The sequence below is a fragment of the Schistocerca americana genome, chromosome X (assembly GCF_021461395.2).
Source record: "Schistocerca americana isolate TAMUIC-IGC-003095 chromosome X, iqSchAmer2.1, whole genome shotgun sequence".
Taxonomy (NCBI): Eukaryota; Metazoa; Arthropoda; class Insecta; order Orthoptera; family Acrididae; genus Schistocerca; species Schistocerca americana.
In genome coordinates, this window is record NC_060130.1 from 782,861,099 (window position 1) to 783,005,277 (window position 144,179).

The 144,179-nt window shown below is 42.2% G+C and overlaps 1 protein-coding gene across 1 annotated transcript; it reads left to right on the forward strand.

Annotated features, from left to right (window-relative positions):
* The first annotated feature begins 77,935 nt into the window (after positions 1-77,935).
* LOC124556315 (piggyBac transposable element-derived protein 4-like) lies at positions 77,936-79,588 on the forward strand. The gene has a single exon (XM_047130288.1). The coding sequence runs from the start codon at positions 77,936-77,938 to the stop codon at positions 79,586-79,588; it is 1,653 nt and encodes a 550-aa protein (XP_046986244.1).
* The last annotated feature ends 64,591 nt before the right edge of the window (positions 79,589-144,179 follow it).

The following is a 144,179-nucleotide window of genomic DNA, read 5'->3' on the forward strand; positions in this document are numbered from 1 at the left end:
TCTGGTGTCTGCTCGCCCTCTGGAGCGCCTTTTTACGACCTTAGTCGTTGTTGTAGCGTTGGATGGTACTTGAAAGCGTCAAGAATTTGCCTTCCAGTTGCAATCTCTGAAATGTGCGAGTATGGCAGCAACCATTTCTGGGCCTGTCTCAGGCAGCGTCCAAAAAATTCAGTCCACAGGACTTATGACCCTCTCATTTCTGCTGTACTGCTTAACAGATGCACGGGAGGCTTGCACCACTGCAGTATGGAATTAGAGCAATCCAGGATTGGGAAAAAAATTAAATGCTGCTGAACGTTATGTGCGACACGAGAAGCTCAAAAACTCTCCGTATCACTGCAGTGGAGTCTAAAATAATTTGACATGGTTTACCAAGGACTGCAAACGTCATAAAACCTTCTTAAGGTCGATCATAGAATATGGATCTTGTAGCTTTTTCGTAGGTCCAGTGAGGTCGAAAACTTATTGCAGGATTATCGTATTTGCAGCCCGCACGCATCGTCACCTGATCATTGTTTCTTGCACAGGTTCGAAATCAGTACTGTTGTTTTGCATTTTACTAAAGCTATTGCAATTTTTCCCGAGGGCATGCAGCTTTACTGTATGATTAAATGATGATGGCGTCCTCTTGGGTAAAATATTCCGGAGGTAAAATAGTCCCACATTCGGATCTCCGGGCGGGGAATACTCAGGAGGACGTCGTTATCAGGAGAAAGAAAACTGGCGTTCTACGGATCGGAGCGTGGAATGTCAGATCCCTTAATCGGGCAGGTAGGTTAGAAAATTTAAAAAGGGAAATCGATAGGTTGAAGTTAGAAATAGTGGGAATTAGTAACTTCGGTAGCAGGAGGAACAAGACTTTTGGTCAGGTGAATACAGGGTTATAAATACAAAATCAAATAGGGGTAATGCAGGAGTAGGTTTAATAATGAATAAAAAAAAAATAGGAGTGCGGGTAAGCTACTACAAACAGCATAGTGAACGCATTATTGTGGCCAAGATACACACGAAGCCTATGCCTACTACAGTAGTACAAGTTTATATGCCAACTAGCTCTGCAGATGATGAAGAAATTGATGAAATGTATGATGAGATAAAAGAAATTATTCAGGTAGTGAAGGGAGACGAAAATTTAATAGTCATGGGTGACTGGAATTCTAGAGTAGGAAAAGGAAGAGAAGGAAACATAGTAGGTGAATATGGATTGGGGCTAAGAAATGAAAGAAGAAGTCGCCTGGTAGAATTTTGCACAGAGCATAACTTAATCATAGTTCAAGAATCATGAAAGAAGGTTGTATACATGGAAGAACCCTGGAGATACTAGAAGGTTTCAGATAGATTATATAATGGTAAGACAGAAATTTAGGAACCAGATTTTAAATTGTAAGACATTACCGGGGGCAGATGTGGACTCTGACCACAATCTATTGGTTATGAACTGTAGATTAAAACTGGAAGAGGATGTAGATGCAGATGAAATGGGAGATATGATACTGCGTGAAGAGTTTGACAGAGCACTGAAAGACCTAAGTCGAAACAAGGCCCCGGGATTAGACAACATTCTATTATAACTACTGACAGCCTTGGGAGATCAAGTCCTGACAGAACTCTAGGCTGGCCGGAGTGGCCGCGCGGTTCTAGGCGCTACAGTCTGGAACCGCGCGACTGCTACGGTCGCAGGTTCGAATCCTGCCTCGGGCATAGATGTGTGTGATGTCCTTAGGTTAGTTAGGTTTAAGTAGTTATAAGTTCTAGGGGACTGATGACCTCAGAAGTTAAGTCCCATCGTGCTCAGAGCCATTTGAACAAAACTCTACCATCTGGTGAGCAACATGTATGAGACAGGCGAAATTCCCTCAGACTTCAAGAAGAACATAATAATTCCAATCCCAAAGAATGCAGGTGTTGATAGATGTGAAAATTACCGAACTGTCAGTTTAATAAGTCACAGCTGCAAAATACTAACGCGAATTCTTTACAGACGAATGGAAAAACTGGTAGAAGCCGACCTCGGGGAAGATCAGTTTGGATTTCGTAGAAATATTGCAACACGCGAGGCAATACTGACCCTACGACTTATCTTAGAAGAAAGATTAAGGAAAGGCAAACCTACATTTCTAGCATTTGTAGACTTAGAGAAAGCTTTTGACCATATTGACTGGAATACTCTCTTCCAAATTCTGAAGGTGGCAGGGGTAAAATACAGGGAGCGAAAGGTTATTTACAATTTGTACAGAAACCAGATGGCAGTTATATGAGTCGAGAGACATGAAAGGGAAGCAGTGTTTGGGAAGGGAGTGAGACAGGGTTGTAGCCTCTCCCCGATGTTATCAATCTGTATATTGAGCAAGCAGTAAAGGAAACAAAAGAAAAATCCGGAGTAGGTATTAAAATTCATGGAGAAGAAGTAAAAACTTTGAGGTTCGCCGATGACATTGTAATTCTGTCAGAGACAGCAAAGGACCTGGAAGAGCAGTTGAACGGAATGGACAGTGTCTTGAAAGGAGAGCATAAGATGAGTGTCAACAAAAGCAAAACAAGGATAATGGAATGTAGTCGAATTAAGTCGGATGATGCTGAGAGAATTAGATTAGGGAATGAGACATTTAAAGTAGTTAAGGAGTTTTGCTATTTGGGGAGTAAAATAACTGATGATGGTCGAAGTAGAGAGGATATAAAATGTAGACTGGCAATGGTAAGGAAAGCGTTTCTGAAGAAGAGAAATTTGTTAACATCGAGTATTGATTTACATGTTAGGAAGTCGTTTCTGAAAGTATTTGTATGGAGAGTATCTGTGGTGTCACCGCCAGACACCACACTTGCTAGGTGGTAGCCTTTAAATCGGCCGCGGTCCGTTAGTATACGTCGGACCCGCGTGTCGCCACTATCAGTGATTGCAGACCGAACGCCGCCACACGGAAGGTCTAGAGAGACTTCCTAGCACTCGCCCCAGTTGTACAACCCACTTTGCTAGAGATGGTTCACTGACAAAATACGCTCTCATTTGCCGAGACGATATTTAGCATAGCCTTCAGCTACGACAATTGCTACGACCTAGCAAGGCGCCGTTACCAGTTACTATTGATACTGTGAATCATGTACCGTCAAGAGCGACGTTCACCATTATTGGATTAAAGTTAAATATTCCACCAGCTACGTCCGTTTTTTTCTAAATTCTAATTTCCTTGTCCTATTGCAGACCTCACGCCAGCCTATGTGAGCTAAAACGCGTGCCTTTTGGCCTCCTCTAGTAACACGGTGTTGGCTCTCCTGCCAACCACAACATTGGCGACGAGGCAATACCGCGTTCTTAACTATACTGCCCTGATTTACTTGTGTAATGTCTTCGCCAACCATTTCCAGATGTACTGTCCGAATTTTATCGCTTACAGAATCAGGAGACGCAGGCATTACTGGATGCCCTTGGACAGCTCGTCCAGGGTCAACGTGCAATGCAAAACGACGCGGCAGCCGCCACCCAACCGCTAATGCGGCCACAAAATGCAGTTGCATCAACTTTTCGTCCTTTTTGATGCTGCACTGGAAAGCTGGACGGAGTGGTCACGCAAATTTGGATTCCATCTCGCCGCCTACAGAATTCAACGTAACGAGCGGCATCCGTTTTTGTTGTCTTTGATCGGCGTATAAATGTACCGTGTGATAGTCAAATTATTTGCCCGACGCGACGTAGCAACTCTGTCCTATGACGAAATTTTGTCTGCATTAGATGCATATTTCAAAGAATCAGACAATGTAGTTGCCAAACGATATACCTTCTTTCGTAAAAAACGTACAGCAAGTCAGACTAATCGGGAGTGGGTTGCAACCTTACAAGGCCTTACTAGGGATTGTGCGTTTGAGTGTCAATGTGGACTCCCTTATTCAGATACTATGGTACGTGATGCAATTGCACAGAACGTTTCTGATGTTCGTATAAGGGAACAGATTTTGAAACTGGTCAGTCCCTCCCTTCAACAAGTGATGGACATATTGGATCGGCAGGACACACTTGACTTTGCGCAGGACTCATTTGAAACTTTGCCACCCATGTGTCAGGTTAACCGGCCCGCCGGGCGAGCTGCACGGAACAATAAACAGCCCTTGTGCCCGGCCGCGCTGATGCCGCCAGGCTCTCAGCCACGTGTACCGCGCCAGCAAGCAAATGCAGTGCTAAAATCATGCCCGCGGTGTGCTACTAGACATTCGCGTGAAAGTTGCCCGTCACGGCAAGCTATTTGCTTTTACTGTAATAAAAAAGGACATGTTCAAAGTGTTTGCCAGAAAAAGCTCAGATCGGAAACTCAAAATCATTCCAGGCCCTTTGCTTCACGCCGGAATCGGAATCGAACCAAGGATACTCAGGCTCGCGAAACTTCGCCCATGGAAATTCATATAGTCCATTCCACTCCGCCCAGTGCCACTTTCTCTAACAGTGACTGTGTTCGTCCCACAAATAGAGTGCGTCGACATCGCCGGAACTCCCATCAAGTCGCAAGTGATTTTGTACCAGTGTCAGTTCACGTTGCACGAGACAGTCGCTCTTGTTGTCAGCAGGGCAATAAACTTTTTGTGGACTTGGACATTAATGGCAAAGTGATACCATTCAAGCTCGATACCGGGGCTGCAGTTTCACTGATCAATCAAGACACTTACAAACTGCTGGGCACACCTCCGTTGTGTGCCGCAACTGTTAAGATAACTAGCTATTCAGGTCAAGAGATCCCTGTGTTAGAACAGTGCAACCTTCTTGCAACATACAAGGGACAAACAAAACTTGTGTCATTTTACGTCCTTCATTCTTCTTCTGCAGTAAACTTGTTTGGTTTCGATTTATTTCAGTTGTTTAACTTGTCTATAGTAAATCAGGTCCTATCAGTGAACCAGACTGTGCCTTCCGACAGTGTTTCTCGTCTATGTGAAGAATTTGCAGACATTTTTGCACCGGGCCTCGGTTGCACTAAGAACTATAAAGCACATTTGGAACTGAAAGTAAACGCGCAACTGAAATTTTTCAGAGCGCACAATGTTCCCCACGCATTGCATGATGAGGTCGCAAAAACATTACACGATTTGGAATCACAAGGTGTAATTGAACGTGTGCAGGCTTCTCTCTGGGCATCACCCTTAGTAATTTTGCCAAAACCTTCGGGACAATTGAGACTTTGTGTGGACTTCAAGGCAACAGTGAATCCACAACTAGTGATTGCAACTTTTCCTTTACCCCGCCCGGAAGATCTTTTTGACAAACTGTGCCCGGGTAAATATTTTTCGAAGGTGGACCTAGCAGATGCGTACTTGCAAATACCGGTGGACGAAGAATTCCAGCGCGTTTTGGTGATTAACACGCATCTTGGTTTGTATCGATTCAAACGACTGCCATTTGGGTGTGCATCCGCCCCTGCATTGTTTCAGCAATATCTACAAACTGTTTGTGCGTTGGTCCCTACTGCAGAAAACTATTTGGACGATATTGTGATCTCCGGAAAGACGGAAGAAGAACATTTAGCCAATCTCAGAACTTTATTTCAGGTCTTTCGACAAAATGGTCTTCGCTTGCGGAAGGACAAATATGTGGTTTTTGTTCGTGTCTTGTCCTACCTGGGACATGTACTCATTGCCCAAGGCATACATCCCAGTCCCGAGCACCTCCGTGCCATTCAAGACTTGCTTTCGCCGCAGAATTTGAAGCAGCTACAGAGTGTGCTGGGAAAAATTAACTATTATCACAGATATGTGCCGCATGCCTCTTCCATTTCAGCTCCGCTTCATCGCTTACGCCGTAAAGGTGTTCCGTTCGTCTGGACGACGGCATGCGAACGCGCCTTTCGCCAGTTGAAATCAGCGTTGCTTTCCACTACTTGCCTTACGCCATTCGATCCCCAGAAGCCCCTTTTGTTGATGGTGGATGCATCGGATTTCGGGATCGGTGCTGTGCTTGCGCACAAAGATGGATCGCACGATCGCCCTATTGCCTTTGCGTCCAAATTGCTCTCGTCTGCGCAAAGAAATTATTCACAGGTCGAGAAAGAAGCATTGGCTCTCGTATTTGGTGTTACAAAGTTTCATGATTTCTTGTATGGTCGTCATTTTACCATCATCACAGACCACAAACCTTTGACATCGCTTTTTCATCCGACCAAGCCTGTACCTCCACGTACAGCGCAGAAATTCATTCGCTGGTCTATTTTCCTCTCGCAGTACCGCTACGATATCTTGTATCGGTCCACTGCTAAGCACGGAAACGCCGATGCATTGTCCCGTTTGCCTGTTGCTGAGGATAGGGCATTCGATTCCTCCGAACTTGCTTGCATGTTCATTGATTCGGAAACCGATGACGTGGTCGAATCGTTTCCGATTGATTTTCGTCGTGTAGCTACAGCCACAGCTGCCGACCCTGTCCTTGCTATCGTTCTGCATTTTGTTGCTACGCAATGGCCCTTGTCAAAGTCACGGATCGGGGATCCGTTGGTTCGCCGATTTTTTGCTCACCAGGAGAGACTTTTTGTACAACGTGATGTTTTGCTGTTGCGTTCTGATAATGGTCAGTCCAGGGTCGTGGTCCCACGTTCGTTACAGTCCTCTGTCTTACAGCTTCTCCACCAAGGACATTGGGGTATAGTGAGAACGAAACAACTTGCTCGTCAGCACTGTACTTGGTTCGGAATCGATGCCGCGATTACGAACATGTGCTCTTCTTGCATGGTGTGTGCCGAACAACAATCAGCACCACCGCGGACATTTTTTGCATGGCCAAAAGCCACTTCCCCTTGGCAACGCTTACACATCGATTTTGCTGGTCCATTCTGGAATGCTCGATGGTTGATTGTGGTAGATTCATTCAGTAATTTTCCTTTTGTTGTCCGGATTTCTTCCACGACGTCACCTGCCACCATCCAAGCGTTATCTGCTATCTTTTGCATTGAAGGTCTTCCACAGACTATTGTTTCCGACAATGGCCCACAATTCATGTCCGCAGAATTTCAGTCCTTCTGCAAGGCCAATGGTATTCAACATCTGATGTCCGCGCCGTTTTCGCAACAGTCAAACGGTGCCGCTGAACGATTGGTCAGGACTTTCAAGTCACAGATGTTGAAGCTAAAAGAGTCGCATTCTCGGGAGGACGCGTTATTGCTCTTTTTGTCCTCGTATCGCTCTCAGCCCCGAGATGGTCGCTCGCCGGCTGAGTTGCTCCACGGTCGCCCTCATCGAACCTTGATGTCTTTGCTGCATCCGCCGCATCAGGTTCCTGTGCAGCGGCAGACGCCTGCTTTTGCCTCAGGCGACGTTGTCTACTACCGCCACTATCGAGGTTCACGGCGTTGGCTCGCAGGGCGCATTCTTCGCTGCCTCGGCCGCGCTATGTATCTGGTTTTGGGGGCCTCTGGTGAGGTGCGTCGGCATCTCAATCAGCTGCGCCTCTATCGTCGCACGGGATCTGCTGCACCCCGTCTGCTTTCAGCGACGGTGCCGTCCGGTCAGCGCCCTGGGGACCCATCTACTGGCTTGCCTCGGCCCCAGGTGTTACCGACGCTGCCATCCATTTTGCCCCATGGCGACGCGCCGCCGCCGCCGCCGCCTGTTCTCCCGCCGGCGACGCCCGCAGTGGACGCGTCGCTGCAACTGCCGGGCGCCTCCATGGGTCACGCGCCGCCGATCGCTTCCCGTGACCAGTTGTACTCCGACATGGAACTCTTGCCCGTCCCGGACCGTATGTCGTCTTCGCCCGTCGGGTGCCCCGGCCCGATGGAGATCGACCCTTCGGCCCCTCCTGTGTCTCTGCGGGCGCATACACCGCATGTTGGCGTGCACCCTGGAGCAGGTTTTCAGGCGTTTCCTAGCTCCCCGCGGTCCGAATGGCAGGGTGCGGGTGGCACAGCTCGCCTGTTGTTAGGCTCCCCACCTCGTCGCATACGACAACATGGGGTCCTCACCACGGCGGGCGGAAGCCTTATGCCACAACCGTAAGCCGATTTGCGGGGGAGGAATGTGGTGTCACAGCCACACACCACACTTGCTAGGTGGTAGCCTTTAAATCGGCCACGGTCCGTTAGTATACGTCGGACCCGCGTGTCGCCACTATCAGTGATTGCAGACCGAGCGCCGCCACACGGCAGGTCTAGAGAGACTTCCTAGCACTCGCCCCAGTTGTACAACCGACTTTGCTAGCGATGGTTCACTGACAAAATACGCTCTTATTTGCCGAGACGATAGTTAGCATAGCCTTCAGCTACGACAATTGCTACGACCTAGCAAGGCGCCATTACCAGTTACTATTGATATTGCGAATCATGTACCGTCAAGAGTGACGTTCACCATTAATGGATTACAGTTAAGTATTCCACCAGCTACGTCCGTTTTTTTCTAAATTCTAATTTCCTCGTCCTGTTCCAGACCTCATGCCAGCCTGCGTGAGCTAAAACGCGTGCCTTTCGGCTTCCTCTAGTAACACAGTGTTGGCTCTCCTGTCAACCACAACAGTATCCATGTATGGAAGTGAAACGTGGACGATAAATAGTTTAGACAAGAAGAGAATAGAAGCTTTCGAAACGTGGTGCTACAGAAGAATGCTGAAGATTAGATGGGTAGATTACATAACTAATGAGGAGGTATTGAATAGAATTGGGGAGAAGAGGTGTTTGTGGCACAACTTGACAAGAAGAAGGGACCGGTTGGTAGGACATGTTCTGAGGCATCAAGGGATCACCAATTTAGTACTGGAGGGCAGGGTGGAGGGTAAAAATCGTAGAGGGAGACCAAGAGATGAGTACATTAAGCAGATTCAGAAGGATGTAGGCTGCAGTAGGTACTGGGAGATGAAGAAGCTTGTGCAGGACAGAGTAGCATGGAGGGCTGCATCAAACCAGTCTCAGGACTGAAGACCACAACGACAACATTGCAATTCAAACCGCAAAGTTTATTTTACATTATGGATGTATTTAGGAAACATGTACCTTCACACAAACTCAAATGTAACTGTCGTGTGACTAAGGCCTCCTGTTGGGTAGACCGTTCGCCGGGTGCAAGTGTTTCGATTTGACGCCACTTCGGCGACTTGCGCGTCGATGGGGACGAGGTGATGATGAGTACAACACAACACCCAGTCCCTGAGCGGGGAAAATCTCCGACCCAGCCGGGAATCGAACCCGGGCCCTTAGCATTTACATTCTGTCGCGCTGACCACTCAGCTATCGGGGGCGGACACAAACTCAAATGAAACAATCTAATAGATTTAAGTTAATAAAATAACACTTTCACGAACTAAAATGACTCTGAAACAACATTTTTATGCGAATGAATCATATAACAATATCAGTTTAAGGATTTTTCTGATGTTTGCGATTCATCTGAAATTATTTACGTCAGGTACCATTATAATGGTAAGGCAAACATGTAGCTTACTCGTGTAATACTTTGTATTAATTAGTGATCACTTTTTTCGTGTCCTTCTCGGTGACCACATGCTCTTTGTGCAGCTGAATGATTTTGGTCGACTGTGCGGAGGTATGCAGACAAAATCGTTACAGCGTTGTTCGAAGTCAAATACTTATTGCCCCAAATGAATACACGGATCAAATTTCAAATACGCTTTCTCAAATAAAAAAACTTCATTGATCATCAAAAGGAATGTGAAACTCATTCCAGGAAACATACTCAGTTCTATGTTGTCCCCTTGATCACTATAAATTTTCTTACAGTTTATTTATTGTTAATCATTGCTACGAATCTACCATAAAAGTTTGTTTCAGTCGTAACAATTTCGGCGTTTTCATTAATTTGCAGAGAGCATACCTCGTATAGTTTCCACCAGGGAAAATGCAATCAGTCCGTAAAGGAGATTGCTTACAAATCACTTGTGTGACCCAACTTAGAATCTTGCTCAAGTGTGTGGAACCCTCAGCAACTATATCTAACAGGACATAATGAATGTATACTACAGAGCCGAGGTGCACTAATGGTCAAGAGTTTGTTTGCTACATGGAAGAGTATCACAGAAATGCTGGAGAAGCTGAAATGACAGGCTCTTGAAGATAGACGCAAATTATCCCAAGAAAGACTGCTTGCAAGGTTTCAAGAACCGGTTTTAAATGATGACTCCAGCACTGCATACATAAACTGAACTTAAAGAGGCCATACAAACTAGTGCAATATGAAGTAGCGTATGCCATGCACTTCACAGTGGCTTGCATAATATACACTATGTGACCAAAAGTATCCGGACACCTGGCTGAAAATGACTTACAAGTTCGTGGCGCCCGACATTGGTAGTGCTGAAATTCAATATGGTATTGGTACACCCTTAGGCTTGATGACAGCTTCCACTCTCGCAGGCATACTTCCAGTCAGGTGCTGAAAGGTTTCTTGAGGAATGGTAGCCCATTCTTCACTGAGTGCTGCACTCAGGAGAGGTATCGACGTCGGTCGGTGACACCTGGCGCGAAGTCGGCGTTCCAAAACATCCCAAAGGTATTCTATAGGATTCAGGTCATGACTCTGTGCAGGCCAGTCCATTACAGGGATGTTATTGTCGTGTAACCACTCCGCCACAGGTCATGCATTATGAGCAGGTGCTCGATCGTTTTGAATGATACAATCGCCGTTCCCGAATTACTCTTCAACAGTGGGAAGCAAGATGGTGGTTAAAACATCAACTTAGGTCTGTGCTGTGATAGTGCCACACAAAGCAACAAGCGGTGTAAGCCCCCTCCATTAAAAACACGACCACACCATAACACCACCGCCTCCATTAAAAACACGACCACACCATAACACCACCGCCTCCGAATTTTGCTGTTGGCACTACACACGCTGGCAGATGTCGTTCAGCGGGCATTCGCAATACCCACACCCTGCCATCGGATCGCCACATTGTGTACAGTGATTCGTCACTCCACACAACGTTTTTCGACTGTTCAATCGTCCAATGTTTCCGCTCCTTACACCAAGCGACGCTTAGTTTGGCATTTACCGGCGTGATGTGTGGCTTATGAGCAGGTGCTCGATCATGAAATCCAAGTTTTCTCACCTCACGCCTAACCGTCATAGAACTTGCAATGGAGCCTGATGCAGTTTGGAATTCCTGTGTGATGGTCTGGATAGATGTCTGCCTTTTACACATTACGGCCCTCTTCAACTGTCGGCAGTCTCTGACAGTCAACAGACGAGTTCGACCTGTACGCTTTTGTGCTGTACGTGCCCCTTCAAGTTTCCATTTCACTGTCACATCGGAAACAGCATTTAGGAGTGTGGAAATCTCGCGTACAGATGCATGACACAAGTGACACCCAAACACCTGACCACATTCGAAGTCCGTGAGTTCCACGGAGCGCCCTATACTGCTCTCTCACGATGTCTAATGACTACTGATTTCACTGATGTAGAGTACCTGGAAATAGGTGGCAGCACAATGCACCTAATACGAAAGACGTATGTTTTCGGGGGTGTCCGGATACTTTTGATCACATAGTGTAGATGTATATGTACTTGTAGTGAGACTTGTTTTCATCAGTGGAGAATTCTGAGCTGCTGCATAATGGTGAGTGTAATGTTGCGATTTGTGTGCGGGTAGGCCAACTCTCATGTTTGAACTTAACTTCAGAGCTCAGTCAGTCAGATTTTGATTTAAGTGACAGTTGGCACGTCACTCTCCAACTTTAACAACATTGTCAGTCAGATTAACATTCAAATTTTAGGTTACTTTTGAATACATTATGGGAGTGTCAGTGATCAGTATGTTACAAATATTTACTATTAAAAACAGTCTTGATCACAATTTATTTAGTACGATGACCGGTTTCGACCACTACTGTGGTCGTCTTCAGACCTACAAGTCGTATACAAAACTTTAATTAGCGGGTTACATACATTAAAGAAAATTCATAAAGTTATAAAGCTATAAAACGATGAATTACTAATGAGTAAGAACCTCCTTCTGCTAGAGAATCACTAATGGAGAAACCAGTGCACGTCTTACTATATATAATGCAGGCTCCGCCCACTTCTGACTGTATGATGTCACTTCTAACCAATAAGTTATAAGTCGAATAACAATGTAAAATTACTTAGTTAAAAGAACATTGTCAAGAAATAAAAATTACCACACACTAAAGTTAGCTTATTTAATAGCTATTGTGAATTAAGAAGCGTTAAGAATATTTGAACATGTAGGATAAATGAACTTCGTTTTGACAGAACATGAGTTCCCCTCTCAAGGCCTGTTAGTGAACCATTTGGAACCACTGGTTGCCATGGTGAAGTTGGACGCCTTTCCAAAGATGAGGCAGCAGGCTTCTTTCCACTGAAGTTGTTGTAAAGTCGGTAGGCGAACTAGTGGTTGCCATGGTGAAGATAAACGCCAGTGCAAAGATGTGGCAGCAGGTTTCTTTCAAACGAAGTTGTTGCGAAAGTGGAATGGCAAAGACTGTCACGTCAAACGATGTGCTGTTGAGCAGCAACATGTCTTTATTGAAACGAAGTTAATTTATCCTACATGTTTAAATATTTTTAACGTTTCTTAATTCACAATAGCTGTTAAATAAGCTAACTTCAGTGTGTGTTTATTTTTATTTCTTGACAACGTTCTTTTAACTAAGAAATTTTACATTGTTAGTCGACTTATAACTCATTGGTTAGTAATGACATCATACCGTCAGAAGTGGGCGGAGCCTCCATTATATATAGTAAGACGTGCACTGGTTTCTCCAGTAGTGATTCTCTAGCAGAAGAAGGTTCTTACTCATTGGTAATTCATCGTTTTATAGCTTTGTAACTTTATGTATTTATTTAATGTATGTAGCCCTCCAATTAAAGCTTTGTATACGACTTGTAGGTCTGAAGTTGACCACAGTAGTGGTCGAAACCGGTCACCGTACTAAATAAATTGTAAGACTATTTTTAATAATACATACTTTAGGTCATGATCTCGGTATTCCCCAGTACTACATCTGATTTGGGTGGTTTACGACTTCTTTACGTGGGGAAATTGTGGGCAGAATGTTCTTATAATTGTATGTGTAACGTGTAGAGTACTTGTACACAATGGGCCATAGTGGAGGCGACAGAGAATCGGGAGAGAGCTGAATTGGGAGACATAAATTCTGAGAGCAGCAATCTGGCCATGTGAGTGATTCTGGGAAGCAGTACTCAGTAGATCTTACCTGCAAAGGGACTTCTGCTCAATACCCCCTCCTCCTTCCACTTAGGGTCAGAGAAAAGGGCGCTGGTTCCAAAGCACCGAGGTTCCCACGCTGGGGGATCAAGCCTCAACTTTGCATATCCTGAGAGGAGCGAATCAGCGCCTCCAAATCTCTCTTGTATCAAAACGGAGATTTTAGACTAGGGAGGCAAGGTTCTAATGGTGGGCATGGCCATGTTTTGGCAAAAATCGTCTACCTAGATGGGACCGCAGTCCCTCATTTATGGAGAGATCTAATTTTACCTGGCCGACCATTTCCAATTTCTGAAAGAAGGCTGTTAAGCTTCGGAGACAGTCGTGCCCATGAAATACAGGGTGAGTCACTAACTATTGCCACCAAGATTAACTCCGAAAGTATGATAGGAGCTGAAAAGTTTGTGGCTCAAAAGTTGCATGGGACATCGGGGGCCATAATATGATGCTGGCTTTTTGTTGCTAGGTGGGGTTGCTTCAGAGATATGAAGATCAATTTTCTTTTTTTAAGTGGGCTGCTATAGTTTGGTACTTATTTTCTGATAGCGGCTATTGAGACGAATGCAATGATGTGTAACAGTAAGGTCTTTGAAGGTCAACGAATATCAAAAAGGTGGCATGAACTTCCACTTAAAGAAGGTGTTCGAAGTGATGTAATTGGTATCAATGTAGTGCTGCAATATTCTTATCATGACTTGAATGGTATTTCTTATCATTTCGGCACTTATCAAAGCACATGTTCTGACAATTCTTTCTCGTATATCATGCAAATAGTAAATATTCGCCAAATACGGCGTATCCATCTAACGTGCCATTGACATGTAAATACCATTCGAAGGTTTCGCAATACAACACTAATAGGAACAGTAAGACTAGTATCGTCGAATCAAGCGAGTGTAAATGATGTATTCCTTCGAAGAACATGTCGATATGCATCTCACTTACGGAGAATGCCAACGAAATTCAGTGCGAGCTAGAGACTTACATGCTGAAAGATATCCTCAACGAACTCACCCTACACGTCGTACATTTAAATATGTGTATGATAAATTGAGAACAACTGTATCTTCAACGCATCGGAAACATATCCGGCAAAGAAAAGTTACTAACGAGGAAACGGAAAATGATACTCTTGCCACTTGGTTCGAGATCCTTATGTTAGTTCACATCAAATCGCAAGAGAATCTGGCATGAGAGAGAGTAGTGTTGTTCGTGTTCTACATCGCCATCATATCATCCTTACCATATCAGTCTCCACCAAGAATTAACTGGTACGGATTGTATGCATCCCACTGAATTCTGCCGATGAGCTCAACTTCAGATGCATTTATTAATTTGATTTTATTTACTGACGAGGCTACATTCACGAACCATGGAAATGTTAATTTGCATAACATGCATTATTGGGCAACTGAAAATCCACGTTCGCTGCGGCAAGTTGCACACCAAAAACCGTGGTCGGTGAATGTATGGTGTGGGTTTGTGGAGGACAGAATTATAGGCCCCTATTTCATCGAAGGAAATCTTAATGGTAGGAAGTACACCACGTTCCTGCAAGAAGGTCTGTTATTGCAAGAAATACCTTTAGGAACAAGGAACAGAATGTGGTATTGAAAGTTAACCTGGCTTGGGACGCCACAGTGGAAGTTATCCTGGCATGGAACACTACAATGCAAGTTAACCCGTGGTGCTGGTTATATAAAATGATTGAGGATATAGTAGAATTTACTAACAACATTTATTTTTTAAAAGAAAAACATACATAAATTATAGTCATTGATTGAATACAGCAAACAACTAACAGTTGAGTTAAGAGAACAATGGACAAGGATTCTGGGTGGCAGAAGTGAGTCAAGTACTCTGGCCCTAAAAATGTGGATAACGCAATCTGAATTTATCTGATGCTGAGCAGACTTTGATTGATAATCTACAGAAGTCTATATAGGTGCAGCTGAGAGCAAGTGGCGATTGAGATATGTACGCCCTGACAAGGCCAGAGCAGCAGTACGTTACCCTGTTTGCTTCGTACAGTGATGTAACTTGCAGCTGGCGAGATGTGTGCGGCGGAGGCGAGGCGTAAGTCGCCACCTGTGAATCGATCGCAGCCACGAACGAATTTCAAAAATCTCACGGTCTAGCGATCAGGCAGACAGATCGCAGTTTACTCTCTACCAGAGCCCTGAAATCACAGTAGATTTCAGTGTGTGACACACCAGTTCGCTGGTCGTACCGTGGACCAATTTGGCTCACTTATATGACAGAGCGCACAAGGAAACCAAACGTCAAGACTGGTAACCCAGAATCGAGTAAGTGTGCCCTCAGCAAACGAGTAGTCCGAGACGTTTGAAGTCACACTGTCGGTACAGTCTCTCTACTTGCAACTGAAGTCAGTCTCAGGACAGGTTCCAAGCACTAACCAAACATCCCAGAGCTTCGACCAGAAGATCACTTCCAGACCAAAGTCCAGAACCAGAGTGCCTCGCACCTCTCCAGATAAAAAAAAAATCCGTTTTCCCCCAAAGTGCACGAACGACACTGCCTTCACCCCGTCTTGAGCCAGTCACAGGGCTTTAGAGGCGCTAAAACTTCCCTCCTACACGACAACAAATAACGGCAAACCAGTGCAAGAGTTAAGAACCTGTGTCTCTGGAAAAAAAGAAACCACCAATTACTGTTTTTTTTTTAAGTTTTCACGGAGGGAGAAGATGTTTTTCTCTGAAGTCGCGTTGCTTCCCGTGGCAACAAGCGAACAGATACAATCTTAAAGATCTTTATCTAAATCGCCTGTGCCTTGGAGCATGTTAGTCCTAGCTATCAGGTGTAATAAAGATTCTATCTCTAAACGTTTCTCAGACGCCAGAGTTTCTTATAGAACCAAGGTGGAAGTAAGTCACAGGCCTATTTGCAGTATCGGCGAACAAGAAAACTTGTGAATTTCTATTACTTGTGGCTCTGCCCACAATGCCTGGCTTACGACTCCACTGTGTAGACACGTCCCTTCAGTCTGTCGCCCCCAGCCCAGCCTTCGGCTGGCGCCAATGCAGGTATAGTGGCATTGTCCTGCTGGAGACCTGTCTCGGCTAGGGACTGCTCTGTCTGCCCTGTACAGCTGTGGGCCTGTTCGGCAAGATTTACCGAGAGATGGGCTCGCCGCCAATTGCTTTCAACTTCCAACATGCCGTTTTTATGAACTAAGAACCATAAAAATATCTCATGCTTTTATCGCCCTACCAGGCTCCATCAACGTCTGCTGAGGCCGTTAACTTTCTAGAGTCTCGCTCAGGGTGTGTAAGGTTGTAACAAAATCTTTAATAATTTTCCATATATGAAAAATAAGTGAGAGAATAACTTGTCCTCTCTCAGTATCAATGTGATGGGTGTCCCGCACATTTTTCGTTGATGGTTAGAAATGCAGAGGCAATTTCAAAATCGTTGGATTGGATGCGAAGGGGTTGTGTTGTGGCTGGCTCGTTCACCAGACTTGATGCCTCTGGATTTTTTCTTGTGGGGGGTTCATAAAAGACATAAATACATTCCAACTACACCTGAAGATATGCGAGAGAGAATTGTCAGAGAATGTGCTTAGACAAGTGCCAAAGTGATAAGGAATACCACTCAATCCATGATAAGAATATTGCAGCACTGCATTGATGCCAATGGTCATCATTTCGAATACCTTCTGTAAATTGACGTTCATGCCTATTTGATATTCACTGATATTCAAAGACCTTACTGTTACACCTCATTGGATTCGTCTCGATAGCCGCTATCAGAAAATAAGTACCAAACTATAGCATCCCATTTAAAAAAGAAAGCTGACCTTCATATCTCTGAAGCGACCCCACCCAGCAACAAAAAACCAGCATCATATTATGGTCCCCATTGTCCCATGCAACTTTTGAGCAATAAACTTTTCAGTTCCTGTCATACTTTCGGAGTTAATGTTGGTGGCAATAGTTAGTGACTCACCCTGTATTTCATGGGCAAGACTGCCTGCGAAGCTTAACAGCCTTCTTTCAGAAATTGGAAATGGTCGGCCAGGTAAAATTAGATCTCTCCATAAATGAGGGACTGCGCTCCCATCTAGGTAGACGATTTTTGCCAAAACATGGCCATGCCTACCATGAGAACCTTGCCTCCCTAGTCTAAAATCTTCTTTTTGATACAACAGAGATTTGGAGGCGCTGATTGGCTCCATTCAGGATATGCAAAGCTGAGGCTTGATCCCCCAGCGTGGGAACCTCGGTGCTTTGTCTGGATTGGCTACCAGGCCAACAGAACAGTCAAGTGGGAGATTCACTGAGTAGGGGATAGTTCGATTGGTTTGCACAATGTGGGGGCGGTTTCGCTTTTGCTAATTCGGCTCCCGTACTGATGCTTGGTGGAAATTAGTTGTGTATATTTGCTTTCTTCGTCTTCTGGTCCTCTCCTGGTGGAGAACTTGAGGTCTTTCGCTAGTGGGTGAGCCTTGTGGTCTGTACTTTGTGGTGGACTAAGAGCCAGTGGCAGTTTCCAACTGTACTGACAGTGTAACTACATATCGTGAAGTTAATCGTCCTGAGTCAGTCGTCTGCCTGAGTCAAATTCTTTTGGCCAGACCAGCGAAATGATGTACCTCACACTGAAATCTCCCGGGAGTTCAGGGCTCTAATAGGGAAGTTATTCGCATTCTGACAATCAGAACGCCAGGCTGCATAGTTTGCAAGTTTTCGTGGACGCGCCAGAACATACTGCTCTCCTAGCGCGCCGCCCTTTGCCTACACCGCGCCGTTTTCTGCTGCCGCCTGAATCAAAGTGAAAGTGTAAAGTATTACTGCACCAGCGTAGGGTTGTTAAATGACATTCATAGCTCCCTGTTTCCAAGTGAACCATAGTTTGCGGTATACTTAGTCGAAGCTGATTCCACTTGTATTGAGTTGGGCCCCACAGTGGATTCATGTAAACAAAGTCATATTGCGTCGTTATAAAAGGGATTAATTAAGGGGAGAATTTGTAAAGCTTCCACCCCAATGTATGCTTTGCCAATGAGGCACAACTTCTTTTCTGATTTGTGTTTCTCATTTTGTGGAAGATTTATCAGCTAGTTGTATTTACAAAAGGATTAATAAAACTTATTATTATTTTGTAAACTTAAATAATCCACTGTTCTTGTTCATACTCCTCTACTATCTACTATATTAATTTTATTGTGGTGGTACATGGGTACACCAGGAATCTAAGGTTCAGTCTCATTAAGTTACTTAATTTGATTATTAATTTGGGTTCTGCAAGTGACCACGGGCTCAAAAATGGTACAAATGGCTCTGAGGTCATCAGTCCCCTAGAACTTAGAACTACTTAAACCTAACAAACCTAAGGAAATCACACACATTCATGCCCGAGGCAGGATTCGAACCAGCGACCGTAGCGGTCGCGCGGTTCCAGATTGTAGCTCCTAGAACCGCTCGGCCACCCCGGCCGGTGACCACGGGCTTAGGCAACAAACGTGCCATGAGTAAATTCACTAATTCGTATAGAAACCTCATGTGAGTAGCACACGATTTGAAGGTTATTGGCAAGATAATATTTTTCTTTATGTTAAGATAATAACATTTAGCTTCACTCAGGCATATATTTATGATTAAGGGAATGACGGCTTGCAGTTGGCGTCCCTTGGCAAGGGTCTCGAATCTTGACACTTTTGTGACGTAGTTAGTGTATTATCTCGGAACAGCGTGTTTTTTTTTTTTTTTTTTTTTTTTTTTTTGCAGTGTTGACTATGGTGCATTGAGAACATGTAGACTCGATTTTGACGTTATGCGTTGTATCTCAGCAGTTTGTAGCATGTTGTATCTATTTTATTTCAGTGGATGTGTCGTTTTCATCTTTTTTTGTTTTGTTTCCCATTGTGTCCTGTCAGTAACTTCTGCATCACTTCTTGTCTAATGTTTCGTTGTTGCTAACAGCGTTGTGCAAGTTTTTGTGGAAGAAATGTGATTACGTGGATGTGTACGATGTTTTAGAGCAGGGTTTGTTACGTGGGATGAGGCATAACTCTAAGCGTTTTTCAAAGGGAGATCATAGTAGAGTTGTGGCACGCGATGCCTTAGAATCGGAAACTTGTAGAAGTAGCAATCGATTTAAATGGTTAGGAGAAGCAAAACTCACTTGTACTGCGAGAAAGGCTGTGCACTAATGTCGTCCAAAATGGATCACGAGACAGCCATTGATGCAGAACAAGCTAGAACGGTGGAAGAAGTTCATCTAAATCACTCTGCTAACAGGGCACAAATGTCAAATGCAGACTACTCCGATGATGAGGGTTCAGTTCACTCAGGAAATGAAAGTGAAAACGATGCCGCGGTCGCAGGTGACGTTGGTTCTGTAAATACGGAAAGAGGTGCAGTAAGGGAAAATAACAATCCGATTTTGCGGGCAAGGGGTCACAGTCCAGTTCTGTCTCGTGCGTCTACTCCAGGGTACTTTACTGAAAGTACGCAATTAGAATCGCTCATTCAGTTTGAGCAAGAGGAAGAGAAGAAACGACAGGAGGAGGAAAAACAGAGGAAGGAAAGGGAAGAAAAGAGACGGCAGGAAGAAGACCCAAGACAGGAGATCCTCATTAATGAAATTAGGTTCAAATGGCTCTGAGCACTATGGGACTTAACTTCTGAGGTCATAAGTCCCCTAGAACTTAGAACTACTTAAACCTAAATAACCTAAGGACATCACACACATCCATGCCCGAGGCAGGATTCGAACCTGCGACCGTAGCGGTCGCGCGGTTCCAGACTGTAGCGCCTAGAACCGCTCGGCCACTCTGGCCGGCTGAAATTAGGGAAATTTAGAAGCGATAAGACAAGGAAGAAAAGAGACAGGACGAAGTCATGAAAGAAATGAAAGAAATTCAAAGGAGAGCTAATGCGTTTGTCAAAAACGTAAATCAAGTCAGGAATAAAGTTATGGGTGTAAGGGTAGAGGTTGAAGTCATTAGGAAAACATCAGATGGGACGCGAGGAGAAGCGGTAGAGTCCAAACGTGAGGCTAGGACAGCCAGATTAGTAGGATGAGATTCGGGAAAAAATGGCCAAATTGTTCGAGCTCAGGCAGTGCTGGCAAAAGTCGGATTGATCGCAACTAAGAAGGCTATTTCTGCCCTTGAAAAAATAGGAACAGAGAGTAGTTGAAAACACACAGGAAGAAATGGTAGAATCTCAGTACCCAGCAGAATGAGGTGGCGGATAATATGAGACAATAGTGCAAACTGGTCGCTCGCGTAGAAATTCAACCCGAAGCAACAGCATATCACCGTGAGTTTGTTGGTCACCAGGAATGTCAAAGGCAAAATTTTGTTACTCAGCCAGTAGCCGCATCCCCGCCACAGGTCGATTAACGCCCACTACGGAGTACAGCGCTCGGCCGAGCGCACGCACTCTGTGACGCGAAGTGCAGAAAGTACCGAGCCGCATCACAATTACACGCGACTCAAATGTACGGAAACATTGCTACGTGACTCTGATGACACGAGACGAGGGCACAACAGCATCCAGGGATCGGTCGGCCATGAAATCTTGGGCACACGTATACCAGAAGTTAGAGAACGTCCAGGGGCACAAAATTATGAATATTTCGACTTAAAACCATTTTCTCCAATTCAAAATTTTCAGGTTTACAAAAACAATCACAATTTATCATATCCTAAGTCATGATAGGGTACTACCCGAGTCATGGTCACTAGTATACAAATTGGAATTTGTCTGTGGATACCTGCAGGCCGGGATGGCCGAGCGGTTCTAGGCGCTACAGTCTGGAACCGCGCGACCGCTACGGTCCCAGGTTCGAATCCTGCCTCGGGCATGGGTGTGTGTGATGTCCTTAGGTTAGCTAGGTTTAAGTAGTTCTAACTTCTAGGGGACTGATGACCTCAGAAGTTAAGTCCCATACTGCTCAGAGCCATTTGAACCACTTTTTTTTTTTTTTTTTTTGTGGATACCTGGAACGTTCCATAGCAGAGCACATGCGTAGCTTTGCAATAAACTGTCGCAGCCACGGAAAATTCGGAGAGGCTTTCTTAAAGATCTACTGGTCACAGGACATCCAAGCAAGGATGAAAAAGAGGTTATTTTAGGGAAGGATTACGAAGCATCGGGTGCCGCAGTCCGGTCAAGTTTTTCGAGAAGCTTGTCAGCAAGAACCGTTACCTGGACCAACCGTATGTTGATAAGGAGATAATGCTACACTGCTTCATGAAACTGCCATTGATGTACCAGGAACTGCTCATTGGAAAATTCAATAACACAAGAGAATCATTCAAAAGCGCTCTGCGAGAGTTAGACTTTGTCAAGGAAGCACAAAATGCGAGGGACCGAAGGTGACATAATGAATGAAATTCGCAAGGTATATGGCTCTGAGCACTATGGGACTTAACATCTGTGGTCATCAGTCCCCTAGAACTTAGAATTACTTAAACATAACTAACCTAAGGACATCACACACATCCATGCCCGAGGCAGTATTCGAACCTGCGACCGTAGCGGTCACGCGGTTCCAGACTGAAGCGCCTAGAACCGCACGGCCACACCGGCCGGCGCAAGGTATATCTGGTAGAAATAATGACTGGCAAAACACAATCATAAACAGGGCGAGAAGAAACCAATATCGAGGTCCAGGATTTTATAATTAGCGTAAGTGGGATGATAGAAGCAGACGGGAGTGTAAGGCGGTAACTTTCACGAAAGCAGAAATAGCAACAGGAGGGAAATGCAAAATTCTAACAACGTCATGCAGGCGATTTGGAACTCGGGGAAAATCAGGAATAATGGATAGTTGGTAGGTGAAGTCCGCAACATGATCACTTGTATGACGTTGTGGGAATCAGACCACATAACCCCTCAAACAGAAACAGCAGCGGAAGTCGGCATAGCAATTGACAGTCGGCCGCTGTGGTCTCAACCCATAACAAAGGCGCGCAAACATCGGTACAGGCAGACTCGTACAGTTATATCATTAAGGTAGTGTTAAGAATCATGTGTTTCCAATTAATTTATGTAGTCACTTAGTGTATTGTTCTTTATTTGCTTTCACTCACACTGTTTAGATGATTCATTATTATAGTAAGAGGATGAGATCATACTCTGTGACATCTGATCAATGAGTTTGGCGTTTGCAGTTTTCTGTCCAACATTTGCACTTTGATAATTTACCGCAAATTTGTGACGTACTGCTATCCACCCGTGTTTCACGGATAGAAAATTATTTCGTAGATAGGAATGTGCCGATTGCTCGGCGGAAACCTCTTGGGTTCATGATACAACTGGTTGGTTTAACACTAGAGCATTGCTGTATTAGTAGCTTGTCACGCCACAGCAAAGGTATGTGTTGGAACAACGTGAAAATTGCATGTTTGATTCAGAAATAATTACACAAGTCTCGGAGACACAATTCTTCTCAGAATTCATTTTGGAGTGTAGTAATGGTTTGGTTTCTTCCGTGTGCATTGCCAGTGGGGTCTATGCACGGTCTGTTCCACCATTCGGAGCAGGGAGGCGTTAGTGGTGCCACAGAAGTTGATTTGCGATCCAATAGTGGATTTTGGCGTGATTTCGATCACGCCACCGGCACCGATGATAGCATCTTGCCAGATGGTCATGGGTTGTCCCCGCCGGAGTCGTGTTAAAGTTCAAGTACGGTTCTTTTTTTGCTGTGGTTCGATTAGGTTCATCGCCAGTGGAGCCGTGTGCTCTCGCTGGTGGTTTCCGAATGTGATGGAAATGGAAATGAGCGTTTGGCGTCATTGGCCGGGAGGCCCCTCGCGGGGCAGGTCCGGCCGCCATATCGCAGGTCTTATTACATTCGGCGCCACATTGGGCGACCTGCACGCCGGATGGGGATGAAATGATGATGAACACAACACAACACCCAGTCCCTGAGCGGAGAAAATCTCCGACCCAGCCGGGAATCGAACCCGGGCCCAGAGGACGGCAATCCGTCACGCTGACCACTCAGCTACTGGGGCGGACTCCGAATGTGATTACACACGCGGATAATTGCCTATGCTGCGATATTTATCGCTGGTGGTACTTTTCCGTCTGAGGTTATAGCTTATGGCTTATTGCCAGTAGTGCGATGATGGTTGCCTTATAGTAAAAAAATGGTTCAAATGGCTCTGAGCACTATGGGACTTAACTTCTGAGGTCAACAGTCCCCTAGAACCTAGAACTACTTAAACCTAAATAACCTAAGGACATCACACACATCCATGCCCGAGGCAGGATTCGAACCTGCGACCGTAGCGGTCTCGCTGTTCCAGACTGTAGCTCCTAGAACCGCTCGGCTACCCCGGCCGGCCCTTGTAGTATTTCGATTGTGTATCACCAGCGCTAGAGGCGCGGATCGGCGAAGTTTTGTGTTGCATGGTGTGAGCATGTGGAGTGCGAGTCACGGTAGTACGTTTCTAGACGAGTAGGAAGGAAATGGCGAATGGGGAAGTTAATCACAAATCCTTAAGCACTACAAATTATAAAAAAAGACTAGTATATTATATCTTTGCAGCAGCTGTTTTTTGATGATACCTGTACGTCGATTTCTGAGAGTTATTGGTCAGTTTTAGAGGGAAAGATGAATTCGTGCCGATGTCTGATCTATCCTGACAGCACACTAAGGAGTGCACAGATGGCGGTGAGCGGTTTTCGACCCAGATTCCGCGCCACACATCCGCATCATTGTCACCATCCAATAAGTTAACGTATTTTATACGAGCCAGAGTAGCCTAAAGTAGAAAAGGATTAGAGGTAGCTAGACGTGGTAAATGGTCATTTAAATTGCAACGCTAGGAAGGATACCAACTAAAGAAACTACTTGCTGTGCGTATATTGTGTATTAAGAAGAATTCACGATAAAATTGATAGATGATTGGGGGGTACAGGGAGCTAAATTTAGAACACAGAGCTGCTCCCTCTGATAGTAATAGCGGGTCTAGACTGGCTGGGCATCAAATCGAACTGAGCTTGGGTGACAGATGCAGGTACGTACACTACTGGCCACTAAAATTGCTACACCAAGAAGAAATGCAGATGATAAATGGGTATTCATTGGACAAACATATTATACTAGAACTGACATCTGATTACATTTTCACGCAATTTGGGTGCATACATCCTGAGAAATCAGAACCCAGAACAACCACCTCTGGGCGTAATAACGGCTTTGATAATCCTGGGAATTGAGTCAAACAGAGCTTTGATGGCGTGTACAGGTACAGCGCCCATGCAGCTTCAACACGATATCACAGTTCATCAAGAGTAATGACTGGCGTATTGTGATGAACCAGTTGCTCGGCCACCATTGACCAGACGTTTTCAACTGGTGAGAGATGTGGAGAATGTGCTGGCCAGGGCAGCAGTCGAACATTTTCTGTATCCAGAAAGGCTCGTACAGGACCTGCAACATGCGGTCGTGCATTATCCTGCTGAAATGTAGGGTTTCGCAGGGATCGAATGTTGGGTAGAGCCATGGATCGTAAGATAATATTTTTCTTTATGTTAAGATAATAACATTTAGCTTAACGTCCACTATTCAAAGTGCCGTCAATGCGAACAAGAGGTGACCCAGACGTGTGACCATTGGCCCAATGGCAACCAATACCATCACGCCGGGTGATACGCCAGTATGGCCATGACGAATACACGCTTCCAATGTGTGTTCACCGCGATGTCGCCAAACACTGATGCGACCATCATGATGCTGTAAACAGAACCTGGATTCATCCGAAAAAATGACGTTTTCCCATTCGTGCACCCAGGTTCGTCGTTGAGAACACCATCGCAGGCGCTCCTGTGTGTGATGCAGCGTCAAGGGTAACCGCAGCCATGGTCGCCGAGCTGATGGTCCATGCTGCTGCAAAAGTTGTCGAACTGTTCGTGCAGATGGCTGTTGTCTTGCAAACGTCCCCAGCTGTTGACTCAGGGATCGAGACGTGTCTGCACGATCCGTTACAGCCATGCGGATAAGATGCCTGTCATCTCTACTGCTAGCGATACGAGGTCGTTGAGATCCAACACGGCGTTCCGTATTATCTTCCTGAACCCACCGATTCCATATTCTGCTAACAGTCATTGGATCTCGACCAACACGGGCAGCAGTGTCGCGATACGATAAACCGCAATCGCGATAGGCTAGAATCCGACCTTTATCAAAGTCGGAAACGTGATGGTACGCATTTCTCCTCCTTACACGAGGCATCACAACAACGTTTCACCAGGCAACGCTGGTCAACTGCTGTTTGTGTATGAGAAATCTGTTGGAAACTTTCCTCATGTCAGCACGTTGTAGGTGTCGCCACCGGCGCCAACCTAGCGTGAATGCTATGAAAAGCTAATCATTTGCGTATCACAGCATCTTCTTCCTGTCAGTTAATTTTCGCGTCTGTAGCACGTCATCTTCGTGGTGTAGCAATTTTAAGTAAACGTTGCATGACGTGGAGGCTGTGCCGACTTAGCCCATTAGGGTACATGAGTGATGTTGGGAAAGTAACAAAACACTGGCTTACACTACAGCAACACGACTTCACCATTAGAGAATTATTAGTCTTCTAGATAATAATAATAGATAATAATTACTCTTTAGATAATAATAATAGAATTATTAGTCTTTTAGATAAGCGATTAATTGCCAATTTTATTGCAGTTTTTTTCAAAAGAACCTTAGTAGTAACATCGTTTAAATGAAAGAAAGCAGTAACGCACGTTTTTTGGCATTAGCCTTACTGCGAAGTTTCTAATACGGGCAGTTCATATTTTTAATGATATTATATGTATGTGTTTTTGTAAACATTGATTGTAAAAACACGGCACTACAATATGCGCCAAAGAATGTGCAGAGAACTAAAGCGTTCCAAACGGCGCGCGAGGAGCAGACCCGTGGCAGGACGTGGCTGCGCGCAGCAAGCGGCACGTACCACAACGCGGCTGGCGCGCTGTAGTGCAACCTTTTATTACGCTCAGCTGCTGGCGTGACGTCACAGCAGAGCGACCATCCGGGACGAGCGACCAGCTAACGTGACGTCACCGCATGACCACACCAGCAGCTGTCAGCTGCCACCCTGAAGCGACAGGGCAGGCCACTGGCTGACGTGATTACACTGGCGCAGCTCAAGGGCAACAGAGGCATGCTCAGAGTCCCACTGTCACTCGTGCCAACAGAGAGTGAAAGCATTTGCCACCTCCAATCTGTTACACACCTCGTGAGTTTCGTGCTGTGTTTGTTCATGTGACTAATGTTAGTTTTTGGACTCTCTAAAGACCCTGGAGAATGGAGCATTAGAAGTCTTAAAATATGTTTGTGTTCTTTTCTAATTCTTATCGTGGTCGTGTGGTAGCGTTCTCGCTTTCCACGCCCGGGTTCCCGGGTTTGATTCCCGGCGGAGCCAGGAATTTTCTCTGCCTCGTGATGACTGGGTGTTGTGTGCTGTCCTTAGGTTAGTTAGGTTTAAGTAGTTCTAAGTTCTAGGGGACTGATGACCATAGATGTTAAGTCCCATAATACTCAGAGCCATTTGAACCAGCCAATTCTTATTTTTGTGTGCTTTGCTGTATTTACTGTAATAGGTTAAATGTAATTTTTCACTTTTCGTTCCTATTATATTTGCCATGACAGACAACACCATTTTCAGATGTGTTCTGGGACACAAGGTCACTCTCATCAAAAATCTAAGACTGACAGTAGTTCACGCACAACAAATACACTAATATTCAAACCACTTTCTGAAACTGACTCATGTTTTTATTTTGTGTTTGTCATTTGTGTAAAGTCTCACTATGTTTCATACTTCATTTAAATGTTGTTTATTTTGTGTTAACACTATTGTACTAAAATAACAGAAAGACACCTTGATGTGGCTTACCAACACAAGTAGCCGGCCGAAGTGGCCGTGCGGTTAAAGGCGCTGCAGTCTGGAACCGCAAGACCGCTACGGTCGCAGGTTCGAATCCTGCCTCGGGCATGGATGTTTGTGATGTCCTTAGGTTAGTTAGGTTTAACTAGTTCTAAGTTCTAGGGGACTAATGACCTCAGCAGTTGAGTCCCATAGTGCTCAGAGCCATTTTGAAACAACACAAGTACAAGGATAGCGTACCAATAGGGACAAGAAAGGAGGAATGAAGGGCGCCAAAAACAGAAATAACAGTCATCCATTTATTGCACCATTACACACGCACATCATGATATATGAGACATTATAATTGCCATACTCAAATCTATTATGACAAACAATATATATAACGAAGGGCACACACAATGGAGTTTAAGAAATTACAGTGGCACATCAACTCCGCTATGACAAACAGTGTGCATAATGAAGGCCGCACAATTTTACGAATGTAAGAAATGAAAATAATACTAGCATAAAATTAACTAAAATGCCTTGAAGGAAATGTTTATGAGAAGAACACTACGGGGCCGCAAGGGAGGAGGCCACACAATACTTAACTCAGCTGCACCAAAACAAACAACTGACACCAGGCCGCGCCAACAACGGACACGTAAGGCACGCAACTACTCTCTCAGTTGCGGTTCCGCGCGTTCCACACAAGTAATGGCTACCTGAAACATTTTAATACTTGGAACAGTACACCACTCATCAGCAAATTATAAAAAACAATAAAATGACGTAAAAATACAATAATTTAAGAAAATCACATCATATGACTATGAGCTTAAGGTCTTTCAGTAATTAACAGATCACGAAACAGGTAAAGGGGCATGTGCCACTATTAAATCTTCCGTAATTATACTACTAAATTTCTCAGTACCCAAGTTGCAATTAACGCAACAAGAATTAAATTATTTAAGTGATAATGTTACTTTAAAATAATAATAAAACCATTTCATACAGCAGAGGACCAAGAATGGCCCGATCAGTACTCCCCAGTGAAGCAGTTCACTCCACGGCTCCGAGCACACAGCCCCATACAAAGTGCAACACAACCACAGCGACCCGTCGTACTACCAGAACCACCAGGCAGTAAACCAAAATCGTACTAAGCCAAAACAAGCACCGACTTTTAAAATAACGAGACCTAGCCCGGGCCGGACAACAGACCAAATGCCGGGAAATCGATAAGAAACCTCAGCAAACTTAATACCAAAACAACAATTTATGAACAATATGCAAAACACAAGACCTCTCAGTCCAAAGGCTTCCGTTTAGTCGCGAAGGTGGCTCCAACCCGCTGCTGAGGTGCCAAAAGTCGCACGGAGTGCCGAATCATGCTTAATCTTCGTTAACGGAAAGCGGAAGCACCGCAAGACAAAATAAACTCCAATCTAACTGCGCAAGGCAAACTCTAAGGAGTGCCACTCGAAGACTATGCACTTGAAGATCAACATAAAGCACCCAGACTAATGTGCCGCTGAACGACGCACTTCCATCACCAGCGCCTAGTAGAGTACAGAGAGCAGCGTACCCCATCTATATACATCCATGGGACGGTAAACGAGGATAGCAATCCCAGCGACGGAGAGACGGGAGGACGAAATGACATCCCGCCGCACATAGAAGGTATTTCAAACTCAGGCTCGACAAATTACAACAGGTCCCACTCGGCGTCCAGACACAAACAACCCCAGCCGACCCGAACTGTCTTCACGCCAAGGCAGCCACCTCTCTCCTCCTCACACGCCTCCAGCAAAGCTCTGCCCAGCGATCACACCCGGAAACAACCGCCTAACGCCAAAGCGCCGTCTGAGTGAAAACTCAGCACTAAGATCCATACGGACTTGGAAATAAGCGAGCACCGTAACACACATTAATATGAAATAGGGTAACAGATGACATATGTTACAAGAACACACAATTGACTTTCCTGTAGTTGCTGAATGCTTGGTTAGAATTTGCTATGTTATATGTCTCTATGGAAGATTGAATCACTGAATGCTTGGGAAAGGGTAACAAGAAATCTGAGCTCAATGCTCAACGATATTATATTGTGGTTAGGGAAACCCATCACCTTTGACCTCATCTTCAGTGTAAATGGGCTAAATGTCCGCATGACCTTTTAACCATTCAGCCACTGTATTTACAGTCAGGGGCCTATGTCAAAGACTTGAGGGTCCACAGAAACAATTCTGCTATCCAGAAAAATTATAAAACTTTTGCAGGCATGCAGCAGTGAGTGTGTGTACGACCTCTGGTTGAATGGGGTCAGGACAGGGTGTGGTATGTTTTGGTTTTAGGTTGGCGAAAGAATTTTTGCAGACTTGCAGCAACGAGTGTGTGTAGTGACCATGGTAGAATGAGGTCAAGACAGGGTGTGGTATTTTTTGGTTTTCGGATGGCAAAGGTGTCATGATCTGGCATGTCATTCTTGAAGAACCAGTTAAAGTGTTACAATTTCTTCTGCGCCGTGTCACACTAACCTGTTTATTGAAGTGTGACACTCCCCATGCAGAAATTATTGGGTAACAGGGAGGTAGTGAGAGGTGGCATGCCACTTTATAACTTTAACAACATAGTCAGTCAGATTAACATTCATATTTTAGGACATGATCTCGGTGTTCCCCAGCACTACGTCTGGTTTGTGTGGCTTATGACTTTTCTTACGTGGGGAAATTGTGGACAGAATGTTCTTGTAACTGCGCTTATTACCTGTAGAGAATTTGTACCCAATGGGCCATAGTGGAGGCGACGGAGAACAGGGAAAGAGATGAATTGGGCGCCATAAATGCTGAGTGCAGCGATCTGGCCGTGTGAGTGGTTCTGGGAAGCAGCGCTCAGTGGGTCTTACCTGCAGAGGAACTTCTGGCCAAAGCCCTCTCCTCCTTCCACTTAGAATTAGACAGAAGGTCACCAGTTCACAAAATATTTTACCTGGGCCAGCCGGCAGACCATCACGAAGGCGGACGGATCGTGCAAAGTGGGTGGAAGAAGCCATTGAAGAGAGACTTCTGTAAATTGATATTTTGTGCAAATGGTGGGAATGTCATAAAACTCGGTGCATTCTCATGTTAGAAGCTGGGACGATACGGAAAAGCTTGCCGGAGTGGCCGTGCGGTTCTAGGCGCTACAGTCTGGAGCCGAGCGACCGCTACGGTCGCAGGTTCGAATGGATGTGTGTGGTGTCCTTAGGTTAGTTAGGTTTAATTAGTTCTAAGTTCTAGGCGACTGATGACCTCAGAAGTTAAGTCGCATAGTGCTCTGAGCCATTTGGACCATTTTTGATACGGACAGACTGGCTGATATGCGTGTTTAGTGAAGGAAAGACTGTAAACCCCTCTGACGCCAGGTTCAAAAAATGTTCAAATGTCTGTGAAATCGTATGGGACTTAACTGCTAAGGTCATCAGTCCCTAAGCTAACACACTACGTAACCTAAATTATCCTAAGGACGAACACACACAACCATGCCCGAGGGAGGACTCGAACCTCCGCGGGGACCAGCCGCACAGTCCATGACTGCAGCGCCCAGACCGCTCGGCTAATCCCGCGCGGCTGACACCAGGTAGTCGCCAGGTTCTATTAACAAGAGGCAAAAACTTATATTTCATGGACATGACTGTCTGGGAAGCTTATCAGCTTTCTTTCAGAAATTGGAAATGGTCGTCCAGGAAAGATTAGAATTCTCTGTAAATGAGGGACTGCAGTCTCATCCAGGTAGACGATTTTTGCCAAAACATGATCATTCCTACCATGAGAACCTCGCCTCCCTAGTCTAAAGTCTTCTTTTTCATACAAGAGAGTTTTGGAGGTGCTGATTGGGTCGCGTACCGAGGCCTGGTGGAAATTAGTTGTGATTCTTTCCTTTCTTCATCTTCTGGTCCTCCCCTGGTGGTGAACTTCAGGTGTTTCCATAGCGGGTGAGACTTGAGGTCTATACTTTGTGGTGGACTAAGAGCCAGTGGCAGTTTCCAACTGTATCGACAGTGGAACTGCATATCGCGAATTTAATCGTCCTGAGTCAGTCGTCTGACGTTTGACAATTCCAGCACACACCGTCGTGCCCGTGAGTCAAATTCGTTTCGCCAGACCACCGAAATGGTATACCTCACACTAAAATCTCCCGGGAGTTCAGGACTCTAATAGGGAAGTTATTCGCATTCTGATAATCAGAACGCCAGGCCGCGTAGTTTGCAAGTTTCCGTGAACGCGCCGCTCTTCGCCTACATCGCGCCGTTTTCTGCTGCCGCCTGAATCAAAGTGAAAGGGTAAAGTATTACTGCACCAGCGTAGGGTTGTTAAATGATATTCATAGCTCCCTGTTTCCAGGTGAACCATAGTTTGCGGTATACTTAATCGTAGTAGATTTCTTTTGAACTGAATTGGGCCTCACAGTGGATTCATGTAAACAAGGTCAGATCGCGTTATAACAGGGATTAATTAAGGGGAGAATTTGTAAAGCTTCCACCCCAATATATGCTTTGCCAATGAAGCACCATTCCTTTTCTGATTTGTGTTTGTCATTTTGTGGAAGATTTATCAGCTAGTTGCAGTTACAAAAGGATTAATAAAACTTATTATTATTTTGTAAACTTAAATATGCCACTGTTCTTATTCATACTGCCTCTACGATTTACTATTTTTATTTTATTGTGGTGGTACATGGGTACACCAGAAATTTAAGGTTAAGTCTTACTAAGTAGCCGCGTAGTCCAAGGCGCCTTGCGACGGTTCGTGCGGATCCCCCGTCGGAGGTTCGAGTCCTCCCTCGGGCATGTGTGTGTGTTGGTTGGTTGGTTTTTGGGGAAGGAGACCAGACAGCGTGGTCATCGGTTTCATCGGATTAGGGAAGGATTGGGAAGGAAGTCGGCCGTGCTCCCTCAGAGGAACCACCCCGGCACCCGCCTGGAGCGATTTAGGGAAATCACGGAAAACCTAAATCAGGATGGCCGGACGCGGGATTGAACCGTCGTCCTCCCGAATGCGAGTCCAGTGTCTAACCACTGCGCCACCCCGCTCGGCGTGTGTGTGTGTTGTCCTTAGCGTAAGTTAGTTTAACTTAGATTAATTAGTGTGTAAGCCTAGGGACCGATGACTTCAGCAGTAGGGTCCCATAGGAACTTACCACAAATTTCCAAATTTCTTATTAAGTTAGTTAATTTGATTATTAATTTGCGTTCTGAAAGTGAACACGGGCTTAGGTAACAAACGTGCCATGAGTAAATTCATTAATTCATATAGAAACATTGTTTGAGTAACACACTATTTGAAGATTATTGGCAAGATAGTATTTTTCTTTATGCTAAGATAGTAACATTTAGCTTCACTCAGGTATGTAGTTATGATTCAAGCAAGAGACGGCTTGCGTAAGTAATATATCAACTGACATTTTCTGCTGATATTCGAGAACAAACAACAACCTACATTTGGACGTTGGCTCACGCAAGTTCTGTCGTCATGCCGCGAAGAAAGGCGGAGCCATTGCAGTGTGCATCAAAAGGCGCCTCTGCGCCCGTAGACTACACTCTTGCAGAAGAAGATGTACTGAACTCTGCCTACAGTTGCCTAAATTATCTTTTTGTAAAATTATATCTTGTGTAGTCCCCATATTATCTCAGTCAGTTTATTGAAACTGTAGCCAATTAAATGGTTAGCATTTGCTATATAAAAACAACACACGGGCGTACTTTTGTCGAAAAACGTCCGTCTGCTCTTGAAAGTCAGTTATATTTTATTTGCACGTCTGGGGAGTGGTCAGTTCAAGGCTTAGTGGTAGCACATTGTTACCTGTGTCCACCACAGGATTCCAAACCCAAGCGCAGGATCTTAACATCTGAGGTCATCAGTCCCCTAGAACTTAGAACTACTTAAATCTAACTAACCTAAGGACATCCACACATCGAACCTGCGACCGTAGCGGTCGGGCGGTTCCAGACTTTAGCGCCTAGAACCGCTCGGCCACCCCGGCCGGCCTTTAGTTACAGCATAATTTAGTAAGCACGAAGTCGTTAGGGACATGCTCCACCATCTCCACTGACAGACGCTGCAAAAGAGGCGCACTGCACCACGGTGTGATTTACTGTAAAAGTTCCGAGAGGCTACGTTCCTAGCAGACTTAACCTATATATTGCTTCCTAACATCTCTCAAAAAGAGCATGCATGTAAAATTAGAGATATTCTAGCTCACACAGTAACTTACCAACAATAGTTATTCCCGCGAACCATTCGCGACCGGAACAACAAAATAGGGAATTGACGCTGGTACACAAGGTAGCTTCCGTCACACACAGGATGGTGGCTGGCGCGGTATACAAGGTGATTCACGAATATATGCAAATATTTTAAAACGTTATTCTACAAGTAAAACTGAAGTAAAAAGTTCTTATAAACATATGTCTGCTAATGTTTAGTTACAGAGTTATGCCTAATGAAAGATTTTGCCTGAAATTTAACAACTTCATTAATATGAAGCCACCGCACAACTGTACGAGGTTAAAGTAAAGCTCGAATTCCATTTATTTTGTTGTTATTGATCTGGTGAATCTAGTAAAACATGTCCCAGACGTGTATCTGCAGCAGTTTTCCAGAACATCCAGAGATGATGAGGTCCCATACTCCGAGGAGCGTAGGGGACGACGCGGGAGACCCGCACCGCCGTACTAGGCAAGGTCCTAGTGGAGGTGGTTTGCCATTGCCTTCCTCCGACAGTAATGGGGATGAATGATGATGATGCAGACGACACAACAACACCCAATCATCTCGAGGCAGGAAAAATCCCTGACCCCGCCGGGAATCCGAACCCGGGACCCCCTGTGCGGGAAGCAGAACGCTACCGCAAGACCACGAGCTGCAGACACATCCAGAGAAGGAAAGAAGAAAAAATTTTTAGTTTACTAACTACTTGTCCCAATTTTTTTTTAATTCCAGACAGTTGCACAAAGTTTTCAACAGAAGTTGTAGAAAATTTAACAACATTGACTGAAACTGTATGCATGTGTCAGATAATCTGCTTTTATTAATACCATAGCACACGTGAATTCATGTTAAACCGGAAAAAACAAAGCTCAGTGTTTAGGAAGGCGTACAGTGTACGTACAATTTCTCAATACATTCACAATAAATGTTCAAAAATGTCTCCACCGAGTTCAATGCATTTAGCTGCACGTGTATTAACAAATTTTGTTGCTCGTTTCAGTTTCACAGGGTTTTTCTTAATTTCGTCTATTGCATTCATAATGTGAGAAAGTAATGCCTCACGTCTACTGACTTTGTCCTCATAAGCTAGGCCTTTCATCCATCCCCATACACAAAAATCCATTGGTGTTAAATCGGGCGATCTGGGTGGCCACAGACGTGTAGCACCACGACCAATCCATTTCCGGGGAAAATGTTCATTTAAATGTGTAGTAACGGCGTTGGTGAAATGTGGAGGCGCGCCGTCATGTTGAAAATACATTTTCAATCGTGTAGCAAGTGGAACATCTTCGAGAAAGCGGGACATTTCTTCTTGAAGGAATTGTAAGTACGTCTCGCCAGTTAGACGTCCTGGGAAAATGAATGGTCCCATAAAATGTGTGCTGATTATACCATGCTACACATTTATGCTAAATCGCTGCTGGTAGTGCGTTCCACTGTTGCATGTGGGTTTGCTTCAGACCATACGTGCTCGTTATATAAATTGTTTATACTATCTCGAGCAAACCGTCCCTGATAAGTAAATAAAACGCATTTGTGTAACTACCGATTAGTATTTAACCAGTTACACAACTCCAGGAGAAGGGCACGATCTCCCGGACGTAAATGATGCACTTTTTGTTTATGGTAAGGATACAAATTATTGTACTTCAGTGTACGCCATACCTTAGATTATGAAATGCCTAATCGTTGGGAGATACGTCGTGTACTGGTACCTGGGCTACGTTGAACAGCATCCATAATATCCTCATCATAGTCTTCACGTATCGAGCGCTCGTACTGATTATGAACGCTAGGTAGAGAACCTGTCTCCCGTAACGTTGGAAATACTCCACTAATGATTCGTGCATTCGTAATCCGCTGAGTCGGATAACGTACGCTATATTCGTTAACTGCAGCCGTAGCATTACCATCACATTTGCCACAAATAAACACCATATCGGGGAATTCCTCTGCCGTAAATTTGAAAGGCAGCCCTATTTCATAAATAATCTACGAACTACAACAGTTACTATATGGTTTCACTTAAATAAACTGTCGTTATTATGTTTTTTCACTGAACAATACTGAAAACTAACTCGTTTCAAGGTTAGGAAACGACTGAAACAACTTACTGACCGTTGCCAAGAATGACATAAACGTTTCTACATTCTTAGTAGAAAGTAAACAAATTTACTTGTATAATAATCTTTGCTTCTCTGGATGTTCTGGAACTACTGCAGATACACCCTGGAAGAAGTTTCATTAGGTTCACCAGACCAATAACAACAAAATATATGGAGATCGTGCTTTACTTTAACCTTGTACAGTTTTGGGAAGGTTTCATACTAGCGAAGTTGCTAAATTGCAGGAAAAATCTTTTATTGGCCGTAACTCCGTAACTAAACGTTTGCGGACCTATGTTTACGTGAGGCAACGGCCTTCCCGCAGTGGTTACACAAGTTCCCGTGAGATCACCGAAGTTAAGCGCTGTCAGGCGTGGTCGGCACTTGGATGGGTGACCATCCAGGCCGCCGTGCGCTATTGCCATTTTTCGAGGTGCACTGAGCCTCGTGATGCCAATTGAGGAGCTACTCGACCGAATAGTAGCGGCTTCGGTCAAGAATACCATCTTACGACCGGGAGAGCGGTGTGCTGACCCCATGCCGCTCCTATCCACATCCTCCACGGAGGATGACACGGCGGTCGGATGGTCCCGGTAGGCCACTCGGGGCCCGAAGACGGAGTGCTTATGTTTATATGAACTTTTTTTTCTTTAGTTTTGCTTGTGGAATAACATATTAAAATATTTGCATTTCTTGAATCAGCCTCTATATGTAAACGCAGTAACTGGCAGATAATTGTTAATATTGTCATGATAAACCAAACCGTCGCGAATCGAAATGATTACTGTACTTTTAGTTTATTACCACACTGATGCGTTGGCCTGAAAAATGTGGTTCCATATGTAGCAGTAAGATCTGACATGCGTACCTAGAATTAAGGATTCACTAAAAACAAAAGCTTCTTTTGGATTTACCGTTACAGTTTTTTCCATATACTTGATTATTTGTCAAAATTCCGGCTCAGATGTGACCGATGTAGCTAATTATCCAAGACTCATCCAATGATTTCTAGCTTGACGATGACTATGGTTGTTTCCTTGTGTGAAACGTGTATCCACGCTAGGTCTATCTGTCTGCTCTGCTCTCAAATTCTAGACTATACGAGTACGAAGTTTTCCGAATAGTATCACAACATGTGAAAAGTTAAACGATCACACGATCTTTTTGCTTCAACTACGTTAAAATTGTTTCTTGAACGTTCGGTATTTGTATTCGGTCACAGTTTCTTCTTACTGACAGCTAAAAATGCTCCTACGGAGAACATAACCTTCCTTCCCATATTCTTATGTTTTCTACTGCTAAGTGTAACTACTCAAACATTTTCATTTACATATTGTTCCTAGAAAAGAATTTGATTAGTTTCCTTTTAAAAGCTGTTGCCAGATCGGATATACTAGGGTAGGGCAGCAAGATTTAGAGTACAGCTGGCACAGGAAGTCCGCCGGGAGTTCTTCGCGCTACCCACACAAATTATAGCTCATTTGCTTCTCTCGCGTCAATTGGCTAGCGTTCTGCTCGTTAAGGACATGGCAACGTGCCTGAGCCGACGTCATATGCAGTCTTTTGCTGGTACCTTCGAAATTACTATTGATGATGGGAAAGAAGTAGATACTTTTTTTTAAATTTTAAGAGGAGGAGGAGGAGATTAGTGTTTAACGTCCCATCGACAACGAGGTCATTAGAGACGGAGCACAAGCTCGGGTTTGGGAAGGATGGGGAAGGAAATCGGCCGTGCCCTTTCAAAGGAACCATCCCGGCATTTGCCTGATGTGATATAGGGAAATCACGGAAAACCTAAATCAGGATGGCCGGACGCGGGATTGAACCGTCGTCCTTCCGAATGCGAGTCCAGTGTGCTAACCACTGCGCCACCTCGCTCGGTAAAATTTTAAGACATACCCGCCATTCTTCTATGGGCGTCTTCCAAAGTAGACACAGTTGTATGTATCCATAAGCCCTACTTCAACATTAACGTAATAATATTAAAATACGTGCGCAAATTCAGACTCTTCCCATATCTCAGTTACCGAGAAACGGGGTGTTTGAAGCAGTCTTTTATTGCATTACTGAACTGATGAAGGAAAACATCTACCTCATAATCGTCTATAAAATCATGCGAACGTAATTTAAGAAACAAGTTAGTAGCGTAATCGGCTATGGCCGAGACAATGAAGTAAGATTTTCTTCTTCACATACTTTCGTCATCAGCAAGAATGACAACAACTTTAAAGAAAATTTTTTTCAATAACGTCTGTAAGTTGAATGACTAGCTCATAAAAATGAACTGGTTTTCTAGTGCTGACGCTTCGCTGGAAAATATGCTGGTGTCTCTATAGACAAGCGTGTGTCTATCTTCTAATACACTAGACGGATGCACTTATGGCAGATTGTTGGTGGTTCGTCTGAGCAAGTGAGACGAGTTACGGCCCTTAAGCGAGCCCACAACTGAGATAAGTTCATTTCGTCTTTTCATAATTTTTGGTTAATCACTGAAGTAGGCAAGAAAGCGTCCTTAACATCAAATTTTAATGTAGACTTTTCCACTTTACACAGTAGTGCTCTGAAAGCAGGCCGATGTGGCCGTGCGGTTCTAGGCGCATCAGTTTGGAACCGCGTGACCGCAACGGTCGCAGGTTCGAATCCTGCCTCGGGCTTGGATGTGTGTGATGTCCTTAGGTTAGTTAGGTTTAAGTAGTTCTAAGTTCTAGGGGACTGATGACCACAGACGTTAAGTCTCATAGTGCTCAGAGCCATTTGAACCGTTTGACCCAGTGCTCTGAATTCAATTTTCACTATGGCATACGTACACACGTTAACGTCTGTTAGCAGCGGCCTCTAACGTGCCAGGCTCGCTTGCGGTGTTTCTAGCCGTCACAAACAGGATGCAGCGCAATCTGCAGGCAATGTGGCATGAACGATAACAGCTTCCTGCAATTTCTCCGTGTAACAGGATGTTGCCGTTTATCAGACAGTTTGAAAGTGAGTACAAGTTTAATGTTAGATATGGATTATGGCAATACAAATATAAATAATTGATTGCATTTTTATGCAGCGGTAACCGCAGATTTGTGGCGGAATGACGGTTTTGCTGTTAGAACTTCCAAAATTATTGAATTATTTAAATGGCTCTGAGCACTACGCGACTTAACTTCTGAGGTCATCAGTCGCCTAGAACTTAGAACTAATTAAACCCAACTAACCTAAGGACATCACACACATTCATACCCGAGGCAGGATTCGAACCTGCGACCGTAGCGATCGCTCGGTTCCAGACAAAATTATTGAATTATTTAGTGTTTTCACTGTTACATCGGAAAAAAACACCCTCATTTCTGAAATAAATAGGGCAATTAATTATGGAAATTCAGTCTTTCCGCATTCACCTGCTGTTGTGTGGAAGTATTTGAAAAGCTAGATACAAATCAAAAACAGAAATGCACGTAAAATACTTGAAGTATCAAGCCCATTAAAACTAGCACGAAGACATCATGAGCAGAAATTCTACAATTTAATTTTTTACAATGTACCAGTTACGAAAGTAGGGCAGTATTATATGGCGAGGAATTTAAAATTGTCGGAATATTTGACGAAATACATATCAGATTAAAAATAGTGGTAATAAATGTTGTTCACCTCGAAGAGGGACATCCATTAACATAACGCTCGACCCCATGCACTACCCCCGGGGGCGGGAGGGTGACTTTGAAATCTTGTATAGGAACTCCTATTTTTTATCGCAGATTTGGAATCTCCGTGAAAAAACTGTGTAACTTTTGTACGAAATGCTTCTTTCGTTTCATGGTAGATGGCGTTCTGATCGGCAAACGTGGAAATGAGGTGACAATTGTTGCAGAACTGTACTATCTCAAACAAATACACGTCTGATTAAGATAGTCGAAGTACCTTTTTAATATTTGCAATAGTGCTATCATGTGACACCTCTCACAATCGATTGAACCACGTACCGTGACCATGCGCTCAGTCCACTGTCAGACTGTGAGTGTTACTTCAATGATACGGACTATATACATCTCATACGTTATAATGGTTCTGAGCACAATGGGACTTAACATGTGAAGTCATTAGTCACTTAGAACTACTTAAACCTAACTAACCTCAGGACATCACACATATCCATGCCCGAGGCAGAATTCGAGCCTACGACCGTAGCGGTCGCGCGGTTCCAGACTGAAGCGCCCAGAATCGCTCGGCCACACTGGCCGGTTCATACGTTCACGTGTGCAACTCTGTGTCTCCGTTTGTGTATAGTGCTGTACTTTTTTATACAACCAGTGCATCCGTGAACGCCTTCCTTTATTTTAATATGTATGTCTCCTGTTTTTATACTCATGTATGGGCCGGCCGTAGTGGCCGAGCGGTTCTAGGCGATCCAGTCCGGATCGCCTAGTTCTAGGGGACTGATGACCTCAGATGTTAAGTCCCATAGTGCTCAGAGCCATTTTTTGAGATGGTCTAAACAGCGACCCACTCAACAGTGGATGACTGGAAACGAGTGACATGAAGTGATGATGAATCACGCTATGCCGTATGTTAATCCGATGGAAGGGTTTGTGGTTGGAGATTGCCTGGAGAACGTTTCCTGCCATCATGTGTAGTGCCAACAATGAAGTACGGAGGAGACAATATTACAGTATGACGATGTTTTCGTGGTAAGGATGTTGTCCCCTTCTTGCTCTTAAGTAGACGCTAACTGTGATTGGGTACGAACACATTTTGCAGCATTGTGTACCGCGTATAGCAGAGGAACAGATCGGAGACGATGATTGTATTAGCATGATAATGCAACCTGTCATAAAGTATCATCTGTGGGACAGTGGTTTGTGAATAATAACATTTCTGAAATGGGCTGTCCTGTCCACAGTCCCGACGTGAACTGAATGGAACGCTTTCGGGATGAGCTAGAATGTCGACTTTGCTCCGACCCCAGCGTCTAACATGACTAGCTTCTCTGGTTTTGGCTCTTGAGGAATAATGGGGTGACACTTCTCCACAGATATTAAGAAACCTCACTGAAAGTATCCCCAGCAGAATTCAAGCCGTCATGAAGGCGAAAATTGGACACGCGCCATGTCAATGATCACTAATAGCTGTCCGCCTGCAGCGCCTGTTTGCCTGCAGTGCCCGCAGACAACTCGTACTTGTAGGAAGACCATTCACCACGCACTAGTCCTTGAATTAAGTCAGAAGGGTTTGAGCAGCACTCCACTGTAGCGAAGATGCCCTTGTGGGGTCCCACGTCAACTGACCTCACTCTTGTTGAGCTCATCTCACACTCCATCGAGTGTGATGGGTGTGCCTCGGACTCAGCTCTGCGTAATCTCCGCTAATTACGGGAGGCAGCTGAACGTTCGTGGATCAGGGTGGCTACCCAAAGCTTTTGGAATCGTGGACTCAATGTTACGAAGCGTCACCATTGTCTTCAGAATGAAAAAGGGTATACTAACTGTTAGGTTTGAGTCCGAAATATTTTTCCGTCTCAGCTTTTAATTAAGCCTAAGATGCATAATCTTTTGTAACACAAAAATCTAAAAAATTGTATGAAAAATATTAGTACGCTGTAATATATGTATAGACACAGAAAAAATGTTATTGTGACTGTTAATATACATAAGCAGTATAAACTAAGAAAACTGTAAAGAAATAAAACATGTTGGTCACTAAGATCGCTGCATTACTCCAGATATACTTGTATTACAAAAACAGAATTTAAAACTAATGTTTAGTTTCATGGCTATACATATTATTACTGTACTAGATGAATTATTTTCAGCAGTCTTTTAGTGTCTGGAAGCCAAAAATGTTAGCTCCTGTTTTTTTCCTGAATTTTACTACAGGCTACATTCAATGAAAGACATATACGTGCAATTCTCAATGGGGAACACATTAACAACAGTCAATAGAATGCAAACCAATAGGAAAATTTCGTTAAAATAGGTTGTGTTTTGCTCTGTTTCTGAGCAATCCTATTCTGATGTAATCCAGTTTAAGTCAATAGAGTGTCCATTAAGCAAAAGAATACAATGAAGTTGAAACCACACATTTAGATGGCGTCTCTCCCAAGAACTTGGAATTTTTAGATTCACCTCCCAGAGCATCTAGTTCTGAATGGTACTTGTGGATAATAATAAAAATCAGCCTGACTTTCAGTGGTATGAATATTTTAATTCGTTACCATACAGCCGAGCATGTGCTAATAAGGCAATATTACGCATTTACAGATATGCCCTTAAAAGAATGGTTGTCTGTCGGAACGATGTTGCATGACGACTGTTACTTGAGTCAGGATGACAAAGACGATGTCAGTCACAGGCATTGCACAGATATCGGCCTTGCCACAAAACCAAACACAGACAAGTTGCTCTGTCGTTTCTGTGTTAAAGAGTGAGGTAAGAGAGTTCATACAGAGACGTTTTGGGTTTTCAACAGGGGTGGAGCCGAAAACACGGGATTTTCTAAAGCCAGCCGCCGAAAAAAGGCTAACGGTTTTCGTGGTCGACAAGGACACCTCTGGACTGTAACTGTTAGCGAGCAGACATGTTGTACAGCATTTCCGTGACTGATGAGCCTTTGCTTGAAAGGTTATCCAAGTTAATGGTAACTTTAACGCATAATAATTACCGACGAATGGCGTTTCCATAGTGATTTGTGAAAACACTCGTATCAGTTTTAGCTGCTGGCTTCCGTCAGCATGGTGAAGTTGGAACCCGAATTTCGAGAAGTATTCATTTTTTTTAGATTTCTTCAAAGAGACACTGTAGTTTTAGAGTTCTCGGTACAAAATTTTAATAGTTTTGTTGAATTTTTCGAAAACAATTTATGGTAACAATTCTGAAGATCGCCCCAAGGCCATTGAGCCATAAATATACTGTTCAAATGAGCGTGAGTTGTAAGCCCCTATAGCTGCGTATATTCCTTACGTCCTTCTTAGTTAACGTGATATTTGTTGTTTGATTGTACTAATTTCTTTACGAATAAGTTCTGAGGACATATCATCTAAATCTTGATCCGTCCCCGGTAGCTGAATGGTGCCAGCACGGTAGCTCAGCGTGCTCGGTCAGAGGGTTATCTACCCTCTGTAATAAAAAACCGAGTGAACGGATCAACGAAGAACCTGAAGGGGTGTCATCGGACGTCCGCCCCGAACAAATTCAACGAACAATATAGAACAAAATGAGATAAAAAAATGGTCAGCGTGACGGATTGTCACTCCTCTGACCCCGGGTTCGATTCCCGGCTGCCTCGGGGAATTTTCTCCGCCCAGGGACTGGGTGTTGTGCTGTCCTCATCATCATGCTATCATCTTCATCGAATGCAGGTCGCCGAAGTGGCGTCAAACTGAAAGACCGGCACCCGGCGAACGGCCTGCCCGACGGGGGGCCCTAGCCATACGATTAAATAAATAAATCTAAATCTTCGTCTTTTCTTTTAACAGAAATCCATGACATTCCTCTGTTTAATAAATATTTTGGTGCTGGTGTGTGGCCACGATCGTCTTCCAAACGTGAAAATAAGTTTTCACTGCCTCTAGTAAATAAATTAAGAGCACAGCGAATTCTTGACCAGCATCTCCACAAAACTTCAGATTCTAGAACGGTCGCATTGCAGATTAGATGTATTTTACTACGATCATTACAAACGCTGCAAAATCTACTTCCGCCACAGTTATATTTTAAATGGCTGACTTAAATTAGACAACGAAACACTTTGTAATCTTGCGCAGATGGCAAACTAGTTGGGGAGGACAAAGTTTTCCGAGTTCGAGCATAGGCTTAACGGACAACGGCAGAACTCCTGTGGTGCTACTGTTTTATGAATTTGTTGAATCCCTCATTATTGCAGTTATCTGATTAACTATTATTTGCAGAAAAATGTCATTACGGTTTTCTATAGAACTCCTGTAGTGGTATCCAGGACTGTAACCAGATTTCTAGTGCGATATTGCATATTTTAACAAAGTATTATCTCCACAAAAAAAGTCAATAGGGTTTTCTGTAGGACTCTTGGGGAGCTATTCAGAGTTGTTATCATAATTTTTCGCAAAATGGCAAATAATTCTTTTACAAGACTAAAATTTTTTCAATTACTACTGTTTTCTTCACGAAATTCTCCACAACTGTTCAAATTTCGTTCAGAGAACTCTAGAACCGTAGCATATCAACCAAGAGCTCCGAATAAAAGATTGTTGTTGTTGTGGTCTTCAGTCCTGAGACTGGTTTGATGCAGCTCTCCATGCTACTCTATCCTGTGCAAGCTTCTTCATTTCCCAGTATCTACTGCAGCCTACATCCTTCTGAATCTGCTTAGTGTATTCATCTCTTGGTCTCCCTCTACGATTTTTACCCTCCGCGTTGCCCTCCAATACTAAATTGGTGATCCCTCGATGTCTCAGAACACGTCCTACCAACCGATCCCTTCTTCTAGTCAAGTTGTGCCACAAGCTCCTCTTCTCCCCAATTCTATTCAGTACCTCCTCATTAGTCATGTAATCTACCCATCTAATCTTCAGCATTCTTCTGTAGCACCACATTTCGAAAGCTTCTATTCTCTTCTTGTCTAAACTATTTATTGTCCACGTTTCACTTCCATACATGGCTACACTCCATACAAATACTTTCAGAAACGACTTCCTGACATTCAAATCTATACTCGATGTTAACAAATTTTTCTTCTTCAGAAACGCTTTCCTTGCCATTGCCAGTCTACATTTTGCTTCCTCTCTACTTCGACCATCATCAGTTATTTTGCTCCCCAAATAGCAAAACTCCTTTACTACTTTAAGTGTCTCATTTCCTAATCTAATTCCCTCAGCATCACCCGACTTAATTCGACTACATTCCATGATCCTCGTTTTGCTTTTGTTGATGTGCATCTTATATTCTCCTTTCAAGACACTGTCCATTCCGTTCAACTGCTCTTCCAAGTCCTTTGCTGTCTCTGACAGAATTACAATGTCATCGGCGAACCTAAAAGTTTTTATTTCTTCTCCATGGATTTTAATACCTGCTCCGAACTATTCTTTTGTCTCCTATATTGCTTGCTCAATATACAGATTGAATAACATCGGGGATAGGCTACAACCCTGTCTCACTCCCTTCCCCACCACTGCTTCCCTTTCATACCCCTCGACTCTTATAACTGCCATCTGCTTTCTGTACAAATTGTAAATACCCTTTCGCTCCCTGTATTTTACCCCTGCCACCTTCAGAATTCGAAAGAGAGTATTCCAGTCAACATTGTCAAAAGTTTTCTCCAAGTCTACAAATGCTAGAAACGTAGGTTTGCCTTTCCTTAATCTTTCTTCTAAGATAAGTCGTAGGGTCAGTATTGCCTCACGTGTTCCAACATTTCTACGGAATCCAAACTGATCTTCCCCGAGGTCGGTTTCTATCAGTTTTTCCATTCGTCTGCAAAGAATTCGCGTTAGTATTTTGCAGCTGTGGCTTATTAAACTGATAGTTCGGTAATTTTAACATCTGTCAACACCCGCTTTCTTTGGGATTGGAATTATTATATTCTTCTTGAAGTCTGAGGGAATTTCGCCTGTCTCATACATCTTGCTCACCAGATGGTAGAGTTTTGTCAGGACTGGCTCTCCCAAGGCTGTCAGTAGTTCTGATGGAATGTTGTCTGCTCCGGGGGCCTTGTTTCGACTCAGGCCTTTCAGTGCTCTGTCAAACTCTTCACGCCGTATCATATCTCCCATTTCATCTTCATCTACCTCGTCTTCCATTTCCATAATATTATCCTCAAATAAGTCGCCCTTGTATAGACCCTCTATATACTCCTTCCACCTTTCTGCTTTCCATTCTTTGCTTAGAATTGGGTTTCCATCAAAGCTCATGATATTCATGCAAGTGGTTCTCATTTCTCCAAAGGTCTCTTTAATTTTCCTGTATGCAGTATCTATCTTACCCCTAGTGAGATAAGCCTCTACATCCTTACATTTGTCCTCTAGCCATCCCTGCTTAGCCATTTTGCACTTCCTGTCGATCTCATTTTTGAGACGTTTGTATTCCTTTTTGCCTGCTTCATTTACTGCATTTTTATATTTTCTCCTTTCATCAATTAAATTCAATATTTCTTCTGTTACCCAAGGGTTTCTACTAGCCCTCGTCTTTTTACCTATTTGATCCTCTGCTGCCTTCACTATTTCATCCCTCTAAGCTACCCATTCTTCTTCTACTGTATTTCTTTCCCCCAGTCCTGTCAATTGTTCCCTTATGCTCTCCCTGAAACTCTGTACAACCTCTGGTTCTTTCAGTTTATCCAGGTCCGATCTCCTTACATTCCCACGTTTTTGCAGTTTCTTCAGTTTTAATCAACAGTTCATAGCCAATAGATTGTGGTCAGAGTCCACATCTGCCCCTGGATATGTCTTACAATTTAAAACCTGGTTCCTAAATCTCTGTCTTACCATTATATAATCTATCTGATACCTTTTAGTATCTCCAGGGTTCTTCCATGTATACAACCTTCTTTCATGATTCTTGAACCAAGTGTTGGCTATGATTAAGTAATGGTCTGCACAAAATTCTACCAGGCGGCTTCCTCTTTCATTTCTTAGCCCCAATCCATATTCACCTACTATGTTTCCTTCTCTCCCTTTTCGTACTGAGGAATTCCAGTCACCCATGACGATTAAATTTTCGTCTCCCTTCACTACCTGAATAATTTCTTTTATCTCATCATACATTTCATCAATTTCTTCGTCTTCTGCAGAGCTAGTTGGCATATAAACTTATACTACTGTAGTAGGCGTGGGCTTCGTGTTTATCTTGGCCACAATAATGCGTTTACTATGCTGTTTGTAGTAGCTTACACGTACTCCTATTTTTTTATTCATTATTAAACCTACACCTGCTTTACCCCTATTTGATTTTGTATTTATAACCCTGTATTCACCTGACCACAAGTCTTGTTCCTCCTGCCACCGAACTTCACTAATTCCCACTATATCTAACTTTTACCTATCGATTTCCCTTGTTAAATTTTCTAACCCACCTGCCCGATTAAGGGATCTGACATTCCACGCTCCGATCCGTAGAACGCCAGTTTTCTTTCTCCTGATAACTACGTCGTCTTGAGTAGTCCCCGCCCGGAGATCCGAATGGGGGACTATTTTACCTCCGGAATATTTTAACCAAGAGGACGCCATCATCATTTAATCATACAGTAACGCTGTATGCCCTCGGGAAAAATTACGGCTGTAGTTTCCCCTTGCTTTCAGCCGTTCACAGTACCAGAATAGCAAGGCCATTTTGGTTAGTGTTACAGGGCCAGATCAGTCAATCATCCAGACTGTTGCCCCTGCAACTACTGAAAAGGCTGCTGCCCCTCTTGAGGAACCACACGTTTGTCTGGCCTCTCAACAGATACCCCTCCGTTGTGGTTGCACCTACGGTACGGCTATCCGTATCGTTGAGGCACTCAAGCCTCCCCACCAACGGCAAGGTCCATGGTTCATGGGAAGATATATTTCTTGAAAGATCGGTTACCAACTTCACATTCGTATTGCTCTCGGGTTCGCAGTCCACAAAGACTAACGCCATTGGCGCCGCCGTCATCCACCGTGCAATATGCTCAGTGAACTCTCCGCGCAGAGCAAAAGCCTGGAATATTCTCTTGATTTCTTACATGCTTAACCCTATTCTGAGTGTTTCCCTCATTACTCCCTGGTAATGTGTAATTCATTAAGAATATACGCAGTTTTTACGATGATTCTTGTGTCCGCAAAATTTTCTTCGTGAAAAGCCCAAATATAGACTGCGTGTTGTTAATCTCACCCGTCTTGCAGCTCTGGAATCGATCAACAGCCGCAATACTAGTGTTTAACCCTGCAAGTTGGAGCGAACTGATGCCTCTGACACAAGACACGTCCGTAGGTAATATTTTGATTAATGTGAGCGTTCCCTCTTGCTAAGGAATCATCGTCGAGTGACATTAATCTGCCGACCGTCTATCATTCATTTATGTCTATGAGCCACACAGGCACAATCAGTCAAAGTCACTAATCAGCTATGGACCATTAATAACTATCAGGTGGAGAGCGACGGGAAGGTACTACCACAAATTGAACTGTAATTTGCATAACCATACTAGAAGTTCCAAAATAACTTCCATGTAGATTTTGCATCCTTGTCTACAATTCAAAGGATAATTCGCTATTCTGGTGCAGAGGATTTCACCAAGCCGATCCATAGCTAATGCACCCCTTCCAAATACTAGAAGAAACGTACATATCTCATTAACCAGTCCGTTTAAAACAGTGCTACCTCATTCGTTTCATCCCTAGCGTACAATACTGTTCTGTAAATAAATTATTTAATAATGTAAAAGGCTAATGCTACACTGTTCATTCAAATACTGCTCTGTCATGGCACACATCATACACACATTATTTCACAATGTAACGCTACATACACTACCGGATGACTTCAGGATCATAGTGGCGATGTTAGATATCCATTTTGTACCATAACTTCCCATAAACTTGTCTGAAAACTGAGGCAGCGTCCCTCCATAATGAGTGAAATGTTGAGCTCAGGAGGAGGTTAAGATGTTAGTAGAATTTTTCACAAAAGAAAACAAAATAGAAAAGAAGAAAATCGTAGAGTGGAATTGTTATGTGGAATGATAGATGATGTTTTCCCCATACTATTTTTAATAAATACTTGAGTATCATTTTTTACCAAACCTGTACTCTTGTGTTATCTAAGTAATCCTTCACGGCATAGAATGTATTGCTTAACAGTTACTTTTTAACTAAAGCAAATAAAAATTGGGAGACAATAAAATTGAGTTCGCAAACAGTAGCTCTGGCAGAAATGGTGACACACTGAAACCATTGCCACCAAATCCAAAAATGTTTTTATAACAATGATTGTAAAAATGGGAACTAGTCAAAACGACGAAACTAAATTGCGTTATATTTTCTGTAGCTGACAGTATATGTATCATAAAGAAATATTAGTTGTTAAGCATTGCAGACTTCCATTTTCTTATCAATGTGTAGGACCAACGATGCTACTCCCTTGGTTGTCCACAATTTTTTTTAATATTGAGGAAATTTAATACTAAATCTTATGTAATAATGAAGGGTTGTGTATACTGATGCGACGGGATGTCCTCAAAAAATACAAGTATGGGAAGATAGGAGGTGTTACCTCTACGGAATTTGGCAAACTTTGTTTCACCTCCTCTGGGTTTTTGCGTGTGTGTGTGTGTGTGTTCTCGCAGCTGCAGCGCAGCTGACTTCCAATTTACACAACTGGTTCCTTTGCTTTCTCTCACAAACATATGTTCTGTGCGATTCCCTCTAACAAGTACAAGACATATTCTACGACGGATTTTTTTCTAATTTTTCGGTATTATTATAGCGACTCATTATAAATAAACACTGAATTTTCTTTCCTTCAAATACATTTTGCGACCTGTAAAGTCCACATTCATTTCAAGAGGATCTCTGCAAACGTTCTTAAATATTTTTTACGGTCAGCCGCACTATAAAAGCTGTAAGTTTTGTTAAGACAATATGATTATAATTGAAAATATTTTGCCTCTTTGCATCACCTCACACAGCCGTGTAAAAATCTTGTAATTTCAGCTGCATTTCAGCGACATACACACTGATAAACGTTGTGTTACATAGAAATACCTGTCACTGAGATGAAAGTAGCAAAATCACAGTACAACTATCACACTGTAATTTATTTTTTCTTGAAAAGATAAAGCGAACCTCCCTGTCAACCTAGATCTCGTAATTTAATCAGTGCACACGTTTTTTTTTCTCTAAATAGAGAAATGATAGTGGGATACCAAGGCTTGTCTAAAGTAAACAGTTTGAAGTTATTGTAGGTTGCAGTATTTATGCAGAGATGAAGAGACTTGCACTAGCGTAGTGAGCTGTATCAAGGCAGTCTTCAGACTGAAGGACACAATAAAATTACATGATAACAATATTGTTATAAATCTAAGATCAATTTGTCTCAGACACTAATGTTATTATCTGATGTATCTCCTTCTGCAATGAGCTCTGCAGTTGTGTACAGTGGCAATCATAAAAACAATACCACAGTGCCTGTGGTATTAAGAAAAACGATGCAATATTTCTTCGGACATGCAGAAACGGAGGAACAGCGAAATATGGAAATTTGGGTCTGGCTGTGACTCGTGCACGCATAGCCGAAGCGGGCAGTCGACTTTCGGCCGCGGTCGTGGGCGGACCGGCTCCGCGCGCCGGGCAGCGCACTGCAGTTGTTTAATTCTTCGTCGCGGTATTTTGTGTTGTGTAGTGTCCATTACTATGGCACCTCATGGCGCACTGTTACTGCCGAGCGACACTTAAAGTAACATTCCAAGCCGAACATGCACGACATGAAATTGAACAATTCATTCGCGAAGAGCTACGTCTGAGCCCTCAGGAAGTGATAGGTATTCACTTCTCTATCACTGGCAGTATCGTATATATTAAAATGACGACGGAGCAAGCTTGTGCTGAGGTAGTTCGACAACACGCACACGGACTCAAGTTCAAGCATTCTGATGGGCGTATTGGAGAGGTAAAAGTAGATCACGCTGGTTTCGGTCTTCGAACAATTCGGGTCTTTGAGCTCTATTTCAAAGTGCCACAAGAAGTGGTCGTCGAAGCTTTCCGACCCTACGGCAATGTTGTGGGACACAATGTCAGACGTTCACGACATACCACGTGTTGAATGGCGTCCATAAAATCAAAATCGAACTCTCCAAACATGTACCATCCTATCTGCTGATAGGTGGCGTGCGAGCTATCGTTATGTATGATGGCCAGCTGCGGACGTGTGTCGGTTGCGGACAAGAGGGCCGTGTTCGGTCAGACTGTCTCCGCTGACGTTTGCTCCAGGTTCCGATCAGTGACTCAACCTCCAAAGCGACGGTCACTTCTTTACCAGACAGCTACGCCACAGCCGTACGCAGTCCTGGTGCGTCACTTCAGGAAGCCCCTGTTCTTCTCCCGGCACTCCCCACTGGAAATGACGATGCTGCCACAGCCTCAGCGGCACCATCTCCTCCGAAGGCTACGAGACCACCACCTCTCCAGAGCTCGATGACCAGCCCGCCAGCTGCGATGGACGTCAATGCGGTGCCTACCTCTGCTTTTCTTGAGACGGGCGCGACCTCGGACATTTAACGTCCACATTCTGATACAGAACAACACCTCCGAAAGCAGAGGTAGCCCCGATAACGGAAGAAGAGAAGTCAAACGTCATCCGACGACACACTTCTTCATGTGGCATCACAGGCAGTGGAGCGGATACAAGACAGTTACCTCCCTTCGTGCGCCCTGACGACAGCAGTGGCCGCTCCTGATATCCCATCTGAGGAACAATCCCACCCGACAATGATGGATCCCATGGAAGGATCCCGCTGCAGCAGCGTCACTACAACTCGTTCTCGATAAGTGTGACAGTCACTTGCCACCTGTTCCAGTCTCCTGGGCTGATGATGTCGACGATAGAGCAGATAGAGATGGTAGCCTTCCTATCAGGCAGTGCCCCTTGGAGGTGCCTGATCCACCTTCCACCCAGTGACTGCGGCTACAGTGACTGCGCCGGATGTTACACGCTAGCCGGACATCTCTGCCAGCACATCTGTGACAATGGCGGCAGCACGCCCACAACACTACCGCATCGCGACGATGAATCTGGCCACCATTCGGGCTTCCCACAAGCTGGCAATGTTCTGAGAGACCATTTATACTGCTGATGTCGACATTGCCCTCCTCCAAGAAGTGATCGTCGCTGATTGCTATGCCCCACTGGCTACATGCTACACATCTCTCATGCTTCTGTCAACGGTAGTGCAGTCGTCATCCTCCTCCGTTCTGGACTCCCTGCTGAAGATGTAGTGTACCTTCCTTATGCTCTCACGTTGTGCAGCGTGCGCATCCTCAACGTATATCCGCCGTCCGGCTCCAGTCGACGTCGTAACCGACACACCTTCTTTGCTGACGAGATAACGCCCCTTTTTGAGGGTCCTCTGGATGAAATGGTCCTCGGTGGCGATTTCAACGCCACACAAGGGCCTGATGACCAACTTCCACGTGATTCCAGGTGTGCGGCCCTCTCTGTCATCATTGAAAGACTTCAGCTTGTTGACACATGGACAAAGGTACGCCGGCCGGAGTGGCCGAGCGGTTCTAGGCGCTACAGTCTGGAATCGCGCGACCGCTACGGTCGCAGGTTCGAATCCTGCCTCGGGCATGGATGTGTGTGATGTCCTTAGGTTAGTTAGGTTTAAGTAGTTCCAAGTTCTACGGGACTGATGACCTCAGAAATTGAGTCCCATAGTGCTCAGAGCCATTTGAACCATTTGAACCATTCTCACATCGCAGTGATAAGCATTCAATGACTTTTTTTGTTTTTCCCTCAGCATGCCGTAACGATGATGATATGCATACGAGTTCTAGTCGCATTGCTGAAGGAGATGCAACTGGAGGAACTTATTGCTGCTTCAGTGTCTCAAAACTGTGATGAGAATATTTTCTGCAATTATGTAAATGCCTGTACAGTATTAGTCGTGAGTGTTGTGACTTGGCTAGACAGCCAAGCCACTAGGAGGTGAAGCCGAAAGGCACACGTTTAAGCTCACGCAGGCTGGCGTGAGGTCTGGAACAGTTAAAGGATTTGAGTCTAGCAAATAAAGTACGTAGCTGTTGGAATACTTAACTTTAATCCATAATTGGCGAACATCGGTCTGAAGGTACATGCATCACAAGATAAATAGCAAATGATAATGGCGCCTTGCTAGGTCGTAGCAAATGGCGTAGCTGAAGGCTATGCTAACTATCGTCTCGGCAAATAAGAGCGTAATTTGTCAGTGAACCATTGCTAGCAAAGTCGGCTGTACAACTGGGGCGAGTGCTAGGAAGTCTCTCTAGACCTGCCGTGTGGCGGCGCTCGGTCTGCAATCACTGACAGTGGCGACACGCGGGTCCGACGTATACTAACGGACCGCGGCCGAGTTAAAGGCTACCACCTAGCAAGTGTGGTGTCTGGCGGTGACACCACAGTGAGTGCCCTCCAGAAGGTTCAAGACTGGGAAAAGAAACCATATATAATAATGTTGTGGGTTGGGTGAAACAATGTGTGTTGTACGTTGGTAAAATAAAAAAGTTCTGCAAAGAACAGCACTGTCTTTGCTTTGTAATGTGGAAACCCTGTTCAAGTTACGTAACTACATTTAGACGTTTATGAATGGGAACGGCGTTTCCATAGAAGTGCCTGCTGCAGAAACAGCAAGCAATCCCAGATAGAACTAAGGGGATAACTGTGAAGCAATTAAGCCTTAATGTCCACACTTCAAAGCATGATGTGATAATGCTGTTCACATTCATGTGCTGGGATGTCAACCAGTGACAGAGTCCGCCCGCTTAGCTGGGTGTTAACGTGCTCGCCTCCCATGAAAGCGGGCCCGGGTTCAATTCCCGGCTGCGACGGAGATTTTCTCCGCTCAGGGACTGAGTGTTGTGTTGTCCTCATCATCATTTCATCCTAATCACCGGCGCGCAAGTCGCCCAGTGTGGCGTCGAATGAAATAAGACTTGTACCTGGCGCCCGAACTTCCCCGAATAGGGGCCTCCCAGCCAACGATGCCATCCGCTCATTTCATTTAACCAGTTGTAAAGGATGAGCCAGACAATAGGAGATTTTACTTTATTATATGAGCCTCCAACCAGTAACTTCATTTTTCCATTGCGGCCAAGCCACGGCCGGCAGCGTTAGCTGCCTGTAAATTCTTTCGTCCCACGGTCTAGTAACAGGAAGTCAGCACCGAGAAAGGGCACCTTGTTCACGCGCCTCTCTCGTGTGCTGACGAGGTAACGCCGTCCCAGGCGTCGCTTAGCAGGCAACGCTCTGGAAAGATCCATGCCGCCCGCACGGTTTGCTCGGTCCTGACCAATCAGGGTGGAGGAAGCCGCGTGGTGCGTCGAACATACCCGGCCGCCCGTCGCCGGGCCCGCTCTCTTGTATTCTTGCTCACCCGCGAGTCGGATGCGCGCCCTGTAGCATTGATCATCTCCCGCTTCTCCCGGTGCTGCGGCACTGTGGACTTAGTTTTGGCAGACAACCACTTTCGGTAGCTTCGCGAACAATGTTCGCCAAATTGCAAGCTCTGGCTCACCCTCACCTCCCTAGGCCTATGTAGCCCCTTTTCATCATGCTTTAGCCAATAAATGGCCTTTCTCTAAAAATTACTCTATTATTCCATAACGCCCACCGCCTGCCCATACCCGCCATCCTGTACAATTGGTGTCAGAAGTTTGGATCCGTTCCCGTAGTGACTTTGTCGCTACACTAAATTTTTCCCGGCAAAACGCCGTACACTTCGCGCATGGAATGCGCCAACCGGCCGCCACGTTTGCTGCACGTGGGCCGTGGCTGCGCCAGTGAACACGCACAGGGCGCGCGCTGCAGCGGTGCAGCCCACGCTAGTCAGCCACGTGAGCCGGACGCCGCCGCGCTGCCCGCTGCCTGAGTTCGAGGGGCCTGCGCTGCGCTGCCCGACCGGCCGGGCCGCCGTCATCCGCCGCCGTCATCCGGCGCCGCCCACCGCCGCCCGCCGCTGTCACCGACGCGCCAGGGGGCTGCCGCCATCACCGACCGGCCGAGCCAGCGCCGTCCGCCGCCAACACATTTGCCGCCGCCCGAGGGTCCGGACACCGCCGCCGCCGCAGTCACTGCACCGCGCCGTCGCCATCACCATGTAAGTCGCCGCGATGCTTACAACTATAGCTTCGACGATCTTCCGCCGCTGGATTGAGAATCTTTGTGGCCGTCCTTTTTTTGTAACAATCATTACTTTCTTCTGGTCACTAGCGTCCCATAAAATTGTAAGCATGCCGATGGGAACACGAGCGACGGAACGGGATACCCCCGTAGAGGCATCTGTCTCGCAAGACCCGCTCGAGGCCATAAATGCACAAATGCGCCAGTTATTCGCACAAAATCAGGAGCTACTTGAGCAAAACCGCGTCTTGAAACAGACGCTGGAAGCTAGTGCGCGAACTTCCATACCTGTGGCTAGCTCCACCCCTGTAACAAATGCTCAAACAGAGGCAACTAACACTAATTCTGTCTCTAATACAAACGCCACAATTTCTGCTAACATGGCGACTGTAAGCAATTTTCCTGCGGCTGATTTCATTCCCACCTTTTCTGGGAAGTCCCACGAAAATGTAGCTATGTTCTTACAAAATATTCGTGATGTGGGTCGCACGTGTGCCTGGCCGGACGATCTATTGGTCAATGTAGCCAGACTGAAGTTGACGGGGGAAGCCCGAATGTTCATAGAAACAGTGGACGAATTGCGTGACACGCACGAATTTGAAGTATTGGCCCGCGGATTGACTACGCGTTATTCCGATACCAGAGGTACCGCATATTACAGAGATCAATTATCAACCCTTAGGCAGAAGCCTAATGAGGATTTTGATGCCTTTGCAGATCGCATACGAGCAGTGTCTTGTCGTACCTACAAGCTAGGTGAAAATGCCAGTGAAAACAGAATTTTGCGCTCAGAAGCCGAAGCGCGTGCAATTGATGCATTTGTCCGCGGTATTGACCCCCGCATCGGAGGAGAAGTCAAAGCAGCCTCCCCCACTTCTCTGTTTGAAGCTGTTCGTTTGGCAATGCTTCGCGAAGAGGTGTTGCGTTTTTGTGCTGCCGCCCCGCGCCCATCGGACCCAGTACCGGTCCCAGCAAAAGAAATATTTTGTCAGCGTTGTGGGAAGCCCAACCATACGGCAATGCGCTGTCGCGCGCCGTATTGCACTATTTGCCAGACAGTAGGCCATGCTAATAATGTTTGCCCCACAAAGTCTCCATTTTCTAATCAGATGCGCGGCCACCGCCGCAACGCGGGGTCGAATCAGGGAAACGCTTGGGGGGCAGGTTCCGCCACCCACCCGCGCCCCCGACAAAAATAATACACCCGGTTAGGACCGAAAAATGTAAAGAGGTGGAACACGTTAGTCTATTTGGCGTACTCGGGAACAAATCAGTTAGAATTTTAGTTGATACTGGTGCTCAAGTTAGTGTATTGTTTGTGGAGAAAAATGATCGAAGGGTGTTACAGCCACCCCGGTACCATATCAGTGGCCTTGGAGAGGAAGTAATTGTCCCTGCAGGTTCGTGTGTAGTGAACCTGCAAATCGACGAGGGTAAATACAGTCAGATGATGGAGGTAGTAAGGCTAAAGAAGGGTGAATTTGACATCATACTAGGGAATGACTTCCTGCACCGTTATCAGGGGATAGTGGATTATCGAACGCGAACTGTGCAGTTCGGCGAAGCAATTCACCGATTTGGCAGTGCGCACCCCCGTCAGACGCGAGGGAGCTGCGAAAGGCGCCGTTCACAGTCTCCCATAAAACCGCAGATGTGGGCGATAAAAACCACTGACCCTGTGAGGATAAAAGGCGGAAGTGGAAAGATTCTCTGGATAGATGTCAAAAATCAAGAACAGCCTAATACAGACATTCTGGTTGACCCGCTCACCCAGAATGATGTTTTAGATCGTCAGTCAGTACATATAAAGAGAAGTATCTGCCGACCGGAAAGGAGACAGAAGGGTTTTGCGATACCAGTAAGTATAGATAATTTTGGTGTAGAAGATGTTGTGATACCGAAGGGTACTATTGTTGCCAGTGGTCAGGAAATTTTTGAGGAAATAAGAGGAGCTGAGAAGCAGCGAAATAAAGATAAGAAAGGAAGGAAAGGAAAGAAATATTCAGTTAGAGAAGTGCGATATGTCGCGTCGACGATAAGGAGTCAGTTAGCAGAGAAGTTAGGTCATTTAAACAGTGAGGAGAAAAGGATGTTGCAGCCGGTATTAGAGGAATTTTTGTGGTTGTTTGAAGAGAGGCAGTTTCTACCGGCTACGGATTTGGTTCAGCACGAAATTCCGACCGGAGAAGCTCGGCCAATTGCACAAAAACCTTACCGAATACCATATCATTTGCAGTCTGTAGTTGAAGATACGATTCAGCAGCAATTAGCTGCAGGAATCATACAACCCTCGTCGAGTGCGTGGGCGTCCCCCGTGGTCGTTGTGCCAAAGAAATCAGTAAATGGGGAGAAAGCCTATCGCCTATGTGTCGATATGCGGGCAGTAAATCGGGTAACGACACCAGACACATATCCGTTACCGCGCATTGATGAAACATTGGACCGATTGGGCAACTGTAAGTATTTTACCACCCTTGATTTGCGTTCTGGGTACCATCAGATCCCTGTTGCACCCCAGGACCGCCATAAAACTGCTTTTGTTGTACCTACAGGATTGTATGAATTTGTAAGGATGCCATTTGGATTGAGAAACGCCCCTGCCACTTTTCAAAGATTTGCAGACTTGCTGCTGCGTGGGTTGAAACCTACAACCTGCTTGGTGTATTTAGATGACATTATTATTTTTTCTAAAACGATAAAAGAACATGCAGAAAGACTGAGGGATGTTTTGCAAAGGTTAAAAGGAGCTCATTTGAGTGTAAAATTAGAAAAGTGTGCTTTCGCCCAGTCACAAGTACAATATTTAGGTCATATAATAAGTGGAGAAGGTGTCAAACCGGACCCCCGTTTGACCGCCGCAGTAAAGGAATTCCCAACACCGACAAATGTCAAAGAACTACAGTCATTTTTAGGCCTTGCAAACTACTACAGACGTTTCGTGAATAATTATGCCACCCTTGCTAAGCCCCTGACTAATTTATTGAAAAAAGGAGTTAGTTTTATTTGGACCAAAGAATGTGATAAAGCTATGCAACAAATTCAACATGTTTTAACTAGAGCCCCTGTACTAGCGTACCCGGATTTTGAAAAACCATTCATACTGTCAGTGGACGCCTCAGATTATGCTGTAGGAGCCATCCTGTCACAAGAGATAGATGGCGAAGAACGACCAATTGGTTATGCGTCTCGACAGCTTAATAAAGCAGAGTCAAATTACAGCACAACTGAGAAGGAACTACTAGCACTCATGTTTGGTGTAACTTATTTCCGATGTTATTTGTATGGGAGAAAATTCACTGTCATCACTGATCACGCCGCGTTACAGTGGATGTTGAGCTTAAAAGACCCTAGTAGTAGGCTAACTCGTTGGGCTTTGAAATTGAGCGAATTTGAGTATGAGGTGAAACACAAACCGGGCAAGTTACATCAGAACGCCGACGCATTAAGCCGAAAGGTCAGAGTGATCGTAGCTAATGACGTTTCTATTGAAGAATTAAGGGAGGCACAGCAAAGAGACGTCGAATGTCAGAAGTATGTGGCTTTGCCTGAATTTTCCGTTGAAGATGGAATTTTATATCGAAAGACCCACTTGGGCAAACAGGCAGTAATCCCGAAAGAATTACGTTCCAAGATTATCGCACAGTGTCACGATAGCCTGCAGGCATGTCATAACGGCCTTCGAGCCACAAACTGCCGAATAGCCGCCCGTTATTTCTGGGCAGGAAGACGTAAAGACGTGCAAAAGTATATACAAAATTGTCTACCTTGTGTTAAGAGGTCCTTACCACCTCGAACGAAAGTGCCTTTACAGCAGGTACCAGAAGCCACTTATCCCTGGGCAGTAGTAGCAGCAGATATTGTCGGTCCTTTCCCTGTGAGCCCCCAAAATAATCGGTATATTCTGTCCCTTATAGATCATTTCTCTAGGTTCTTGATTCTCATTCCTATACCAGATATGTCCGCTGAAACAGTAGCGCGTGCTTTTGTCACCCATTTGGTGTTACCATACGGAAGCCCTGAAGCTGTACTCACAGACCAGGGTACGAATTTCATGTCTGCGGTATTTACCGAAGTTTGTCGGTTATTGCGAATTAAAAAGTGGCGAACGACACCGTTCCACCCAAAAGCAAACGGTCGCCTGGAACGAGTCCACCGCACCGTTATGCGCATGCTGTCTTACTATGTTAATAAACATCACTCTGACTGGGACAAGTATGTTCAATACGTCACGTCAGCATATAACAGCCGTGTCCATGAAGCTACAGGGTACTCGCCTTATGAAGCAGTATATGGCCGCCCTATGAATTCGCCTTTTGAAATTGACAAACTGCCCCCTGGAATTAAATCCAAAGATGTGAAAGGTCTAGCTCGACGTCTAAAATCCATTTGGAAAAAAGTAAGAGGGAACAATGCCCGAGCCACCGCCCAACAGCTAAAGAGAAGTAATCAAAAAGCAAAAATGCCTGAGTACAAGGTAGGAGACCTAGTTATGTTGAGCAATCCAGTAGTAAAAAAGGGAAGAACCAAAAAGTTTACACCTACTTATGAAGGACCGTACCGTATCATCCGGCTTACTTCACCAGTAAATGCGGAAATTCAGTTAGCGGAACGCACAGTGATCGTTCATTTTGACAGATTGAAACAGTATAAAGGACCCGAGCCACCCCCACCTAACAGTGAAACCGGGCCTATTACGCCAGTAGTTCCACCCAAAAAAGCAAGAAAGAAGGTAATACAACCGCCTAGACAGCAACGTAGATATGCTCTAAGGTCAAACCCCTATGATTTGCGTTCCTGAAAGTAGGTCTGGAATGGTATGTAAACAGTTGGCAAAGTCCTGCATGCAGCAAGAGAATTAATTGACGGAAAACACCGTAGTTACTATACATTTAATTAAATTGTGCATGTTAGTTATAAGTAGACATAAGAATTGGCAACTGTTGGTAACTGGTAATAGAATTTATGACGTCACATGTTAATGGAAGTGACTGAAGTTATGTGATCATTTTGTCTTGTCATTCAACGTCTCCAGTCATGTTATCGTAGCGGTCGAGAATTAAAACCACAAACATTCTTTAATCATGGAATTAAGGGGAAAGTTGTTCTTGTCAAAAGAACACGTAGAGAAAGAATCAGTTAATCTTGTATATTTCAAAGGGATTCACATTTCACTTGTTAACTTAGTGAATAGTGCACGAACACAGGTATTAAAGCTTTACCATAAAAACATGATACTAATACGCCTTCGTAACTGCCAGTAGATCAGTGACTACATGCAGCCGTCTACCTGTACTTTGAAAGACGCCCTCTTACATGTATGTTTTGCTAAATGATCACACAACGATAATAACAAGAATAAATACGTCCAAGTTAAACAACAAATAGGCTACTCTAAAGTAAAAGGAGTCTTCCTGAAGTGCTATTTTATTGTTTTCATGATGCGATGTTGAACAGATAACGAGGTAAGTTTTTTGGTACCACGTATTTCTGTATATTAAATGCCACGGAAGGAGTGCGTAAATACCTCCACTGTGGTCTACAGCCGTTCACATGCGCCGAGTCCCGCCCCTCCCTGTCAGCTGGCGACGCGGCCCCCTCCCCTCCCCATCCACCGGCCTGCCGAGAGAGCGGCCATTGCAGTTCCCCCTTCCCCACCCACCGCCTCGGTCCTTGGTGCGTGCAGCATCTGCACCTCTCCCCTCGCCCCTCCTCACCCCCAACCACCGCCCTGCAGGCCACGTGCCACAGCCACGCTACACATTCGTATATTCGTACGTTGCAGTTTAAACAGCAAACCTAAAGTGATAGTTATAAAAATAAAATCACCAGCTTAATATTGCCCTACAGATTTTATTAGTCTTATCTAAAGACGGGAATCTATGTGTATTGTCTATTTGAATTTTCAGTATGGAACAAAAATCGTGAGAGAGAACTTTTCCTGGTACGCATTGTCTAAACCATCAGGATTAGTAAATGTTGGAATTTCAGATCGATCTCCGGCTATGTTGTATCACCACCACGGTTAATAAACGGATCTATATGGCGTCAAGAAAGCCGGCACTTGCCGCTATATCTGTCCTGTAAACGACCGCTGTGTGGGGAACGCGTTAGCCAAGGAGTTGGGTTTGGAATGCCATTGCAAAATATAGTTTATATAGAAGCCTAACACCTGCCATTTACCTAAATTTTGAAGAACAGAGTGTTTAAGTAAAATAGTTGTAACCCGATAGTTTTGTGACCTCTAACGATTGAAGTTATTAGAGTCCCTTAGAAAAGAACATCCTCCATTCATAACTGTCGTGAACAACATAAGATAACTCTGGAAGGAAATTTTGTGACTGTACCGAGAGACAAACTCCATGCGTAGTAAGAGGACGGACCCAGCGTGAACGCCAGTTCTGCCGCCCAGCCAGTGAAACCGGACGCAGCCGTACTGTCAGCTGTGCTGTCAGCAACTTACAATCTCACGAGCGCGACGCGTGTCGCACCTTAGCACCTCAAGCTGCACTGAATCTCAACACAGAAATTCTTAACCATTATATAACGAACCCTTTGAATAACCTTGCGCACATTTTCAATAGTCAGGAACTTACTTTGCTCCCTACACACTCTTTATATGACAAATGAACTCTAATTTTATAAAAAACCAAAGCACCGACAGGTAAGTCATATCGACGTCTTCCGAGATGCAACTAGCTTCGTCGAGCCGCCAATATTGGTTATATGGAAGCAGGTAAGTGAGAGAATGAACAAAAAAGAACAACAAATACACACCGGAACGATTGACTGGGTGACTGATAATCACAATATTTGCAAATACAAATCAACACAGGAAACGGTTTATCGCACGTTTAATAATTTTTGGGCTGTTCATTGAAGGAGACATAAAATCATTTTTCATCAGAATCTTGCTAAAGGAAGTATTAACGTGACACTACACTATTCCACAGCATTACACACAACATTGCCATGACTTAACGACAGTTTTCTTCTAGGTAAAAGTACCAAACACTATTAGTTGGTATGAAGACACAAACGAGAGCATAAAGGAATACCAAGGGATGCTTACATTCATTTTGCTACGAAATGTAACTGGAGGATAAGGAAGTTTTGTTTGAAGGAAATAATATTTTAAACTTTTGCTTTTGTTACGGCTTTGCCACCGCTTATATCACTATGACGAGTTGCCAATTACTTATGTCTAATTACTTATGTCTAATTGATTACGTCCAATTACTTATGTCTAATTACTTGTGTCCAATTACTTAAGTCCATGTATTATCTTATTGTTGTTCATTTTGACTGTTTTATTACTAACTATTTAGAGAATTTTGCTAAAGTTTTGCCAGCACCAGTAATTTAGTATTTGTATCAGCCTAGTGTTTCCATGTGTCGCTGTGTTACTATACTGATGAGGATAATAATTTTGTAGGATTTCAAGCATGCTAGAGTAAGTCCCCGAGTACTGCCAATTATCTGGTTAATAATAATGATGTCTTAGGTAATAAATTGTTTTGGAAGGGTAATTTAGGATGTAACCATGCTTTATTTTCATTTGTATTTGAATGTTTATTTGGAGGGACATACCACATGCCTGCCGCCGTGATAGGTAACATAAACAGAGTGAATCACGCCCACAGAACGAGCAAGCTTTGGCCATATACCTAGTCTGTTGGATGAACAAGAGAACCACACCCGCAAGGGCACGTACCTGACGTGACGCGGTTGGCTCCCGCGCGGACCCTTAGCTGTCTGTGTCGTTCCTTCACTTTTCCGTTTCGCGACATAGTCCATCCTACCCACTTTCATCTTTCCACTATCAACAGAACAACCCTTGAAGAGTCATGCTCCACCCGCAAGGGCACGTAGTTACGTGACGCGGCCTGCACCCGCGCGGTCCCTTAGCTGTCTGTGTCGTTTCTTCTCTTTTCCGTTTCGCGACATAGTCCAACCTCCCCACTTTCATCTTTCCTCTCTCAACACAACACATGAAGAGTTATGCACACCCGCAAGGGCACGTACCTTACGTGACGCGGCTGGCACCCGCGCGGTCCCTTAGCTGTCTGTGTCGTTTCTTCACTTTTCCGTTTCGCGGCATAGTCCGTTCTACCCACTTTGATCTGTCAACTTTCAACAGACACAAAACTATTCGGCCCAGACTTTGGTCTTCCATCTCGAAGAAGAGTTCACGAGAACAGTGTTCCGTGCTCTCTGACGACAGCTGATCAGGCAACGTCAGACGCGAACCGCGTCTAGCCCGCAGCTAAACGCCAGTAAGCGGAAATCTCTGTTCAAAACCTTGAGCCTTCTTTATTTTCCCGTTGTATTTTCCGAAGGAATACCGACTATTGAAGTAGTAGCATTTAACTGTATGACGTGTCCCAGGACACTGCGATACAAGCAAGGATAGACGGAGTTTTAAGCAACCAGCTGGGCCCGAGGAGGCCAGCACTACGGAGTTACAGAGACGGCGAATTTGGTCGCAAAGTGAAGTTAGTCGCAAGATGTTGAGAGGATAAAGACGGTGAATTTTGTCGCGCAGTAAAGTTTTGTTTTAAGTAAGAGATGTCGAGTTTGAGGAAGAAGTATGAAGCAGCTATTTTGGAATCGCAGAATTGTCGTATACACAGTTAAGTAGGCGATAACGTCGTGTAAACGATGCGCCTTGCACTGCACCTTCATAAAGGGAAAGTCCTTCAGAAATTACGCTCAACTTAGTCTTTTCTAATCCAATTCCTTATACTCTCTGTGTCCACTATGGACATCGTCGAGTTTTGTTTCCCCCCTCTCGTTAGCAACAGCCTTGACATCCAACGACACAATCTACGCCCCACCTGCACCAAACTGGTGTCATTTTTCTTGGTCAGTCTCCATTTATGGTGTTCAGCAAATATATTGAGTTACGAGAAAATTCTTCTCAAAATGTGAATGTTATTACACTTGGATGGTTAGCCCAAGGAGACAGTTAACTTTTTTTTCAGTTATTGATATGGTATTTGCAACAATTTGATATGATACTTGTGTGCCTCATTTCTACATTTATGTATGTTTATGTAGTTTTAAACAGAACCTACTGTAACAACACGTCTAGCGTGATGTCACGCGTAATCCCACTTCTATTTTGTTTGTCATCGGCGAATAAACCATATCGATTACGCATATCTATTTCCCTTTGGAGAAAGTGTAAAATAGAGACAGCGCAGTGAAGAGCGTCGGTAAGCTTCATCGCTCTCTCTCCCTCTTACACCTGACGCTTGCTTCCTGCACGTAGCCGCCTCAGCTTCACTCCTCAGCTGCCGCGTGCAGCCCTGACGCCGCGCTGGCCTTGGAAATCATCTGCCGCGCGCCTTTCTGACTTAGCGCGAGATTCGGCCTTGCAGCCAGCTGCCACTCTGACGTAGCCTCCGCGCAGGTCTTTAGCAAACGGTTCCCGTTGGAACACCACTTACAACCTTTCATGCCACTACGGCTTACTCACGTAGTATTCGCGCCCCTTTAATTATGTTTTTTATACCTGGGACCTTTTTCGTGATTCCCTGCTTTATCTAAGAAATCAAATAATCACCTCCTATCGTCAATTGATGACTTGCTAGATCATGAAAAAGGACAAATTTCTTACTTTCGCCTGTTGGCACACTTAAATGAATGGCAAACAGTCGCAAATTAAACCAAACAAAAAAGAGAAAACAAGAACTTATCAGGCATGTGCCCTCCCTTAGTTTTAAGAGTGAAACTGAGATATCAGTTAATGTGGAAAAACTAGCGTAGTGTAGTGAAGTGTTTCCTTAGTAATAACTCCCTTTTCAACTGTGTTTTGAAACGTGTGAATCTCCCCTCATACTCCCCCTGCGCTGAGTTCCAGTGCACGGACCTGGCCACGGCCACGCCCCCTTCCCGCCAGCAGCCTGCGCGCTGCCCGCTGAGGACAACACACCACGCCGCCTCGCGCCAGGCGCCCCCGCAGTGACTCACCAGTGGTGATATGTTTACATTTTGAACTTATTCAAACAAAAGCAAAAAAAAAAAAGACATTTTTACCTCATCTTAGCGACAAGAACACTTAGCATGTTTACATAATTCACACATGTTTTGTTCTAATTTTGTTTTGATATTCTATGATATTTTATGATGTTCTGATGTTTTACGATGTTTTGATGTTTTATGATGATTCTTGTATACACACAATATTGTTGACATGTGTAAGTCCCCTTGCGACCCTTAGGAGGTCTTTAGAGTCTCTATATCCTCCCATAGAATAAGACCCCTACCGTCTTCCGTGAGAGCCATTCTTAATCAAGTAATGTTTACTTTGCTTTACAAGCTAAATTTGATTACATCCAAATAATAATTACATTGAGCGAATTCACGTACGTTCTCCGCTCCCACGGAAGGGGGAGGAATGTAAAGGATGAGCCAGACAATAGGAGATTTTACTTTATTATATGAGCCTCCAACCAGTAACTTCATTTTTCCATTGCGGCCAAGCCACGGCCGGCAGCGTTAGCTGCCTGTAAATTCTTTCGTCCCACGGTCTAGTAACAGGAAGTCAGCACCGAGAAAGGGCACCTTGTTCACGCGCCTCTCTCGTGTGCTGACGAGGTAACGCCGTCCCAGGCGTCGCTTAGCAGGCAACGCTCTGGAAAGATCCATGCCGCCCGCACGGTTTGCTCGGTCCTGACCAATCAGGGTGGAGGAAGCCGCGTGGTGCGTCGAACATACCCGGCCGCCCGTCGCCGGGCCCGCTCTCTTGTATTCTTGCTCACCCGCGAGTCGGATGCGCGCCCTGTAGCATTGATCATCTCCCGCTTCTCCCGGTGCTGCGGCACTGTGGACTTAGTTTTGGCAGACAACCACTTTCGGTAGCTTCGCGAACAATGTTCGCCAAATTGCAAGCTCTGGCTCACCCTCACCTCCCTAGGCCTATGTAGCCCCTTTTCATCATGCTTTAGCCAATAAATGGCCTTTCTCTAAAAATTACTCTATTATTCCATAACGCCCACCGCCTGCCCATACCCGCCATCCTGTACACAGTGACAGAGAGCCACGTCCCTTGATAATAATTGCCAGCCCTTAATTTAATGTTGTACTTAGGCTGGATCATTGTTATTGTTGACACCTAGTCGGAATATGAAACCAGTTACCGACAGATAGCTGCTCTTGTATAGTTCTCTCGTAATATGAGCCACCCCCTCAGATGGCTAGTACCTACAGCTATCTGGAAGATACAGGTAGTCAGCTATCCCTAGCCCATCTGAAGAGAGGTACAAACAGCACTGAGGGTCTCAGAGGCTAACACGACGCTCTGTATCGCTGTGAACACATGTCCATTTAAAGGACAGTTGAATGGCAAAAGCAATCAATGTATCTCAGAATATCAGATTCACATGCAGCAGTGGCACTATTAACGTGACTGTCTGACTGAACTATAATGATGATCAAGTACATATTAATGATTAAGAAACACATATGATAAAAAAAAATTTTATTGCTCACCTTCTTTTCTACATCCAACACAATTCATTCTCATGGGCGATGGCCCAGCGACTTGACATCGACCATATGAATCATAATGTTTAAAGCAGGCCTCATAATTCGAAAGAACAGAGTCAGGTTTGAAAATTTGTGGCAGAAAATGGAAACCATGTGATACATCACACAATCGTAATATAAGTTACGTTCAAAATATGTATCCAGTCGACAGCGTTCACGCTTTGCTCTCTTTTTACAAGTTTTTCGTATACATCAACGTATACTTTACACACGCTTTTTGTTTTACCCCCATATAAAAAGTATTGAATCAGTCCTCTTGAGAAGTGATTCCATAATCATTCATGGGAATCAGATGTGTCGTTATGGAGTAATAATTTGTTATAGAATAGTTAACACATCACTGCTAAGATGGTTCCATGAATTCAGAATGGTCCTGCATTCTCCATCCAGCGACAGCAGTAGTGATTTCATTTCACTGGGTGCTATATTCGAATTTACAACAAATCTTTAAATAAGCACTACTGATACTTAGATCACTCAGTCAAGATCCAATACGTCATGCTGTATACCGTTCAGCAGCAGCAGCAAGAAAATAGTCATGTAACTCTTAATGCTGACGAACATGAACGTAATTGGAAGACACAAAACCTATAGAATTGTGCATCTCCTTTTTTTCTCCTAACTGGCGTGGTGAAATCAGTACTTGAAGCACAAATACTGCTGTTCAGCACTAAATACAAGCTAAACACATGTAAGTGCATCAATGTCGATATGTCTTCCGACAGTGAGTTCACCCTACTAGCGATTCTCGAAAGTTCCATATACAGTGAGGCTGCAGTAAGACTTTCCAGAGAAGAGTGAAACTGTCTGTGTGGTAGCTCAATGCACATTGTGTCAATGTTCTGTGTCAGTATCCAGTCGCCCTCAGTAGAGCTGGGCAGCCACACAATTACAGCAGAGCCCTTCTGAACAACGTAAACCTGTAATGAGAGCAGGTGTATGTGCATGCAGGAATCTAGCTTCAGAAATATAATGTATGTTATTTATGTGATCCGGCAGGCACCAGACCACAGACACATCTGCAATCAGTTGTCTGCAGTTTCTATGACAAATTGTGGATCAATTTACAGGAGCTAGTGCAGCAAACACACTGATATCCATTTGAGGGAAAACTTGCTCAACTATATGACATTTACTGCTTGTCACTGGATGGAACTATATATGATGCAACAGCATCAGATACTGACATGGAGTTACATTCATATTTAATTCCATTTATCTGTCCTGTATCATGTAGAACTTTATAAACAGCAAGTAAGTCAGTGTATAATGGCATCTGTCCATCCTTGAGGGATGATGGTGTAACATGCTTGGTTCAGAGTCTGCAGCGTCTGCTGTGGCTAAAAAGTCCCACTCGAGAGTGGCAGTCCCTACTGCAGTTTGGACATGTGAAATTTGAGGGACTTCGAACAGAAGCCGCTCTGTCTCTTCGCTTTGTCTTTTCGCTTTGTCCTCTTCCTGATTTGTTCCTGTGTGCGTTCGTCCTCTGAGAGCTTGACGCCGTTGCGCAGTTACTCGCCACTTGACACGGTCATCTGCAATGCTTTCCCAGCGACTTGGGTTGATTCTGGTCTTGGTCAGGACTCTCTTGCAGACATACTTGAAACGAAGATGCGGTCGTCCCACTGGCCTCACACCGTCCTGAAGTTCTCCGTACAGCAGTTGTTTCGGTATCCGTTCAGGATCCATGCGCCTGACATGTCGCAACCATCTTAGACGTCGATGACTCAGGAGTGCAAAGATGCTGGTTGTGCTTGCACGATGAAAAACTTCGGTGTTGGGTACTCTATCTCTCTAAGAGATCTGAAGGATCTTCCGGAGACAGCGGAGATGGAAGCTGTTGAGTCAAGATTCATGCCTAGAAAGAGTTGTCCATGTCTCACAACTATAGAGAAGGGTGCTTATACACTCCTGGAAATGGAAAAAAGAACACATTGACACCGGTGTGTCAGACCCACCATACTTGCTCCGGACACTGCGAGAGGGCTGTACAAGCAATGATCACACGCACGGCACAGCGGACACACCAGGAACCGCGTTGTTGGCCGTCGAATGGCGCTAGCTGCGCAGCATTTGTGCACCGCCGCCGTCAGTGTCAGCCAGTTTGCCGTGGCATACGGAGCTCCATCGCAGTCTTTAACACTGGTAGCATGCTGCGACAGCGTGGACGTGAACCGTATGTGCAGTTGACGGACTTTGAGCGAGGGCGTATAGTGGGCATGCGGGAGGCCGGGTGGACGTACCGCCGAATTGCTCAACACGTGGGGCGTGAGGTCTCCACAGTACATCGATGTTGTCGCCAGTGGTCGGCGGAAGGTGCACGTGCCCGTCGACCTGGGACCGGACCGCAGTGACGCACGGATGCACGCCAAGACCGTAGGATCCTACGCAGTGCCGTAGGGGACCGCACCGCCACTTCCCAGCAAATTAGGGACACTGTTGCTCCTGGGGTATCGGCGAGGACCATTCGCAACCGTCTCCATGAAGCTGGGCTACGGTCCCGCACACCGTTAGGCCGTCTTCTGCTCACGCCCCAACATCGTGCAGCCCGCCTCCAGTGGTGTCGCGACAGGCGTGAATGGAGGGACGAATGGAGACGTGTCGTCTTCAGCGATGAGAGTCGCTTCTGCCTTGGTGCCAATGATGGTCGTATGCGTGTTTGGCGCCGTGCAGGTGAGCACCACAATCAGGACTGCATACGACTGAGGCACACAGGGCCAACACCCGGCATCATGGTGTGGGGAGCGATCTCCTACACTGGCCGTACACCACTGGTGATCGTCGAGGGGACACTGAATAGTGCACGGTACATCCAAACCGTCATCGAACCCATCGTTCTACCATTCCTAGACCGGCAAGGGAACGTGCTGTTCCAACAGGACAATGCACGTCCGCATGTATCCCGTGCCACCCAACGTGCTCTAGAAGGTGTAAGTCAACTACCCTGGCCAGCAAGATCTCCGGATCTGTCCCCCATTGAGCATGTTTGGGACTGGATGAAGCGTCGTCTCACGCGGTCTGCACGTCCAGCACGAACGCTGGTCCAACTGAGGCGCCAGGTGGAAATGGCATGTCAAGCCGTTCCCAGGACTACATCCAGCATCTCTACGATCATCTCCATGGGAGAATAGCAGCCTGCATTGCTGCGAAAGGTGGATATACACTGTACTAGTGCCGACATTGTGCATGCTCTGTTGCCTGTGTCTATGTGCCTGTGGTTCTGTCAGTGTGATCATGTGATGTATCTGACCCCAGGAATGTGTCAATAAAGTTTCCCCTTCCTGGGACAATGAATTCACGGTGTTCTTATTTCAATTTCCAGGAGTGTAACACAAGTGTTGTAGACCTTTAATTTAATTTTTGTGGTAAGCAGTCCGTTGTTCCATACTCTGTTTTTCAATCTAGCCATGACAGATGATGCCTTTCCGATTCTGTTAGTAATTTCAGTGTCCATGGACAAGTTGCTACATATTGTGGATCTCAAGTAGGTAAAGTCATCAACTACCTGGAGAGGAATGCCATCAATGCTGATGGATGGAAGGTTGGTAGTGCTCTGCACCATAATCTTAGTCTTTTGAAGGCTGATGAGTAGACCAAATCTTTCACAGGCATTTGATAATTTGTTGATTATATACTGCAGCTCATCTTCTGTGTTCGCTACTAGAGCTGCATCTTCCGCGTATAACAACTCACGGATGACAACTGTATTTACTTTGGTCTTGGCCTTGAGGCGAGCAATGTTGAAAAGATTTCCATCAGACCTTGTATGTAGATACACTCCCTCCTCACAGTCTTCAAAGGCAAATCTGAGCAGAAGGGAAAAGAAAATCCCAAATAATGTAGGAGCTAATACAAACCCCTGTTTCACACCGCTATTGACAGGGAATGCTTCTGATGTTTTACCGTTGAAGCAGATTGTTGCTTGTGTTTTCTCATGGAAAGAGACAATTATCTGTAGTAGTTTAGGTGGGCATCCAATCTTCTGGAACAGTTTGAAAAGCCCATTTCTGCTCACTAAATCAAACGCGTTAACAAGGTCAATGAAAGCAATATAAAGTGGCCTCTGCTGCTCACGACATTTCTCTTGTAGCTGTCTTAAGGAGAAGATCATATCTACTGTTGATCGACCGGGCCTGAAGCCACACTGAGATTCTGGGTAGATTCTGGAAGCTAAGATTTGTAATCGCATTAGGATGACTCTTCCATAAGCTTTCCTTGCTACACTTAGTAATGAATTGCCTCAGTAATTGTTACAGTCACTTCTGTTCCCTTTCTGTTTATATAGAGTAACTATCCTCGAATTCCGCATACTCATCGGGACATAACCTTCTTCCCAGCTGGTTGTGATAAGTGAATACAAATGTTTGAGAAGAGCAGACTTGTTATACTTAATAACCTCTGCAGGGATCCCATCTTCACCTGGGGCCTTTCCGTTAGCAAGAGAATCTATTTCTCTACTAAGTTCTTCCATAGTAGGCATTGCATCTAGTTCTTACATAACTGGCATTTGTTTGATGGTGTCACATGCATCCGTGCTAACTTCATTCTCGGCTGCGTGCAACTCGAGGTAGTGTTCAACCCAGCGTGTTTGTTTGCCTTCATCAGTAATGACTTCATCCGTCTTGGACTTCAGAGAAGCTGTTTTCCTGACAGTTGGTCCAATTGCTTTCTTAATACCATCGTACATTGCCTTAGCATTCCCAGAATCGGCCGCTTTCTGTATACCTGCACATAAATTCAGCCAGTAGTTATTTGCGCATCTCCTGGATGTTTGCTGTGCCCTGTTCTTTGCTTTTCGTAGGTCATCTCGAGTTCTTTCATTTGGGTTTCTTTTGTAAGTAAGCAGGGCTTTCCGTTTAGCCTCAGTGACTGGTTCCATTTCTTCGAAAGTTTGCTCGTACCAGTCCTTATTTCTTTTTCCTTTTATTCCATAGGCCAATAATGTTGCGTTGTAGATTGCACCCGAGAGTTTTGCCCATTTCTTATCAAGATTCCTTTCTGCTTGCACGTTTCCTGGGAAAGCACTTTCAAAATTACTGACAAATTCCTGCTTTCTTTGTGTGTCATGAACATGATCTGTGTTGATACGGGGATGACCTCTCGGTTTAGCGTGGTGAAATTTCTTAAGTCAAGTTGATGCCAGTCATGAGAGCGCAGGTGTCTCCAAGATACATTGTGCTGATCCTTAAGCTGGAAATATGTGTTTGTAATACAGAGTCCATAAAAGCAGCAAACTTCAAGCAGTCTCTGGCCATTTTCATTCATTTTTCCCACCCCATAATGTCGCAGGCAAATCGGCCATATGTCATTATCTGATACAACTCTAGCATTAAAGTCCCCTAGAATATACAGTGTCTCGGTGCTAGGTACCTTGGCTATTCTGTCGCTGAGTAAATCATAAAACAGATCATTCTCTTCCACGCTGGATGATAAGGTGGGAGCGTACACATTTAGGATGTTGACAGTGCCACTTGAGAAGCATATTTTCAAAGCAATAACTCGCTATGTTCCACCGGATGGTGGCACAGTCCAGTCCAGGAGGGTGTTTTTAACAGCAAATCCTACGCCATGAAGTCTTGGCTCGTCTTGAGACTTCCCCTGCCAGAAGAACGTGTAATTATCCTCCCTGATAGAGCCCACGTCTGGAAGCCACGTCTAATGCAGTCCCACGATGTCAACATTCAAACGATGAAGCTCTCTGTCTTACGGATGAAATCAACCTCTTAGGCATCGTCAATGTACCTTGGACACATAGTCCTAACATTCCAGGTGGCAATACGAAATAGTGATGTCTTTCTTATTTCATTTTTGTTGTTGGTAGGTGTACTATATCAACCCGCTTGTCAAAGATTACTTCTAAAAAACGAACCTCCCCATCGCACCCCCCCTCAGATTTAATTATACGTTAGCACAGTGGATAGGCCTTGAAAAACTGAACACAGATCAATCGAGAAAACAGGATGCCTATCTTGCGCATGGACTACTCAGTTTGTGTATTTTGCTTATTTTTTTCATAGTTCCACACAACTTCTTCGTGTTTTCTCGATTGATCTGTGTTCAGTTTTTCAAGGCCTATCCACTGTGCTAATTTATAACTAAATCTGATGGGGGTTGCGATGGGGAGGTTCCCTTGTAAGCTCGACACACCCCATGAAGCAGGCGGATAGTGGCGGGACAGCACCTTATTGGCTGGGGGCTGCCCAGCTTGAGGCGGGCGATAGCTGTCCAATGAGATGCAATGATCTCTCCCACCGTTGGAAGTGGCCCCTGTCACTCGAGTCTTACGTCAATCAGACAGAGCTTATAACTGGTCACTGCCTCTTCCCGTGTTGTGCCGAAGTCCTTGGACATCGCTGAAGTGTCCTCTCCAGGATGCTACAAGCCTGAGCGATAAACATGAAGACACGTGAGTTGCCCAATAATCACGGTCTCCCTCTCGACCTAAATGATAATATCCAGAGGAAAGGCAAGCCAATTCATCTGGTATCACTTCGGTTGCAGGAGCTGCCAGAATGGGACGTAGTACGCCTTCCAACCGCCTTTGGAGCCCCACTCCAGATTTTCTTTCAGGGTTTTCTCCCTTAGCCTTCATCCCTCCCGATACCAACCACAAGGCAGTGGTGTGTTAAGGTAATTAGAGAAAGAAAAGGAATGGTAACTGAGGAGAGGGTAGGGAATAGGATATATAGGATATAAGACAGGTCGTTGTGAGGCACACTTTGTCTGGCTCCTCTGCTATTTGGCACTACTGTCTCACTTTTATATAATAATCAGTTAAAATTATCACCTACTACTAGAAAGAAATTGTCTTAACAAACAATATAAATCTAATAGATTTTTTATGTCATAAGTTAGATTTCAAAGTGTAGTCCTCAAATATTCACAACCCATATGAAAAATATAAACTCGCTGTTTCATTTTTATTTCAAACAATTAAATTTTTTATCTTTTAATGCATTAAATTCTTCTACTTTTCATTTTTATTTTAACCTATTAATTCTTTTTATTATTCATTCTTTAAAATTTTTAAGAATATTTTCCTTGTAAATGAGCAAGCAGTTAAACAACTCTAAAAGAAATAATTCAAGGCGATATTATAAATTAAGAAAAGATTAATTAATAAATTTTATAATTAACACATCATAATTAACAAGTAAAGAATCAAAAGAAAGGACTGGAAACAATTACCATATTCTAATATTGAAATTAGTGATGAAGTTCTTAAAAACGATGAAACTAAACAACTGAAGGAAATATTTCCATTTTCTACTAACACATTTGACAAACAAAAAATAAAAAAACAGTTAATCATTATTTACTTAATAAAACATTAGAAACAGATTACAAACTATATTTTTCGAACGCAATATAAACTCAGTTGAGTCTTATCATTTCCTGAAAGCATCGAAAACAAAAATTATCAAAATTATATAATGGATTAAAGGTAAATTTCATATTCTACTTCGAGTACAGAAGGTAGACCAGTAATGAAATAACGGAATTGGGCAATAATACTGAAAATTATAGCATTACTACAGAAAAAGATATATAAAAAACCTTTTAAAGAAGACATTCTGACACAGTGTCTAATTTTCAAAGATGTGGACCAGGAAAGGCATTAATTAGAAATGTTGGAATACAGTTAGCAGTTAATACATGTAATCCATTAAGAAGATCATCATATACTGAATTACCAAAAAATTAAAATATAAACACGCTTGCATTAGCATAAAAACAATGATCACAATGTTTTCGGTTGTCTATAGCACTAATTCCAGCAGACAGAAAAAAACGTAAAAATCCATATACAACAAGTAATTATAAAAATCTGTTATAGAGCTGGATATTTTGCCTCCTGTTGGAGCTGATGGCACTTCAAAACTTGAGTCAATAATTAATATATCTATTAATGTCTATTCCTTTGATAGAAAACACCAAGCATCGCCATTAAAAATAAAATCTAAAAAAAAGGTATTGCTTGATTGTTTTAAAGAAGAAAATAACTGGCACTACTGTTACATAAGAGATGTATCAACACTTGTTTCAAGCCAAATTAATAGAAATGAACATCAGAAACTTATTTATGATTTGTTTATAGTAAATTTTTACAATAAAGTAGAATTGTACAACTATTATAAAAAATTACTCGATTAATACCCCATTAAAAGGGGAACTAGCACAGAGAGAGTCATATAAACGTCCTAAACATTAAGAGTATACTCAAAAAGATCCTTTTGTTATCATGCAGATTTTCAATATTTCTTATTAAAATTAAGAAGAAGTGTCCCAAATTAACAGCAGGTGATAGTATTAATAATTTATATAGAGAAGAATTAAATGATATATTGAATACAAAAATGGACACTATAAATATTCTGTAGTGTACTGAGGATCAAATGCCATAAAAATCTACAGAATATATGAAAAAAGGAGTTGAAGAAATAGGAAGAATTTATTTTGAAGAAGAGGAAACCAATCCTTTATCTTCTGAAGAACAATCAAGACACTGTCAATCTAAAATTTGCACTTTGTATAGTAAACATTACAGAAAAATAATAAAAAGTTCATCATGATCATTTAACAGGAAAGTATACAAACCCAATTAGCGATAATTGTACTGTACAATAAAATCATCCAACATTTGTACCAGTTTATTTATATAGTTTATCAGGCTATGATTCTCATTTACTGGTACAAGAATTTGGTTATGATGAAATACATTCATCAAAAAATAATGAAAACAGATATACTAGTTCTAGAAAAAACAGAAGATTTGGAAATAAGGTTTATTACTACATTTAAATTTGTTACTTCAGGCCTTGATGAACTTTATCCAAATTTAAAACAGAAAGCAATGAAAAATATTTAAAGAAATTTCCAGAAGATCTAACAAAATAAGTAGCCAAAAAAGGAGTTTATCCTTATGATAATGTAGCTAGTTGGAAAGAATATGTAGAAAAACTTCCAACAGAACAAGAATTTTATAATAAATTAAAAGATATCAGTGAAGACGATTATAATCATGCTACAGTAATTTGGAAACAATTTTCTAGAGAAAAATTTAGGAGCATAAAATAATTTATATTTAAAAACTGATATTTTATTAATAGTTGATGGGTTTGAAAATTTTGAAAGAACTTTTATAAAAGCTTCTGATTCTACTCTATTTGTCATATTACAGCACCAGGATTATCTTTCAGTTCCATGTTAAAAATGACAGAACAAAAACTGTATTTACCACACATTTATGATATGATTTTCATGGTGAAAAAGGTATAAGAGGTGGTATATCTCAATGTGTTAAGAGATATATTAAAGCAAATAATAAATATATGAAAGACTATGATAAAACTGTGGTAATGTGTTTTTTTTAATATGATCAGATGCAAATAATTTATGTGGTTATGCTATGAGTCAATATTTCCACTATAGAGGTTTCCAATGCAGTGAACTGAATTTGTTTAATTATAGAAAAATAAGCAAAAATTTAGAAATTTCTAAAAATTGCTATATTTTTTGAAGTAAATTTAATATACACAAAAATTTACATGATCTATATAAAGATTTACCTTTTGCTCCCGAAATAAAAATGTACAAGGAACTAAAGAAAAAAATTATTAACTTCTTCATATAATAAATAAAATTAACTTGTTCACTGTAGAAATTTTAAACAATATTTATCTCTAAGGACGAAATTATCAAAAACACATTTACTTCCAAAATTTATCAGTTAAAATAAATATACACTGAAGAGCCAAAGAAACTGTTACACCTACCTAACCTGCACAGCTGTCCAAAAATCCGAAAGAGTACAAGGGACTGGAGATTTCTTCGCAACAGCATGTTTCAAGGCATCCCAGATATATGCAATAACGTTCATGTCTGGTGAGTCTGGGAGCCAGTGGAAGTGTTTAAACTCACAAGAGTGTTCCTGGAGCCACTTTGTAACAATTTTGGATGTGTGGGGTGTTGCACTGTCCTGCTAGAATTGCCAAAGTCCGTCGGAATGCATAATGGACATGTATGGATGCAAGTGATCAGACACAATGCTTACGTATGTGTCATCTGTAAGAGTCATACCTAGATGTATCAGGAGTACCATATCACTCGAGCTGTTAGACCCCACACCATTACAAATCCTCCACCAGCTTGAACAGTCCCTTGATGACATGCAGGGTCCATGGATTCACAAGGTTTCTCCATACCTGTACATTTCCATCCACTCGATACAATTTGAAAGGAGACTCATCTTATGAGGCAACATGTTTCTATTCATCAACAGTCCAATGTCAATGATGATGGGCAAGGCTTAAAGCTTTGTGTCATACTGTCATCAATGGTATACAAGTTGGCCTCCGGTTCTGAAAGCCCATAGCAATGATGTTTTGTTGAATGGTTTGTATGCTAACAAGTGTTGATTGCCTAGCATTGAAATCTACAGCAATTTGTGAAGGGTTGCACTTCTGTCACGTTGTTATTGGTCCCGTTCTTGCAATGATGTTGTAGAGTTTATGTTTTACCAGATTCCTGATATTCATGCTACACTTATGACATGGTTATATGGGAAAATCCCCACTTGATCGCTATATTTGAGCTGCTGTAGTCCATTGCTCATGTGCCAACTACAACACCATGTTCAAACTGTCTTCAATCTTGATAACCTATGGTTGTAGCAGCAATATCCGATTTAACAACTTCGTAAGACATTTGTTGTCTTATATAGAAGATACCGACCTGAGCGTCATATTCTGCCTGTTTATACATGTTTGAATTTGAATATGCATGCTTATACCAGTTTCTTTGCGCTTCAGTGTATATTTATATACAGAAATGAAGGCTATAGCAAAAAATGGTTCTGAAATAGATTTCTACTGATTAATGAACAATTCAGTATCTGAAAAAAAACAAATATTAGAAACAGAGTAGATATAAAATATCTTTGAAATAGACATAAATGTGATAAATCAATAGCAAAACTACACTTTTTAGGAAGAACAATGATTAATGAAAATTTAGTCACTATCTGCATAAAACTATAATTTTGTTCAATAAACCTATTTATATTACAATGTGTTACTCGATTTCTCGAAAGAATTAATGTGTAATATAAACTATAGTTTTATAGAAGTAAAATATGGAGAAAATATTGAAGTTAGTTAATAAACTATAGTTTTATAGAAGAAAAATATGGAGAAAATATTGAAGTTAGTTAGTGAGATACAGATAGGTGTATCTGTAATACAAAAATTGAATGTTTGTATGAACACCCTGAAATCAGTTCAAATGGCTCTGAGCACTATGGGACTTAACCCCGAAATCAGTGATTGGTAAATTTGGTACTAGTGATTATTCAGAAGATAATATTTATTATATACCTAAAATAAATAAAGAGTATGTGGAAAAAAGAAAAATGACTAATGAAAATATAATGGAAGATGTTTGCGACTTAAGAGCAAAAATATGTGCTTATAAAGTTGATAACAAAGAAGAGAAAAAATCAGAAATAGTAAAGAAATGTATTGTAAAAAATAAAATAAGTTTAGAAAGTTTTTTTTTGACAATGTAGAACTATGAACTTAGTATTAAATTTATTCGCTTAATGTTAATAGAGAACTAAGACCTCACAATAATGAAAGATACGTTATTGAAAATAAAATAGATACATAAACATATGGACGTCACAAAATAAATACTCAGTCAACCACAGAGTTTTCATTTCATTTCTTGATAATAATATAAATAATAAAACTAAAATTTAATGTAATTATTCTTATTTCTGCTGTATTTTAGCACTCTAAGCGCCAAGCCCGTAAAATTTACGGGCCTGGGATCGCGCGAAAATCACCAAGCCCGTAAAATTTACGGGCCGCTACATTTAATTTCATTCAAAACACTGCAACGTTATTTCTACGGGTTTGGCCAGCGCTATACGTTTTTCAGATGTTTATTAACAAAATGCGTCCATAGATGTCACGGCAGCGCTGTAATTCATGTTAAAACTTATCTTTGCGTTCTCAGTCTGTATATCATTCAGTTGTTTGTCATCATGTTTCGGCGCGGTTTATCAGACGCAGAAATTGCGGATTTGATCAATCATAGCGACACTCTGGATAATGTAGAGAGTGATTCAGACGATTCTGAATGCAATGGTGTGTTTGAAGGTACGTATTTCCGAATTTTCCACGTAATTGTGCAGTACGCACATATCTGTTGAACATGTGTAAACGATGTATGTAGTTACACATAATGTGATATTCTTTTTAGAAGACGAGATTGATGACAGTTTGTCTTCAGATGAAGACGAGAATGATGTTGAAGGTGTTGCTTCAAATCCAGCAGCTGTGCCGTATCCGAAAGACAGTGAGTGGACTGCAGTTGACACCTACCGACCTCTGCCTGTCAACACGACACCCAGGCAGATACTAGTGGATATTGATGAGTCGAGTTCTGTACTGGATTGCAGTAAAGTGTTCCTTACTGACAGTGACGTAAATGAACTCAAGAGACAGACAAATTTGTATGCATCACAGACAATACAGAAGAAAAGAAGAGGAAATAATCTGAAGCCCCATTCAGTTTTGAGTTCGTGGAAGCCAGTGACTATAAGTGAGATGAGGCGTTTCTTGGGTATTATTTTCCACATGTGTGTTTCGAAAAAGCCAAAAATTGCGGACCATTGGAGCACTAATCCTGTTCTTAGTTGTAACTTTTGTCCCCATGTCATGAGCCGTTTGCGTTTCACTCAGATACTGTCATGCTTGCATCTTGTTGACAATTCAAATCAGAAAAAACCAGGCGAAGATGGATTTCATCCACTTTACAAAGTTTTGCCATATTATAATAATTTGAAGGAGCGATGTATCCAGGCATATCGTCCCTCAGAAAAAGTGACAATTGATGAAGGAATTTGCCCATTTCGAGGTCGTGTGAGTTTCCGTGTTTACATGCAAAATAAGCCTCATAAGTATGGACTGAAAGTATATGCTGTTGCTGAAGCCAGTAGTGGCTATGTTGTAAATTTTGAAGTTTATGCTGGTAAGCATATTGTTGACAATTCTTCGTCTGCGGTTATTTTGCGATTGTTGTCTGACAGCAGCTTGCTGAACAAAGGCCACACTGTGTATTTAGATCGATTTTATTCCAGTCCAGAGCTATTTCAGCAACTGGCAGAGAAAGGCACTGGAGCTGTTGGTACTGTGAACAAATCCAGGAAAGGATTGCCTAAAGATTTAGTATCTGCTAAGCTGAAAAAGGGCGAAATGTCTTTTCGGCGTAAAGATAATGTATTGGCAATGAAGTGGAAAGATAAGAGAGATGTGTATACATTGTCTACAAGGCATCAAGCAACATTTGGTACGCATACTAAGAGAAATGGGTCTGTAGTATTGAAACCACTTCAGGTACTTGATTACAACCTCAATAAAATTGGAGTGGATATTGGAGACCAACGCCTGCAGTACAATCCGTTCCAGCACAGAACTGTGAAATGGTGGCGAAAATTATATTTCCATTTGCTGCTTATGGGAGTATCAAATGCATTTTGGCTGTACAATGCAGTGCACAGGAAGAAAATTACAATAACAGACTTTATAACAGTGCTTGCAGTTCAGCTTGTTGAAGACGACACACTTGAATTCATTCCAAGAAATGAAGGAACTGTAGGTCGGCTAACAAAGAGACATTTTTTGCAGCACATACCTGCAACTACTAAGAAGTATGCTGCTCGTGTGTGTCACGTGTGCAGTTCCAGGAGCAAGAAACAGAGTGGCAAGGCTTCTCGCAAAGAGACACGATACGAATGTGAACAGTGTGGCGTTGCACTCTGCCTGGAACCTTGCTTTAAAATTTTCCACACTAAAAAACAATATGATTCTGTGTGAAATTTATATGTAATACTGTATACTATCAGAAACATGTAATGTAGTGCCACAATTTTGGTTAAAAATAAATCACAATTGTATTCCCTTATTCGTATGACTTTTTCTAAATTCTTAAAACATCTAAGTGATTTCTATAACTGTACCTTAAAGCTGTGCATTGTAAAGTAGTTTCTTTCACTCAGAATTAAAGTAGAAATGTGCAGCTTCAAGATGGTACCAAATTTGCCACAATCCAAACAGTAGATTTGATGCAGTAATTTTTTTAATATTGGTAAAATTGCCCGGTTTCTAGGGACGGGTGCATAAAATAGGCCTGGTACAGAGAGTGTTAGAGAACATTGTAAACAATAAAATGAAAAATTGGAAATAAGAATTATTATAAATTACATTCCAGAGTACATTTTTACATTTAGCTGAACATTTATCTTTTGATGTTGGCTTCTTATAAAAACAATTTACATCTTGGTATCTTGACAATTTGTTGATTTTTTGAATTTATATACTCATAATTTTTAATTGTTAATAATAGATTAGAGTGTTCTTCAGTGAGAATTCGTTTAAAATGTTCTTAAAATCGGATTTATAATTAGAAACACATTTTCCACACAGAGAAAGAATTTGTTTTTTGTTTATAGTTTCTTACAATAATAATTTAAAATGGCTGCTCACAATGTTCAATGATTATCTTTTCTATATTTCTGTGAAGTAAAGTTGTCAATTGATTTCTCAATCTCCACTATTTAACAATAAAGAAATATTTATTTTAATTGATGAAAATAATAAACCATAGTTTCAAGGTAAAAACATTAAAATATAAAGGAAATTTTTTAGGAAACATATTCTTGAAATTGATAAGATTATTTATGAAAATGTAAATGGTATCAGTCAGATAGAATTAAAAGTTAATGAGAAAAATAGTATATTTGTCAGTGAATCTGGTTTACATTTTATCAGTGCCTTCTAAAAATGAAGAAGTTAAACTTTTTTAAAAAGTGATTTCTATAGACATTTTCTCACCTTTAAGACAACATGGTGAATTTCTAATTTGGAAAAAATAAGAATAACCATGCTGAAAGTAAATAGAATACAAAAATTATTGTATAGAACAACTTAAAAAAAAATGAAGAAATAAATAAAAATGGTTACAAAATAATTAAATTGTGGGAAATGAAGAAAAAGCTGAAAGGAAAAACTTACTAGTGCTTCAGAGATAATAAACGAAAAAGTGAAGACATATAGAATATTGCTACACACGATTTCTTCAACAACTGCAGATTTAAGGCCAACATTTATTATTTTAAGATTATAAAATGATAATCTTAGATATAACTATTATGTTATTAGAACACAAAGACTAAGTGAATAAAAAGAAATAAATGGAATTAGATATAGACACCCTACTTATTGAAACGTTAAGACTTGAGAGTTACCAAAATTTAAAAAAATAATATGACAGTATTAATGAAAATTTAGAGCAGAATATTATTGTGATTATCATAAGGTAATAGATATATCAGAACAGTTAATTCATGATACAGAAAATCGAATCCTTCTTGACAGTCACTTTTGATTTTAATGTGATTCACTTTTAAAAATAAATTTTAGTAGTATTACTTTTTTATGTTGTATTATTCACTTTCAAAACTTAATTTTAAATTTTTTTACATTATAAAATTATTTTTTTAATACCTGACTAATAGATGAAATTTCACAACCAAAATATTAAACAAAAAATGTATCATCTTTCTGTTTTATATAGTATATACAAGATGAATATCAGAAGATTTTGATTTGTGTAGTCCTTCTTCATTTAAATTTCGTGTCATAACTGTTAATTTATGTGTAATCTGAATAATACCTTCAAATTAAAACAGTTCTCCCGACCAATTGAAAGTATATCATTTTTCAAACTCTTCTAATCTATTGATTCAAACATTATTTCCTACTTATTATTTTGGTTTATTATTGTATACAGTGAAAGCTTTTTATAATTTTTTCATTATCTTATGTTGGTTTTATTGTCGAATGTTTTTATTAACATATTCATCAACTAGATTTTTAACTAAATTAATCAATTTATTATTATCTATAATAGTAAATATTTTTCAATTTTTTTAAAAAAAAATATTCCATGTAATTTTTCAACAACTGAAGCCTTTCTTTCTAAGAAAGTCATATAATGATTAATTTTATGTTATTTGATTATTTCTTGAAAATCTTTATTACATAGTTCTATACCATCATCTGTTTGGAAATTTCCAGTGGGTCTCAACTTTAAATTTTTTTCAAAACCTTCTGACATATTTTAGCTAGTTTTATCTTTAACTGGTGTATAATTTGGAAAAAATATCAATTATAGTTATACAGTATATCTTTGTTCATTATTTTTGAGATACATTTCAAATGCACAGAATTCATTTCTAATAAATATACTTGCCACAAATAATCTATAGCAAAAGAAGTAATATTTCTAAGTTTTTCTCTTTGGTTTGTATAGTTCATTAATAATTCATTCACAAATACTAGGCTGTAAACAGTCACTTACATTTTTTTTGACAATTTACTCTAAGTTTTACATAATGTACAAATTCCTACAGTTCTTTGACTTCTGTTACTTGTTGCCAGCCTTAGAGGGAGATTAGTTTCAGTAAACCTTTTACACTTCAAGCACCAAATATGTTAATCCATTTATATAAGATTGCATTAAAGCAGATAAAACTCTTTTTACATCTACTGGAATGGTTTTAATTTTATCTTTTAATTTTAGAGTCAGAAATTTGATTTGTGCACTAGTTTTATTTGGTGGTTAGCAGCACTTCTATCATAAAGATTATCGAATACACTTAATGAAATATCAAAACCATTAAATGAGAAATGTTTATCTATATTTTTACCAGTAAAAATAACATTTTTAAACATAAATATATTTTCAACATTATATGTTTTTTGTAGATTTACAGTTATAAATTACAATGCAACAACTTTTTATTATATGCCTTACTTTTTAAACGATTACACTCATCCAATGCATAATGAAGAGATGAATTGATGATATATATCTTTTTATGATAATCTTCTGTAGTATTATCATAAATTGTATATCTTTTTTTGATTTGTGTTACAATACTTACACTATTTGATCAAAAGTATCTGGACACCCCCCAAAACATACTTTTCATATTAGGTGCACTTTGCTGCCACCTACTGCCAGGTACTCCATATCAGTGTCCTCAGTACTCATTAGACATCGTGAGAGAAAAGAACGGGGCATTCTGCAGAACTCATGGACTTTTACTGCAATCAGGTGATTGGGTGTCACTTGTCGTACGTCTGTACACGAGATTTCCACACTTCTAAACATCCCCACGTCAATTGTTTCCGATTTGATAGTGAAGTGGAAACGTGAAGGGACATGTACAGCACAAAAGCGTACAGGCTGAACTCGTATCTTGACTGACAGTGCCTGCCGATAGATGAAGAGGGTTGTAATGTGTAATAGGCAACATCTATCCAGACCATCATACAGGAATTCCAAACTGCATCAGGATCCAGTGCAAGTAATATGACGGTTAGGTGGGAGGTGAAAAACTTGGATTTCATGGTCGAGCAGCTGCTCATAAGCCACACATCACCCCGGTAAATGCCAAACGAAGCCACACTTGGTGTAGGGAGCATAAACATTGAACGATTGAACAATGGAAAATGTTATGTGGAGTGACGAATCACAGTACACAATGTGGCGATCTGATGGCAGGTTCTGGGTATGGCGAACGCCCAGTGGATGTCGACTGCCAGATGTGTGTAGTGCCAACAGTAAAATTCGGAGGCAGTGGTGTTATGGTGTAGTCGTGTTTTTCATGGAGGAGGCTTGCGCCGCTTGTTTTGCGTTGCAATATCAGAGCACAGGCCTACATTGATGTTTTAAGCACCTTCTTGCTTCCCACTGCTGAAGATCACTTCAGGCATGGTGACTGCATCTTTCAACATGATCGAGCAACTGTTCATAATGCACGGCCTGTGGCGCGGTAGTTACATAACAATAGCGTCCCTGTAATGGGCCTGCATGGAGTCCTGACCTGAATCCTATTGAACAGCTTTGGGATGTTTTGGAACGACGACTTCGTGCCAGGCCTCACTGACCGACATTAATACCTCTGCGCAGGGCAGCGCTCCATGAAGAATGGGTTGCCATGCCCCAAGAAACCTTACAGCAAGTGATTGAACATACACCTGTGAGAACTGTCATCAAGCCTGAGGATGGGCCAACTTCATATTGAATTCCAACATTACCGATGGAGGATACCACGAAGTTGTAAGTCATTTTCTGCCTGGTGTCCGGATACCTTTGATCACATAGATTTTGTAATAAAATTTTTGATTCTTTTTCAATGTAATTTACAGTAACATAGTTATGAAATTGTGTTAAAATGGTTGTATATGCAGTTTTGATAGACAATCTACTTTAGCTGACAAGTATTTATTTTATAAACATTTCTTTGTGACACCATAATAGCCACTTAATGCATCAACAAAATCAACTTGTCTTTTAATTATAAAATCAATATAACTCTTTGTTGTTCTAAAAATGTTACCTGATTCTTCATGAATTTGTTCAATTAAATTTTCTGTTTTTTGATCTTTTTACATTTATTAATTTTTGTATTAATTTTCGATTTCATTTCTCCTAAACTTTTTATTAATTTATTCTAAGATCTTTCTAGTTATTTTCATGTTATTTTTCTGTTATTGCCACAAATGTGCAGTTATTGAATTTAATATTAGCTGATAAAAGTTTTAACGCAAATTAAATCAACCACGTTAATCATTCTTTCAACTTTCTGTTGATGTATTGACACCGAAAGAATCAGAAACAATATTTGTGTTAGTTGTTGTATAGTAAGAAAGATAATGAGTTCCAGTAACATCAGAAATATCTTAATTAACTATACCACATTTACAAATCGTTGTTTTATTAGGTACTTCGTCATTCATGAAAATTTCTCTGAATGTATAATTTTTAATTGGTTATCAAACTTTCTATATCACAATTTGATGAAAGTTTCTTATATTTTTCATAATTTTTTGGATACTTTTAGTCCAGTGACCGATCTAGCTCCTTATTTGTAATGCTAAATTATATCTCTTTTCTCTGCCAATTTATAACCTTTTTGCTTGTTATTACTGAATTAGCTGTTGCAGCTGCTCCAACAACTAGTGAAGGAACAGGAGCTAAAAATACTATTGCAGCCAATAATAAAGGAAAAAATCCTACTTCACATGTCTCTTTTGTTAAATGGTCAATAATTTCATCACAACAAGTTTACCTAGCGTTATAAGTAAGTTTCCTCCAGTTTTTTAATCTTTCTTTCGTTTTTGGACATCAGTTAACAAATTATGAAAACAATGCAGTTGTTCATTATTCAGTTTAACTTCAACTGCTTTTGGTTTAGTTTTACCACTCAACAACAAAGATTAATCAATACTGAAATACTTCTTTTATATAAATTACTATTTTATTAAGATTTAATAAAATAATTTTGAGTAAAAAATTTAATATTGAGAAAATTTACAAAACTATCTTAGTTATAAAATTATCTTACATTAAAAATTTATATCTGTCAACAATTTTCATCATGGCTCATAGCTAATTTTCTTTTACCAAACATTACTCCTCTCACGGCTGTAGCTGCTAATTTTTCTCCTAAGGGGACAGTTTCAGTATGCATTCTTTATTGTCAGCTACTGAAGATATTTATGTGCTCCATGTCTTTTTCCTATCTCTTTAATATCTCTATAGAAATATCATGTGTTTTAGAAGCTTCATCTTATTTATTTATTCCTGGATGACCTCTAGCTAATTTTTCTTCTAATTTTGTTCCTGGACCACAATAATTTTAATCAGGGAACCGTATTTTTAAAGGTCATTTATTAATTATAAAATTTGAGTGTTTACTACACCCTTGCTATAGTTTTCTGATTTCCAAAACTATGAGGTAAATTGTTCAAAATCTAATTAAATAAGATGTATCTTTTGAATGATTAACAATAAAATCATTAAATTTATTTGTTGAAACTTTTGTTATTCTAAATTTTCCGTTATAAAAATGTTTATTTCCAGATAATTATTCTCCTTGAATTGATGTTAACCTATCAATTAAGTCCCTAAAATCATTCATCCAATTGTATTATACTGATTTTTCTGTGTATTTTTTAATTAAGCCTTCACTTTTTTCTCATCTTCACTTGTGTTTAAATCTGCTGATAATTTTTGGAAATAACATCAACAATTTCTTTTACCACGTTATTATATCTAATATTATTTTATTTATATTATTTTCAGAATATAAAGCTCCTGAATGAAATAATATATCTGCATAATTTGATTAATCGGTACTATTAAATTTTGTATCCTTCTCATCTGTATTAATTTGGTTTTTAGTTAAAAGCATCGTTAAATCATCTGTACTCTCACATGTCCATTCATCAACTGTTAAATAATATTTGTCATATTTTCCTGGTAGCTTACCAACAAATTTAAATGTACCAACAGGCCTTGATCCAAACACTTTATCTACACTGTGGCTGATACATTCCAGGGTTCTGTCATTTATGTTTCTTTTTTCAACATTTTCTTCATCTTTTAACTTTGAATTGATTATTCAATTTCTTCCCAATATAAGTTTATATTTTTAGAAAATTGTTGTTTTTGGTAAATCGTAATTCTGTAATTTAACAGTATGTTGTAATCTTCCAATAAATAACACTGATATTCAAAAAGTTGACAATTTGCTATTTTTACAGTTTAGAAGACAGAGAGTTTTACTATCCAATTTATTCCCAAATATATATGTCTGTTGCCTTATAATGAATTATATTGAGATTAGTAAGGTTCTCCACATCGCTGTTTAATATAATCAAGACCATCAATATGTTTTAAACTTCTCAAATATTCTATAATTATAGATGGTTTAAAATAACTTTTGCAAATATTGCCTTCATCTTGTTTCTCTTTTGATTTTTCAAGAAAAATATTTTTATCAAATTAAAATTCGTCTAAAACATTAATCACACTTTATTTGTACTAATTTATCAGATAAGAACTTATTAGATTTTAAAAATGGAAAGAAGTTTATATTTTTTTTAGGTCTATATATTTATAGTTTGTATTTTAAAAATTTTTTACTCAGTTTGTATTTTGGAATACATGTTTTTGTAAGCAGATATTTTATTCTGTTAAAAATTTATAATTAACTGATTTTCAATAATTTTTTATTTGGTCAAATTTATAACTTTTTGATTTTCATATTCAATTATATTTGTAATTTAATTGATTATTTCAATGAGTGTGGTTCATTCATTTGTGTTGAATTTTTTTCTGGTAATATATGATATTTGGGGCCATTCAGCTTTATCATAATTGGTTAAACTAATTATGATACGAAATTGGTACACTGCTGCCAAATATCACCTACTTGTGTATCTAAAAAAAAACCTCAGTACACTAATGTAAATACACATATAGGTTCGAATAACACCAGGGGAAACACCAATATGGTTCTTACATTTGATGATGTCACCATGGACAATCATGATGAAATATGCAGCTTCTTCTGCAGTGGCCATCATAAAGAAATAGACGTTTTTATTTGAGCCAGATGTATTTCCAGGTAACAATGCAGTTTGTCTTTATTAATCCTATCCTCATCGTCTCTTTCAAACAGGACATTATAAATTTAAAGCGTATTTGCCAGGCACATGCAGGTTAGAGATGATGTTCAATGAATTTATAAACATCTGGGCAGATTGCTGGAATTATGCACAGTATGACTTCCAGAGGGTTCTTGGTATTATAAAACAGTGCCAATACACGACATGCTATGGACATATTCAAACATATGTCAAGCGTTCAGGCTGATAGGAGAGATATGCACAGACTGGAAAGTCATCTGTATCTGGGCACAAAAATTGCAGCAATCAGTGAAAGTCTTAATCATCATACTACAGAGACGCAGGCGTTTGGCAGCATTATGCAAACAATAACTGTAAAGCTCAATGAAATAGAAGAAACTGTGGAATTCATTAACAAAGCTCTTACTTATCATACATGGAAATGCAGACATTGGGTATTGAAAGGCAAGCTGTAACTTCATAGGTCCATGAAAAACAAGAAATTTTCAAGGTACAAAACAAAATTCTCCAGTAAATATTAAGGGGAAAGACGATCATGAGGAAAGCATCATCACTTTTGCTGTTAATCGGTGTAGTAAAATTAAATGTCAAGAAGACAGAAAAAAACTGTTTAGACATACTGAGAGAGACTATACAGGAAGATTCACAAAGTTTTGCAAATATTTTAAGATGTTATTCTACAAGTAAAACTATAGAAAAAATTCATATAAACTTACGTCCACAAATTTTTAGTTATTTAGTTATGGCTAATAAAAGATTTTGCGTGAAATGTAGCAACTTGGTTAATATGAAGTCATCGCAAAACTATATGCAATTAAAGTAAAGCATGATTTCCATTTATTTTGTTATTATTGGTCTGGTGAATCTAATAAAACATGTCCCAGATATTTTTGACAAGTTCTGGAGTGTATGCTTGAACATATACTCTCTGAATTCTGTCTTCTCTTATAACATGCTTGGGTTTCTGTGGGATGCAATGTTGCAATATAGGCATGCTGGCCTCAACCTTTTGACCTATATTGACATACTACTGTTTTTCGAATGTAGGAATCACAGGGAACTATGCATGCACAGTTAACCTAAGGCGAATAACCCGTGAATGAGTAAGGTGGAGTACAGGGCTTCTGATGGTTTATTGAGTTACATCATTTACTTGGACATGAATAACTTATAAGGAAACACAATGCAGCAATCCATGCTGATTGGAGGGTTCCAATTGATATCCAATGAAGATGACCTCATTAGATTAGAGAAAGAAATGAAAGGTGTGTCTGCTAGTCTGCTAACACTGATACAGGAGGCAGACCTCGAATGTCCCAGCGACTTGTATCATGCACACACTGATTTGCCAGTATGCTTGGCAGCACTTGGTCATATGTAATGGTACCATTTACAAACTGAGGGCCCCTCTGGCTAATAAGCAGAGACAATCCATTCACTGCTGTGATCTCCAGCAGTGCCTAGATTTGGGAATGAAACTTGTTACTATCACGCACGTAATCTCCTTTAACCAGAGTTCCTGGTTGAGGGAATATATTGATTTCAATACCGAAAAGAGGGTTCTCAGGATGTAAGACTTTGAAAAGGATTTTAAAAAAATTAATGAACAACGCGATTTTGGCGACAACTATGCAAAATGTTGGAGAATACCGCAGTATCTGTCTACTTTAGCGTTGTGAGTGGCATTATAGAGCACAAGATTATATCCCTTGGTAATATTTTATAAGTTGGCCACAAACTTCAATAAAGGACTAGTCGCTCTGGAGATGGCTGAGTTCTTGGTTCAGCTTACAAAGCTTTTTTATGTCAGTATGTGTGTGCAGGACCTCTTCAAAATGGTTCAAATGGCTCTGAGCACTATAGAGACTTAACATCTGTGGTCATCAGTCCCCTAGAACTTAGAACTACTTAAACCTAACTAACCTAAGGACATCACACACATCCATGCCCGAGGCAGGATTCGAACCTGCGACCGTAGCAGTCGTGTGGTTCCGGACTGCACGCCTAGAACCGCTAGACCACCGCGGCCGGCAGGACCTCTTCAAACTCCACATGTACTGCTTTCATTACAAGTTGGCTAAGCAGCAATTTGCTAAACCAAAGTTAATTTATATGGGTACAGACATTTTTCTCTACTAAGTACATATCTGCAGTGCATATGAAGCTATTAGGTGCCATCCTGAGAAATTCGACACATTCGGATTCGTGGCCGATAATCCTTACAATATAACACCAAAAAACAATGATCCATAGAGTTATAAAATTACCACTGACCTGAGGTGAAATCTACAAAGAGATGTCAATACTAAAGCAGGTTGCTAATACAAATTATTATAATCCTAACGAAATAGTTTTTTTGTTTAATAAGCTACAACATTCGTATGGCACTTCTGACAAAATAAATAAATCATTTAAAAATACCGAATTGCCAATAGCTTTTACCACCAATAACTTGCTTCAGAATAGACTTAGACATATCATTAGTCTAAATGACATCAAATCTCAAAATTCTTATGTAATGATTGTGTAAAACAATATATTGGACAAACAGGTCGCAATTTTGCTGTACATTTTAAAGAACACCCCTCAGGTACTAGTCGAGGTAAATCTTTATTGGGCCAACATTTAAAAGACTGTGATCACTCTGAAGGGTCAATCCAAAATAATTTGAAAATTCTCCATGTTGCCCCTAAAGGATCTTTATTAAATTCACTAGAAGAAATAGAAATTTACGCACACCATAAAAACGAGCCTCTAGCTTTATTGAACGAGGAGCTTGATTTTAGGGAAAAATATTTCTTTGATGTTTTTGAAGACTTGTTATAAGTTTGAGTGCTCTTTCGTTTTTTTCTCCAATCTATGTTTTAGTTTACTTTCTTTCCATACAAATAATGTCGACTCGTGATTTTATCATTAGCATCTTTCTATGATTAATGATGTTATAGTTTCTTTATAATTAGCACTACTCTTACGTTAGTATTCTTAATGTTCTGTTCCCAACCCCCCCCCCCCCCTCTCTCTCTCTGTCTCTCTCTTCACAAACTGTTTTTTCACTAACAGTCTCTTTTTAACGTATTTTGTATCCTTTAATGTTGCATGGGTTAGTCTGCATCACCATTACTTTAGACAATATTATATATTACACGAATTTATAACCATTTCGAGTCTAACACGAGACGTAATGGAGCTCTCTATATCTAAAACATTATGATGCCCATTGTGTCTAAATAACATGAATTGCTTGTCATAGGTAGTTCTGAATGTGTGTATGTATGTGAAGATACTTTTTTTTCTGCATGCTGTGTGTACCAATGTGTGTGAAAGTGGTTTTCCTACCACTGCTGTTGTAAATATACTGTAAATAAAAAATTTCAGTACTCTCTCTACTAGTAATCAATGTTCATCTCTGCACACATTTAGTAAATACAGATAAGTGACCAAATAACGTTTTTTAAATATATATCGTAAATATGAAATGAAATTATCAAAGAATTTTTTTGGTAAATGTATTATAAATAAAAAATACCAAAGAATTTTTTTCTAACTTCGTACTGTAAATATGAACTAAAAAGTGTATGTATACGAATAAAAAAAACTGTTCTTCTTCGTTTGTGAAATACTCCTTCTCTAAGCCTATGAGTTCTTTTTGTGTGTGGATGACGAAAGGAGTCAGAAAATTAAAAAAAAATCATTTTTGAGCATAATATTTTTGTTAATATCTCAAGTATCTCATACATACTCATTTGCAGTACAGGTCAAAGAGTTCATGTTTATACACTTTGAATTCAGCTTGGATTTCTTTTAATCCTACAAGGGCAATTACTTACACTGGTATCCCCGCTATATATTCAGCGTCCACACTTACAGTATCAACTATTATAGATCATGGGCAGATGTAGAAGACACCTATTAATCCATTGATCTAGCAAGCCGAACTCCACTTTGTTGGTGTGCAAATATGTAATAGTCATGGAATGTTGCTTCAGCGTATTGCTGGCAGCGACACAGTTTGCCTGACACAGTCATTAATTCACATTACGGGTCACGTAAATGCACCACACTTGAATGTTTGATGTATATGACTGGACAATCAGCTCTTAACTCGAACATTACCTCTCCATACACGTCCACTACTGCTGCTTCTCCTTTTAACATCCTGGCATTAATCAGCGTAAGCAAAGAACTATACTCATCAGTTATTTTTCTTTCAGTGTACTCAATCCTGCCACACAAGTAGTATAATATAAGCAACGTATAGCACACTTTATTACGCCTTCGCAGCACATTCTCTATTTCGAAAACAATTTCGAAGTTCCTGTCTGGCGTTAGCCGCACATACACAAGATTTGAAGCACTTTCTGTTAAACTGCACATCTAGCAAAGAGCACTGGCAGCATTCTGCAAGTAGTAGCACTCGACTGCTGTTTCGATGCTTCTGCTGCTGGATAAGGCCGATCGAACGCCAGCAGGTCCTGGAGCTCAAATTCAGATTGATGCTGCTGTGATTGTTGCTGGTCAAACGCCAGTATGTCGGGGAGCTCAGCTGCTAATGCTGCTGTTGCCGTTGGTGACCGTGTGGAGTCATGCAGTTCTGCAACAATAATAAAAAATATTGTAAGTATATATGCACACATCCATAATAACAGCAGCAATAATAATGTGCAAGTACTTACTTTCAAATGCAGTCTTGTTATTATTCTTCCTGACTACCTGTTGCTGCTGAGTGCGCTTCATGATGATTACTGCTTGAAGTACTGGACAGTAGTAGCGCTGATGCTGCTCAGGCATCCCCAGTTTTAGGAGATCATTGGCCGAAAGGCGTCATACTCAATCGCTTTTGCCCCCCCCCCCTCCAAACACTAGATCGCAGGAGGGGGCGGGGGAGGGACCGGGGAGTGTGGGAGGGAGCGACAGAGAGGGTCCAGAGAGAGACAGAGCACAATTACGTATGACACCAATTAGGGACCAATTAATTAAGTTGTTATCTCATCAGGAGTCAGGAATCACGACTGTAAATTACATGAAAATATCCTGGAAAACGCCTTGTCATACTGCTATTGGTGTATCAAAGCAGACTATCCAATGTGTCTACAACCATATAACACGGCGTAAGAACAGTGATCGTAAAATGACATTAACCGACAGGTCCTAGAGACGAGTTTTACGCCTTATCACTGACAGTCGCTTTCACACCTATCAGTAATTGTGCAGTCAGTGAATACAGGTCCATCTATAACTGTTTTCGAGTGAATATTTGCAGGAGAACTACGTGCAATGGACATTAGGATTCGGATACCCCGGAAAAGACAGTTGTTCACGAACGTCACATAAAGTTGCATTTCTTCACGGGACCAAACAACACGAAAACTGGACAACAGCTGATTGGAGGTGTCTAGTGTGATCTGACGAGTGGAACCTTTTTGTCGCCCAACTGGATTTTATCAAGTCTAGAAGCGGAGTTTTACGGTGTTAACGCGATTATTTTTTTGTTCTATGTGCTTATTACTACTGTTTAGGACGCATGAGCGTCGCTTCTACAGTACAGCAAGTGTTTCTACATTCGTGCTCGAAAGTACAGAAGAGTATCGTCAACATGAAAGTGAAATGAGAAAAGCCTACGTTACGAGAAGCATAGTCTCTCCACAATCTTTAGTCACGTCAGTCCGCTGTGTTCCCGTGTCGTTTTGAGGAGCATATTTTCTCACACAATCTTCGTGGACACCCTAAGGTTTACCACGGTCATGAAACCAAGAAGATTTTATTGAAATTGTATTAAATTTAGTGGAAGGAAGTGCTCTCTGTTTCGAATAGGCAATTTGTTCAAAGATTAGGAAAAGCAGGGAATTAGACCCACATTATCTCAATCATGTTGTAGTTTTGTTACAGGCAGTGCAGTGTCTTGTTGAAGGTTAGAATGTAATGACATAAAGACGCCCTTTGCAGTCGTTTATTCAGAGAAGAATCGTGCAATGGCTTGAAATCAAAGAAACAGTGTGCATTATCAGCAATGTCGAACATGTCATGAAGTGTCATTTCAGGGTTTGGTCGAATTTTCCAAGACACACGAAATATTTGTGTAGGGTGAGATAAATTTCGACGAAGAAGCACTATTTTACTGCAGAGCGTATATCTGGCCTTAGCTGCATTACAAAATGCAACGATGTGGGAAATTCAAGTATCTGCAGAGTTACAGCTGATCCAGAGTTGCAGGTTACCAAAGAACTTAGTACTGGAGGGCCAGTGGAGCTGATCAGTCTAACAGACGTCAGTAGAGGGGATATGCAGGTCCTCGAATGAAGGGTCCATTTTTATGCCTATGTAAACAAACCAACCGCTTGGCGTAGCTCCCTTACGTAAACAAAGGGATCATTTGGGCTCTTAGTTTTGTATATTTAGGGTCTAATTAATAGTCCATAACTGTCATTTTTATTTTCATTGTTTATGGTCCAAGATGGCCACCAAACAGAGTATTTGCATTCATGTTTACGCAGGTTTCAAAATAGTTTAAGCCTAAGCTGATAACTGTCATTTTAATGACTACAATTAATGCAATTAATGTTTACCCTTAGTTACCATAATTTGTTATGCAAAAATGCTGGCCTCCCCCCCCCCCACTCATTTAGTTCGTTCTTATTGACCTCCTCCTCCACCAGTCCTCCTCCCCCCCCCCCCCCCCCAATCACCACCACCACCACCACCAACACCACTCTTCAGGTAGCCACCATTACGAGACGCCCTGTACTACGGCCAGAATCAACACCATCATATTCAGGTGATATTTACAATTCTAGAGACACGCGTAAATGTTAAACAACTAGCGCCACAATTCAACCCAATACTTCACCAATTAGCACACGGCCACACGACAACAAATATGCCCTTGTTACTATGCCATATTCCTGTTTTAGAAACCTCTGGCTATCCTTACACTGTACTATTATAGCAAATAACGACATGAACGCTCCCACACTAGACTAGGAGACTATGTACTTTATTATAGAGAACAAATATCTTCCATGATGACACTACACTCATCTGGAGAGCGGTGGGGTGAAAAATGGCTCTGAGCACTATGGGACTTAACATCTGTGGTCATCAGTCCCCTAGAACTTAGAACTACTTAAACCTAACTAACCTAAGGACATCACACACATCCATGCCCGAGGCCGGATTCGAACCTGCGACCGTAGCAGTCCCGCGGTTCCGGACTGAGCGCCTAGAACCGCTAGACCACCGCGGCCGGCGGGTGGGGTCAGTTCCACCCACTTGCAACACTACTGGCACAGTAACTGAGTCAGCCAGCCAGCCATGGCCTGAGGAGTGATGCATGCAGTGCCCCACTGCAGCACCTCCTTCCTTGGATAAACGAATATCTCACAGGAGCTAGCATCTCTGCCATCGCCTCTTGCTCCCATGTTCATAGCAATAAAATGGGCTGACAGTGTAGCTGTCAGTAAGGTACTTGCACTTTGAAACTTCAAAATTAGATATAAAGAGTACACCAGAGAAAGTGACAACAACCCATCTACATTTTTTCAACATTTACAAGCAGAGAAACACTATGTAAAACCCATAAACGAAGCACTAGAAATCCTCTATATTACGCAAAAGGGAACATCGTTGAACATCCTTGAGGGAATAGAGATATATTCACATATTCACATGCATACAGCAACCCAAAAAATTTACTGAGCGAACAAACCGACCTAAAGCACAAAAAGTATGTAGAAAACTTTCACATTATACATCGCGAAAACGGTTAAAATAATAATATCAGTGACTCTAAACAACACATATCCATAGTAACAGCGATAACATGAGTAGTGTAAAACAGAGACAGAACACCAACATAAATCATAGAGAACAAAAATTACTACAAAAAATTAAAACGTAAAATAAAACTAACTTTAGGCAAAAACATAATTAGAAACAATTCTATATGAAAAACAATAATAATAAACAACTGAATTTCACACATTACTTATTTATAACGGTAACTATATAAACATGTAACATTGCTGAACCACTGCCTTCCAACTGTCAGAAAAGTAGCATATTTGGCAAACAAGTAACATCTGATATACAACTCCACTCTACACCTGTGAGAAAGTAATAATTCCAAAACAGACAGGACATGACAGAAACGATGTTACGTGTAAGGTAAAACATCTAATGACACACTATAAATTTTCAGATCATAGTTACAAAACCATTATATTAAGACTATCGCTTATATTTGTATTTACAGAGCACCTGACAATTTCAATTTGCCGACATGTGCTCATTGTGAATGAGATAAAATACAAGCAACTTACATAGCATTGTAGCTGGATATTATTCGTAAGTAATCATGCCATTAAAGGACATATTTTGCACTGGGAGCCCAAAAGAACAAAAGTTAATAGAAAGTGGTCCATCAAGCTAAAATTCTCCATCGAACTGAAAATGCTTATCACAAGTAAAGTCATCATTCTAAAACATCGATGGTAACTTGTCATATCAGTGTCTAATGTTATATAAAACAGGTACCATTTGTTTAGGCAACAAATAGCAGTCAGTTGCGTTCAAATTACAGCAGTCTTCATAAGTTAGTTATAGACGTCAAGAATCACCTTACATACATTTTTAGATTTAAGCCACTTGAACATGTAGTATGTGTCAACACACTCTATCTCATCGAACCCATGGTCTTCCAGCCTCTGCATCGTGACGTATTCTCGTATAATTTGTTCCAGAAGATTTAGGACGGCTGGACGTAGCACATTCTGTGAAAACATCAGAGCCCTGCAGTCATCATTCTCCCCTAGCAGTGACTTAATATACGACTGCAAAGTGTTGAATGATGCTTCAGTGCTCAGAACTTGTAGTATACACTCGTCGCCTGCGCTTAAATCAACAATAGCACTATCACTCTCTTCTTGTCATATTTACCATCTTGTATCACAACCTGATTCATTGCTTCAGACAGTATCTATGCGAGTGATAACGACGAAATGGCTGTGAAGCTCTGCACATGCTTCTTCTTTATATACCTGAAAGCAGAGAGGATATAAATTTATTTGTTCGTGTTGTGAAGTTGCGTACACTGCAGTGAATGTTACACATTAACAGTGGTTCAAAAAGTGAACATTTTGAAACGTGAAGTGAAACAGCAGCAACAGCACTCCTGCTCCTCCTCCCCCACCTCAATGCAGACAGCACATAAGTATTAGTGGTAGTAGTGTGTTAGTAGTAGAATAATATGGCCATACATGTATGTCTAACTCATTTTTTATTCTTTCATGTGAGTGGAGCCATCAAAGACACCTGATGTGAAAATAACGCTGTATAACACAACCTACAGTTTAAACATAAGTAATAACAAACAGATCGGTGTGGAAATAGTCTCGGATATCGAGTTCTACCCACTGTTAGCTTTCGAAAGTCGTTGATATAGTGATACCAAAGTCATATTATCCCTAGGTGAGTGGATTCGTCTACGTGATACTTCAATGCAAATTGCTGCCGTGTTCAATGGGATTGCTTAGGCTTACTCGACGATACTATATGATCATACTGTGGCTGCAGGGGACTTTCCACGAACGATTACAATTTTTAACGAAAGGGAGAGCACTCCCCTGCAGGTGCGAACATTTAAAAATCTAATATATGCCAGTTATGCGAACCAGCGCCATTTAAACAAGCAAATAAGCTGGCAACTATATGCATACAAATTGTACAAGAAAATGTGGACCAATTTGATGGAGTTAGCCTGCCAAACCCCTAATTGGTCAGAAGAAACCATCGCTCAACTCTACGACATATGTTGTGCATCAGTAGGTGGAAACATGTATGAACCAGACTTGCCTGATGTGGACACTGAACTACTAACTTGCTGAAGCATGTACATACATCCAGCTATATGTAAGAATTTATAAATAAAATAAACGTGTATGAGCCACATACGCTTTGTTTCTCTCTATAAAATTCCCTGCATGTTAATGAAAGCCTCTAATGGGCACCGTGGCGAAGTGGACGAAACACCCCCTTCAAAAGGACTTCATACTAACCAACTGGTCGTCCAATGATACTGAAAACCCCAATTTGAAGAAGAATAAGAATGGATCACTCCTCCCTGATAATATACCGGGTATAAATTATTGGAAAAATTTGAAAATTTGTGGTAAGCTCCTATGGGACCAAACTGCTGAGGTAATCGGATCCTAGGATTACACACTACTTAATCTAATTTACACTAACTTGCGCTAAGGGCAACACACACATCCATACCCGAGGGAGGACTCGAACCTCCGACGTAGGGAGCCGCGCGAACCGTGGCATGGCGATCTAGACCGCGCGGCTACCCCGTGTGGCGAATTATTGGACCATCAGCCCAACTACCAGCCGCTACAGGAGATATTGTCAGCCATTGACGGTTTAACATACATGACACTCAGCGAATCCAGTGATATACCACTACCTAAAAAGTAAATGCGAACACTGTGTTTATATTTGACAATTTAGCTGTGGTAAAACAGGATCAAATAAGCAAATAGTTCTGTGTTGGCTGCCATATGAGGGTGACGTCTTTTATTTGAGACAGATATGCTCCAGGATTCCAAAGCGGTTGATAAGGGGTAATGCAAACCTTATTATCAGTTTCAAACAGAACAATATGAATTTGAAGCACATTTATCAGGTGCATGAAGGAACTGACATGACATTCAATTAATTTATAAACATATGTGGTGATTGTTGAAATCACACACAGTACAGGTTTATAATTACGCATACGAAAAGAAAACCTCATGTATAGCAGGTCATTCAAATAGATTTCAGATATTTATTACAGACAAAATATGAAGAAATAGAAAAGCATGGCACATGTCACTGTATAGAGGAAGGTTCAAAGTTTCGACACAGCTGCACTGTTGTTTGCTTGTAGCAACATGGTACCTACACAACAAGACAAATCATTTTATGTGTTGGAATTTTCGTGAAGTGAATTCGTTGTTCAAGTGCAACGTGCATTCCGCCGTAGATTCAGCAAGAAGCCTCCTCTGCATAAGCAGATTTATGATTGGCATGCAAAATTCTTGGAAGTTGGTTGCATATGCACAGGAAGAGCACTAGTCAGCTATGCACATCTGATGAAAATGTCAAGTGTATCTGTGATGGGTCCACGCGGAGCCCTCAGAAGACCACAAGACGGATAGGCCAGGAACTTCAACTTCGTCAAACAATGGCGTGGCATTTTCTCAAACGACGCCTGCATACGAAGCCTTACAAGTTGCAGTTACTGAAGGAATGCGTCCCAACGACCGTAACAGAAGGGAAGAATTTTGCATTACATCTCCAGGGTATAGCAGATGACACTTTTTCCGAAAGACTCATCTTTTCGCACGGATCGACGTTTCATCTTTCGGGTAAAGTGAACTGCGATAATGTAAGAATTTGGGGGTCACAAAACAGTTGCGTTGTCGCCACACATGAAAGAGACTCACCAAAATTAAGGTCTACAAGGTATGTGTTCCTCTTCGTCCGACTATAAGTGACATTGGTGCTCCGACATACCGTGTAACAAAACACCTCGCTACTCTGTTGAGCCCTATAGTAGGTCAATGTGAGCACCACTTTAAGAACTCAGCGAAATTCGTACGTCGTTTAGAGGGAATGAGTTTGAATGACTCCGATATTCTAGTAAGTTCTGATGTGGTCTCTCCTTTCACTAGTGTTCCTCTATCTGACTCGTTACGGTTAATTAAGGTTAGATTTGGTGCTGAATTAACGAACCCATTTGGACAGATGTTGACATTCTCTTACTTTTTATTCAATAGCCAGTACTACGATCAGACAGATGGAGATATGATGGGAAGCCCGTTGTCACCCATTATTGACACTTACTTTATGGAATGATTCGAGAACATCCCTTGAAGTCGGCGTCTTTCAAATTTGCGTGTTTATTCAGTTATGTAGACGATACTTTTGTTGTTTGGCCTCATGGTAGTGAGAATTTGAACGACTTTTTAGAACACCTAAATTCAATTCACCCGAATATTCGTTTCACAATGGAGGTGGAAAAGTCTGACTGCTTTCCGTTCCTCGATATGATAAAACGCCTCGTTTAGATAACAAGCAGCTGATAGGAACAGGCAAAGTCGTCTAACTCATCTACAAATTTGTTGTTGTCATTTTTGTTATGATTTTCAATCGAAAGATTGGTTTGACACAGCTTTCCGTGCTAGTCTATCCTACGCAAAACTCTTGACCTCTACATAACTATCCATTTTAACCTGATTATTGTATTCATAACTTGGTCCACTTTACATTTCTTACTCCCACACTTCTTTGTATTACCAGATATATGATTCCTTGATGCTGCGCGATATTTCCTCCAACCCATCCCTTCTTTTAGTCAACTTATGTCATAAATTCCTTTTGTCCCCAGTTAGTTGAGTACCTCATCATTAGTTACTCGACCTACCGATCTAATCTTTAGTATTCTTCTGCAGCACTCCATTTTAAAAACTTACATTCTTTTTTTGTCTTATCAGCTTATTCACATTTCACTTCCATACAAGGCTACAGACCATAAAAATACTTTTTTGGAAAGATCTCCTTACACCTATCGCAAATGTATATTAGATGTTAACAACTTCCTCTTTTTTCTTAGAAATGCTTCTCTTGCTATAGCCAGTCGCCATTTTGTATCCTCTCTGCTTTGACCATCATCAGTTATTTTGCCTTCCACAAAGCAAAAGTCATCTGCTACTTTTAGAGCTCACTTTCTAATTTAATTCCCCCATCAGCCCCTGTTTTAAGACGACTACATTGCACTACCCTTCTTTTCATTATGTTTATGATCATTTTACAACCGCTTTTCAAGACACTATCCATTCCGTTCAACTGCTCCTCTAAGTCTTTTGCCGTCTCTGAGCGAATTAAAATGTCATTAGGAAACCTCGAAGTTGTAATTTCTTCTCACCAAACGTTAATTCCTTTTCCAAATTTCTCTTTGGTTTCCTTTACTGCTTGCTCACTGTACGGATTAAATAACGTCGGAGATAGGCTACAGCCCTGTCTTACTCACTTCTCAATCACTAATTCCCTTTTCTGTCCTGTGACGCCTAGAACTGCAGTCTGATTCCAGTACAAGTTGTAAATAACATTCCGCTCCTTGTATTTTATCACTGATACCTTCATAATTTCGAAGATCTTTAGTCGGCACAAAAGAAGTTATTTTAAATATGAGTATTGTCACTTTTGAGACATATTCATAGCATAGTATAATCGACTGTGGTGTAAATGCGTATTATCTCAGTTTATTTTCACTGTGCAAAGTTGGACCTTACAGCTGTGCCAATCAGTCCTCTGCAATTCAGTTTCTGCCTCCAAGCCACGTTGACCCTTGGGTGCAGCGTAAGCTTCGTCTAATGCAGGGAGTAGTCGAGAGTCCTTTAACAGAAGGCAGCGGTTGCAACCGAAACTTGTGCGTCCGCGTGCACTCGAAAACACCGCAGCCAGGCTGCCCCGGCAGGCGGACGCGGTGAAGGGAGGTCGTTGAGGCTTCTACCAGCTCTCAGTTTCGACCGCTTACAGTTTCTGTTTACTCACTGCTTTGATTCTTCGGCGCAGTGTAATCTTCCTCTGAAAGTCGACGTCGCCCAGACTGCGCTGATAGGTCCTGCTAACTGTACATCCAAGACTGCTTTGCGGTCCTCCCGCGTTCCGTGCGACGTTCTTGGCAGACAAGCATCACAGGAAAGACACGCTGCACTTGCCTCTGACTTCAGCTTCTGATTTATCTCAATGCCTTGTGCTCTCTTACAGCCGTGTCTGGTAACTTGTTTCTCGCTAACATGTGCCACGTGATCTAACAGCGCATGGTAAGTGTAAATAGCGATAAACATTTCTTAATCATGTTTATCCGGGATACGTCATTCACATCTACGCATAAACCGTTTGCCGTAGGCACACTTATCTGCAACTGAAATGACCGGTTTGATTCGAAATTTCCTGGCAGATTAAAATTGTGTGACAGACCTGGACTCGAACCCCGGACCGCTGCCTTTCGCGGGCTCTTCCACCTGAGCAATCTAAGAACGACTTAAGACTCGCCTTCACAGCTTTACTATCGTTTACATTTGTTTGTTGATTATTTCGCTTAGATATTATATTCGTGACTATGTTCCAAGGTCTACTCAGACTGCTCCTGCTTTTTAAAAGAAATTACGTATACTTTTTATCAATTTAAGCGCCTTTTGCATGCTGCAGCTGAATGTATTTAAACAACCAGACGCTTTTTGCCTTTATTAACAAGGCACCATCAGTGGGTGTCCTGAAATGTTACTCTGTTTTTGTTTAAAGATATCGATTTTACATTTAAAACAGTTCACATAAGAACTTAAACGTAAAATGCAAGGGTACTTACAGTTAAAAGTGTGCGTTATTTTTTGACGACTGTAATGCTTTCTCTCATGTGATAATAGGTTGAAAGTCACATTTTTCCGTTGTTTTGTGCGTTATTAACATGTATGACAATGGAAAAAGTGCGACTTTCAACCTAATTCCACATGAAAGAAAGCATTACAGTCATCTGAAAATAAAGCACACTGTTGACTGTAAGTACCCTCGCTTTTATGTTTAAGTTCATATGTGAACTGTTTTAAATCTAAAATGGTCATCTGTAAACAACTATAATGTAACATTCCAGGAAACCTAATGATGATGCCTTGTTAATAAAGGTGGTGTGGGTGATGGAATAAATTCAGCTCCTGCAAGAAAAAGGTGTTTAAAATGATAGAAATGATAGACCTGCTGCAGAAAATGACCATTACAAAAAAATTACATCTACGTTGGAATGTAAAAGCCATTATACCAAGTGTGTGTATTCAGATAAAAGCGTTCGCAAAACAACTTCTCTGTTTGGAAAAAGAAAGAGAAAAAAATTCCAAAATCGACCTAGAATTTCATTTGCATTAGACGTGGTGGCCTACGTACCAATGAAAATTTTACTAAAGATTGTTATAAGGGTGGTAGTACACAGAATAACAAGACATTGAAATGGAGTGTGTCGCAGTTTCCTGGTTAAGCCTGGATCAATCTAGACAGTTATTTGAATGGATCACAGCGGTGTGCCTGATATAGTGGCCACTACTTGCTGGCTTCGGACCAATAGCCCAGCATTCAAACTGAAGGAATAAATTTTTGAAAGTTAGCATAAAATGTTACAGGTTTCCTCTCGTTAGAAGGACGATTTGCAAAGTGTTTATTGTTTAAGTTTACAACACCCATAACCCGAGCCTCCCATGAACCATGGATCTTGCCGTTGGTAGGGAGGCTTGCGTGCCTCAGCGATACAGATAGCACAACGGAGGGTTATCTGTTGAGAGGCCAGACAAACGTGTGGTTCCTGAGGAGGGTCCGTAGCCTTTTTAGTAATTGCAGGGGCAACAGTCTAGATAATTGACTGATCTGGCCTTGGAACACTAACCAAAACGGCCTTGCTTTGCTGGTACTGCGAACGGCTGAAAGCAAAGGGAAACTACAGCCCTAATTTTTCCCAAGGGCATGCAGCTTTACTGTATGGTTTAATGATGACGGCGTCCTCTTGGCTAAAATATTCCGGAGGTAAAATAGTCCCCCATTCGGATCTCCGGGCACTCAGGAGGACGTCGTTATCAGGAGAAAGAAAACTGGCGTTCTGCAGGTCGGAGCATGGAATGTCAGACCCCTTAATCGGGCAGGTAAGTAAGAAAATTTAGGAAGGGAAATTGATAGGTTAAAGTTAGATATAGTGGGAATTAGTGAAGTTCCGTGGCAGGAGTAACAAGACTTCTGGTCAGGTGAATACAGGGTTATAAATACAAAATAAAATAGGGGTAAGGCAGAAGTAGGTTTACTAATGAATAAAAAATAGGAATGCAGGTAAGTTACTACAAATAGCATAGTGAACACATTATTGTGGCCAAGATAGATACGAAGCCCACGCCTACCACGATAGTACAAGTTTATATGCCGACTAGCTCTGCAGATGACGAAGAGATTGATGAAATGTATGATGAGATAAAAGACATTCTTCAGATAGTGAGGGGAGATGAAAATTTAATGGTCATGGGTGACTGGAATTCGCCAGTAGGAAAATGAAGAGAAGGAAACGTGGTAGGTGAATATGGAATAGGGGTAAGGAATGAAAGAGGAAGCCGCCTGGTAAAATTATGCACAGAGCATAGCTTAATCATAGCTAACGCTTGGTTCAAGAATCATGAAAGAAGGTTGTGTACGTGGAAAAAGCCTGGAGATACTGACAGGTTTCAGATAGATTATATAATGGTAAGACAGAGATTTAGGAACGAGGTTTTAAATTGTAAGACATTTCCAGGGGTAGATGTGGACTCTGACCACAATTTAGTGGTTATGAACTGTAGATTAAAACTGAAGAAACTGCAAAAAGGTGGGAATTTAAGGAGATGGGACCTGGGTAAACTGACAGAACCAGAGGTTGTACAGAGTTCCAGGGAGAGCATTAGGGAACGATTGACAAGAATGGGGGAAAGAAATACAGTAGAAGAAGATGGGTAGCTTTGAGAGATGAAATAGTGAAGGCAACAGAGGATCAAGTAGGTAAAAAGACGGGGGCTAGTAGAAATCCTTGGGTAACAAAGAGATATTGAATTTAATTGATAAAGGGAGAAAATACAAAAATGTACTAAATACAGGAATACAAAATTCTCAAAAATGGGATCGACACGAAGTGCAAAATGGCTAAGCAGGAATGGCTAGAGGACAAATGTAAGGAGGTAGAGGCGATTATCACTAAGGGTAAGATAGATACTGCGTACAGGAAAATTAAAGACACCTTTTGCCTGAATATCAAGAACTCAGATGGAAACACAGCTCTAAGCAAAGAGGGAAAAGCGGGAAGGTGGAAGGAGTATACAGAGGGTCTACAAAAGGGCGATGTACTTGAGGACAATATTATGGAAACGGAAGAGGATGTAGATGAAGTGGGAGATATGATACTGCGTGAAGAGTTTGACAGAGCACTGAAAGACCTGAATCGAAACAAGGCCCCGGGAGTAGACAACATTCCATTAGAACTACTGATAGCCTTGGGAGAGCCAGCCCTGACAAAACTCTGCCATATGGTGAGCAAGACGTATGAGACAGGAGAAATACCCTCAGGCTTCAAGAAGAATATAATAATTCCAATCCCAAAGAAAGCAGGTGTCGACAAGCGCGTAAATTACCGAACTGTTAGCTTAATAAGTCACAGCTGCAAAATACTAACACGAATTCTTTACTGATGAATGGGAAAAACTGGGAGAAGCCGACCTCTGGGAGGATCAGTTTGGATTATGTAGAAACGTTGGAATACGTGAGGCAATACTGACCCTACGACATATCTTAGAAGATAGATTAAGGTAAGGCAAACCTACGTTTCTAGCATTTGTAGACTTAGAGAAAGCTTTTGACAATGTTGGCTAGAATACTTTCTTTCAAATTCTGAAGGTGGCAGAGGTAAAATACAGTGTGCGAAAGGCTATTTACAATTTGTGCAGAAAGCAGATGGCAGTTATAAGAATCGAGGGGCATGAAAGGGAAGCAGCGGTTGGGAAGGGAGTAAGACAGGGTTGTAGCCTATCCCCAATATTATTCAATCTGTATATTGAGCAAGCAGTAAAGGAAATAAAAGAAAAATTGGGAGTAGGAATTGAAATCCATGGCGAAGAAATAAAAACTTTCGAGGTTAGCCGATGACATTGTAATTCTGTCAGAGACAGCAAAGGACTTGGAAGAGCAGTTGAACGGAATGGACAGTGTCTTGAAAGGAGGATATAAGATGAACATTAACAAAAGCAAAACGAGGATAATGGAATGTAGTCGAATTAAATCGAGTGATGCTGAGGGAATTAGATTAGGAAATGAGACGCTTAAAGTAATAAATGGGTTTTGTTATTTAGGGAGCAAAATAACTGATGATGGTCGAAGTAGAGAGGATATAAAATGTAGACTGGCAATGGCAAGAATAGCGTTTCTGAAGAAGAGAAATTTGTTAACATCGAGTATAGGTTTAAGTGTCAGGGAGTCGTTTCTGAAAGCACACTCCTGGAAATGGAAAAAAGAACACATTGACACCGGCGTGTCAGACCCACCATACTTGCTCCGGACACTGCGAGAGGGCTGTACAAGCAATGATCACACGCACGGCACAGCGGACACACCAGGAACCGCGGTGTTGGCCGTCGAATGGCGCTAGCTGCGCAGCATTTGTGCACCGCCGCCGTCAGTGTCAGCCAGTTTGCCGTGGCATACGGAGCTCCATCGCAGTCTTTAACACTGGTAGCATGCCGCGACAGCGTGGACGTGAACCGCATGTGCAGTTGACGGACTTTAAACGAGGGCGTATAGTGGGCATGCGGGAGGCCGGGTGGACGTACCACCGAATTGCTCAACACGTGGGGCGTGAGGTCTCCACAGTACATCGATGTTGTCGCCAGTGGTCGGCGGAAGGTGCACGTGCCCGTCGACCTGGGACCGGACCGCAGCGACGCACGGATGCACGCCAAGACCGTAGGATCCTACGCAGTGCCGTAGGGGACCGCACCGCCACTTCCCAGCAAATTAGGGACACTGTTGCTCCTGGGGTATCGGCTAGGACCATTCGCAACCGTCTCCATGAAGCTGGGCTACGGTCCCGCACACCGTTAGGCCGTCTTCCGCTCACGCCCCAACATCGTGCAGCCCGCCTCCAGTGGTGTCGCGACAGGCGTGAATGGAGGGACGAATGGAGACGTGTTGTCTTCAGCGATGAGAGTCGCTTCTGCCTTGGTGCCAATGATGGTCGTATGCATGTTTGGCGCCGTGCAGGTGAGCGCCACAATCAGGACTGCATACGACCGAGGCACACAGGGCCAACACCCGGCATCATGGTGTGGGGAGCGATCTCCTACACTGGACGTACACCACTGGTGATCGTCGAGGGGACACTGAATAGTGCACGGTACAACCAAACCGTCATCGAACCCATCGTTCTACCATTCCTAGACCGGCAAGGGAACTTGCTGTTCCAACAGGACAATGCACATCCGCATGTATCCCGTGCCACCCAACGTGCTTTAGAAGGTGTAAGTCAACTACCCTGGCCAGCAAGATCTCCGGATCTGTCCCCCATTGAGCACGTTTGGGACTGGATGAAGCGTCGTCTCACGCGGTCTGCACGTCCAGCACGAACGCTGGTCCAACTGAGGCGCCAGGTGGAAATGGCATGGCAAGCCGTTCCACAGGACTACATCCAGCATCTCTACGATCGTCTCCATGGGAGAATAGCAGCCTGCATTGCTGCGAAAGGTGGATATACACTGTACTAGTGCCGATATTGTGCATGCTCTGTTGCCTGTGTCTATGTGCCTGTGGTTCTGTCAGTGTGATCATGTGATGTATCTGACCCCAGGAATGTGTCAATAAAGTTTCCCCTTCCTGGGACAATGAATTCACGGTGTTCTTATTTCAATTTCCAGGAGTGTATTTGTATGGAGTGGAGCCATGTATGGAAGTGAAACGTGAATGATAAATATTTTAGACAAGAAGAGAATAGAAGCTTTCGAAATGTGGTGCTACAGAATAATGATGATTAGATGGGTAGATCACATAACTAATGAGGAGGTATTGAATAGAATTGGGAAGAAGAGAAATTTGTGGCGCAACTTGACTAGAAGAAGGGATCGGTTGGTAGGACATATTCTGAGGCATCAAGGGATCACTAATTTCGTGTTGGAGGGCAGCGTGGTGGATAAAAGTCGTAGAGGGAGACCAAGAGCTGAATACACAAACAGATTCAGAAAGATGTCTGTTGCAGTAGGTACTGGAAGATGATGAAGCTTGCACAGGATAGAGCATGGAGAACTGCATCAAGCTAGTCTCTGGACTGAAGACCACAACAACAACAACAATTCGAGCGGTGGAAGGCATTACATGACGGTAGTACAATGGAAATTAACCGGGAGATAGCTAGTCCCAGTTCAGGCATTGGAGAAAATTTTCATTGCTAACGAGAGAAGTATCAGATTACTGTTTTGTACTCCTAGAGATGAACCACTTATCACTGTTAAAATTCAAATGTTTCCACGTTATTATATGGAGTGAGTACACAGAGAAGATAGTAGCTACATAATGACAGTAAAAATACATCTTCATTTCGCTCGAAATTCCGGTCATTACAGGAGTTCTCACCCTCTTTTACTAAAGCTAAAAAATTGCAAAACTCTTGCCTGCAGAAATTAAGGGGAGAAAGAAACTGATTCGAAAGAGTGCAAATCGAATTGATCCATAATTTTTATTCGAACTCTGAATCGCTCTCTTAACGCAGTTGTAGTATAAATTTCATTGCACTGCCTTATTTTCTGAACGCTCATGAGATTAAGACTGTGTTTATTCACTAGAGTGTTGAAGGGGATGACGTGTTAAACATTCAGCGTGTTACGATGTTTTGACTGCATTTTGAAAGACAATAGAGTATGTTGTGTAGTGCTGTTGACTAATAAAAATGGTCAGCAGTGTCGTTGAAGTATACATGCAGATTTTCTCTCTTTTCCTTTCCTTCTGCCCCAGGAGACCCTTCTTCTCTTTGACTCATTTCCTGTGCTGCCATCTATTTATTCACAGGTATACGTGACCAGCACTTACGGAATCATGCTCTTCTACTATTGAGGTACTATCATGATGATACTTGTTTAAAGTGTACATTGTAATGGTGTATTTGAAATATCATTGCAATTAAATTTCCAAAACTCTTCAAGTGATGAATATGAAACGAATATGTTGTTTGTTATTCTTCAACGTTACGATGAGAAAATAGGAGTTTGAATTACTGATTTGCACAACTACAAAAACTGATACAATAGTGACGTGTCCTCTTAATTTTGTATAAGTAACACAAGATGGAGCTACAGTTTGCAATGCAATTTATTTTTTTCCGTTCACTTTGTTTATGTCGTTTTAACTGAATGTGCTTCATAGCAAGTGAAACACAGAAGATTTGTGCTATTCGTGGATGCACAGGCGAAAAGCAATTATACTTGAGTTGAGATATGGTATCATTCTCTGACCTCGTGCAGCTGGGAAATTATGGAACATCGTACTAACGCTAAACACTCCTACGCATTTTGTGATACGAATTTTATGAAGAGTGCAGGTCTGTAGTTTCTGTGAACACCATTTAAGTGGTCTATCTACGAGAGATAGGTGTTCTGAAGACTTTATAATGAAGATAATGAGATATTTAATTTTGATACTATAGAGAGCCATGTAGATAATAATTACGCCGGTATCGAACAACGGAAAGCTGTTCAAATCGCAGACGTCGCCTCTCTCAAGTCATTAGATACAGTACCAAAGGTGCCTCTAATCTTGACTTGCTTTCAGCTAACACAACGCAAGTGAATGTTAGATTTAGTACGGAATTGCATACTTTCAAACTGAAGTAATGTCTGCCTACATAATATTATGACATCAGAATCTTGCGCCTCGATTTACAACCATCCAAGCAGAAAAGAAAGAGCTCTTTCTTCTATCGATGTCTTTATAAATAAGTTAAACTGATATTACACGTCATATTTGGAGAAATAATGCATTTCATAAATGTATTTTAATTGTGAATCAAGACTTGGAGGGAATCATGGGAATTCTTCCGTAATCCCACTAAATTTTCGAAACCTATATGTGAATTCGTACTTATAAAAGAAAATTTACATAAAATCTCAAAGTTTTGAGGAATGTATGTTCAGTGTTGCATGAAGAATAATATCCACTCCGACAGGTTGAAACCTGCCCCGAAATTTTAAGTACAGAAAGAATACATCGAAAGAAACACACGGTTAACTTATGGCTGCTAAGACAGAATGCAAGTATGTTAAAAAATGTGGAAACTACTCGGTTTTTTCGCACGCATAACCATCTTAACAATGGTCGGTATAGCCCTTAAGCTTCTTTTACACGAGTGACTTTCGTGTCGCAATCGACCATTCTTGGTAAGCCAGTCTACTGCAGCATTCGTGGTGTTGCGTTCCTGTACTGAGTCCCGTTTGTCACACGTGGTCGTTTACGTTTACTCGGCAGCATACGAGGCCTACGAGAAACACAGGCCGCGGCGCGTACGTCACGAATGTAGGCCGGAGCTCTCTCTCTTGCTCAACTTAGCAGACAAACTACGTCTCTACACCTGTTAATTCGTGACTAGGTGTATACGTACAAACGAAAATTGCAGCTGCTACTGGAATCCGCTATTATGGAGTCTTACTGTTATTAGTCCTACAATGATCGGAAGTCCATAGGCCTACTTATAATTTGTTACTGTTGTAATGGGGTACAGTAAAATTAAAATCATGCAGGAATGATTATAAATTGCGTAAGGCAGCACTTCTTGTATGAAATGAGGATTGTTAAGCAGAAGAAACTAAATAGTATAAGCAAGCCGTTATACCTTCTATATCGAGTATTAATCTTAAATTAAATTCTTTTGTAGTACTCTTAATCAGTAAGAGTTCATAACAGCAGATCTACATCTACATCTACATCTACATTTATACTCCGCAAGCCACCCAAAGGTGTGTGGCGGAGGACATTTTACGTGCCACTGTCATTACCTCCCTTTCGTGTTCCAGTCGCGTATGGTTCGCGGGAAGAACGACTGTCTGAAAGCCTCCGTGCGCGCTCTAATCTCTCTAATTTTACATTCGTGATCTCCTCGGGAGGTATAAGTAGGGGGAAGTAATATATTCGATACCTCATCCAGAAACGCACCCTCTCGAAACCTGGCGAGCAATCTACACCGCGATGCAGAGCGCCTCTCTTGCAGAGTCTGCCACTTGAGTTTATTAAACATCTCCGTAACGCTATCACGGTTACCAAATAACCCTGTGACGAAACGCGCCGCTCTTCTTTGGATCTTATCTAACTCCTCCGTCAAACCGATCTGGTACGGATCCCACACTGATGAGCAATACTCAAGTACAGGTCGAACGAGAGTTTTGTAAGCCACCTCCTATGTTGATGGACTACATTTTCTAAGCACTCTCCCAATGAATCTCAACCTGGTACCCGCCTTACCAACAATTAATTTTACGAGGGCAGTTCAATAAGTAATGCAACACATTTTTTTTCTCGGCCAATTTTGGTTGAAAAAACCGGAAATTTCTTGTGGAATATTTTCAAACATTCCCGCTTCGTCTCGTATAGTTTCATTGACTTCCGACAGGTGGCAGCGCTGTTCGGAGCTGTTAAAATGGCGTCTGTAACGGATGTGCGTTGCAAACAACGGGCAGTGATCGAGTTTCTTTTGGCGGAAAACCAGGGCATCTCAGATATTCATAGGCGCTTGCAGAATGTCTACGGTGATCTGGCAGTGGACAAAAGCACGGTGAGTCGTTGGGCAAAGCGTGTGTCATCATCGCCGCAAGGTCAAGCAAGACTGTCTGATCTCCCGCGTGCGGGCCGGCCGTGCACAGCTGTGACTCCTGCAATGGCGGAGCGTGCGAACACACTCGTTCGAGATGATCGACGGATCACCATCAAACAACTCGGTGCTCAACTTGACATCTCTGTTGGTAGTGCTGTCACAATTGTTCACCAGTTGGGATATTCAAAGGTGTGTTCCCGCTGGGTCCCTCATTGTCTAACCGAACACCATAAAGAGCAAAGGAGAACCATGTGTGCGGAATTGCTTGCGCGTCATGTGGCTGAGGGTGACAATTTCTTGTCAAAGATTGTTACAGGCGATGAAACATGGGTTCATCACTTCGAACCTGAAGCAAAACGGCAATCAATGGAGTGGCGCCACACCCACTCCCCTACCAAGAAAAAGTTTAAAGCCATACCCTCAGCTGGTAAAGTCATGGTTACAGTCTTCTGGGACGCTGAAGGGGTTATTCTGTTCGATGTCCTTCCCCATGGTCAAACGATCAACTCTGAAGTGTATTGTGCTACTCTTCAGAAATTGAAGAAGTTATTGATGCAGTACGACGTTGGCTCCGACATCGACCAGTGGAATGGTACCGTGCAGGCATACAGGCCCTCATTTCAAGGTGGCGTAAGGCCGTAGCATTGAATGGAGATTACGTTGAAAAATAGTGTTGTGTAGCTAAAAGATTGGGGAATAACCTGGTGTATTTCAATGCTGAATAAAACAACCCCTGTTTCAGAAAAAAATGTGTTGCATTACTTATTGAACTGCCCTCGTATATGATCATTCCACTTCAAATCGTTCCGCACGCATACTCCCAGATACCAGTGTTTGTTCCGCTATCATATAATCATACAATAAAGGATCCTTCTTTCTATGTATTCCAGTAGATTCCAGTAGAAGATGCAATTCTTGTTAGTAGGTACACGCCCAGATTCGAGGTAACAGGTTTAGAAACACATTTTGTCTGCTGAGCTGAGCGAGCGAGCGAGTTCAGGCTTACCTTCGTGACGTACGGGCCGCGACCTTTCTTTCTTGTGGGCCTCGGGCAGCACCAAACTTAATGTGTACTGTCAGAGCTGTCTGCTGTGCAGTTTGGCTCCTGAAAGTAAATGAATGTAGAACAGGAATTATAAAAGAGTTTACTAATGGCAAAAGCAAAATTCATTGTGAATGTTCTCCGCTGTCCTGAAAACCAAAATACAAGGAAAAGTGTCATCCAAACATTTCAAAATATTATCGTTTATTGGCTCGAGGAAACATATAATTACACACACACATCCAAAGAAAATTTAGAAGGCAGAGAATAGCGCCTTTTTTACTTTCCCTTTGTGTCTTGTTATCTTTCGAAGTGTCAAATTACATCGAAAGCTACTCTCTTCGTAAAACAGATCTGACTTTTTCCCTGTTGAAAGAATTTTCATTAAAAATATTTATCCAGTTTACACTCTTATTTATGAATAGTGTAGGCTTTTTCTTTATACACGTATTGTAAATCATAAATAACTTTTTCATTCAGATATTTTGTTTCTTTCTTGGAAGAACAACAGTAGGAAAAAACAACAGGCCATCGAGAAACTTTCGCAACGTGCCACAAAAACAAAACAAACCACAAAATAAAGATTTATAAGGTACAAAATCCATTACTATGACAGAGATGGGTTCGGTGAGAATAGTTTAACTTTCTATGATAGTAGACGAAGGCACAGTCCACTGTTTCTGCGCATGCTCAATCTGCAGCGTACTCAAGATTTTAGAAGTCCACATTCTGCACAGTTAATTGATAATGACGTCACTGATCCACGCGCAACGTGGTTGGTGGCTGATTACACGCAAGCATGTAACGCGCATCTACAACGAGTAGTCGGTTTTGGGCAGGAAGTCACTTGGGTGAAAAGGGATTTACCGCCTAGAGTCTATGACAAGAGGACGTAGCGTCGTGCAGCGCGGAAAAACACGGCTATTTCAAGCACTTAAACCATACCAAAATATAACATATCATTAATCTTTGAGATTATTTCCCGTTTATTTCAACAGTTAAAATGTTGCAGATACAATTCTTACAAAAATAACAAGCAGAGATGAAACATCAAGTACCTCAGTCGGTGATTCAAGTTATTAAAATGGAATGGTACATATCCGAAAATAATTTTATAAGACTTCTTGTTGCACAGGTCTGAAAATAATTTTCTAATTTTTTGCATTTTATTCGCAATGAATGATTTCCATGTTAAATAGTCGTTACAAAAAAGGGAAGTGCCTATGAGGTGGAAACAAACATTTTCTTTACGCCAGACTAACTCAACAAAAAAGTTAATAAGTTTAAACAATTTACAGTAATTACTACTTTTATAGGGACAAAATCTGGATGCAGTCATAGTTTTCATTCATTACAGAATTCTCATTCACCACGGATAACCAACAGTTCTTTGGTGTATTATTTTGTAACATACAAAATTTAGCTCTTGTAGCATAACACATCTCGAAACTGACTAATTCATTTACACCAAAAATGACTGTTTTGGAGTCTTGCTCCCCTCCCCCCCTCCTAAATTTCTGTGGACGCCTATGGGTACCGGAAGAAATAATTGTTCTGCGTACTGTGCTACGGATGAAGCGTTCTTTATCAAGTTCTCAAAAAGTGGCAACGCAAAAAGATAAAGCACAAATGACAGAAATGTTGCCGGACAATTTCCTGAAAAATGCTTTGCACTGTCGAAAGAAATTCCTTAACAAGAGGTTGATTCAAACTGATAATTCCGAGAGGTCTCTGCATTGTATCAACAGTCTTCCTGTCGTCCTCCTGAAAGACAGAGGTGTCGTTATGTCCAGAAACGAATCAGTCTCTGTAACAGGTAACAAGACGTAGAATGAAATGTTCTAAATTACTTTTTCACAATTAAACAGTCCTTTGTAAATTTTTGTTCCTAATTTGCCTTGAGGTTCTAACAACAACGTTCACGAGCAAAATGTATACAAATGTGGTAATAACATTCATCAGTTGGCACAACGTATTCCATTTTTTCCCTGTCAAGCGCAGTCAGTACAAAGTTTTTTTTTAAAGAAACCCGACTGATCAGCGATATGCACAGCAGTTGAAGTGATAACAGGTAGCTTCTTCTTCATGCCAACTCCTAATTTCGCTACAGTACTGTCCATTAATGATATCTCCTCTACAACTACTCTTAAAGTAAAATTTGTAGTGTTTACATCTTATTATTCTATATGGTTCACTGACTGAGCTTAACAATCTCGAGGCTGCCTGGAAATCGCTAATGCCCATTTTGCTTACGATTCGAATAATCTAGTCTCGTAGATCTCTTGTAGTAATGGTACATCGCCTTTCATGTGCAGCTCTGAATCTTTCTAATACTTTTACTTTCACACTTTTCCGAGTTTCATTTTGTTGCATATTTCTTTCTTCATCAAATTCTTTGTTCTATTTGTAAAGTTTATTTCAAGATTTTATAAATAAGAGCCAGCTTTGCACAATGATTAGCTTTGAGCTTTTTTGTCCTCCTTCATTTAATTAAAAGTGCACAGTCTTTTCTTTGTCACTAAAAATATTGTAGTACATGTTTCCTTGGTTTAAGAAGATATTCTTGTTCCTGGCTGTTAAATAAAAACTATCATCACTATCAATGTAATTCCCAAAATCATCAGTTTTTTTTATCTCCAAATTTTTGTACAGTTTCTATCGAAATGTCAATATCATTCAAGGAATGTCTAAGAAATTAGCCGGTAAATCCAGGACAATTATGTGATGTCACCCGCATAACGCGTTCTTCGTTTTTTATCGTCGCTGGATTGAGAACTTTGACTGGATTCCACGTTACTGCGAAACTCTAGAACCCGCACAGACACAGATTCTACAGGGTGTTCAAAGACAAGTGTCAAATACTTTGAGAAGTGCAGTACTCATCGAAACAAGAAAAATAAGTTCCATAAAGATGGATCCAGAAATACGTACTTTCTGAGATAAATCCAAAAATTCGTTGCTGCATTTACACAGCCTCCAGCAAGGTAGACAAGGTAGGCAATACATTACTGAGAAAGTCCAGATAATGTTCCCCAATTAACCATTGTGGTAGTACGTATGGCCCTGTTAATCTATTGCCAAGTACGCCTACCCGTTAAGTTGATTGAGAATTGGTATTGATGCCCTCCTACCTGCATTGCTTGGGGATTTATATCTGCCCATACAGGCTTGTTATGGAAATTCACACCATCTCTTGTGAACTCTACCTCATCGGTAGATAAAATCTTGGATATGAACAGTGGAGCTGCGGCAGACTTCTGCAACAACCAGTGACAGAACCGCTGTCTGTCATGATGATCTTGTGGCCTTAGGGGCCGGACTGTGCTGTAGATGATGTGGGTACAGTAATTGTTCATAAAATCCCACACTGGACTCGCATTCGGGAGGACGACGGTTCAATCCCGCGTCCGGCCATCCTGATTTAGGTTTTCCGTGATTTCCCTAAATCGCTCCAGGCAAATGCCGGGATGGTTCCCCTGAAAGGGCACGGCCGACTTCCTTCCGTAATCCGATGAGACCGATGACCTCGCTGTTTGGTCTCTTCCCCCAAAAACCAACCAACCAACCATAAAATCCCCCCCCCCCCCCCAGATAAGGGATTGAGACACTCCTTCCGCTGCTGCTGCTAATCGTCGCATACCGGTCCTATGGGTTTCTTCCACCGAACGTAGCACACGCTCCTCCATGTCACGCGAGCGGACTGTGCAGGGCCTTTCCACCGTCGGTCTTTCGAGGTCCAAGGGTACCTGTGTCCCTTAGGCGATGGAAAATTCTGCCGAACAGCTTTCAGAGGGCGCTCTGCGGTGTGGATAGTTTTCAGTGTAGAGAGCACAGGCTCGTAGGCTACGTCCATTTGATAAACCATAGTAGAATATCATGTCCGCGATTTCACTTGTCGAGTAGTAGGCTTCCATTGCTAACAACTGGTGGAAGAGGGAAAATGTAAATGTACTACACCATATGCACGTACAAACAGCGCAATAACAGTAAATACATAATTGGTTCAAATGGCTCTAAGCACTATGGGACTTAACATCTGAGGTCATCAGTCCCCTAGACTTAGAACTACTTAAACCTAACTAACCTAAGGACATCACACACATCCATGCCCAAGGCAGGATTCGAACCTGCGATCGCAGCAGCAGCGCGGTTCCGGACTGAAGCGCCTAGAACCGATCGGTCACATCGGCCGGCCAGTAAATACATAATTGAATCCGCGTTTGGAAGAAGATAAAACACCACGATTCGTGCCCAAGCTTGACAGTTATGTACGTTAAGGCACACAAATACGACGAAAACTAAAGCAGTTTACATCACGACTAGAACCATACAACTGACTGGAGAACACCTAATGGCTGGTAGAGTACTGTGAGTAGGACCTCATAATGCACTGCGGACACATTTGACGGAGTGCCAATACAACGACTGTGCTAATATCCGCAACCAAGCGTCGGGCAGTCCTTTCTACAATCACGTGTTTATCTCGGAAAGTATGCGTTTCCGGACCCATGTTTAATGGACTTATTTTTCTTGTTTCGATGAGTACCGTTATCTTCCAAATTGTTCGACACTTTTTTTCGAACACTCTGTAAAGGTATATATGAAGAAAGTTCAATGGTTATTAATTCATTTCTATCTTCACTGTTAACACTTACCGATACCTCAGAAGGAACTGACAGCTACTGTTGTTTCTGGGTACTAAATCAGTTGCAACTTCGTGAAAATAGTGATTGTCGACAATTGTATCCGGGGAACTATCAACTGAAATTGAATTCACTTCGTAAATTACGGGGACGGCTCCTAATTATTTATGTAAAAACTCTTAAAGCTCCTTAAATAAAACAAACGTTACTAATGTTCTACACCTTTATTCTTCATGTTTTCGTATTTGCAGCCCTGTACCGGCAGAGGGCTCCGAACTGTAGCGTGTAACATGGCGGTGTGTCATGTAATGATGTCGGTGTTTGAGGAACAGCGTGCTGTATTCGACATTCGAATTTGAAGAGTTCATGCACACATGACGCATTCTCTCCCTCAGCATGACAATGCCAGACCACTCACGAGCGCTGCGACATCTGCAACAATCAGGCGTCTTGAGCTCACTGTCATCGATCATCCCCCATATAATACTGACTTGGCCCCGTCCGATTTCCATGATTCTCCAAAACTTGAAGAACACCTTCGACTACTTCACTTCGATAGTGATGAAGCGGTCAAGCAGAGTGGTGATGGGGCCATCAACAAAGTCAAATGTTCTACAGTGGCGGTATCAACAAACTGGTCTGTTATTGGGAGAAATTTGTCTTAAATGTAAACTAAAGGTGGAGGGAGGAGAGAAAGGGATTACTAATGTTAGCTGCATCTGGACATAACGCGGAATCGGCGGCGACGAGTAAAAATGTGTGCTGGATCAGGATTCGAATCCGCGATCTCCTGCTTAGTATGGAAGTGCGTTAGCCATTGCGCTAACTGGGACACAGGGTTTATTGTGTCTGCTCGGATTATCTCCACAAGCTCCTCGGTCGACCTACATTCCCATCTTGCGCCACCTACTTACAGTCCCTGTCCATTTTCTCCATGCTCGCTATCTGACAAGGGAAACTCCGCACAGCACCCCACTCAGATGTAGTGGTAAGATGGGCCAGTGGATAGCATGTCATAAACTGAACACACAACAAGCATTAAAATAGAAGAAATGTGTATTGAACTGCTAAAAAATAAGTAAAATCGAAACAGTAAAAGGTCCAAACGAAAGATGTTCAATATGGAGTGTATTGCAGCAGGCACGTCGTCGTGGATATGTGATCACGACGTTGGCCTGCCAAGGTGCAGTTCTGTGTTCAAAAGTTCCCCGTGCTTCATATTTCTTTTCACAAAATTATCAACTGTCCGTCTGATCACTGAGTTAGTTAGTTAGTTAGTTAGTTATGTGTTCCATTGACCAATCTCACTGTAACCGTTATGATGTGGAACGTGTCAAGTGCATAGGAAATGCACATATAAATCAAGGATTTTTTTGTTTTAAAACTTACAATTTTTATTACCTACACCATTCCCTTAAATGGCACAAACTGCCTGTATTATACCTGCAGATTTATTTATTCCTATTCAAGAATTCATCTGTGGTATAGAAGGAGCTGTCGGTGAGATATGATTTCAGTTTATTTTTAAAACTGTCTGTCAGACATTTTATTTCATCTGGTAATTTATCGAAAAGTTTTACAGCAGCATATTTTACCCCTTTCTGTGTCAAAGACAGGCAAAGCAGAGGACAGTGTTAGTCTTTCTTTCTTCTGGTATTATAATCATGACTGTCATTGTTGTTTTGAAATTAGTCCATGTTGTTGAGAACAAATTTCGTCATTGAGTAAGTGTACTGTGAGGATATTGAAAGAATTTATAACCTTTTAAAGAGATGCCTGCAAGATGTGGGACTGTAAGCTCCACACATTATTCTCATCGCTTTCTTATGAGCAATGAATACTTTTTGCCTAAGTGTTGAGTTACCCCAAAATATTATTCTGTATTAAATCAGAGAGTGAAAATATTCAAAGTATGTTAGCTTACTAATTTCTATATCCTCAAAATTAGCAATTATTCTGATTGCAAAATTTAGTGAATCTAATCGTTGTACGAGATCAAAAATATGAATTTTCCAATTAATATTCTGATCTATATGTTCAGCCAAAAACTTAGTATGCTCTACACTGGCTACTGACTTCTGTTGATGTGTTATATTTATTGAAGGAACTGTACTCCTTGCAGTAGAAAATTGGATGTACTGTGTTTTTTCAAAGTTCAAAGCAAGCCTGTTGCAGAAAACCAATTAATAACTTTTCCAAAGACGTTATTTGTATAATTTTCTACTGGAGTTCCTTTTACTGGATTAATAATGATGCTTATATCATCAGCAAACAGTGTCAATTTAGCTTCTTTCAGATAAGAAGGGAAGTCATTCACATACATCAAGAACAGAAGGGGACCCATGATCGAACCCTATGGAACACGTAATGTAATATCACGCCAGTTAGATGAAGTGGGAAACTTCCTTAAATGATCTAAACCGTATAAAGAACTTCCTGTTCTGACTTAAACCGCTCATGTGCTATTCCTTTTATACTCTAGAATTGTAATTTGTGTAACTTAATGTCATGGTTCACACAATCAAACACTTTGGGCAAGTCATAGAAAAATTCCTACTGGTGTTATTATCATTTAAGGACTCAATTATGTTTGCAGTGAAATTTTATAGTGCTGTCTCAGTGGAACATCATCGAAACTGTAATTTACTAAGTATCCCATTACTGTTTAGATGGCTAAGCACTCTTGCGTACTTTACTTTCTCGACAAGTTTTGAAAAAGCTCTAAGCAAGGATACTGGCCAGTAATTATTGACATCTGTGGTGTCCTCTTCTTTGTAGAGAGGCTTGACAATGGCATATTTTAACCTGTGTGGGAAAGTACTTTGAGTTAGTGATGGATTACAGATGTGACCTAGCACATCAGCTGTAACTGCTCCAAATTCTTTTAATATCTACTCCAACAGAACACTTATTTTTCAAAGATTTAATGATTTTCCTTATTTAAAAAAAGATAGGTGAAAACTGATCTGATTAGCATTTCTCAAAACTGGCTCTTCCATGTACTGCTTGGCTTTTTCTTTTGAACAATTCTCACCAATTTTTTCACGTACACTTAAGAAATGGCTGCGAAATACATTGTCTACTTGTGTACTTTTGGTTAAGATGGTCTCGTTCTCTTTAATAGTAATACTACCTAACCCAGTGGTTACTTTTCCTGTCTCTCTTCTAACAACATTTCATACTGATTTGATTTTATTGCTTAAGTTGTTAATTTCATTTCCAATATACATATTTTTTTGATTTTCTGACATCTTTTCTCAGTATGTTACAATAATTTTTATAGTTCAAATTACTTAATACCTGTAATGATCCAAGGTCTTTTTGAAAATTGTTTGGTGTTACATTTAGTAATATTTTTGGACTAACAGTGTTCAAAAAGTGATATAAATTTATCAAGAAATATGTTGCATTTATCATTGGCATTTGGCTCATTATATACATCTCCCCAGTTAACATTTCTGAAACCCTCTCTGAAGTGCTCCATCGATACCGAGTTGACCAGACACTCTTACTTAATGGTTTCTGTACTGTACACCTTGCTAAATTTTGTAAGTTAATCAGTTGGGCATCATGGTCTGATAATCCGTTTATTACAGGGAAAGCATGTGTTAGTTTTACATCTTCTTGCTGTACAAATACATTATCTATTGGAATGCCATTGGCTTGAGCTATAGGTGTAGGGAAACTAATCACTGATTCTAAGCTATATGTCATCAATAACACTTGTAGTTCACTTTTCCTATGAGAGCCGCTTAGAAAGTTTACATAGAAATCACCACAGATTAATAACTTCTTTTTGTCTGACAGACAGCGTAATAGGGAGTCAAAATTTTTTATGAATAGCTCCCAACCTCCTAATGGGGACCTGTACACTGTTGCTAATATCAACACTACATTATCTTGTTGTATTTAACATGCACAAACTTCAAAATTACTGATCGACACAAAATTTGCTTACATCTACAGTTTTGTGCTAATACCCTTATTCTGTGTAAATGGCAACTCCAGCTTTATCCATGCTAGATCTGCAAGTGTAAGACGTTAATTTATACCCATTTATAATGACACTTTCCATCCCCACAGTTACATGGCGTTCAGACAGACAACGTATATCAATCTCATTCTTATTTTTGAGATCATCTAAACACACTAACAGCTCATCTACTTTACTTTTTATTCCCCTGATATACTGATGAAATAAACTGATACTACCCTTGGCTTTAGCCCTATATACTGTACATGAAACTTCTTTTATTCTATTTTTCCTGATTACTGTCTGTATGGTCTTCGGATTTAACCTAAGAAACCTGTCTGCCTGTCTGCCTGCTCCCATTAACCACAGGGATCATCCCTTGTGATGAGCCTGTTCGCTGTATTTAAATTTGTGTCTGTGTCGTGGTGTAACGTCCGTTTACACCAACTAGGTGTAAGAATGGAGGTCTCTGACGTACATAGCTCCTATTTGTTCTACACAAGTACCACATGTTATCACTCTTGCGTTCCGTTTTGGAAGTTTTGACCCTTGTTGTAACGTAGTTCACACCCGCTTATTTGTTGTTTTCATTATTGTAAGAGGTCTATGCGGCTTCTCGCCTGCTCTCACTATTCTTCCATTACATTTACTTGCGACGGTATAGTATTCTTACCACAGGATTAATGTTCTATAACCAATGTATAGTTTGATAACTGCGAAGACTACGGAAGGAGAACAGACACGACGATGGCCGGATGGAAAGTTCATAATGTTGTGAAAAAAAAAATGGGGCAAGGAAGACATTCGAACACGGATCTCGTGCTTTGTAATCCGCCACCGTGACCACACAACCACGACGCCGTGATACTGGCAATTCGCTCGATGTTGAGCATCTTGAGCCTGGACCGTTCACTGTTTATGTTTTGCTTCTTTTTTCACAGTTCAGTACCCATTCTTCCTGCTTTCATCATTGATCGGTGTTCAGTTTTTGACGGGATATCCACTGCGCCATTTTATCACTAAGCCTGAGGGGGATGAGACGGGGAGTTTCCACTGTGAGATTCCCGCAGGAGGTCGGATGTACTTGTGCATCCGCACTGGAGAAGGTAGATCCATTGCCCACCTAGTTGAAAGAATTATGTGAATGCGTGGTGTCTGTTCTTTTGGGCATGTCCGAAAGAACATACACCACGTATACATATAATAATATAAAAATGCGTCAGTCGCAAGGGTGACTATGTTGACAAATAAATATGTAGACATGAAGAATATATATGTAGAATGCTACTAACAGTTGTGTTATTTAAAAAGCTCTAAGAGTTCCACATAAAAAATTCGGAGGAATTACTTTTCAGCACGCCGTCGCATGGTAGGGTTGAATCGTATTGTTTGTTGACTGCCGCGCCATCAGCCAAAGCTGTGCAGCATCTGTTGCACATGCGCTGTCTGCTCCAGCTTCGCCAGTGGTGTAGGCTACATTTCTCCAGCTATTTGGCAGGCAAATAATTTGACAATTTTAAACATTTTAAAAAAATACTTGCATTGTACTTGGATGCTGACGATCATATAGGATGCTCACGTCCGTGTCACCTGTCAGAGTCGTATCTAGACGTATCAGGGGTCCCATATCACTCCAACTGCACACGCCCCACAACATTCCAGAGCCTACATCAGCTTGAACACACTCATGTTGACGTGCAGGTGCATGGATTCATGAGGTTGTCTCAAAACCTGCACACGTCCATCCGCTCGATACAATTTGAAACGAGCCTCGTCCGACCAGGCAACATAATTCCAGTCATCAACAGTCCAATGTCGGTGTTGACGGGCCCAGACGAGGCGTAATGCTTTGTGTCGAGCAGTCATCAAAGGTACACGAGTGGGCCTTCGCTCCGAAAGCCCATAACGATGATGTTTAGTTGAATGGTTCGCATGGGGTTGGATTGTTTTGGGAAGGAGACCAAACAGCGAGGTCATCGGTCTCATCGGAGTGGGGAAGGACGGGGAAGGGAATCGGCCGTGCCCTTTCAAAGGAACCATCCCGGCATTTGCCTGGAGCGATTTAGGGAAATCATGGAAAACCTAAATCAGGATGGCCGGACGCGGGATGAACCGTCGTCCTTCCGAATAATGGTTCGCATGGTGACACTTGTTGATGGTCCAGCTCTGAAGTCTGCAGCAAATTGCGGAAGGGTTGCACTTCTGTCACGTTGAACGATTCTCTTAAGTTGCCGCTGGTCCTGTTATTGCAGGATTTTTTTTTTTTTATGGCCGCAGTGATGTCGGAGATTTGATGTTTTACCGGATTCCTGGTATTCAAGGTACACTCGTGAAATGGTCGTATGGGAAAATCCTCACTTCATCGCTACCTCGGAGATACTGTGTCCCATCGTTTGTGCGTCGATTATAACACCACGTTCAAACTCACTTAAATCTTGGTAACCTGCCATTGTAGCAGCAATAACCGATCTAACAACTTGGCCAGACACTTGTTGTCTTATATAGGCGTTGCCGACAGCAGCGCTGTATTCTGCTGTTTAGATATCTCTGTGTTTGAACACGGATGCCTATTCCAGTTTCTTTGGCGCTTCAGTATAGTGTAACACGACATCATTCATGAGAATTATAGATTAAACATCAGGAATACACAACAGAGGTAGTGAGAGCACTGTAATATCACATATGGGTGCAGACCACTTCATGTACATGAACATGTGCGGAACAAAGTGTCGGTTTACAGTAAGAGCGTGGTCTTACTCACCGCTTCTTTGACTGGTGGCGCAAACCGCACGAGATAACCTGATGATTCCCAACCCAGGTGAAAGGCCTCGTTTTTGAGCCAATAAAGAGCACTGTTCGAACTAGGATTGTCTCTTAATACTTATCACAACATTAGTTTGCTGTACCACTGCGCCACAATGGATTACAATAAACTTTGTGATTTCTTCGTAGACCCTAACGCTCGGGGGTATTGCGTGTATCACCTGTCTCGCCATTTAATCGCAAATTGATGCTTGTTGTCCTGTTTTCTTTGCAATGTGTGACAAGGAAGAAGAAATTTCAGTGGGCAATGTGCGTAAAATATCAGTTCTCTCCGTCTTTCACAAAGCTGGAAAATATGGCCCTTGAGATGTAAACTAATAAATATAGCGCCATGTACAACTCCAAAAGAAATCACCAACTACGGTATTTTAATTGTTAATATTTCTGGAGCTGTTTCTATCGATCTGTTTCCATCATAGATGTATATGAAATAAAATGCTCATAACTTCTGAACGGACGTTCTAACTGCACGGTTGGCTGCGTGGGATGATGGGAATTAATATTTTTGGTTTAGCGACGAAGCCCACTTTCATTTGGATGGGTTCGCCAATTAGCAAAATTAGCGCATTTGGGTGACTGAGAACCGCATTTCGCCATCGAGAAGTCTCTTCCCCCTCAACGGGTGACTATGTGGTGTGCAACATCCAGTCACGGAAGAATCGGTGCGAAATTCCTTGGTGGCATGGTGACTACCGAACAGTATGCGACGGTTTTGGAAGATGATTTCATCACCTTTATCCAAAGTGACCCTGATTTCGACAAGATGTGGTTCATGTAAGACGGAGCTCGACTCCATCGAAGAAAGAGGGTTTGATGTCCTTGAGGAGCACTGTGGGCACCGCATTCTGACTCTGGAGTACTCAGAGGCCACTGGCATGGGCCTCGATTGGTCGTCATATTCTCCTGATCTGAACACATGCGACTCCTTTTTGGGGGGCTATATTAAAGACAAGGTGTACAGCAATAACGCGAAACCATTGATGAGCCGAAAACAGCCATTCAGAAGGTCATCGACAGCATCGATGTTCCGACACTTCAGCGGGTCACGCAAAATTTCGCTGTTTATCTGTGCCACATCATCACCAATGATGACAGGCATATCTAACATGTTATAACCTAAATCCAAATATCTGCAGTGACGTTTACATGTTGAATGAAGTGCCTGCTTGCCGTAGTTTGTAAATAATTTATGTTTTTTTTCATGTAGTTCCATAATTGCCACCCTGTACATACTAACAAGAATTTCAGTTTGCTGCAGAAGATTACGATGTTGCGTAATTTTTACTGCTATGTGCTTCAGATTTATGTTTCCTGTTGGACTGACCGACAACGGCCAGAAACTCAATTTACATATGAGAAAATTGACATTATGTCAAATAAGTTAAGAATGGCGACAAAGTATCATATATCACCCAAAAAGAATTGACGTACAAAGGGAAAAGTCGGAATGTAATTTAATTTTAGCGTTGCTAAGGAATACCGATGTGAAATATCGGGAGAAATGACGAAGTAACTGCCGGCCGCGGTGGTCTCGCGGTTCTAGGCGCGCAGTCCGGAACCGTGAGACTGCTACGGTCGCAGGTTCGAATCCTGCCTCGGGCATGGATGTGTGTGATGTCCTTAGGTTAGTTAGGTTTAAGTAGTTCTAAGTTCTAGGGGGCTGATAACCACAGCAGTTGAGTCCCATAGTGCTCAGAGCCATTTGAACAATTTTTTTTGACGAAGTAATTAAGACGTGCTTCTCGCATTTATGAATTGTTTGTTCGAACGGTTAGAGCTAGACACATTAAGGCACACCATTTCGGAAATCGTTCGGGAATTCAGTATCCTGCGATCCCCCAGAGTCAAGAGTGTGCCGAGAATACCACACTTCAGGCATTACCTCTCACCACGGACAGTGCAGTGGTTGACGGTCTACACTCAACGACCGAGAACAGCGACGTTTGCGTAGAGTTGTGAGAGCTAACAGATAAGCAACAATGCGTGAAATAACTGTAGAAGTCAATATGGGACGTACGATGATCATATCCGTTCGGACACGCTCAGTGGTTATTCGAAGCGACAGTGAAATAAGTGAGCACTCCCTGCACCTGCGCAAGCAGCCTTCGCTCGTGAAATGAACTATAACTAGGTGCAACTAAATACTGTTCATTCTACAGGGAATCCCCGCATGCAGTCCATCGAGTGTGATGGTTCGTTTGATATCACATTATGTTGTCTTCGTAATAAAAGTTAAATAGTCCTGAGATCAAATAAAGTAGAAATAACATATTTCGAAACATATAAATAGCTTACTGGTTGAGAGATTGCATTTTCAGTAACTGAAACTGAATTCTACTAAACCACTATAAATTCCACCAGCCACTAGAAGCAATATTTCGCCACTAAAAGGAGGATAGAAACCACCAGTTTTAGTGAAAAATCCACAAAGTTGGCAACACTTCACCTAAATCGGTCATTGAGTGGAAATGTTTGTGTTTGGCTACTTGGAGACCATTTGCAACCATACATGGACTTCATTTTCTCAAACAACTACGGAATTTGTGTGGATGACAATGTGCGATGTCGCCAGGCCTCGATTGTTTGCGACTGGTTTGAAGAACATTCTGGACAATTAGAGCGAATGATTTTGTCACCCAGATCGCCAGACACGAATCCCGTCGAACATTTGCGGGACATAATCGAGAGGCCCGTTCGTGCGCAAAATCCTGCACTGGCAACACTTTCGCAATTATGAACGGCTATAGAGGCACGAGGGCTCAATATTTCTGCCGCTGTTGAGTCCATGCCCCGTCGAATTACTGCACTAGGCGGGGGCGGGGCAAAACGAGGTCCGACACAATATTAGGAGATATCTCATGACTTTTGTCACCTCAATGTGTAACTACATGGTTTGTGGCGGAGCGCACTTTTGGTATCACTGTAATGTCAGCCCTTCCCTGTTTCCGACTTCTCTGATTTTCTCATCCTGGTAATTTCTCGAGTTAAGTGTGGTAGCAAGTAATATGTTGCCCGACTAGTCTTGAAATGTACGTTCTCAGGAGGATTTTGCGGTCTCGGAGCCTTATTTTACTTCCATGTTCTACATTTTTTTCTACAATAAATTATTTTCTCTACAAATATTTATTAACAAACAAAAGTACACATCTTAAATACCATGTAAAAAATTGAGGCCGTTATATTGATGAACATATGCAGCACAAGATGGCAGCCTGAATATCTCTGCGCGGATTGCTCAACTAAACACTTCGTACCGTTAAGAGTGAAGTATAGATCTGCATTCAAAATTAAACATATGTATATTGTCAGAATTACATTTTCTATGTCATGAACCTCGAAAATTAAATTTCCTGAAGTGCGTCTGACAATGATGGACATACAGGGTGTTTCAAAAATGACCGGTATATTTGAAACGGCAATACAAACTAAATGAGCAGCGGTAGAAATACACCGTTTGTTGCAATATGCTTGGGACAACAGTACATTTTCAGGCAGACAAACTTTCGAAATTACAGTAGTTACAATTGTCAACAACAGATGGCGCTGCGGTCTGGGAAACTCTATAGTACGATATTTTCCACATATCCACCATGTGTAGCAATAATATGGCGTAGTCTCTGAATGAAATTACCCGAAACCTTTGACAACGTGTCTGGCGGAATGGCTTCACATGCAGATGAGATGTACTGCTTCAGCTGTTCAATTGTTTCTGGATTCTGGCGGTACACCTGGTCTTTCAAGTGTCCCCACAGAAAGAAGTCACAGGGGTTCATGTCTGGCGAATAGGGAGGCCAATCCACGCCGCCTCCTGTATGTTTCGGATAGCCCAAAGCAATCACACGATCATCGAAATATTCATTCAGGAAATTAAAGACGTCGGCCGTGCGATGTGGCCGGGCACCATCTTGCATAAACCACGAGGTGTTCGCAGTGTCGTTGGTTGGTTGGTTGTTTTGGGGAAGCAGACCAGACAGCGATGTCATCGGTCTCATCGGTTTAGGGAAGGATGGGGAAGGAAGTCGGCCGTGCCCTTTCAGAGGAACCATCCCGGCATTTACCTGGAGTGATTTAGGGAAATCACGGAAAACCTAAATCAGGATGGCCGGACGCGGGATTGAACCGTCGTCCTCCCGAATGCGAGTCCAGTGTCTAACCACTGCGCCACCTCGCTCGGCCGCAGTGTCGTCTAAGGCAGTTTGTACCGCCACAAATTCACGAAGAATGTCCAGATAGCGTGATGCAGTAATCGTTTCGGATCTGAAAAATGGGCCAATGATTCCTTTGGAAGAAATGGCGGCCCAGACCAGTACTTTTTGAGGATGCAGGGACGATGGGACTGCAACATGGGGCTTTTCGGTTCCCCATATGCGCCAGTTCTATTTATTGACGAAGCTGTCCAGGTAAAAATAAGCTTCGTCAGTAAACCAAATGCTGCCCACATGCATATCGCCGTCATCAAACCTGTGCACTATATCGTTAGCGAATGTCTCTCATGCAGCAATGGTAGCGGCGCTGAGGGGTTGCCGCGTTTGAATTTTGTATGGATCGAGGTGTAAACTCTGGCGCATGAGACGATACGTGGACGTTGGCGTCATTTGGACCGCAGCTGCAACACGGCGAACGGAAACCCGAGGCCGCTGTTGGATCACCTGCTGCACTAGCTGCGCGTTGCCCTCTGTGGTTGCCGTACGCGGTCGCCCTACCTTTCCAGCACGTTCATCCGTCACGTTCCCAGTCCGTTGAAATTTTTCAAACAGATCCTTTATTGTATCGCTTTTCGGTCCTTTGGTTACATTAAACCTCCGTTGAAAACTTCGTCTTTTTGCAACAACACTGTGTTCTAGGCGGTGGAATTCCAACACCGGAAAAATCCTCTGTTCTAAGGAATAAACCATGTTGTCCACAGCACACTTGCACGTTGTGAACAGCACACGCTTACAGCAGAAAGACGACGTACAGAATGGCGCACCCACAGACTGCGTTGTCTTCTATATCTTTCACATCACTTGCAGCGCCATCTGTTGTTGAAAATTGTAACTACTGTAATTTCGAAAGTTTGTCTGCCTGAAAATGTACCGTTGTCCCAAGCATATTGCAACAAACGGTGTATTTCTATCGCTGCTCGTTTAGTTTTTATTGCCGTTTCAAATTTACCGGTCATTTTTGAAACACCCTGTAAGAAATCGTAGATACTGAAAATCGTCCTATTTTGTTGCTTTTAAATGTAAATAAATAACAGTAATTATGGAAAACGTATTTTTCTGAGTTTCACGCCAAAATTACAAGTGTCTATTTTATTAAATCCAAAACGGCATCCAATTTTGAAGAGTAGTTTTGTTTGAATCACGCGAACCAGTTTAAGAAACGTTGTCTCGAAAAAAACGCATTTAAAATATTGTATTTGATTTTTGTGTATATAACTTTAAAATTTGTCAACTTATTATTGGGCCACACGGTAAACCTTCCTCTTCTACGAAGATCTCATTTCCTAATATGCTAGTCTCTCTAGCCGCAATTCTAGCCTCGACACTGCTCTGGAACAAACACAGGTCCGAACGCTTGAGGCATTTCTCGTTCCTTTTCGTGGCGAATGAGCAAGCCGTGGTGCCGATAATGATTTCTACGACTTTCACGCAGAACACCCTTAAAACCGTCGTTAAAAATGACGCACGTGCGATTGTTAGCAATTTGGACGACCTTTACACTCGAAAATACGTGTTTTGGAGCATAAATCCAAATTAATAAACTCATGTGCTCAGTGGTGGCTTGTGATCAAAAGTATCCCGTGTCCCGTACATCTGAGCTTGCTTCCATTTAGACGAACTTTCAGAACAGTAATCGTACTCCGGATTATCATTTGTTGATGTCCTGGGGTAAAGTGTCTCCATAGACGCTTTTTTCATCTCACTTGTCGAAAGCATATACCTGAATCGTCCGGTGGGCAAATACAACACCTATATCGATATTTTCTTCGACCTAGACTGCTACAGTAGCTTTACAGAGAAGGTGATATCGATCGGAGTCGCAAACGGGCGAAACGCCCAGAGTGGCTAGAGTGGGTATATGCGCGCTTCCATTGAAACTTGATTTTTCAGGCATAAAGAATAATTTCCCGACAGACTTAATTTTATCACATATTCTTAAAACTATAAGGAGTCAAAATATGAAAAAAACCGAAAGGATATTTTGAAGCCTTGAGACCGGGAAACCCCTTTAATGGGTTCAAATGGCTCTGAACACTATGGGACTTAAATTCTGAGGTCATCGGTCCCCCCTTTAATGGGCGTTAAGGAGAAAATCTCTCAGCGTTCAGCAACGCTCCTTTTGTAGCGTGTGTTCTGGACTTTGTTCAGCATCTCCATATCGTTCCCTGCGCAAACTAACCAGCCCCATGACTACAAGTGCTTCTGTTTGTTAGATCTTCTCTATATCTGCTATTACTCCAACCTGGTAATCGTCCTGGACTGACGAGCAACAGTCAACAATCGGTTGGACGATTATTTTATAAGAGATTTATCTCGTGCGCGATTTATATTTCCTCACGGTTCGTCCAACGAATCAGCCTGGCATTTCTCACTTTAGGTCGCTACAGGCGGTTACTTCTAGATGTTTTACGGCTTTTTTCTGTTTCTATTGCGTTATCGGTAGTAGTAAAATGAAAAAAAAAACAGGCAATATCACAGATGCAGAGGTCTGTACAGCCTAAAACAATAAAGCAGCTGGTTGGGATGAAATCTCTCCAGAAATTCTGAAATATGGGGCCCCGAATTTAATACACCACCTTACTAAACTGTGCAATATCTGTTGGCAACCAAGGCAAGTTCCCTCAAAACTGGAGGCGTGCCATCATTATTAATCTACCGAAGAAAGGAACTCTAACAGAATGTACAAATTGGAGAGGTACCATGTTTCTCTCGGTGCCAGGCCAAGTCTTTCGCCTCGTTCTTTTAAAAAGGATACAAAAAGCAGCAGAATGTCGACTACGAGAACAGGCTGGCTTTCGAAATGGGAGATCCTGCGTCGAACTAATATTTGTTCTGCGAAACATGATAGAACAATGCGTAGAATTGAACTGTCCGCTGCTCCTAAGCTTCTTTGATTCAGAAAAGTGTTTAATGGTACACACTGAAAATCATTGTGGAGTACTGCATGCCTATATGGAATTGCTGAAAATATCACTGACGTCTTCCAGAACAGAGTTGCTGTATAAGAACAGAAGACAGGAACACTCCATTCTTTATCATTCTGCCAGGTGTAAGACAAGGACACATTTTGACACCCTTCCATTTCATATTAGTCGTCGATTTCGTAATGATAAAAACTATGGACAACTCCAGCATTGGTGTACGTTTGACTGAGCAGAGTAGGCTTATGGATCTGTATTTTGCTGATGACATCATTATCTGGAAGAGACCCTACAGAGTTTACAACTAATGACTACCAAGCGCCGCCCGCTGTGCCCGAGCGGTTCTAGGCGCTTCAGTCTGGAGCCGCGATGCTGCTGCGGTCGCAGGTTCGAATCCTGCCTCGGGTATGGATGTGTGTGATGTCCTCAGATTAGTTAAGTTTAAGTAGTTCTAAGTTCTAGGGGACTGATGACCTCAGATGTTAAGTCTCATAGTGCTCAGAGCCATTTGAACCATTTTTTGACTACCAAGCTGGATGGAACGGCCAGTTCTGTGGGGCTAAAAATGAACACTGACAAAACAAAAACAATGCACATTAAAAATGGAAGTGTATCAACTCAGATTGTAGGTCAGCAGAAGGCAATACAAGAAGTTGACCGATTTCCTCATTTCGGCAGTCTTACGTACACACATCAAAAAACGTTTTGCATCACCCTGGTTCCTAGAACTCCTGAAGGTAGACGTTGACTGTGGATATTGTATCACAGACACAGTCACTTTGACTGTTCAGAGATGTCATTAAACCCGCCCAAAGATGTAAACAACCATGCATGAGCAGCGCCTATTAGACGGAGGGGTTCCCACAGCCGATCAGTTCCAGTCATTCCACCAGGAAGGAGCTACACGGCTCGTGTTGTCTGTAGTTCAACCATCACTAGACGGTCAACACAGCGGTTCGATCGCATCCGCATTGTTAGTTTGTGCCAGGAAGGGCTCTCAACAATTAAAGTGTCCAGGCGTCTCGGAGTGAACCAAAGCGATGTTGCTCGGACATGGAGGAGATAGAGAGAGAAAGGTACTTTCGATGATATGCCTTGCTCAGGCCGCCCAAGGGCTACTACCGCTGTGGATGACCGCTACATACAGATTATGGCTCGGAGGAACCCTGACAGCAACGCCACCATGTTGAATAATGCTTTTCGTGCAGCCACAGGACGTCGTGTTACGACTCAAACTATTCGCAATAGGCTGCATGATGTGCAACTTCACTCCCGACGTCCATGGCGAGGTCCATCTGTGCAACCACGACACCATGCAGCCTGGTACAGATTGGCCCAAAAACATGTCGAATGGACCGCTCAGGACTGGCATCAAGTTCTCTTCACCGATAAGTGTCGCGTATGCCTTCAACCAGACAATTGTCCGAGACGTGTTTGAAGGCAACCCGGTCGCTTTTGGCACACTGTCCAGCGAGTGCAGCAAGGTGGAGGTTTCCTGCTGTTTTGGGGTGGCATTATTTGGGGCCGACGTACGCCGCTGGTGGTCATGGAAGGCGCCGTAACGGCTGTACGATACGTGAATGCCATCCTACGACTGATAGTACGACCACATCAGCAGCATGTTGGCGAGGCATTCGTCTTCATGGACGACAATTCATGCGCCCATCGTGCACATCTTGTGAATTACTTTCTTCAGGATAACGACATCGCTCGATTAGAGTGGCCAGCATGTTCTATCGAACATGCCTGGGATAGATTGAAAAGGGCTGTTTATGGACGACGTGACCCACCAACCACTCTGAGGGATCTACGCCGAATCGCCCATGAGGAGTGGAACAATCTGGACCAACAGTGCCTTGATGATCTTGTGAATAGTATGCCACGACGAATACAGGCATGCGTCAATGCAAGAGGACGTGCTACTGGGTATTAGAGGTACCGGTGTGTACAGCAATCTGGACCACCACCTCTGAAGGTCTCGCTGTATGGTGGTACAACATGCAGTGTGTGGTTTTCATGAGTAATAAAAAGGGCGGAAATAATGTTTATATTGATCTCTATTCCAGTTTTCGTAACTGAATCGAATGCCTCCTGGAAGGAACACGGGAACGTGATATAACTGATGGCGTCGTTGTCTGTCTGTGATGCTCCAGGTCTTATGGACGAATAAGGTGAGCTGCGTTTCACATGCTCTCTGATCACAGAATCAGCGTTAATTTTTATAGAAGAGACTTTCGTTCTCAAAAAGGGTCATAATGCATAAGCACAAAACCTGTTCCATAGTTCCACAACAGCTTGACGTCGGTGAATGAAACAAAAAGAAATAATCACTGTAGTCAGATGCGCTGATCGCTCAGCTACGGAGGTGGACTTGTCAGTGATGTAAACTTATGAGGGTTCGCTGGAAAGTAATGCCTCTGAAATTTTTATATGAAGACTCTTAAAGCTGCTTAAATAAAACAAACGCTACTAACGTTCTACACCTTTACTCTTGATGTTTATTTATTTACATCCCTCTGCCGGCAGAGGACTACAAATTGTAGCGAGTAACATGGCGGTCTGTGCATAACTAAATCGGTGCGTGAGGAACAGCGTGCTGTAAACGCGTTTCGAATTTGAAGAGTTCGTCCACATTTGTAACACCCTTTCCTTGAGCGTGAAAATGCCAGACCACACAAAAACACTATGATATGTGGAGCAATCTTACTCTTTGAGTTCACTGACATCGATCATTCTCCATACAATCCCGAATGGCTTTTCAGTTATTTCCAAAACTTAAAGAACACTTTCGAGGACTTCATTTTGACGGTGATCAAGTGGTGTAAGCAGAGGTGAGATTGTGACTTCGTCAGTAAAGTCAAACATTCTACAGTGGTGGTATCAACAAAGTGCTCTCTCGTTGGGAGAAATAAGTTAGTCGCTAGGGTGACTATGTTGACCAATAAATATGTAGACATGAAGAATAAAGGCGTGCAATGTTAATGAAGTATGTTTTATTTAAAATGTTTCAAGAGTTTTCACATAAAAAATTCGGAGGCATTACCTTTCAGCACGCCCTTGTGTAATAATGGACATCTGTCCTACGACATTCTTCAGTACGGAAATGACGAGCGCTTTTTATCCAGTCGCATGGAACCCTTTGCTGCTCTAGCGACCTAAGATGTACACTGACGAGCCAAAACATTATGACCACCTGCTTAATAACTTCTTTGTTCGTCTTTGGAACGAAATTCATCACTGATTCTGCGTATCAGGGATACGACAGTTGGTTTGTAGGTTTGCGGGCCGTGCGGTTCTAGGCGCTTCAGTCTGGAACGGCGTGACCGCTACGGCCGCAGGTTCAAATCCTGCCTCGAGCATGGATGTGTGTGACGTCCTTAGGTTAGTTAGGTTTAAGTAGTTCTAAGATCTAGGGGACTGATGACCTCAGATGTTAAGTCCCATAGTGCTCAGAGCCATTTGAACCATTTTTTTAGGTTTGTGGAGGTATGTGCCATTAGATGTCTGCGCACAGGTCATTAAATTCGCGCAAATAACGGGCCGTTGATATACGTACGCAGTAATGGCGCCAGATAGCGACCCAGGTAGGTTCCACATGATTTACATCAAGCGGATTTGGTCGCCGAGACATCAACGTGAGTTCTCTATAACGCTCCTCAAACCGCTGTAGCACGGTTCTGGCTCTGAGGTACGGACGATTATACTGCTGAAAGGTGACATCGCCGTTGGGGAAGACATCATGCACGAAGGGATGCGGGTGTTTCGCAGCTGTCAGCTACCATAGATCCCACGCAAACACAGAAGACTCTCTCCCGTAGCATAATACTGGCCCCACCAGCCTGTGTCCGTGGCGCGCTGCTTGTTTCGTACCGTTGTTCACCTCGATGGCGGCGTTTTTGGAGACGACCATCGACCTAGTGTTGCAAAAATGTGCTTCAACCGAAGAGCTGACACGTTTCCACTGATAGACGGTCGAATCCCGATGGTCCCGTGCCCACTGCAATCGTAACTGACGACGTCGTCGGGCCAACATGTGAACACGTACAGGTGGTCTGCCTCGGAGCTCCATGTTCAAAAAAGTACGGTGAATGGGCAGAGATGCCACAGATCACCGTCTGCCCTACTTTAAACAGCAGACAAGCCTCCGACCTCCATATTCTGTGAAGAGTCGTAGACGTCCAGCCATTTAGCACCTAGTGGTAGTTTCACTGTCCTTCTACCTCTTTCTATAGACGTTCACGACAGTAGCACGTGAACATTCGACCAGTTTCGCCGCTTTCGAGATCCTCGTTCACAGGCTTTCCCTAATAATAATCTGACCTTTGTCGAAGTCAGTAATCTCAACGGATTTCTGCATTTTCAACCTATATAATCGCTACGGTGATCCCCGTCCGTGTCTGCTCCGCTTATATACATTTGATACTCATCACGTGCCCGTAACGCCACCAGGCGACATCCATCCAACGTGGCGGTGGGCAGTGGTCATAATGTTTTTACTGATCAGTGTATATTGATTGATATATACTGAAAATCATTTAGAAGGTGAACAAATTGGTCTGCATAATACACGTAATATGACCATTGGACGATTGAATAAATGATTTCGATTTGCTCACTGACTTAACGTAAGACCTGAACGCCCCAGGATGTTTGGAGAGATTGTTTGGCAAAATTTTACTTTTAAAATTATTAAACGCTTCTTGCATTGCTTCCCTCCCCCCTTCCCCCCCCCCCCCCCCCCGCCCCCCCCCCCCCCTCTCGTCCTCACATGTTAGCTTCGTTCACATTTTGGTCCATCTCCATATTCCTCTGCCGGCGCTTCAGTCCGGAACCGCACTGCTGCTACGGTCGCAGGTTCGAATCCTGCCTCGGGCATGGATGTGTGTGATGTCCTTAGGTTAGTTAGATTTCAGTAGTTCTATGTCTAGGGGACTGATGACCACAGCAGTTGAGTCCCATAGTGCTCAGAGCCATTTGAACAATTTTTTTTGACGAAGTAATTAAGACGTGTTTCTCGCATTTATGAATTGTTTGTTCGAACGGTTAGAGCTAGACACATTAAGACACACCATTTCGGAAATCGTTAGGGAATTCAATATCCTGCGATCCCCAGAGTCAAGAGTGTGCTTAGAGCCATTTGAACCATATTCCTCTAGAAGCTGATTCATGTGAAAATGCTGCAGCACTACAGTTTTGTTTACTATGTAGACACTAAAAATTCAGTGCTTTGTAACTGGATGTTGCAACACAGTTGAAAAAAAAAGGAATTTTTCTAATCTACATGATAAACAAAATTGAAGCTGCAACGGGGGAAGAATAGCTGCAAATATTAACAATGCTACAACTACATAGACAACATCGAGAGGATGTTTAATATGATATTGGGTGATAAGCGATTAAAAACACATGAAATAGCTAACGTCATAGGCATACAAAAAGAGTTCTGTGCATTGTAGAAGAAGAATTAACTTTCATACAGGTTTTCGGAAAAGGGTGCCATGTTTGTTGATTCTTAAATTAAAAGCAAATGTTGAAACGAATGTATCACAATGATGAAGTGATCTGATTCTACCAGTGTAACATGCCAATATGAGAGGTTAAAATTTTCCTACACTGTCCAACTCAGCTGATTCTGACTTCGCAAAGAACAACACGAAGCGATGACCATAACTCAGAACTTACTAGACTGAAATTTTGAACTCAATGGTCCAGCGACCGCTGAAGAAACTCTGGTGACAAATGGGAAATCTCTCATTGTCACTCTCACCGTATAACTACACATTGTGTATTTACAGCAAGAAAATGGTTCAAATGGCTCTGAGCACTATGGAACTCAACATCTTAGGTCATAAGTCCCCTAGAACTTAGAACTACTTAAACCCAACTAACCTAAGGACATCACACACACCCATGCCCGAGGCAGGATTCGAACCTGCGACCGTAGCAGTCCCGCGGTTCCGGACTGCAGCGCCAGAACCGCTAGACCACCGCGGCCGGCTTACAGCACGAACATTGTTTGATAAGGTGAGCATAAAATACGTTTCCGCGATAAAGCAGCTATAATGGCCTACAACTGGTACTTCCGAATTATAATCACTGTCTGATATTCCTACAGGAGTTCAGGCAGATTGTTACAGCACAGCGGAAAGTCAAAATATATCACTGTTTCCTTTGATAAAATCTTGCGTTTCATTAAATGGCAGTATCACGGCGGAGTGTCAGGTGAACGATTTGAAAGTGAAAGTTCTGCCTTTTCTAGTGTATCATTTTCTGTGGGCTAATTTTCCGATTACCAGCCCTCCTTCTCCACCTCACAAAAGAATGAAGTCCACTATGAGTTTATCTGCTCACAATCCAGATTTTAACGTGAGTGAGTGTTCAACGGCTGTTTGGGAACGTTAGGTTCACGTCAGCCTCCAGAAGCTCACATCAATTGCAACTCTCTACAGCTCTCCTCGAATAATGGTCTCTTCATTTCCGTGGAAATCCTGCACCACTTCATTGCTGGTATGCCTGTGAGAATGGAGAATGTAATAAAGGCGAAGCGTGGGAGACACCACTATTACACGCTGTGACATGAGATGGATTCGAGAGAATACTCCGAATGTAATTTCGGGCTGGCGTCCAGAAACTTTTGAACAATAAGATATATAATTTCTAGAAATTATATCAGGCAGTATTTAATCGCAAATCGAAAGGGTTAGCAGAATTAATTATCAAGTGTCACTGATGAACATAAAAGTCTTATAAAGAAGTGTGTCGAATTTTAAACACAATGGAGAGCTGAATGGGATGTTATAGAATGCTATTGGAACAAGACGTGTGCAGTTACTGGAAATATAACGTCGTGATGAGTTCTGGACTACTATTTTTTCTTCCAGATAGGTTGAAAACTTGGGGAACATATCGAAAATTGAATTTACGCATGTTTATAAGAATAGCTTGTAAAAGAAAATATTGAAACTAAAACGTCCAGGGTTTGAAGAAAAATGCTGAAAGTTTCAGAAATCAAGAAGGAAAGAAAATGAAAATTACTGAGAAGCATGAGTTAACAGAAAGTGGTGAAGGTCACTGCTTGCTACGAACTAGAAGTCATACTGAAATATTCAACAGTCTTAGCGTAACAACACCCAAACGAAAAATAGAACGTAAAAAGAGTACTAACATCTCAACAAGAATTGTATTTTTGTTTTATACGCTGGTGTCCAAAATTAAAGCAACAAACCGCCATTTCCCCGTATTGTTTCTAATTCACGGTATAATCATACAAAATGTCAACAGATGTCCGTACAGTCGAGAATGGATAACCACGTCAACGATGACGTCAGGGCAACTATCGAACGGGGCAGTGTTTGCCGGGTAGTCCCACATCGTTGTGTATACAGTCACAGACGGTTCAGTATGGCACACAGAAGATGCCTAACTGACTCTCTGAGGAGGAGGACCATAAGAAGAATGGAAGCAGGACAGTCACCAACTGATGTGGCCCGAAGGCTTACTGTGAATCGTTCTGTTGTTTCTCGGATGTGGCGACAATTTACAGAGACAGAGACAGTATACCGAAGACCAGGGCATGGCCAACCATGTGTGATATCAAAAGGAGGGGACAGTTATTTGGCCGTAAGGACAACGAAGGTACCGACCTCTTCATGAAATTGTACGGGTGAATTGGCAAGGTTTAACTGCTGTCACGTATCGCGACGAGATCTTGGGACCTCATGTGCGGTTGTCTCGAAGTGGTGTGGGCCCGGACTTCGTGTTGATGGAAGATAACGCTCGACCTCATGGAACACGGGCGGTTGATGTTCTTTTGGAAACGGAAGATACTGCAAGCATGGCGTGACCTGTTCGCTCTCTCGATTTGAATCCCACAGAGCATATCTGGGATGCGCTAGGAAGTCAGGTTGCATCACGTCAGCATCCACCAACAACTCTCCAAGACTTGCAAGAAGAATGGGCGTTATTGCCTCAACACGACATTGATGACATCCCTCATAGCATGCCCCGTCGTTGTCAGGCCTGTATTGCAAGCCAGACGTGGTAACACCCCATGCTGAACACATTAGCCAATTGTCGGAATGTGAGTGCAAATTTGTGAAGTTTAAAAAAACGAAGAACATTTTTGCCTACCGTTATGCATGCTGCAGTTGTTTAAGTTCTGCGTTTTTACATTATTTCTACTTTGTTGTCACCTGTTTACACTGTTCTGTGGCAAAATAAACGCAGCCTTGCAAAATTCCCATTTGTTGCTTTTGTTTTGGACACAAGTGTAAATACATATATAGGAAAAATTATTCTACGTTCTTCATTCAACATTTATTACAAAAATGGCTCTGAGCGCTATGGGACTTAACATCTGAGGTCATTAGTCCCCTAGAACTTAGAACTACTTAAACCTAACTAGCCGGCCGCTGGTGGCCGAGCGGTTCTGGGCGTTTCAGTCTGGAACCGCGCGACCGCTACGGTCGCAGGTTCGAATCCTGCCTCGGCCATGGATGTGTGTGATGTCCTTAGGTTAGTTAGGTTGAAGTAGTTCTAAGTTCTAGGGGACTGATGACCTGAGATGTTAAGTACCATAGTGCTTAGAGCCATTTGAACCATTTTGAAACCTAACTAACCTAAGGACATCACACACATCCATGCCCGAGGCATGATTCGAACCTGCGATCGTAGCGGTCGCGCGGTTCGAGATTGAAGCGCCTACAACCGCTCGGCCACACCGGCCGGCATATTTATTACAGCCTCTTTAGAACTTACATGTGGTTTAGTAACTAATAGCAACAGAGAGAGAGAGAAGGAGAGACAGAGAGAGAGAGAGAGAGAGAGAGAGAGAGAGAGAGAGAGAGGGGGGGGGGGGGGGTGGGAGGGGAGAAGGGAAACCTACCAGACAGGAATGTTGTTCTGGGAGGACACAGTCAAAAAGTCTCATGGTCGAGGCGCCATGTTTTTCATTGTGCTTTGACTAACCCATTAATCCAACTACTGAACTGTAGCACGTAACTGCAAGTATTAAGGAAGGAAACTAGAAATTTAGAGTTTGACGTTTCGTCGACGACGAAGACTACTAGCTCTGTGTGACTGAAGAAGGAAATTAACAGTACCTTTTCACAGGAACTATCCCGGTATTCACCTTACGCGATTTATGTAAATCACTGAAAAACTAAATGTGGATCGCCGGACGAGGATTTTAACTGCCGCCCTTCTGGACTCTTAGCGCTGGGCCATCTCGCTCAGTAGAAAGTTTAACTAGGACCATAACTTACTATTTTTGGTAGGTCTCCCTTTCCTGTGAGTGTTAATACTTGGCCATTCATTTCGTTCACCATAATCGCACGACTTTTGCTGACATTTTGAAACCATTGTTGCACAGTTTTTTCATTTTTCGCATGACCTCTGTGAATACTTCTGGCTTTGCGTTTTGGCAAAGTCTACTCTAACGGAGATATTGTACAGAGTATTTGTCTTACAACCGTATTTTAGCAGTAGGGCCCAGGTAATACCTCATTTTAAGGGTGAATGGAAGTAGAAAAGCCCGCATCTCGTGGTCGTGCGGTAGCGTTCTCGCTTCCCACGCCCGGGGTTCCCGGGTTCGATTCCCGGCGGGGTCAGGGATTTTCTCTGCCTCGTGATGGCTGGGTGTTGTGTGCTGTCCTTCGGTTAGTTAGGTTTAAGTAGTTCTAAGTTCTAGGGGACTGATGACCATAGATGTTAAGTCCCATAGTGCTCAGGGCCATTTTTGAAGTAGAAAAATTATAATCATTTCCTTTTCACCTTCATACAGGGTGATTGAGCTGCGGCCACCTATAGATTTTGTGCAGACTGCAATGTCTTCAAAAACCACGTGGAAGATTTCCTTATTCTCTCGCTCGCTAACTGCAAACTGGTTGCCTTTACAGGAAAATTGACAGGACCTTTTTGTTTGAAATTTAATGTAGCTAAATTCTGTAGCGGGATAAGTATTCGCTGGAGGCCACGGTTTTCGATTTACTCCAGAAAAATGCGTTTGAACGTCACTTTTGGACGTTTTTATTTTTTAATATTTCGAAAACTACGGCCTCTAGCGAAAACGTATCCCGCTGTCAAATTTAATTACCTACGGAGCCATGTCTGTACTCAGGCGTGCATCTCTTCGCCCGAAGCGAATCGACGGCCACGGATGTCTTTCTTCAGGGCTCTAAAAATATGGAAATCGCATGGGAAGAGACCGGGATTGTGTGGTGGATGTGTAAGGGTTTCCCAGGGAGACTTCTGCAGCGATCCCACAAGTTGCCAAGGTTGTTTCGACTAGGCTGCAAAAGTTTCACTGGGAAGCCCTCGCACATAATCTATATAGTCTCCGTCTCTTCCCATGCGATTTGCATATTTTGGAACCCTGAAGAGCTACATTCCTGTGTGTGTGAAATCTTATGGGACTTAACTGCTAAGGTCACCAGTCCCTAAGCTTACACACTACTTAACCTAAATTATCCTAAAGACAAACACACACACCCATGCCCGAGGGAGGACTCGAACCTCCGCCGGGACCAGCCGCACAGTCCGTGACTGCAGCGCCTGAGACCGCTCGATTAATCCCGCGCGGCCTACATTCCTGGCCGTCGAGTTCGGTCTGCTGAAGAGGTGTACGCTTGGGTACAACTATGGTTCTGTAGGTAATTACAGATTTTCCAGGAAGACATTTGAGCTCCTTGTCTCACAGTGGGATAAATGTATTAAAAGTATTGATGATTACTTTTGAAGTAATAAACAGTTTTCTTACTTTTTCCCATTTCTTTCGTTTTCACTTGACTGCCCCTTATAAGTATTAGGTAAGCATTCCTGGTACTTAAAAAAAATTGCGAAAAAATGCTAATACTATTAAAATGCTAATACTACAAATACTTTCTACCCTTACAAAACTACTATCAAACCACTAACAAATAACCCCCCTGATAATACTACTGTTAGTACTACAGATTCTGTTCTGTTTATATTAGTCTATTAGGGTGCACCTAATGGGTTTCTGATTATTTTTCCTAGTGGACCCACCCTCATACTATCCCTGTCAACAGCCACTGCCTGCTGGATTCCTTGGGCATAGGGCAACACATCAGCAGCGTTTCCACAATAACAAGCGATGCCACGATTCAGCATAACGTCTTAGTACCCACTCCTCCGTGATCACTTGGACTTACGCGTTGTGATGTGTTAGGATACCATTTAATTTGCTGCTCTCCGATCTCAGGTGCCTTATCTCAGTCTATAAAGTTTACTTCCCCCCATGAACCATGGACCTTACCGTTGGTGGGGAGGCTTGCGTGCCTCAACAACACAGATAGTCGTACCGTAGGTGCAACCACAACGGAGGAGTATCTGTTGAGAGTTCCTGAAGAGGGGCAGCAGCCTTTTCAGTAGTTGCAGGGGCAACAGTCTGGATGATTGGCTGATCTGGCCTGTAACACTAACCAAAGCGGCCTTGCTGTGCTGGTACTGCGAACGGTTGAAAGCAAGGGGAAACTACAGCAGTAATTTTTCCCGAGGGCATGCAGCTTTACTGTACGATTCAATGATGATGGTGTCCTCTTGGGTAAGATATTCCGGAGGTAAAATAGTCCCCCATTCGGATCACCGGGCGGGGACTACTCAGGAGGACGTCGTTATCAGGAGAAAGAAAACTGGCGTTCTACGGATCGGAGCGTGGAATGTCAGCTCCCTTAATCTGGCAGGTAGGTTAGAAAATTTAAAAAGGGAAATGGATAGGTTAAAGTTAGATATAGTGGGAATTAGTGAAGTTCGGTGGCAGGAGGAATAAGACTTCTGGTCAGGTGACTACAGGGCTATAAACACAAAATCAAATAAGGGGTAATGCAGGAGTAGGTGTAATAGTGAATAGGAATGCAGGTAAGCTACTACAAACAGCATAGTGAACGCATTATTGTGGCAAAGATAGATACGAAGCCCACGCCTACTACAGTAGTACAAGTTTACATGCCAACTAGCTCTGCAGATGACGAAGAAATTGAAGAAATGTATGATGAAATAAAAGAAATTATTCAGATAGTGAAGGGAGACGAAAATTTAATAGTCATGGGTGACTGGAATTCGCCATTAGGAAAAGGAAGAGAAGGAAACATAGTAGGTGAATATTGATTGGGGCTAAGAAATGAAAGAGGAAGCCGCCTGGTAGAATTTTGCGCAGAGCATAGCTAACACTTGGTTCAAGAATCATGAAAGAAGGTTGTATACATGGAAGAACCCTGGAGATACTAGAAGGTTTCATATAGATTATGTATTGGTAAGACAGAGATTTAGGAACCAGGTTTTAAATTGTAAGGCATTTCCAGGGGCAGATGTGGACTCTGACCACAATCTATTGGTTATGAACTGTAGATTAAAACCGAAGAAACTGCAAAAAGGTGGGAATTTAAGGAGATGGGACCTGGATAAACTGAAAGAACCAGAGGTTGTACAGAGTTCCAGGGAGAGCATAAGGGAACAATTGACAGGAATGGGGGAAAGAAATACAGTAGAAGAAGAATGGGTAGCTTTGAGGGATGAAATAGTGAACGCAGCAGAGGATCAAGTAGGCAAAAAAACGGGGGCTAGTAGAAATCCTTGGGTAACAGAAGAGATACAGAATGTAACTGATGAAAGGAGAAAATACAAAAATGCAGTAAATGAAGCAGGCAAAAAGGAATACAAACGTCTCAAAAATGAGATCGACAGGAAGTGCAAAATGGCTAAGCAGGGATGGCTATAGGACAAATGTAAGGATGTAGAGGCTTATCTCACTAGGGGTAAGATAGATACTGCCTACAGGAAAATTAAAGAGACCTTTGGAGAAAAGAGAACCGCTTGCATGAATATCAAGAGCTCAGATGGAAACCCAGTTCTAAGCAAAGAAGGGAAAGCAGAAAGGTGGAAGGAGTATATAGAGGGTCTATACAAGGGCGATGTTCTTGAGGACAATATTAAGGAAATGGAAAACGAGGTAGATGAAGATGAAATGGGAGATATGATACTGCGTGAAGAGTTTGACAGAGCACTGAAAGACCTAAGTCGAAACAAGGCCCCCCGGAGTAGAGAACATTCCATTAGAACTACCGACAGCCTTGGGAGAGCCAGTCCTGACAAAACTCTACCATCTGGTGAGCAAGATGTATGAGACAGGCGAAATACCCTCAGACTTCAAGAAGAATATAAGAATTCCAATCCCAAAGAAAGCAGGTGGTGACAGATGTGAAAATTACCGAACTATCAGTTTAATAAGTCACAGCTGCAAAATACTAACGCGAATTCTTTACAGACGACTGGAAAAACTGGTAGAAGCCGACCTCGGGGAAGATCAGTTTGGATTCCGTAGAAATGTTGGAACACGTGAGGCAGTACTGACCTTACGACTTATCTTAGAAGAAAGATTAAGGAAAGGCAAACCTACGTTTCTAGCATTTGTAGACTTAGAGAAAACTTTTGACAATGTTGACTGGAATACTCTCTTTCAAATTCTGAAGGTGGCAGGGGTAAAATACGGGGAGCGAAAGGCTATTTACAATTTGTACAGAAAGCAGATGGCAATTGTGAGAGTCGAGCGGCATGAAAGGGAAGCAGTGGTTGGGAAGGGAGTGAGACAGGGTTGTAGCCTATCCCCAATGCTATTCAATCTGTATATTGAGCAAGCAGTAAAGGAAACAAAAGAAAAGTTCGGAGTAGGTAATAAAATCCATGGAGAAGAAATAAAAACTTTGAGATTCGCCGATGACATTGTAATTCTGTCAGAAACAGGAAAGGACTTGGAAGAGCAGTTGAACGGAATGGACAGTGTCTTGAAAGGAGGATATATGATGAACATCAACAAAAGGAAAACGAGGATCATGGAATGTAGTCG

Excerpts from the sequence above, each read along its gene's own strand:
- LOC124556315 (XM_047130288.1), top strand. The coding sequence starts at position 77,936 with ATGTATGTAGTTACACATAATGTGATATTCTTTTTAGAAGACGAGATT.